We start from the raw sequence: 144,179 nt of genomic DNA on the forward strand, positions 1-144,179 counted from the left end.
TCTCCTGTGACCTTCCCCCACACTTTTCTTAGCCTGGCCTGCTTTAGGGCAGCATTGGACGAGCCCACCAGAGAACCAGACTCCTCCGGTGGGCCCTGGCTTCTCCATCAGGGTAGTTGAGAGTGTCAAGGTGAGGAGCATGATGATGATGATAGAAGTTAGCATCTGTTTTGTTTTCTTGGAATGCAAGCGGAAGTGTGCAGCCTGCCACCCACCCACCCCCAGGCTGCAATGCCATGCTGCTAGCTTGCTTGCACTTGAAATGAGGCCTTTTAGGCTTGTGGAGGCAGACGCCAGGGGGCGGCCGGGTGTCCATGCTCGGTCCCCAGCCGCCCCTATTTGTCCCGGTGCGCCTTATACATAAGATTAAGCGCGCATACCAAAACATTACCTGTGCCCTGCCCAGTGCATTTAGTGGGAAGGACAGCCTATTCCGCTGTAGTGTGTGCATGCCAACCCCCTGTTCATGGCACATGTGAAGATGCCTCCCACCCTGCACCTGTCGTTGCAGACTTGCAACTATCCCCGTGCAAGTCCTTGTCCGAGGGCATAGTTCAATTGTACCTCCCCCATTCCTTGCAATGCATGCGCAAATATGCAGCCAACCACCCACCCACCCGCAGGCTGCAATACCATATTGCTAGCTTGCACTTGAAATGGGGCCTTTTAGTTTGGAGGAGGCCGAAGCTGGCCACTACCTCATGGCTGCTTCGGCAGCGAGGTATCCATACTCAGTCCCCAGCCGCCCGGTGGCCGGGTGTCCACGCTCGGTCCCCAGCCGCCAGGGGCGGCCAATTGTCCATACTCGGTCCCCAGCCGCCCCGCGGCCGGGTGTCCACACACGGTCCCCAGCCGCCTAGGGGCGGCTGGGTGTCCATAAACGTTCCCCAGCCGCCCCTATTTCTCCTGGGAACTTCACCCACACTTTTCTTAGCCTGGCCTGCTTTAGGGCAGTATTGGACGAGCCCACCAGAGAACCAGACTCCTCCGGTGGGCTCTGACTTCTCCATCAGGGGAGTTGAGAGTGTCAAGGTGAGGAGCATGATGATGATGATAGAAGTTAGCATCTGCTTTGTTTTCTTGGAATGCAAGTTCATGTATGTAGTAGCGGCTAGCCCTGAGGAGGTCAGCGTTTTGGTGCATATCCTACCTCCTCCAAGGATTGCTGGATGTTTTCCAGCTACTATCCCAGTTCTATGACTCCCAGTAAAACAAAGCTTCAGGTGATAAATGATGGATGAGGTGGTGGCAAAGGAAAAAGAGCAGGAAGAACAGGGACCATTCACATCAATATCAGGCCAGTCAACCACACATGTCTTGTAGGATAAGTTTCTGTGCCAAAAGGAGCGGTTCGGCTACACAGTTACAGGGCATACAGTGAGTGCAATGCCTACCAAAAATTTTGACGCACTCCAATGCCCCTTGGAAGTGACATGGAGGTCAGAGGGCCTTAACTAAACCGTTTTTTCCATTTATAGCAACTGGGTCTCCTGTACACTGTTGGCCTAAGCAGTGAATGGAAGGCTTTCCAAAAATTATGAAGAACTGCAATGCCCCATGAAACAGACGTGGATTACAGCGTACTAAAAACCTTCTACCCATTATAGGGAAGTGGGCCTCCCTTAGTTTTCGCCTTTGCATTGAAAAGCAAAAGATGACTAAAATTAGGAGGAAATGCAATGCCCGTTGGAAGAGTCATGGAGGCTAGAGGTAATTAAAAACAACATTTCAATGCCCCTTGGAAGAGCTGTGGAGTTCAGAGTGGTTTAACAAGACGATTTTAATGCCCCTTGGAAAAGTGGTGGAGGTCGCAGTAGCTTAACAAGATGGTTTTAATGCCCCTTGGAAAAGTGGTGGAGGTCGCAGTAGCTTAACAAGACTGTTTTAATGCCCCTTGGAAAAGTGGTGCAGGTCACAGTAGCTTAACAAGACGGTTTTAATGCCCCTTGGAAGAGATGTGGAGATCACAGTGGCTTAACAAGATGGTTTTAATGCCCCTTGGAAGAGACGTGGAGGTCACAGTAGCTTAACAAGACGGTTTTAATGCCCCTTGGAAAAGTGGTGGCGGTCGCAGTAGCTTAACAAGACGGTTTTAATGCCCCTTGGAAAAGTTGTGGAGGTCACAGTAGCTTAACAAAACGGTTTTAATGCCCCTCGGAAGAGAGGGGGAGGTCGCAGTTGCTTAACAATACGGTTTTAATGCCCCTTGGAAAAGTGGTGGAGGGCGCAGTAGCTTAACAAGACGGTATTAATGCCCCTTGGAAAAGTGGTGGAGGTCACGGTAGCTTAACAAGACAGTTTTAATGCCCCTTACAAGAGCCATGCAGTACAGCATATTACAAACATTATTCTCATTATCGGGGAGTGGGTCTCCCATAGTCTTTGCTTATGCCTTCCAAGCAAAAGCTGCCAAAAATTAGGATGGAGGAACTTGAAATGCCCCTTACAAGAGCCATGCAGTACAGCATATTACAAACATTATTCCCATTATTGGGGAGTGGGTCTCCCATAGTCTTTGCTTATGCCTTCCAAGCAAAAGCTGCCAAAAATTAGGACAGAGGAACTTGCAATGCCCCTTACAAGAGCCATGCAGTACAGCATATTACAAACATTATTCCCATTATTGGAGAGTGGGTCTCCCATAGTCTTTGCTTATGCCTTCCAAGCAAAAGCTGCCAAAAATTAGGATGGAGGAACTTGCAATGCCCCTTACAAGAGCCATGCAGTACAGCATATTACAAACATTATTCCCATTATTGGGGAGTGGGTCTCCCATAGTCTTTGCTTATGCCTTCCAAGCAAAAGCTGCCAAAAATTAGGACAGAGGAACTTGCAATGCCCCTTACAAGAGCCATGCAGTACAGCATATTACAAACATTATTCCCATTATTGGGGAGTGGGTCTCCCATAGTCTTTGCTTATGCCTTCCAAGAAAAAGCTGCCAAACATTAGGAAGAAATGCAATGCCCGTTGGAAGAGTCGTAGAGGTTAAAGTTAATTAAAAACAACATTTCAATGCCCCTTGGAAGAGCTGTGGAGTTCAGAGTGGTTATCAAGACACTTTTAATGCCCCTTGGAAGAGACGTGGAGGTCGCAGTAGCTTAACAAGACGGTTTTAATGCCCCTCGGAAGAGACGTGGAGGTCGCAGTAGCTTAAGACGGTTTTAATGCCCCTCGGAAGAGACGTGGAGGTCACAGTAGCTTAACAAGACAGTTTTAATGCCCCTTGGAAGAAACGTGGAGGTCGCAGTAGCTTAACAAGATGGTTTTAATGCCCCTTGGAAAAGTGGTGGAGGTCGCAGTAGCTTAACAAGACGGTTTTATTGCCCCTTGGAAAAGTGGTGGAGGTCACAGTAGCTTAACAAGATGGTTTTAATACCCCTTGGAAGAGACATGGAGGTCGCAGTAGCTTAACAAGACGGTTTTAATGACCCTTACAAGAGCCATACAGTACAGCATCTTAAAAACATTATTCCCATTAATGGGGAGTGAGTCTCCCATAGTCTTGCAATAATGGCAACACGGACCACGGTCACCCTGGTGGTATAGTGGTGGTGGAGGCTGAGGATAAGGAGAAGAGCATAAAACAGCCGAAATGAGGAAGCGTATACCCATGTGTGGGTGTGAAGCCGTGCATGTGAATACACCTCCCGAAATAACACAGTGGATTTGACTTTATGTTACTCTGCTGTCATTTGGTGGTGATGAGAAGTCTGGCCCAATTCAGCCCTTGTTCATTTTGATAAGGGTCAGCTTGTCAACATTGTCAGTTGACAGGCGAGTGCGCTTATCAGTTATAATTCCCCCAGCGGCACTAAAAACACGCTCGGATAACACGCTAGCGGCAGGGCAGGCCAGGACCTCCAAGGCGTACAGAGCGAGTTCATTCCAAGTGTCCAGCTTGGATACCCAATAATTAAAAGGCACAGAGGAATCACGGAGGACGCTGGTACGGTCGGCAAGGTACTCCCTCACCATCTTTTGAAACTTTCCACTCCTTGTGAGAGTACCCCGCGCCTCAGGGCCTGTAAGCTGGGCGGGTCTCAGGAAACTGTCCCAGAATGTTGACAGTATTCCCCTGCCTCTGCTGGATTGGAGTTGCGTCTCTCTCGCATGTACGCCTTGGTTGGGCAACGAACTGTGACCTCTGCCGCTAGCGTGTTCAGATGGGAATTTTTTTAACAGTTCTGCAGCAAAGGCCCTCTGGTAGTACTGCCCCATTTTTGTAGACCTCTCCACCTCAGGAATAAGAGAGTGAAAGTTCTCCTTGTAGCGGGGGTCTAAAAGTGTCACCAACTAGTAATGACTGTCACCCAACATTTTGACAACGCGAGGGTCACGGTTAAGGCAGCGTAACATAAAGTCAGCCATGCGTGCCAGACTGGTAACAAGCAAGACTTCCGTGTCCTCACCAAGATGACGACTGACCATGCTCTCCTCCTCCCCCCTGTCCTCAGGCCACCCACGCTGAACCGACGGTATGACAGTTGTACAGGTACTACCGTCTACAGCGAATGATACCAGCTCCTGTTCTTCCTCCTCCTCCTCTCCCTCATTGTCCCCCAATGCACGTTGGGATGAGATGAGGCTGGGCTGTGTGTAATCGCCTGCTACGGCTTCTTGATCCATCTCATCATACTCTGGCTGCAATGCCTCCTCTTTAATTCTCTGCAGAAAGCGTTGCAAAAGACAGACAAGTGGGATGCTGACGCTAATGATGGCGTCATCGCCACTCACCATCTTGGTGGACTCCTCAATGTTTGTCAGGATGGTACATATGTCAGACATCCAGGTCCACTCCTGAGGTCTTATGTGTGGAGTCTGACCTGAATATCGACGGCCTTGTTGCAGCTGGTACTCCACAACTGCTCTCTTCTGCTCACAAATCCTTTGCAACATGTGGAGGGTAGAGTTCCAACAGGTTGGGACATCACATACCAGTCGGTGTGCCAGAAGCTGCAAACGCTGCTGCAACACAGCAAGGGTGGCGGAAGCTGTAGCCGACTTGCGAAAATGAGCTGACAGGCGGCGTACTTTGACGAGCAGATCTGGCAACTTGGGGTACGATTTAAGAAACCGCTGAACCACGAGGTTAAGCACATGAGCCAGGCATAGTATGTGTGTGATCTCGCCTCACCTCAGAGCCACCACCAGGTTACTGCCATTGTCACACACGACCATGCCTGGATGTAGGTTCAGCGGTCTCAGCCACAGATCTGCCTGCTCTTTCACAGCTGTCCACAACTCACAAGCAGTGTGGGGTTTATCACCTAAGCTTATGAGTTTCAGCACAGCCTGTTGCCGCTTGGCTGAGGCAGTACTGCAGTGCTTGCAGCTTGTAACTGATGTGGTGATATCTGAGATGGAGGCTGAACATGAGGAGGAGGAGGAGGATGATGCGCAGGAGCTGTACGCTGTGGGGGCAACTCTGACTGACATAGGGCCCGCAATCCTCGGTGTGGGGAGGATGTGTTCCGTCCCAAGGTCCGACTGGGTCCCGGCTTCCACTATGTTTACCCAGTGTGCCGTCAGGGAGATGTACCATCCCTGGCCACAAGCACTTGTCCACGTGTCCGTTGTCAGGTGGACTCTCCCAGTAACTGTGTTGTTGAGGGCACGGCAGATGTTTTGGGACACGTGCTTGTGTAGTGCGGGGATGGCATACCGGGCAAAATAGTGTCGTCTGGGGACCGAGTATCGAGGGATGGCCACCGCCATAAGGTTGCGGAAGGATTCCGTCTCCACCAGCCTAAAAGGCAGCATTTCCAGCGCAAGCAGTCGTGAAATGTGCGAATTTAGGACTGTGGCCTGTGGGGCGTTGACTGCGAATTTGCTCTTTCGTTCAAAGGTCTGGGATATGGACAATTGAACGCTGCGGTGGGACGTGGACGTGGACGTTGATGCTGTTTCTTGAGAAACTGCCATAACAAGTGAAGACTGAGAGGAGGGGGCATCTTTACATGCAGTATGGACAGGGGATTGCCTTGCACGCACAACAGGGGGTTCTCTTACACGCACAACAGCGGAAGAAGCAGTGGTGACACACGCTGACACTGGTCGTGGACCCTGGGGTTCGCCCACAGAGTCGGGTGCTTTGCTGCCATGTGCCTGATCATGCTGGTGGTGGTCAGGCTGGTAGTTTTGTCACCCCTGCTGATGCTGGCATGGCCGGTGGTACAAATGGCCTTTTTGGGTTTATCAGCAGAGTCTTTAAAAAAATTCCAGACTCTGGAAGACATACAGGTTGTACTGGCAACGTCCCACGTGTTGGTGTTACGGGGAACTGTTGCCCGCCTTCTGTGTGCGGCCACCACACTGCTTCTTCCTGCCTGTTGGGGTACTCTGCCTCCCTCCCCCTTTGTGCTGCTGGCCTCGCTCTGCGTGTCCTCCTGCCACGTTGGGTCAGTTACTAGATCATCCACCACCTCCTCCTCTTCCACTTGCGCACCACGATCCTCCTCCTCACTTCCTGGCAATTGTGTCTCGTCATCGTCCACCTCTTGTGACAAATTGCCAGCGTCGACTTCCTCTGGCCGTGGCTGTTCAAATATTTGGGCATCGCTACATGGGATCTCCTCTTCCACCACTTCAAGCAGAGCAGGCGAGGGGCACAAATATGGAAATGGACCAGTGAACAGCTCTTCAGAGTGTCCAAGTGTGGGATCGGTTGCTGTCTGACGACACTCGGCATGGTGGGAGGAAGCAGCATCAGGGTGAGGAGGAGTATGCGGTCGAGACTCACGGCTACTAAAACTTGACCGTGTAGACGACAGACCGGAGGTGGTGGTGCCCAGGTGACTGGAAGTATTATCTGCTATCCAATTAATAACCTGTTCACACTGATCAGTTCACAATACTGGTGTTGTAGTGTGCTTCCCTAGCAATTCAGTCAGGAAGTGGGAGCGAGAAGATGTGGCTGTTGTTGTGGCACATTTTCACCTTGGCCACGGCCCCGTCGTCTACACGCACCATCACCAGAATGTCCAGTTCCACGTCCCTTGCCACGCGCCTTGCCCATTGTAAATGAAGTAATATAGCTTACACTCGCACTATCAATGGAAAAAGGGTAATAGAAAAGAGATTAGAACCGTGGAAGAGGAAAACCACAGTTCTATTTCTCTGGCCTACACCAGAATCTTTTAAACAGATATATTTGTGTCTGAACACTGAGCGAGACACTCAATTTTTTTTATTTTTTATGTAAAATAGGCAAAAAGGTGGATAATACAGAGATTTGGCAAAATAGCAGGGAAGAGGGAGAGGGAAAAAAATATCAGCTCACCCGTTAGTAGACAGCTAGAGGCTCTGTGTTGGAGGTGATCCGACTGCGGAATAGCCTTGGTTCCAGGCAAGCACTTGGAATATAGAGCAAGGAAAAAGAGAGCACCAGATATCCAGTGGATCTTCATTAAAATATAGCTTTTATTGGAAACGTATAAAAGCAGCCATGTCACAAGGACAAAAAAGGAAAAATACAGAGATTTGAACCGTGGAACTGCAAAACCACAGTTATAGTTATGTGGCCTACACCAGAATCTTTTAAACAGATATATTTGTGTCTGAACAGTCAGGGAGACACTATTACTGTTTTTTTTTACGGAAAAAATGCGAAAAGCAGGATAATACAGAGATTTGAACCGTGGAACTGCAAAACCACAGTTCTAGTTATCCGGCCTACACCAGACACCTTTAAACAGATATATTGGTGTCTGAACAGTCAGGGAGACACTATTACTGGGTTTTTTTATGGAAAAAATGCCAAAAGCAGGATAATACAGAGATTTGAACCGTGGAACTGCAAAACCACAGTTCTAGTTATCTGGCCTACACCAGACTCTTTTAAAAAGATATATTGGTGTCTGAACAGTCAGGGAGACTCTATTACTGTTTTTTTTTACGGAAAAAAATGCCAAAAGCAGGATAATACAGAGATTTGAACCGTGGAACTGCAAAACCAAAGTTCTAGTTATCTGGCCTACACCAGACTCTTTTAAACAGATATTTTGGTGTCTGAACAATCAGGGAGACACTATTACTGTTTTTTTTTTACGGAAAAAATGCCAAAAGCAGGATAATACAGAGATTTGAACCGTGGAACTGCAAAACCAAAGTTCTAGTTATCTGGCCTACACCAGACTCTTTTAAACAGATATATTGGTGTCTCACCAGTCACAGACATACTCAATTTTTTTTTTTTGGGGGGGGGGGGGGGGAATACCAAAAGGTTAATAAGACACGTATTTGTACAGTCTGACTGAGGAAAAAAAGAATACAGGATTTAGATGAAAAAAAAAAAGGATTTTTCCTGGCCCCTGAGACCGGGGGATAAGTCTAGCAATTTGACCAGCAGGAGCACACAGGACTGTAATGCAGTGTTTGTTGGTATAACCACTGCGTCTCCTATACAGCCTGCCTGCCTGATATCTAGGGTGGATATTAGTCCTGAGAAGGACTGTTTGTTTGATTTGGCAGGCTTTAGAGACCCTACACTATTTCGGAGTATAAATCTCTCCCTAGCTCAGCAGCACTGACCCTACACTGTCTGATCTGGAGCGACTGTGTCCAAGATGGCGGCGCCCAGTTTTAAATACTCGAGGTGACGCCCACAAACAACATGGCTGCGGCATTACAGTGACTGGCTGGCAATCCTTGCATGTTCATTGGCTCTGTAAAGAGCGCCAAACATGCAGGGCGGAAACCTGAGCTCCCGCCCGAGTAACCCGGAAATGCTCGGTGCTTGCCGTACATCCCGAGTAGTGAGATGCTCGGGCGAGTACCGAGCAGTGTCGAGCATGCTCGCTCAACACTACTGACCATCACTTCAAAACAGAAAACAGGTGTGTACAGGTACATACTAAGAGTAGCCATCTCCATATATAGCTAACAAATAAAGTTGCACTCTGTAGCGCTATAGCATGGAAACATGAAGTATATGACATTGGAATTGCATTACTGCTCTAGGGAATACAAACAACGAGAATATTTAGCTTATAAATTGGTCAATTCATGTATACCCAGCATCCGCAATAAGTCGATCCTGCTGTGATTAAAACCTGTTTTCTGTTTGGAAGTAAAGGTCAGTCTTTTGTTAGTTGAATGCATAGGCTCTCTGACCGAGCACTCCACCTATCAGCCTCTTGCGGTTTTAATCACAGCAGGATCAGTGTAGGAATGCATCACCAGAACCACCTACAGTACAAAAATACATCACCAGAATCACCATCAGCACATTAATAGAGTGAATAGCAAAAGGGTAACAATGTTTTGAAAGTTTGATTTTCAGGCTCCATATCTCACCATCCACTACTGCTTTTAACGGGAGACTACCATCATTTTCTAGACATTCATCTTGGCTATCTCATACATAAATTTGACTTACAACTATTTAGCATATGATTAGTTATGCAGATTCTTGTCATGTCACTACATTGTTACTGTTTTGCTCCTGGTGGTGGAAAAATCTTTTTCTTCCTGTGTACTACAAAATACAACCTGTTCTCACATTCCGTAATAGCTCAGTGTGTTATTAGGTTGATTCCCAAGGGAAAGGTCACTGGCTTGAATCAAGGAGCATCCATGAAGAGTTCCCAAGAAAAGAGAAACAGCATCATTCAGCTCATCAATAGCTGTCTCTTGGCCAAGAAAATCGCCAAACTGCATCATGTGATTGCCATGACAGTTGGAAGAATACAAAATGAAGTCTGTCTATCCATTCAAAAGCCAAGAGGTGGATGTCAAGGGAAAATATCTGAGTCCACAAGTTGACTCATCACAAGGTCTTTTAGTTCTGGTGTGCCAAATAGTGGAGGTGAGTCATATGCTGCATAATAGTGAGATCACAGATCCTTGCAAGCACCATGTGATGCATATTACACAAGTCTGGAATGCTGGCCTGAAAAAAGGTGAAGAAGCCTCAAATTCAATATCGGCATAAAAAGCATCAGCTTGAGTTTGAAAAAAGTACGAAAAGTGAACAGTAGAAGATTGGAAACTAGTGATTTGGAGCGATGAGACAAAAGTTAATAGACTAGGCTTTGATGGGTGCAAATGCGTCTGGAAGAAACAAGTGAAAAATGGGTTAACGGATGGAGAAATTGAAGGAACTGTCAAGTTCGGTGAAGGAAGGCTGTTTTACAGCCAAAATCGTTGGATACTTGACCAGGATCAATGGTGGTCTCAATGCTGAGCTATATGTGAGTATCTTACAAGACAGATTAATTTGTACACTTGAGTACTATGGGTATGAAAAAGACGACATCGTGTTCTAGCAGGACAATGACCCAAAGCACATGTCGAGATTGGCAAAGAAATGATTCAATGACAATGCAGTAGAGGTGCTGGATTGGCTGCCATAGTTCCTAGACCTCAACCCAATTGAACACTTGTGGGTAGCGTTGAAGAAAAACTGTATACATACCCAAGTAAGTCGACCAGTATGCAGCTACTTTGGGAACGTGTAGAGGAGACCTGGGATCAGATGTCAGTCGAGACATGTTTTAATCTAATCAAGAGCATGCTCAGAAGGATTCAGGCAGTGTTGAAAGACAAAGGGGGATTTACAAAACACTAACAAAATAATTAAAAATTTTAATTAAAATTTTTAGAAGCAAAACAGTAACAATGCAGTGACATGACAAGAATCTGCTTAACTAATCATATGCTAAATAAGCAAAGAAGAGAAGGATCAATGTCGACACTCCAAATCCAGGTAAGTAAAATAAAAAAAATGTATTCTAGTAAAATTAAAATCCATTAAAATTAATGGATTTTAATTTTAATTTTACTTGAATACATTTTTGGATTTTACTTACCTGGATTTGGAGTGTCGACATCGATCCTTCTCTTCTTTGCTTGCTAGCTGTGAACACCAGCGGGACCTGCACCATCCAGAGGCATATTTCTCCAGTGTTCGCCTTGGATCTGGCGTGGCAGCTCCCTGACCCTCTCTCATTTATATATATATATATATATATATATATATATATACAGTTATATGAAAAAGTTTGGGCACCCCTATTAATCTTAAGCTTAATGTTTTATAAAAATTTGTGTTTTTGTAACAGCTATTTCAGTTTGATATATGTAATAACTGTTGGACACAGTAATGTTTCTGCCTTGAAATGAGGTTTATTGTACTAACAGAAAATGTGCAATCTGCATTCAAACAAAATTTGACAGGTGCATAAGTATGGGCACCTCACCAGAAAAGTGACATTAATATTTAGTAGATCCTCCTTTTGCAAAAATAACAGCCTCTAGTCGCTTCCTGTAGCTTTTAATGAGTTCCTGGATCCTGGATGAAGGTATTTTTGACCATTCCTCTTTACAAAACAATTCCAGTTCAGTTAAGTTTGATGGTCGCCGAACATGGACAGCCCTCTTCAAATGATCCCACAGATGTTCAATGATATTCAGGTCTGGGGACTGGGATGGCCATTCCAGAACATTGTAATTGTTCCTCTGCATGAATGCCTGAGTAGATTTGGAGCGGTGTTTTGGATCATTGTCTTGCTGAAAGATCCATCCCCTGCGCAACTTCAACTTTGTCACTGATTCCTGAACATTATGGTCAAGAATCTGCTGATGCTGAATGGAATCCATGCGTCCCTCAACTTTAACAAGATTCCCGGTGCCGGCATTGGCCACACAGCCCCAAAGCATGATGGAACCTCCACCAAATTTTACTGTGGGTAGCGAGTGTTTTTCTTGGAATGCTGTGTTTTTTTGCCGCCATGCATAACGCCTTTTTGTATGACCAAACAAATCAATCTTGGTTTCATCAGTCCACAGGACCTTCTTGCAAAAAGAAATTGGCTTCTCCAAATGTGTTTTTGCATACCTCAGCCGACTCTGTTTGTGGCGTGCTTGCAGAAACGGCTTCTTTCGCATCACTCTCCCATACAGCTTCTCCTTGTGCAAAGTGCGTTGTATAGTTGACCGATGCACAGTGACACCATCTGCAGCAAGTTGATGCTGCAGCTCTCTGGAGGTGGTCTGAGGATTGTCCTTGACTGATCTCACCATTCTTCTTCTCTGCCTTTCTGATGTTTTTCTTGGCCTGCCACTTCTGGCCTTAACAAGAACTGTCCCTGTGTTCTTCCATTTCCTTACTATGTTCCTCACAGTGGAAACTGACAGGTTAAATCTCTGAGACAGCTTTTTGTATCCTTCCCCTGAACAACTATGTTGAATAATCTTTGTTTTCAGATCATTTGACAGTTGTTTTGAGGAGCCCATGATGCCACTCTTCAGAGGAGATTCAAACAGGAGAACAACTTGCAAGTGGCCACTTTAAGTAGCTTTTCTCATGATTGCATACACCTGGCTATGAAGTTCAAAGCTCAATGAGGTTACAAAACCAAAAAAAGTGCTTTAGTAAGTCATTAAAAAGTAGGTAGGAGTATTTAAAACAAGAAAATGATAAGGGTGCCCATACTTATGCACCTGTCAAATTTTGTTTGAATGCAGATTGCACATTTTCTGTTAGTACAATAAACCTCATTTCAAGGCAGAAACATTACTGTGTCCAACAGTTATTACATATGTCAAACTGAAATAGCTGTTGCAAAAACACCAATTTTTATAAAACAATAAGCTTAAGATTAATAGGGGTGCCCAAACTTTTTCATATAACTGTATATATATATATATATATATATATATATATATATATATATACATATATATATATGTATACTAAATAGTTGCACGTCAAATTTATGTATGAGATAGCCAAGATGATTGTCTATAAAATTATGGTAGTCAAAGCAGTTGTGGATGATGAGATATGGAGCCGGAAAATCAAAAGTTCAAAACATTGTTACCCTTTTGCTCGTCAGAGTTCATCACTAGAACCTCCATTAGCAGATGAGTACATCACCAGAACCACCATCATTACAAGAATACATCACCAATACCACCATCAGTATAGAAATATATGACCAGAACTACCATCAGTAGAGGACTGCATCACAAGAACCACCATCAATACATAAATACATCACCAGAGCCACCATCAGTACAGAAATATATGACAAAAACCACCATCATTTCAGGAATATATCACCAGGGCCACCATCAGTACAAGAATACATCACTAAAACCCCATCAGTACAGAAATGTATTACCAAAACCACCATCAGTACATCACCAGAACCACTGTCAGTACAAAAATACATTACCAAAACCACCATCAGTACAAGAATATATCACCAATACCACCATCAGAAAATAAATATATGACCAGAACCACCATCAGAACAGGAATGCATTACCAGAACCATCATCAGTACAGAAATACATCACCAGAACCATCATCAATACAGAAATACATCACCAGAACCACTATCCATACAGGAATACATCACCAGAACCACCATCAATACAGAAATATATGACCAAAACCACCATCATTACAGGAATATATCACCAAGGCCACCATCAGTACAAGAATACATCACCAGAACCACCATCAGTCCAGGAATACATCATCAGCCAAAAATTAGACTGCAAACCATACAAGAACCACAGTACTGAGGCAGGCAGTATAACAAACTGTAACGGGTCTGGGAGGCGGAACCTCTGAGCTACTATACAAGGGGGCGGTCCTTGTAAGGGAGCGGGTGGCGACCACGGTAGACGGGCAGGCAGTCACAGCAGGTGACTGGGACAGTCTCTGAATGAACGGACAGGAGGTCACGGCAAGTGACCGGGGCAGTCTCTGGATGAACGGGCAGGAGGTCACGGCAAGTGACGGGGCAGTCTCTGGATGAACGGGCAGGAGGTCACGGCAAGTGACCGGGGCAGTCTCTGGATGAACGGGCAGGAGGTCACGGCAAGTGACCGGGGCAGTCTCTGGGTAAAGGATTGGTACGACCTGTGGCGGCAGATGATAGACGTGAGCTCCCAGGTGAGCAGGCGAGAGTCTCTGGATAATCGGGTGGTCACAGCATGTGACGGCGGAGCTTCCAGGAAGACTAACAGACAGGTAGCAGATGAGCGCTCCCAGGTGAGCGGGCAAGAGTCTCTGGAATAGCAGGTGGTCACAGCACGTGACGGCGGAGCCTCCAGGTAGGCAAGCAGGCAGGTAGCGGAGGAGCGCTCCCAGGTGAGCGGGCAGGAGTCTCTGGAATAGCAGGTGGTCACAGCACGTGACGGCGGAGCCTCCAGGAAGGCTAGCAGGCAGGTAGCAGATGTGCGCTCCCAGGTGAGCGGGCAGGAGTCTCTGGAATAGCAGGTGGTCACTGCACGTGACGGCAGAGCCTCCAGGAAGGCTAGCAGGCAGGTAGCAGATGTGCGCTCCCAGGTGAGCGGCCAAGCTGGTCCATAGACAGACTGACAGGAGTAGGAAGGCAGACCGTCGGACCTCAGGCTAGCAAGCAGGTAGCAGGAATATCAGGCAGGAAACAGACAGCAAACTGGCAGGACTCTGGCAGGAATCAGGCAGGTAACTGGCAACGGGACCTGAGGGCTGAAGCAGAGTAGTGAACAGTGCAACAACATTGCTCGGGCACCTCCATTTTGGAGGAGGTGCCTTATATATGGTGAAGTCCTCCGGCCATTGGTCAGGGACTCCTTAGGACGGCGCGCGCGGCCCCTTTAAGAGGGAGGGAGCGCGCGCGCGCCCTAAGCACAGTGGCCGGGAAGGAGCGCGCGCTGCCAGCAGAGCGGGAGGAGGACGCCGGGCTCGGAGCAGAGAGGTGAGGGGAACAGCGTCCCTGCCTAGCAGAGGGCAGGGACGCCGACGCTACAGTACCCCCCCCTTTAGGCCCCCCCTTTTTTAGGCCAGACAGAAATTTAGCAAGGATGAGAGGGCCATGGATGTTCTCCCGGGGCTCCCACGTTCTCTCTTCAGGACCAAACCCCTTCCAATCTACTAGAAAAAAGGTCTTCCCTCTTACCCTTTTGGTGGCCAGAATGTTCTCTACCTCAAATTCGTTTTCAGCGGAAACCGGAGCAGGAGGCGTGCCTGTAGACTTGGAAAAAGAGTTAAGTACCACAGGTTTGAGGAGAGATACATGGAAGGAGTTAGGGATCCGCAAGTTGGCCGGGAGTTTCAATTTATAGGCCACCGGGTTGATCTGACTGATGACCTCCAGAGGACCGATGAACCGAGGCCCTAACTTATAGGAAGGAATCTTGAGCCGGACATACTTGGACGAGAGCCAGACCTTATCCTCTGGACGGAATTGAGGAGGATCCAGACGTTTTTTGTCAGCATGTCTTTTCATACGCTCGGATGACAGAAGGAGTGCGGACCGGGTACTCTCCCATGTGGAGGAAAATTTGTTAACAAGAGATTCCGCAGCCGGATTGTCCACCGAGGTGGAGACGGGAAACGGGATCCGAGGATGCTGACCGAAGACTACAAAAAACGGGGATTTGGAGGAAGATTCGCTCTCGTGATTGTTGTACGAGAATTCGGCCCATGGCAGGAGATCCACCCAGTCAGAATGGTGGGCATTAACGAAGTGCCGGAGGTAACTGGTCAGGATCTGATTGATCCGTTCCACTTGACCATTAGACTGTGGGTGGTAAGCGGAGGAGAAGTCCAGGGTGACGTCTAGCAATTTACAAGTGGCTCTCCAGAAACGAGAAGTGAACTGTACCCCACGATCCGACACGATGTGACGGGGCAGGCCATGAAGACGGAAGATGTGGCGGATAAAGTCTTTAGCCAGCTCGGGTGCAGACGGGAGGCCTGGCAGGGGAATGACGTGAGCCATCTTGGAAAAGCGGTCAGCGACCACCCAAATGACCGTACAACCGGCAGAGACGGGAAGATCAGTTATGAAGTCCATCGCTATATGCTGCCAGGGGGCAGCAGGTACTGGCAGAGGAAGAAGGCGACCGGCTGGTAGGTGTCTCGGAACTTTGTTGCGGGCACAGGACACACAGGCAGAAACAAAGTCTATTACATCCTTGCGCAGGTTAGGCCACCAGTAGTGCCGGGAAATAAGCTGGAGGGTCTTTTTCTGACCGGCGTGGCCAGCTAGTTTAGACGAATGACCCCAGTGTAGGATCTTCTCCCGATCAGGTACCGATACGAACGTCTTACCGGGAGGGAGACGATTTAGACTCACGGGAGCCACCTGCATTACTCTGGCGGGATCGATGATATGTTTAGGTTCTTCCTCGAGATCAGATACCAGAAAGGATCGGGACAAGGCGTCTGCTTTGATGTTCTTGTCAGCCGGGCGAAAATGTAGAACAAAATCAAAGCGAGCAAAAAACAAGGACCACCGGGCTTGGCGCGGATTAAATCTCTGGGCATGCTGGAGATAAGCCAAGTTCTTGTGGTCAGTGTAAATTATTACCGGATGAAGAGCCCCCTCGAGTAGGTAACGCCACTCCTCCAATGCCAGCTTGATGGCCAATAACTCTCGGTCTCCTATGGAATAATTGCGCTCAGAAGAGGAGAAGAGTTTGGAGAAGAAGCCGCAAGTTACCATCCTCCCGGAAGAAGATTTTTGAGTAAGTACAGCTCCGGCTCCAGAGGAGGAGGCGTCAACCTCCAGAAAGAACTGCTTGTTGCCGTCCGGACGATGCAGCACCGGGGCGGAAGAGAAGGCCTGTTTTAAGGAAAGAAAGGCCTCCTCAGCTTCGGGCGGCCACTCTTTGGGATTAGTACCCTTACGGGTGAGCGCGGAAATTGGGGCAGTCCGGGAAGAGAATCATAGAATCATAGAATCATAGAATGGTAGAGTTGGAAGGGACCTCCTGGGTCATCTGGTCCAACCCCCTGCTCAAAGCAGGATTCACTAAATCATCTCAGACAGATGTCTGTCCAGCCTCTGAAGACGTCCATTGAAGGGGAACTCACCACCTCTCGTGGCAGCCTGTTCCACTCATTAATCACCCTGTCAAAAAGTTTTTTCTAATATCTAATCTGTGTCTCCTCCCATTTAGTTTCATCCCGTTGCTTCTAGTCTTTCCCTGTGCAAATGAGAATAAAGATGATCCTTCTACAATGTGACAGCCCTTGACATATTTGTAGATAGCTATTAAGTCTCCTCTTAGTCTTCTTTTTTGCAAGCTAAACATTCCCAAATCCTGCAACCGTTCCTCATAGGACATGGTTTGCAGACCAGTCACCATTCTGGTCGCTCTTCTCTGAACTTGTTCCAGTTTGTCTATGTCTTTTTTAAAATGTGGTGCCCAAAACTGTACACAGTATTCCAGATGAGGTCTGACCAAAGAGGAGTAAAGACCGATAATGACTTCACGTGATCTAGACTGTATGCTTCTGTTAATACATCCCAGAATTGTATTTGCCTTTTTTGCTGCTGCATCACACTGTTGACTCATGTTCAGTCTATGATCTATTAGTATACCTAAGTCTTTTTCACATGTACTGTTGCTTAGCTCTATTCCTCCCATTCTGTATATGCTTTTTTCATTTTTATTGCCCAGATGTAGTACTTTGCATTTTTCCCTGTTAAAAACCATTCTGTTGGTTGCTGCCCACTGCTCCAATTTATTTAGGTCTTTTTGAATCCTCTCTCTCTCTTCTCTAGTATTAGCTATCCCTCCTAGCTTTGTGTCATCAGCAAATTTAATCAGTTTACCCTCAATTCCTTCATCTAAATCATTGATGAAGATGTTGAACAATACAGGTCCCAGGACAGAGCCCTGTGGTATCCCACTTGAGACATTCATCCAGCTGGATGTGAAGCCATTTACAACCACCCTTTGAGTCCGATCACTAAGCCAGTTATGAATCCACCTAACAGTTGCCTGGTCCATTGCATACTTGGTCATTTTTTCAATAAGGATGGTGTGGGATACTTTGTCAAATGCTTTGCTGAAGTCAAGATATACTATATCTACAGCATTTCCCTGATCCACCCAGTCAGTGATTCTGTCATAGAAGGAAATTAAGTTAGTCTGACATGACTTGTTAGTTACAAACCCATGCTGACTCTGGTTAATCACTTCATTCTTATCCAGGTACTTACATACATGATGTTTAATAATTTGTTCAAAGATCTTTCCTGGTATAGAAGTCAGACTCACCGGCCTATAGTTCCCTGGGTCCACCTTCTTCCCCTTTTTGAAGATAGGAACAACATTTGCTCTTCTCCAGTCTTCTGGGACTTCTCCTGTTCTCCAAGAATTTTCAAAGATTATGGAGAGTGGTTCTAAAATTTCTTCTACGATCTCCTTCAGTACTCTGGGGTGTAATTCATCTGGACCTGGAGACTTGAACTCATTTATGTTAGCTAAATATTCCCTCACAATCTTTCTGTTTACAGATAACTTGGATTCTTCTATTCCTTTAAAAGGACAGTGAAAATCAGTTGATGTTACATTTTCTTTCTGAGAGAAAACAGATGCAAAATAGGAATTAAAAAGTTCGGCCTTCTCAACATCCTCTCTTACCATTTCTCCATTTTCATCCTGTAAAAATCCTATAGCATCTTTGACTTTTCTTTTACTTTTGACATACCCCCAAAATCCTTTTTTATTGCTTTTGACATCTCTTGCAAGCCTTAATTCATTGTCAGCTTTAGCTAACCTGATACGTGCCCTGCAGGATCTGCAGACTGCATTATAATCTTCTTTAGATATGCCTCCCTCTTTCCATTTAATAAACATTTCTTTCTTTCTTTTTAGCATGTGTTTAAGTTCTGTGTTCATCCATCCTGGTTTCCTTAAATGCTTCCCATTCTTCCTACTTTTCGGGATTGTTAACGATTGTGCTTTGAGAATCTCATTTTTAAAAATTTCCCATCCTTCCTGGACATTTTTGTCCTTAAGGACATCCAGCCATTGGATCCCTCCTATTCTCTTTCTGAGTCTCTTAAAATCTGCCTTTCTAAAATCTAACCTTGAAGTTTGAGTCTTCACATGTCTTCCTCCTCTAGTTATCCAAAATTCTATAATAGCATGATCGCTGCCTCCTAGGGTCCCAGCCACCTTTACCTCCTCAACTATTTCCTCCCTGTTTATAAGGATTAGATCCAAAGTAGCAGATCCCCTTGTTTTCTCCCCTACCTTTTGGAAGATAAAGTTGTCAGCAAGAGAGGATAAGAATTTGCTTGACCTGTTAGTTTTACTTGAGAGAGATTCCCAACAAATGTCCTGATAGTTGAAATCTCCCATGACCACTACATCATATTTTTTGGAGAACTTGGTCATTTGATACATAAAGAGTTCATCCATATCTTCAGCTTGCCCAGGTGGCCTGTAGTAAATGCCTACAATGGTGTCCTTTCCGTTGTTCTCTCCTTGTATTCTTACCCAAACAGTTTCCACAGTCTCTGAAGCTTCAATCTCTGTGCAGATATACGCTTTTCTAACATACAATGCGACACCTCCTCCTCGTTTATCAATTCTGTTTCTTGCAAATAAGTTGTATCCTTTTAGCCTTTTATTCCAATCATGTGTATCGTCCCACCAAGTTTCAGTGATTCCAATGACATCATATTTCTTTTCCTGCATTAGTAGTTCCAATTCTCCTTGTTTGTTGCCCATGCTTTGTGCATTTGTATAAAAACATTTTAGTTTGTGATTGGTTTCTCTTCCTCCCATATTTTTATTTAGATTTTTTTGTCTTTGTTCTTTCTTTCCACTTCCAGTAGCAGAGATCTCAATAGTATTTGTCAGCTGTATGGCTTTTTCTGGCCTTTTGCTTCCCTTCCCACATTGTTCTAGTTTAAAGCTTCATACCGGTATGAAGAGGCGGTAGTAGTTGGCGAAGCCCAGGAACTGCTGAATGGCCTTCAACCCCTCCGGTCGGGGCCATTTCTCGATGGCAGACAGTTTCTCTGGATCCATTCGTAGGCCGGTCTGAGAAATAATGTAGCCCAAAAACAGAAGCGAGGTCTGCTCAAAGAGGCACTTCTCATATTTAGCGAAGAGGTGGTTCTGCCTGAGCCTGAGCAGGACCTGACGAACGTCCCTCCGGTGAGTCTGGAGATCCGGGGAGAAGACCAAGATGTCGTCCAGGTACACCACAACGCAGGAGTAGAGAAGGTCCCGGAAGATGTCATTGACCAACTCTTGAAAGACGGCAGGAGCGTTACAGAGACCAAAGGGCATTACCAGATATTCATAGTGGCCGTCCCGGGTGTTGAATGCAGTCTTCCATTCATCCCCTTGACGGATACGGACCAGGTTGTACGCCCCACGGAGGTCCAGTTTGGTGAAGACTCTAGCCCCCCTCAGGCTATCAAATAATTCTGGAATGAGCGGAAGGGGGTACTTATTCTTCACCGTGATCTGGTTAAGGCCTCTATAGTCTATACAGGGACGGAGAGAGCCGTCCTTCTTTTTTACGAAGAAGAAGCCTGCTCCCGCCGGGGAGGTAGATTTCCGGATGAATCCCCTGGCCAAATTCTCCTCAATATATTCGGACATCGACCGGGTCTCAGCAGCGGACAATGGGTAAATACGCCCACGGGGAGGAGTAGTACCGGGTAACAGGTCGATAGGACAGTCGTATGGTCTATGAGGAGGTAATGTCTCTGCCTCCTTTTTATTAAAGACATCAGCAAATGACCAATAGGGAATCGGAAGTCCAGGTAGATTAGTTGGGGTAGGAGAAGGACGGACGGGATGAACAGGAACCAAACAAGTCTTATGACAGTCCTGTCCCCAGCGAAGGACTTCTCCGGTCTGCCAGTCAAGCACGGGTGCATGTCTCTGGAGCCAAGGTAGACCTAGTAAGAGGGCGTGAGAGAGTCCAGGCAGAACATGAAAAGAGATGCTCTCAGAATGCAGCATTCCCACCTGCAGAGTTACGGATTCGGTGATGAGTTGGATGGGACGTGGTAAGAGGCCCCCATCCACAGCAGCGACAGATAATGGTACAGCCAGAGGTTTGGTGGGAATGCGGTATTTTTCTACCAGGGACTGTGAGATAAGATTCCCGGCCGCTCCAGAGTCAAGTTGGGCTAGTTCGAAATAACGATTCTCCCCGCAGATAATAGAGACTGACAGTAGCAGAGATGGAGAGGATTTATTCTTGTCTAGGTTGACCTCTCTGAGCGAACCTAGACACAGGCGTTTCCCGACCTCTCCGGGCAGGTACGGATCCGGTGCTCCTTACTGCCACAGTAGAAGCAGCTCCCTTCGGCACGGCGTAAGTCCTGACGGGTTTTGACCATCTTGGTCTGGTCGACCTGCATAGGCTCAGGAGAGTGTACCTGGGGAGAGACGGATTTCAGAAAAGTAGGAGCTAGACGTGGAAACCTCCTCTCACGGGTGACCTCTTTGGCACGCTCCTGGAACCGTAGGTCAATCCGGGTGGCAAGAGTTATTAGGTCATCGAGAGTGGTAGGAATGTCCCGACCGGCAAGTTCATCTTTAATACGGCCGGACAGACCCTCCCAGAAGACGGATACCAGAGCGTCGTTATCCCAGGCCAGCTCCGAGGCAAGGGTACGGAACCGTATGGCATATTGGCCCACGGTGAGACTTCCCTGACGGAGGCGTAGCAGAGATGATGCGGATGAGGTCTTCCGTCCGGGTTCGTCGAAGACTTTCCGGAAAGCCATGAGAAAGGCAGGCAAGTCGGACACCAGGGGGTCTCCTCTCTCCCATAGAGGATTTAGCCAGGCCAGGGCCTCCCCGGTGAGATGGGACATGATGAAGGCAATTTTGGCCCGGTCGGAGTTAAACTGGTGGGACAGGAGTTCAAAGTGCAGGGTGCACTGATTTATGAAGCCCCGAGCCTGGGCGGAGTCGCCTCCGAAGCGAGGAGGTGCAGAAAGCCGGGGTCCGGGGTAGGATACCATGGTATTGGTGGGCAGCGGAGCTGCCGGGTTGCGAGTCATGGCACTGGCGGTGGTTGCTGGTGGAGCAGTCAGAGTGTCCAGGCGAGAATTGACATTCCGCAGGTGACCCAGGATGGACTCCTGTTGGGACCTCTGACGGGACAGTTCATGACAGAGGTCCGAGAGCGAGGGAGCTTGGGTGCCACCGGGTTCCATGGCCCGAGCAAACTGTAACGGGTCTGGGAGGCGGAACCTCTGAGCTACTATACAAGGGGGCGGTCCTTGTAAGGGAGCGGGTGGCGACCAGGGTAGACGGGCAGGCAGTCACAGCAGGTGACTGGGACAGTCTATGAATGAACGGACAGGAGGTCACGGCAAGTGACCGGGGCAGTCTCTGGATGAACGGGCAGGAGGTCACGGCAAGTGACCGGGTCAGTCTCTGGATGAACGGGCAGGAGGTCACGGCAAGTGACCGGGGCAGTCTCTGGATGAACGGGCAGGAGGTCACGGCAAGTGACCGGGGCAGTCTCTGGGTAAAGGATTGGTACGACCTGTGGCGGCAGATGATAGACGTGAGCTCCCAGGTGAGCAGGCGAGAGTCTCTGGATAATCGGGTGGTCACAGCATGTGACGGCGGAGCCTCCAGGAAGACCAACAGACAGGTAGCAGATGAGCGCTCCCAGGTGAGCGGGCAAGAGTCTCTGGAATAGCAGGTGGTCACAGCACGTGACGGTGGAGCCTCCAGGTAGGCAAGCAGGCAGGTAGCGGAGGAGCGCTCCCAGGTGAGCGGGCAGGAGTCTCTGGAATAGCAGGTGGTCACAGCACGTGACGGCGGAGCCTCCAGGAAGGCTAGCAGGCAGGTAGCAGATGTGCGCTCCCAGGTGAGCGGGCAGGAGTCTCTAGAATAGCAGGTGGTCACTGCACGTGACGGCAGAGCCTCCAGGAAGGCTAGCAGGCAGGTAGCAGATGTGCGCTCCCAGGTGAGCGGCCAAGCTGGTCCATAGACAGACTGACAGGAGTAGGAAGGCAGACCGTCGGACCTCAGGCTAGCAAGCAGGTAGCAGGAATATCAGGCAGGAAACAGACAGCAAACTGGCAGGACTCTGGCAGGAATCAGGCAGGTAACTGGCAACGGGACCTGAGGGCTGAAGCAGAGTAGTGAACAGTGCAACAACATTGCTCGGGCACCTCCATTTTGGAGGAGGTGCCTTATATATGGTGAAGTCCTCCGGCCATTGGCCGGGGACTCCTTAGGACGGCGCGCGCGGCCCCTTTAAGAGGGAGGGAGCGCGCGCGCGCCCTAAGCACAGTGGCCGGGAAGGAGCGCGCGCTGCCAGCAGAGCGGGAGGAGGACGCCGGGCTCGGAGCAGAGAGGTGAGGGGAACAGCGTCCCTGCCTAGCAGAGGGCAGGGACGCCGACGCTGCACAAACATTTACTTCCAGGTACCTTATAGGTGACATCTTCTCTGATTAGATTTACTCTCTTTCTTTTCTTCTCAATCTTGTCCAGGCGCTGTCATGACTTTTCACATCCACAGCTCATCTCTGCAGACTTTCATCTTCTCCAGTCTTCTGCAACAAATTCTGATATGGTGCCCTTAAAAATAACTGGGTCACTATAATGCTCCTGAATAAAAATATCTGCCCGATGCTGTACCCCTAAATAATTTCCCCTCGCTGTGCTCCCTGAATGAAATATGACCTTCACACAGTCCGTCTTATGGTACATGGCCTCTACACAATCATCTTTTTTCCATAATGGGCTCCCTCTTCACACTGTCTTCTTACACTGTTACTGCACCATAACTGCCCAGTCTCTATTCTATGCCCCCTCTTCACACTCCCCCTGCTCAACATACTGTTCTCTCCTTACTGTGCCCTCACACTGTCACCCCCCCATGCTGCCCCCTCTCTGTTATTCTACCCAGTCCCTATACTGTGCCCCCTATACTGTGGCTCCTTACACTGTTCCCCTCAAAAATGTCTCCTCACACATCCACACCCTCCCCATACTGTCTCCTCACACATTCACACCCCATACTGTCTCCTCACACATCCTTCCCCTGCTCCCATACTGTTTCCTCAACCATTCCTCCCCGCTTCTCATACTGTTTCCTCAAATGTCTCCTTCCCCTCTCACCTACACTGTCCTGTCACAAAACTTCTCATTACCATAAATTTGTGGCTTCTTCAGCTCCATTTGAGCACTTACCATACCGATGTTGGCTGTGCCAATGCGGCGCCAGAAAGTGATGTCAATAGCATGATCAGATGACCTGTTCTGCCATGGAAGTGTCAGTGATGAGAGTGTCGTCCTCGCGCATGAAAAGACTCAAGTAGAATTGAAAGCTAGGAGCCGACGTCTTACACTCTCTCTGAGCCGGCTGTCCGCTCGATCGAACGGCCGCATCCCATTTCAGGGGGAGACAAAATATAGCCACCTTGAAGATACCTTGGACTTCCGCAAATGCCCTGTCAGGCTGCAATAGCTACGCCCTGGCTTATCTCACCTTGAACAAAAGTATCTGCAGTCCGAAATCAGCCCCCATATGCATTAGACTATCGACTGAGCCCGCCAAGATCGATGTTTTCGGCCGGCATTAATTCAATGTGTATAAGGGTTGACATCTGATTAGGGCACTGCTTCAGATTGGTAAGTGGCACCTCTGGAATTAGGCAAGACTACATTGACTGCTTGGAACAAGATACAGAATTACACAGTCACACCCCAAAAATGTTCCTGTGAACTGTTACAAAGGTATGTACGACCTCTGCATATTCTCAGTCATTGTTTGTGTACAGAATATTTGAGAAACTCTCCTATTTTTAACAACAGAAAGTAAAACTCATCAAATCAGACGTGATGTGTAGCACAAGAAATCTGTCATTCAAATTATTTTCCTGAAATTCAGAGGTCTGGCTTTTCTGGATGAACTGGCTCAGTAGGAATATGACCCTAATGTATAACACTTTTATTGAGCACAGCACGAGGATTACATGCTGGATTTTTTCGTCAACTGGAAATTGTAATAATTTTTTCCATGTTTTTAAAAGCAAGCATTCTTATATAGATAGATAATATGTTCCTGCTTCTGAGGCTTAATTTCTCTGCTTGTAATTCATGCAATATGTAATATGCAAAAGAAGTATAGTAAATGTAGGTTAGGGCTGTTACAGACAGATCTAATATGCATTTTTTAAATTCCTTACTACAGATCCCATACCCTCCATCCGAGTCAGGTTTAAGGTAATCTGTCACAAGGTTTTTGCTACCCCCCATCTGAGAGCAGCATGACTAGGTAAACCTACATTGCAGCAGGTTTGCTAGTCTTCTGGTGATACTCTCTGACTGATAAAACAGTGATTTTATCAAAACAACAGCAGTAGGTGTGGTATATCCGACCATGTTCCTGTACGGTGAGACACGACCATTACACAATATATAGCAGGAGCACAGTTATTAAGATTATCTCAGCACAAGAACATTATTTTAACACATCCAATTGTGGAGCTTATTTTTATTCCAATATCTGTTGTTGATGTAAATAAATGTACCGTATTTTTCGGACCATAAGACGCACTTTTTTCCCCCCAAATTTGGGAGGAAAATGGGGGGTGCATCTTATGGTACGAACGTTGCGTACCTGCGCTGGTGGTGGAGTGGGAACTCCCTCCTTTAAGGCGGCGGTGGCGGCAGCAAAGGAGGAGGAGGTGAGATGCTGCGGGTGTCTGGCTGGTGGCTGCGGGTGTCTGGCTGGGGGCCAGCGCGGGCTGGACTGAATGCGGGCAGTGTCTGGCTGCGGGCCGGGGTGGTGAGTGGTGCAGGTTTCCGGTGTGTGCGGTTACTTCCTGAAGCTGTGATCCACAGGAAAATGGCCGCCCGAGCCGGCGCTTGCTATGTGACTTGGGGTGCATTTACACTGGCCAATTACCAGCTAATGAGCCCACTGGTTTCCCAATAATCGACCAGTGTAAACAGGCTGCCAATCATAGACAAACAAGCAAAACGCTTGTTTGGGGAGTGAAATGATTTTTCAGCTTGCTTAAAAATTATCGTTCGCGATAGCGCATGTGCTGCTTAAATAAGACATGTGCTGCCGAGAACAATGACACTCAAAGCGCACAGAACGATCATATTACTATTTGTTCTGTGCGCATTGGAAGTGCGATTGGCTTGACTAAACAGGCTATTAAAGGAAATTTGTCATCAGATTCATGCTACCTGTTGTCCTGAATCAGACAATGGCTACTTTATTGCAGAAAGGTATTATTAAACCTTTCCTGACATTTGACATACTGGTACTACATATTTTGCCTCCCGCAAATGGATGTACTGGTACAGGACACAGTAGCCCTACAGTGTGCCTAAGCTGCATTTAGCGTCCACATGTTTAGTAATTCTGTAGTGATGAGAGCCAGCTTAATTTACAGGGTGTGTGTCTCCAGAATCAAGAGCTAGGCACAATGTATGGGGCACTACAATGTGCCGGCACTACAATAGCAGATTTGCAATTTTTACTCAGCAACATCCATTGCTGCTTATTACTGGAAAACACCAGTGAAGTCAAAATTGTTACTACTCCTGTAGATAAATTTCCAGAGGGGTGTAATTTCCAAAATGGGGTAACTTGAGGGGGTATTCAGCTCTTCTGGCACTTAGAGGCTCTACATTCTACAAAAACCTGTGCTCCAAGAGTCAAATAGTGTTCCTTCCCTCCCGAGTCTCATCGTGGGCTAAGCAGTACTGTACAGCCACCTATGGGGTATTGCTACATTAAGTAGAAATTGTGTGACAAATTTTGGTGCCATTTTTACCCATTTCCAAGTATTACAATGAAGAATCTGGGGTTAAAACAAAATTTTTGTGATAAAATATAATTATTTTTTTTCACCTCCCAATGGAATAAAATTCTGTGACACACCTGTGGCGTCAATATGATCACTGCACCCTTACATGAATTCATTGAGAGGTGTAATTTGCAAAATAGGGTCACTTATAGAGGGGGTTCTGCTGATCTTGTGTAAGGAGATGGCATACTGCATATAATGTGTCTTGGGACATTCGTTATTGGTGATAGTGTTGTTTTCTGCCCGACAGTAAGGAGAGTTAGGGTTAATGTTTGGGACTAGCCCAGAGTGGGAGGGGAGAAGGTGAAGGAACAGAGACAGTTTTATGTCAAGACGTCAGACAGGGCCTAGCTTGCAACTAGAGCAGACCTTTGGTTTGATAAATCAAAAGAGTCGCATGAAGTGGGTGTCCCTGAAGTGAGAGGAGAGTGAGATCCAGAGTAGAGAAAGGAAAAGCGATAGAAGGACAGAGTGATGCACTGGAGACAGGTCCTGGAACAGGACGCTTTGAAGCACGGCCCCAAGTCCGCAAGATAGAGAGGTAACGTGCCAGGACGGAACAGGGATCGAGAGATGAAAAAAGTGCCCTGGGCGGTTGTTTGAAGGCATCTTTTTACTTCTCGGCTTGCTAATGGGCTACAGTGACAAAAAAAGCTTACCTGAGGCAAAAAGGACACGGAACGGAGAGTTGAAGTACAGGACTCTCACTTACTGGACTGTTGTGCCATTATTGGGGACTAGGGAGGCTCCCGAAGTATTGTGCTGGATTGTGATGAAGGTAGAGACACTAGCTGAGGGAGAAACAAGTGAGCCTGGAGAAGGAAATCAGAAAAAGTGTGTGACGATGCTCCATATTCTAAAAGAAACATTTGTGAAGTTATGCACCCGCTATCTATTGTACATAATTCCCGCCAAGTTAATGTTCAGTAAAAGACTGTTTATTTTTGACTGGGGGGTCTCTCTCATTCCCAACATCTGGTCCTGGCCAACTGAAGTAATTGGTATCATGCGGCCTGCAAGGGCGTAGCGCCCCCATAGACAAAGCGCATACACGCATCCAGAACCCCAATCTTCAGTTAGCGTGCCGGGGCATGAAAGACGAGTACCTTGACCGTGGCTACCTCTCTGCGTCAAGTTACACTGGCACTTCAGGGGCTTTGCCAATGTGACATGGCACCCGAAAACCATTACAGAAAAATCTGCACTATAATATGGCTTCTTCCCTTATGAGCTTTCCTCTGTGCCTGAAAAGTATTTCCCGATTACATGTAGGGTATTGGCGCTATCAGGAGAAATTGCACAACAAATGATGAGGTCCATTTTTATTATTCTACCTTCACTGCCCAATGGTATCAAATTCTGTGAGGAATATGTAGTGTCAACATGCTGTCTGCACCCCTAGATTAATTAATTGAAGGCTGTAGTTTTTAAAGTGGGGTCACTTATGTGACATGGCACCCTCAAACCATACCAGCAAAATCTGCACTGCAATATGGCACTCCTCCTTTCTGAGTTTTGCACTATGCCTCAAAAGTAGTTTTAGACCACACATGGGATATTGGCGTACTCAAAAGAAATTGTGTAACAAATTGTATCTTTCATTTTCTCCTATTATCTCTTTTGAAAATTAAAAACGCGTGGCCTCAGCAACATTTTAGTGGAAAAAATGGTAATTTTTCATTTACTCAGTCCAATGTTATACAACTCTGTGAATTGCCTGAGGGCTAGAAATACTCACTACACCCCTAGATGAATTCTTCTAGAGGTGTAGCTTCTAAAATGGGGTCACTTTTGGGGGTTTCTGCTTTCAGGGGCTCTTTAAATGGGACATGGCGTTGCAATCTATTTCAGCCAAAATGGTGCTCCTTCCCTTCCAAGCTCTGTCATTTTCCCAAACAGAAATTTTCCCTCACATATGGGGTATAACTGTACTCAGGAGAAATTGCACAACAAATTGTACAATCCATTTTCTCCTGTTACCCTTGTGAAAATGCAGAATTTTGGGCTAAAGCAACATTTTTGTGGGAAAAAGGTGTTTATTTATTTTCATGGCACAACGTTATAAAATTCTGTGAAGCACCTGTGGATTCAAGGTTCTCACCACACCTCTAGATAAATTCCTTGAGGGGTGTATTTTTCAAAATGGGGTAATTTGTCGGGGGTTTCTACTGTCTAGGCACATCAGGGTCTCTGCAAATGCAACATTGCATCTAATTCAGCCAAGTTTGCACTCCTTCCGAGCCTTGTAGGGATCCCAAACAGTAGTTTTCCATGATATATGGGTTATCGGTGTACTCAGGAGAAATTGCACAACAAATTGTATTGTTCATTTTCACCTGTTAATTTAATGAAAATGCAAAATTTGGGGTTTATACAATATTTTTTGTGGGAAAAATTTAAATTTTCATTTTTTTCCTTCCACATTGCTTTAATTGTTGTGAGGCACCTAAATTGTTAATAAACTCCTTGAATGTAGTTTTGAGCACTTTGAGGGGTGCAGTTTATAAAATGGTCTCACTTTTGGATATTTTCTGTCACATAGGCCCCAAAAAGTTATTTAAAACATAATGTCCCTAAAAAAATTGGATTTGTAAATTTCGTTGGAAAAATGAGAAATTCCTGATAAACTTTTAACCCTTCTAACTTCCTAACAACAAAATATTATGTTTCAAAAATTATTCTGATATTAAGTAGACATGTGGTAAATGTTATTTATTAACTAGTTTATGTGTATAACTATCTGCTTTAAGGGCATAAAAATTAAAAGTTTGAAAATTGTTAAATTTTATTTTTTTTGTCAAATTTTGAATATTTTCAGAAATAAACTTAAATCATATCTATCTTAATTCACCACTGGCATGACCTGCAACGTGTCACAAAAAAACATTCTCAGAATCACTGGGATGTATTGAAGCGTTCCAGAGTTATTACCTAATAAAGTTACACTGGTCAGAATTGAAAAAATTGTCCTGGTCAGAAAGGGAAAAACAAGCTTGGGTTGGGGGGTTTAAGGGTTCATTCACATGTCAGTTTTCACAATAAAGTGCTAACATATTTTTTTCACACAAAGCACTCGTACTTATGAAAGTGAATTTTTACAGACCGAGTGGTCTTTGTAAAATCGTGGAGTCAGGTGCGATATTGATCCGACTGACAGATTAAACTCGGCAAAGAAAGTCTATGAGTTTGCGAAAAAAAATCAGATAGCATTTGGTTACCATCCGTGTGCTGTGCATTTTTCGCTGACAGATTGGTGGGAAAATATTTTTTCCGTCATCAGTGAAAACTGATGAAACTCTGATGAAATTCCTTAATGAAACTTGGTCCTTTTTTCTTGCATGTGAAAAAAAAAGTTATCTGAATGAGGCCTGAAATGCTGCAGACTTCCATCTTCTCCGGTCTTGTGCATAGCCCGACATGATGCCCTTAAAAATAGCAGTGTCATTATAATGCTCATGAATAAAAAATATCTGCCCTATGCTGAGCCCCTGAATAAATAATTGCTCCTCACTATATTCCCTGCTCAAAATATGACCCACACACAGTCCCTCTTATGGTACATGCCCTCCACACTGCCCCTTACTTTCCACATTGGTCTTCCTCTTCACATTATATTCTCACACTGAGTCCCCCCTATAGGGCCCAGTCCCTATACTGTTCCCCTTCATCAACCTCCCTCTCCTTAGCATACTGTCCCCTCCTGGCTGTGCCCTTACACTGTCCCCCCATGATACCACCCAACTACTCAGTCTCTATTCTGTAGCCAATCACATTTCCCCCCTATACAGTCTCCTCACACATTTCCCCCTCCCTCCTAGTACTGTCCACTCTCACTTCCATACTGTCTCCTTATATATTTACCCCCTCTCTCTCCATACTGCCTCCTCACACATCCCCCTGATTCCCCATTCTGTGTCCTCCCCCATCTCATCACCCTCACTCCCCATACTGTGTCCACATCCCCTTGCTCCTCATACTGTGTCAGCACCCATCCCCACCTCACCATACTGTGTCTGTACTCATCCCCCACTCACTATACTGTGTCTTCACTCACCCCCCCACTCACCATACTGTGTCTGCACCTATCCCTGACTCACCATACTGTGTCTGCATCCACTCCCTCCCTTGCTCCCCATACTGTGTCCCCATACATTCCCCCTCTTCACTCACCATACTGTTCAGCACCCATCCTCCCCATTCTGTTTCCGCATCAGTCTTCCCACTCACAATACTGTGTCTGCACCCATCCCCTCCCTTGCTCTCCATGCTGGGTCTACATACATTCCCCCCCTCACTCTCCATACTGTGTCTGCATCCATCCCCCCCATGCTGTTTCCTCTGTGGTTGGGGCATATGCCCCGCCTGCCTCCCCAATAGAAATGCCTCTGACCTCATAGGACGAGTCAACCGAGACACATGGTTCCCATCCGTCTTTTCAAGGTATAGTTACTCTGAGACTCCTCATAATTCATAATAAAACATACATAGCTGGAATAACACAGCCAGTGTTTGATTCATGCTGCCTATGGTTTGGGCAGCATGAGTCTGATGACAGGTTCTTTTTAAATCACTACCAAGAGGTTTCTATGTAACTTGTGGTCACCTCTTCTCCCTGGCCAAGAAACCTTCTTAGGCTATGTGCCCACGATGCATTTTTTAAGCATTTCCGCAGCGGCAATTCCGCTGCAGAAACGCCTAAAAAATGCTTGGCAGAAGGTCTGCAATGTTCCCCAATGATAATCTGCATGTGTTGTGCACATGCTGTGGAAATTTCCGCTGTGGATTATCATTGCGGAAAAAAACGCAGCACTACCAATTATTTTGTGGAAGCGCTGCGTTTTCGCCGCCATTGACTTGCATTGGAACTAGTGTTGAGCGAGCACTAAAATGCTCGGGTGCTCGAAGCTCGGGCCAAGCTCACCGTGATACTCGGGTGCTCGACCCGAGCAACGAGCCCAATGTTAGTCTATGGGAGACCCGAGCATTTTTGCGGCGGCACCCCCGGCAGTCTGTAGAAAGCCTAAAAAGTGCCCAAAATGATAGTGACAGTGCTCAAATGACATGGGGACAGCATGGGGATCACCCCAGGAAGCATTTCTGACCCCCAGGTCACTGCTGTCAGCAACGTGGTCAGAGGTATTAAGCCACTTATACGGGCTCACAATAAAACATTCAAAAACGAAACTGAAACTGTTTTCCTGTGAAATATGTTAAGGAACATCCTTTCCAGGGTAAAGACTTGTGTATAAGGTAAAATAAATAACCAAAAACAAAAATACTCCTCCACACCTTGGGCTATGTTCACAAGTAGCATTTTTTATACGTTTTTGCACTTTTGTATTGCTTTCAACCGTGACAAATGCATTCACCGGGAAATGTCATTTTAACATTTTACAACCTTATCTGGCCATGTGCTGTGTGACACATGCATACAGTGCTGAAAAGACAAGGGAACAGCATGGGGAAGACCCCTGAAAGCATCTCTGACACCCAAGTCACTGCTTAAAAGTGTGCCCATCAGAAGTGATCCTTGCCGCATCAGAAGATGCAGACTTGCAACTATCCCCATGCAAGTCCTTGTCCCAGGGCAGTGTTCAATTGTACCTCCCCCATTCCTTGCAATGCAAGCACAAATATGCAGCCAACCACCCACCCACCCGCAGGCTGCAATACCATACTGCTAGCTTGCACTTGAAATGGGGCCTTTTAGTTTGGAGGAGGCCGAAGCTGGCCACTACCTCATGGCTCATTCGGCAGCGAGGTCTCCATACTCAGTCCCCAGCCGCCACTATTTGTCCCGGTAACCTTTTCTTAGCCTGGCCTGCTTTAGGGCAGCATTGGACGAGCCCACCAGACAACCAGACTCCTCCGGTAGGCCCTGGCTTCTCCATCAGGGGAGTTGAGAGTGCCAAGGTGAGGAGCATGATGATGATGATAGAAGTTAACATCTGCTTTGTTTTCTTGGAATGCAAGCGTAAGTGTGCAGCCTGCCACCCACCCATTCCCAGGCTGCAATACCATACTGCTAGCTTGCTTGCACTTGAAATGAGGCCTTTTAGGCTTGTGGAGGCAGACACCGGCCACCATGTCATGGCTGCATTGGCGGCCTGGTATCCATACTCAGTCCCCAGCCGCCCGGCGGCCGGGTGTCCATACTCGGTCCCCAGCCGCCCCTATTTGTCCCAGTGCGCCTTATACACAACCACACATACCAAAACATTATCTGTGCCCTCCCCAGTGCATTTAGTGAGAAGGACAGCCTATTCCGCTGTAGTGCGTGCACGCCAACCCCCTGTTCATGGCACATGTGAAGATGCCTCCTGCCCTGCACCTGTCGTTGCCGACTTGCAACTATCCCCGTTCAAGTCCTTGTCCCAGGGCAGTGTTCAATTGTACCTCCCCCATTCCTTTCAATGCAAGCGCAAGTATGCAGCCTGTCACCCACCCACCCCCAGGCTGCAATACCGTACTGCTTGCTTGTTTGCACTTGAAATTGGGCCTTTTAGGCATGTGGAGGCGGAATCTGGCCACCACGTCATGGCTGCGTCGGCGGCCTGGTATCCGTACTCAGTCCCCAGCCGCCCGGCGGCCGGGTGTCCACGCTTGGTCCCCAATCGCCAGGGGGTGGCCGGGTGTCCAAAAACGGTCCCCAGCCGCCCCTATTTGTCCCGGTGCACCTTACACACAAGCGCGCATACCAAAACATTACCTGTGTCCTCCCCAGTGCATTTAGTGGGAAGGACAGCATAACCACAAACACGTGGACAAGTGAATGTGACCAGGGATGGTCCATTTCACTGATGCCTTCACACTGGGTTAATATTGTGGAAGCCGGGACACAGTTGGACACTAGGATGCAACACGTCCTCCAGACATAGAGGATTTCGGGCCCTGGGTCAATCAGGCTTCAACACAAAGTTCAGAAGGCAGACAGCAGCAGTGGTCAGCCTCCTACACAACGAGTAAATTATTCATGATCATGAGGCCATCCATCTCCTTAGCTTTCTGTTCCTTGGAATGCAAGTGCATGTACATAGTAGCGGCTAGGCCTGAAGTGGTCAGCGTTTTGCCGCATATCCTACCTCCTTCGAGGATTGCTGTTTTCCTGCTACTATCCCAGTTCTATGACTCCCGTTAAAACAAAGCTTCAGGTGATGAATGATGGATGAGGTGGTGGCAAAGGAGAAAGAGTAGGAGGAACAGGGACCATTCACATCAATATCAGGCCAGTCAACCACACGTCTTGTAGGATATGTTTCTGTACCAAAAGGAGCGGTTCGGCTGCACAGTTATAGGGCATACAGTGAGTGCAATGCCTACCAAAAATTTCGAGGCACTCCAATGCCCCTTGGAAGTGACATGGAGGTCAGAGGGCCTTAACTAAACCGTTTTTTCCATTTATAGCAACTGGGTCTCCTGTACACTGATGGCCTAAGCAGTGAATGGAAGGCTTTCCAAAAATTATGAGGAACTGCAATGCCCCTTGAAACAGATGTGGATTACAGCGTACTAAAAACATTCTACCCATTATTGGGGAGTGTGTCTCCCTTAGTGTTCGCCTATGCATTGAAAAGCAAAAGCTGACTAAAATTAGGAGGAAATGCAATGCCCGTTGGAAGAGTCGTGGAGGATAGAGGTAATTAAAAACAACATTTCAATGCCCTTGGAAGAGCTGTGGAGTTCAGAGTGGTTTAACAAGACGGTTTTATGCCCCTTGGAAGAGACGTCGAGGTCACAGTAGCTTAACAAGACGGTTTTAATGCCCCTTGGAAGAGACGTGGAGTTCAGAGTGGTTTAACAAGACGGTTTTAATGCCCCTTGGAACAAACGTGGAGGTCCCAGTGGAATAAAAAGACAATATCAATGCCCCTTGGAAGAGTGGTAGAGGTCACAGTGGAATAAAAAGACAATATCAATGCCCCTTGGGAGAGTGGTGGAGGTCCCAGTGGAATAAAAAGACAATATCAATGCCCATTGGAAGAGTGGTGGAGGTCACAGTAGCTTAACAAGATGATTTTAATGCCCCTTGGAAGAGACGAAGAGTTCAGAATGGTTTAACAAGACGGTTTTAATGCCCCTTGGAAGAGACGTGGAGGTCACAGTAGCTTAACAAGATGGTTTTAATGCCCCTTGGAAGAGACGTGGAGGTCACAGTGGAGTAAAAAGACAATATCAATGCCCCTTGGAAGAGACGTGGAGGTCCCAGTGGAATAAAAAGACAATATCAATGACCCTTGGAAGAGACGTGGAGGTCACAGACAGTTTTAATGCCCTTACAAGAGCCATGCAGTACAGCATATTAAAAACATTATTCCATTTATTGGGGAGTGGGTCTCCCATAGTCTTTGCCTATTCCTTCGAAGAAAAAGCTGCCAAAAATTAGGACGGAGGAACTTGCAATGCCCCTTACAAGAGCCATGCAGTACAGCATATTAAAAATATTATTCCCATTATTGGGGAGTGGGTCTCCCATAGTCTTTGCCTATGCCTTTCAAGGAAAAGCTGCCAAAAATTAGGACGGAGGAACTTGCAATGCCCTTTACAAGAGCCATGCAGTACAGCATATTAAAAACATTATTCCTTTTATTGGGGAGTGGGTCTCCCATAGTCTTTGCCTATGCCTTCCAAGCAAAAGCTGCCAAAAATTAGGATGGAGGAACTTGCAATGCCCCTTACAAGAGCCATGCAGTACAGCATATTAAAAACATTATTCCCATGGTTGGGGAGTGGGTTTCCCATAGTCTTTGCCTATGCTTTCCAAGCAAAAGCTGCCAAAAATTAGGACAGAGGAACTTGCAATGCCCCTTGCAAGAGCCATGCAGTACAGCATATTAAAAACATTATTCCCATTATTGGGGAGTGGGTCTCCCATAGTCTTTGCCTATGCTTTCCAAGCAAGAGCTGCCAAAAATTAGGACAGAGGAACTTGCAATGCTGGCAACACGGACCACGGTCACCCTGGTGGTATAGTGATGGTGGAGGCTGAGGATAAGGAGAAGAGCAAAAGACAGCCGAAATGAGGAAGCGTATACCCATGTGTGGTTGTGAAGCGGTGCAAGGGAATACACCTCCCGAAATAACACAGTGGATTTGACTTTATGTTACTCTGCTGTCATTTGGTGGTGATGAGAAGTCTGGCCCAATCCAGCCCTTGTTCATTTTGATAAGGGTCAGCTTGTCAGCATTGTCAGTTGACAGGCAAGTGAGCTATCAGTTATAATTCCACCAGCGGCACTAAAAACACGCTCCGATAACACGCTAGTGGCAGGGCAGGCCAGGACCGCCAAGGCGTACAGAGCGAGTTCATTCCAAATGTCCAGCTTGGATACCCAATAATTAAAAGGCACAGAGGAATCACGGAGGACGCTGGTATGGTTGGCAAGGTACTCCCTCACCATCTTTTGAAACTTTCCACTCCCTGTGAGAGTACCCCGCTCCTCAGGGCCTGTAAGCTGGGCGGGTCTCAGAAAACTGTCCCAGAACGTTGACAGTGTTCCCCTGCCTCTGCTGGATTGGAGTTGCGTCTCTCTCGCCTGTACGCCTTGGTTGGGCAACGAACTGTGACCTCTGCCGCTAGCGTGTTCAGATGGGAATTTTTTTAACAGTTTTGCAGCAAGGGCCTTCTGGTACTGCCCGATTTTTGTAGACCTCTCCACCTTAGGAATAAGAGAGTGAAAGTTCTCCTTGTAGCGGAGGTCTAAAAGTGTCACCAACCAGTAATGACTGTCTCCCAACATTTTGACAACACGAGGGTCACGGTTAAGGCAGCGTAACATAAAGTCAGCCATGCGTGCCAGACTGGTAACGGGCAAGACTTCCGTGTCCTCACCAAGATGACGACTGACCCTGCTCTCCTCCTCCTCCTCCCCCCTGTCCTCAGGCCACCCACGCTGAACCGACGGTATGACAGTTGTACAGGTACTACCGTCGACAGCGCATGATACCAGATCCTGTTCTTCCTCCTCCTCCTTCTCCTCTCCCTCATTGTCCCCCAATGCACATTGGGATGAGGTGAGGCTGGGCTGTGTGTAATCGCCCGCTATGGCTTCTTGATCGATCTCATCATACTCTGGCTGCAATGCCTCCTCTTTAATTCTCTGCAGAGAGCGTTGCAAAAGACAGACAAGTGGGATGCTGACGCTAATGATGGCGTCATCGCCACTCACCATCTTGGTGGACTCCTCAAAGTTTGTCAGGATGGTACATATGTCAGACATCTAGATCCACTCCTGAGGTCTTATGTGTGGATTCTGACCTGAATATCGACAGTCTTGTTGCAGCTGGTACTCCACAACTGCTCTCTTCTGCTCACAAATCCTTTGCAACATGTGGAGGGTAGAGTTCCAACATGTGGGGACATCACACACCAGTCGGTGTGCCGGAATCTGCCAACGCTGGTGCAACACAGCAAGGGCGGCGGAAGCTGTAGCCGACTTCTGAAAATGAACTGACAGGCGGCGCACTTTGACAAGCAGATCTGGCAACTCGGGGTACAATTTAAGAAACTGCTGAACCACGAGGTTAAGCACATGAGCCAGGCATGGTACGTGTGTGATCTCGCCTCGCCTCAGAGCCACCACCAGGTTACTGCCATTGTCACACACGACCATGCCTGGATGTAGGTTCAGCGGTCTCAGCCACAGATCTGCCTGCTCTTTCACAGCTGTCCACAACTCACAAGCAGTGTGAGGTTTATCACCTAAGCTTATGAGTTTCAGCACAGCCTGTTGCCGCTTGGCTGAGGCAGTACTGCAGTGCTTCCAGCTTGTAACTGATGTGGTGATATCTGAGATGGAGGCTGAACATGAGGAGGAGGAGGAGGATACACTGTGGGGGCAACTCTGACTGACATAGGGCCCGCAATCCTCAGTGTGGGGAGGATGTGTTCCGTCCCAAGGTCCGACTAGGTCCCGGCTTCCACTATGTTTACCCAGTGTGACGTCAGGGAGATGTACCGTCCCTGGCCACAAGCACTTGTCCACGTGTCCGTTGTCAGGTGGACTCTCCCAGTAACTACGTTTTTGAGGGCACAGCAGATGTTTTGGGACACGTGCTTGTGTAGTGCGGGGATGGCACACCGGCAAAATAGTGTCGTCTGGGGACCGAGTACCGAGGGACGGCCACCGCCATAAGGTTGTGGAATGATTCCGTCTTCACCAGCCTAAAAGGCAGCATTTCCAACGCAAACAGTCGTGAAATGTGCGAATTTAGGACTGTGGCCTGTGGGGCGTTGCCTGCGAACTTGCGCTTTCGTTCTAAGGTCTGGGATATGGACAATTGAATGCTGCGGTGGGACGTGGACGTTGATGCTGTTTCTTGAGAAACTGCCATAACAAGTGAAGACTGAGAGGAAGGGGCATCTTTGCATGCAGTATTGACAGGGGATTTCCTTACACGCACAACAGGGGGTTCTCTTACACGTACAACAGTGGAAGAAGCAGTGGTGACTAGTGTTGAGCCACCCCCGTAGTGTTCGGGTTCGGTTCGGTTCGTCGAACACCGGGATGTTCGAGGAACTGTTCGTCGAACTGTTCGTCGAACACCTTAGAACACCGTCGAACACCGTTAAAACCAATGGCAGGCAAACAAAAACACATAGAAACACATAGAAAACACCTGCAAAGGTGTCCAAAAGCTGACAAACTGCTCAGAAGACACTCTCTTTAAAAAAGCCGGCCGGCAAATTCAGCAGCGGCATACACCGGTACCCGACAATTTAGACAAGAAGGAATAGAGCATCACACATAGATTAGATAGATAGAAACATGTCAGTCACACATATAAGAAGCACAGTGACAGTGTTGGTTACTGCACTTGTCATTTAGTGTAAAGGATTTATTAAAAAAAATATTAGTGTTTTCATGCACCGTCTCTTTAAAAAAGCCGGCCGGCAATTCAGCATCTGTACCCGACAATTTAGAACAGAAAGAATAGAGCTTCACACATAGATTAGATAGATAGAAACATGTCAGCCACATATATACGAAGTACAGTGACAGTGTTGCTTACTGTACTTGTCATTTAGTGTAAAGGATTTATTTAAAAAAATAATAGTGTTTTCATGCACTGTCTCTTTAAAAAAGCCGGCCGGCAATTCAGCATCTGTACCCGACAATTTAGAACAGACAGAATAGAGCTTCACACATAGATTAGATAGATAGAAACATGTCAGTCACATATATATGAAGTACAGTGATAGTGTTGGTTACTGTACTTGTCATTTAGTATTAAAATAAAGGATTTATTATTAAAAAAATTGGCGTGGGGTTCCCCTTAATTTTAGGCTCTAGCGGAGGTTAAGCAGACGGCTGGGGCAGATGTTTGAAGCCTGGGAAGGGGGTAATACCCACGGAGCTTCCCAGGCTACTAATATGAGCCCCCAGCTGAATACATAGCCTTTACTAGCTATTAAAATGGGGGACCCCCCCCAAAAAATGACGTGGGGTCCCCCCTAATTTAATAGCTAGCAAAGGCTAGGCAGACAGCTGGGGGCTGATATTAATAGCCCAGGAAGGGAGCCATGAATATTGGCCCCCTCCCAGGCTAGAAACACCAGCCGTCAGCCGCCCCAGAAATGGCGCATTCATAGGATGCGCCAATTCTGGCACTTAGCCTCGCTCTTCCACGCTGCCCTGGTGCGGTGGCAGGGGGTAATAGGGTTGGGGTTGATGTCAGCTTATAATGCCAGCTGACATCAAGCCCAGGTTAGTAATGGAGAGGCGTCTATAAGACACCCCCATTACTAACCCCATAGTCAAAGTTAAAAAAAACACAAACACCCAGAATAAAGTCCTTTAATTGAAATAAAGACACAATTCTTTATTGTTCTAAATTAAACCATACTTACCATCACGCCCATTCCAGCTGAAGCCAACGATCTCCTGCAATAAAAGAAAAATAATAAAGCAACCTCATCCTTACCTTTCCATGGTTCCCACGACAGCTTCAGCTCTGCTACATCGAGATAACAGGCTGGACCGCAGCAGAACGCTGCCATCCAGCCTGTCATCCCGCAGACACTGAGAAGCGCAGGCTTGCTTGCGCTGCTCAGCGTCTCTCTGTGACGACATCCAGATGAGCCGAGTTCATGTCCAATGAACTCGGCTCACCTCATGCACGTCACTGACAGCGTGGGAAAATTCTCACGCTGAAGCGCTGATTGCAGGAGAATTTTCCCACGCTGTCAGTGACGTGCAGGAGGTGAGCTGAGTTCATTGGACATGAGCTCACCTCATGCACATCACTGACAGCGTGGGAGAATTCTCCTGCACTCAGCACTTCAGCGTGAGAATTTTCCCACGCTGTCAGTGACGTGCATGAGGTGAGCCGAGTTCATTGGACATGACCTCGGCTCATCTGGATGCCGTCACAGCGAGACAGTGAGGAGCGCAAGCATGCCTGCGCTTCTCAGTGTCTGCGGGATGACAGACTGGATGGCAGCGTTCTGCTGCGGTCCAGCCAGTCATCTCGATGTAGCAGAGCTGAAGCTGTCGTGGGAACCATGGAAAGGTAAGGATGAGGTTGGTTTATTATTTTTCTTTTATTGCAGGAGATCGTTGGCTTCAGCTGGAATGGGTGTGATGGTAAGTATGGTTTAATTTAGAACAATAAAGAATTGTGTCTTTATTTCAATTAAAGGACTTTATTCTGGGTGTTGTGTTTTTTTTAAATACTTTACTAGAAATTCATGGCGGTCATGTCTAATACTGGCGTGACCCCATGAATTTTGGGCTTGGGGCCAGCTGATAATACCAAGCTGGCCCTAACCCCTTTATTACCCAGTGAGCCACCGCACCAGGGCCCTGGATGAGTTGGGTACAGCGCCAGAAGATGGCGCTTCTATGAACGCGCCATTTTCCGGGGTGGCTGCGGACTGCAATTTGTAGCGGGGGGGGGGGCCCAGAAAGCTTGGGCCTCCCTGCGCTGCAGATTCCAGCCCCCAGCTGCCTAGTTGTACCTGGCTGGACACAAAAATAGGGCGAAGCCCCACGTACTTTTTTTTTAATTATTTCATGAAATTCATGAAATAATTAAGAAAAAAAGGCCTTCCCTATATTGTTGTGTCCGGCCAGGTACAAATAGTCAGCTGGTGGATGGGGGCAGCCCGTTCCTGCCTGCTGCACCTGGCTGGACACAAATATAGTGCGAAGCCCCACTTCAATTTTTTTTAATTATTTCATGAAATTCATGAAATAATTAAGAAAAAAAGGGCTTCCCTATATTGTTGTGTCCGGCCAGGTACAAATAGGCAGCTGGTGGATGGGGGCAGCCCGTTCCTGCCTGCTGTACCTGGCTGGACACAAATATAGTGCGAAGCCCCACTTCAATTTTTTTAAATTATTTCAGGAAATTCATGAAATAATTTAAAAAAAATTGACGTGGGGCTTCGCACTATATTTGTGTCCAGCCAGGTACAGCAGGCAGGAACGGGCTGCCCCCAACCACCAGCTGCCTATTTGTACCTGGCCGGACACAACAATATAGGGAAGCCCTTTTTTTCTTAATTATTTCATGAAATAATTTAAAGAAAATTGACGTGGGGCTTCGCCCTGTTTTTGTGTCCAGCCAGGTACAACTAGGCAGCTGGGGGCTGGAATCCGCAGCGCAGGGAGGCCCAAGCTTTCTGGGCCACCCCCGCTGCAAATTGCAGTCCGCAGCCACCCCGGAAAATGGCGCGTTCATAGAAGCGCCATCTTCTGGCGCTGTACCCAACTCATCCAGGGCCCTGATGCGGTGGCTCACTGGGTAATAAAGGGGTTAGGGCCAGCTTGGCATTATCAGCTGGCCCTAAGCCCGAAATTCATGGGGTCACGCCAATATTAGACATGACCACCATGAATTTCTAGTAAAGTATTTAAAAAAAACACAACAGCCAGAAAAAAGTCCTTTAATTGAAATAAACACACAATTCTTTATTGTTCTAAATTAAACCATACTTACCATCACGCCCATTCCAGCTGAAGCCAACGATCTCCTGAAATAAAAGAAAAATAATAAAGCAATATCATCCTTACCTTTCCATGGTTCCCATGACAGCTTCAGCTCTGCTACATCGAGATGACAGGCTGGACCGCAGCAGAACGCTGCCATCCAGCCTGTCATCCCGCAGACACTGAGAAGCGCAGGCTTGCTTGCGCTCCACAGTGTCTCTCTGTGAGGGCATCCAGATGAGCCGAGTTAATGTCCAATGAACTCGGCTCACCTCATGCACGTCACTGACAGCGTGGGAGAATTCTCACACTGAAGCGCTGAGTGCAGGAGAATTCTCCCACGCTGTCAGTGACGTGCAGGAGGTGAGCTGAGTTCATTGGACATGAGCTCACCTTATGCACGTCACTGACAGCGTGGGAAAATTCTCCTGCACTCAGCGCTTCAGCGTGGGAGAATTCTCACGCTGAAGCGCTGAGTGCAGGAGAATTCTCCCACGCTGTCAGTGACGTGCAGGAGGTGAGCTGAGTTCATTGGACATGAGCTCACCTTATGCACGTGGGAGAATTCTCCTGCACTCACCGCTTCAGCGTGAGAATTTTCCCACGCTGTCAGTGACGTGCATGAGGTGAGCCGAGTTCATTGGACATGAACTCGGCTCATCTGGATGTCGTCACAGAGAGACGCTGAGCAGCGCAAGCAAGCCTGCGCTTCTCAGTGTCTGCGGGATGAGAGGCTGGATGGCAGCGTTCTGCTGCGGTCCAGCCTGTCATCTCGATGTAGCAGAGCTGAAGCTGTCGTGGGAACCATGGAAAGGTAAGGATGAGGTTGCTTTATTATTTTTCTTTTATTGCAGGAGATCGTTGGCTTCAGCTGGAATGGGCGTGACGGTAAGTATGGTTTAATTTAGAACAATAAAGGATTGTGTCTTTATTTCAATTAAAGGACTTTATTCTGGGTGTTTGTGTTTTTTTTAACTTTGACTATGGGGTTAGTAATGGGGGTGTCTTATAGACGCCTCTCCATTACTAACCTGGGCTTGATGTCAGCTGGCATTATAAGCTGACATCAACCCCAACCCTATTACCCCCTGCCACCGCACCAGGGCAGCGTGGAAGAGCGAGGCTAAGTGCCAGAATTGGCGCATCCTATGAATGCGCCATTTCTGGGGCGGCTGACGGCTGGTGTTTCTAGCCTGGGAGGGGGCCAATATTCATGGCTCCCTTCCTGGGCTATTAATATCAGCCCCCAGCTGTCTGCCTAGCCTTTGCTAGCTATTAAATTAGGGGGGACCCCACGTCATTTTTTTTGGGGGGTCCCCCATTTTAATAGCTAGTAAAGGCTATGTATTCAGCTGGGGGCTGATATTAGTAGCCTGGGAAGCTCCGTGGGTATTACCCCCTTCCCAGGCTTCAAACATCTGCCCCAGCCGTCTGCTTAACCTCCGCTAGAGCCTAAAATTAAGGGGAACCCCACGCCAATTTTTTTAATAATAAATCCTTTATTTTAATACTAAATGACAAGTACAGTAACCAACACTATCACTGTACTTCATATATATGTGACTGACATGTTTCTATCTATCTAATCTATGTGTGAAGCTCTATTCCGTCTGTTATAAATTGTCGGGTACCGCTGCTGAATTGCCGGCCGGCTTTTTTAAAGAGACGGTGCATGAAAACACTATTATTTTTTTTGATAAATCCTTTACGCTAAATGACAAGTACAGTAAGCAGCACTTTCACTGTACTTCGTATATATGTGGCTGACATGTTTATATCTATCTAATCTATGTGTGAAGCTCTATTCTTTCGGTTCTAAATTGTCGGGTACAGGTGTATGCCGCTGCTGAATTGCCGGCTTTTCATGTTTCACTGTTGGCACTGTTCCCATCGATTTGGGCAATCACTGTAATGCCACAACCACCATGGCTGTGGCATTACAGTGAGTGGCAGACAATCCCTGCATGATTGGTGCTCTAAATAGCGCCAGACATGCAGGACACGCTTTTGGTGCACGAACAGTTATCGAACATAACCTCGAACAGCCGAATTTTTTGCAAATCGTTCGGGTTCGTCGAACAACTCGAACACCGCCCAAAACAGCTCGAATTTGAGATTGGCGAACAGTTCTAGTCGAACACCGCTCATCTCTAGTGGTGACACCCGCTGACACTGGTCGTGGACCCTGGGGTTCGCCCCACAAAGTCGGGTGCTTTGCTGCCATGTGCCTGATCATGCTGGTGGTGGTCAGGCTGGTAGTTTTGTCACCCCTGCTGATGCTGGCCTGGCAAGTGGTACAAATGGCCTCTTTGGGGTTATCAGCAGAGTCTTTAAAAAAATTCCAGACTCTGGAAGACCTACCGATTGCACTGGCAACGTCCCTCGTGTTGGTGTTACGGGGAACGGTTGCCCGCCTTCTGTCTGCGGCCACCACACTGCTTCTTCCTGCCTGTTGGGGTACTCTGCCTCCCTCCCCCTTTGTGCTGCTGGCCTCACTCTGCGTGTCCTCCTGCCACGTTGGGTCAGTTACTAGATCATCCACCCCCTCCTCCTCTTCCACTTCCGCACCGCGGTCCTCCTCCTCACTTCGTGGCAATTGTGTCTCATCATTGTCCACCTCTTGTAACAAATTGCCAGTGTCGCCTTCCTGTGGCCGTGGCTGTTCAAATATTTGGCCATCGCTACACGGGATCTCCTCTTCCACCACTTCAAGCGGAGCAGGCGAAGGGCCCAAATATGGAAATGGACTTGTGAACAGCTCATCAGAGTGTCCAACTGTGGGATCAGTTGCTGTCTGACGACACTCGGCATGGTGGGAGGAAGGAGCATCAGGGTGAGGAGGAGTATGCGGTAGAGACTCACGGCTACTAAGACTTGACCGTGTGGAAGACAGACCGGAGGTGGTGGTGCCCAGGTGACTGGAAGTATTATCTACTATCCAATTAATAACCTGTTCACACTGATCAGTTCGCAATAGTGGTGTTGTTGTGTGCTTCCCTAGTAATTCGGTCAAGAACTGGGAGCGAGAAGATGTGGCTGTTGGTTGTGGCACATTTTCACCTTGGCCACGGCCCTGTCCTCTGCACGCAACATCACCAGAACGTCCAGTTCCACGTCCCTTGCCACGCGCCTTGTCCATTGTAAATGAAGTAAAATAGCTTACACTCGCAGTATCAATGGCAAAAGGGTAATATAAAGGAGATTAGAACCGTGGAAGAGGAAAACCACAGTTCTAGTTCTCTAGCCTACACCAAAATCTTTTAAACAGATATATTTGTGTCTGAACAGTCAGCGAGACACTCAAATTTTTTTTTTTTATGTAAAAAAGGCAAAAAGGTGGATTACACCCAGATTTGAACTGTGGAAGAGGAAAACCACAGTTCTATTTCTCTGGCCTACACCAGAATCTTTTAAACAGATATATTTGTGTCTGAACAGTCAGCAAGACACTGAAACTGTTTTTTTATGTAAAAAGGTGGATAATACAGAGATTTGAACCATGGAACTGCAAAACCACAGTTCTAGTTATCTGGCCAAAACCAGACTCTTTTAAACAGATATATTTGTGTCTGAACACTCACAGACACACTCAATTTTTTTTTTTGGGGGGGGGGGGATACCAAAAGGTTAATAAGATGGGTATTTATACAGTCTGACTGAGGAAAAAAACAAAAAGAGGATTTAGATGAAAAAAAAAAAAGGATTTTTCCTGGCCCCTGAGACCTGGGGCTAAGTCTAGCAATTTGAGCAGCAGCAGCACACAGGACTGTAATGCAGTGTTTGTTGGTATAACCACTGCGTCTCCTATACAGCCTGCCTGCCTGCCTGATATCTAGGGTGGATATTAGTCCTGAGAAGGACTGTTTGTTTGATTTTGCAGGCTTTAGAGACCCTACACTACCTATTTCGCAGTATAAATCTCTCCCTAGCTCAGCAGCACTCTCCCTACACTGTCTGATCCGGAGCGACTGTGTCCAAGATTGCGGCGCCTGGTTTTAAATACTCGAGGTGACGCTGTGCTGCCAGCCAATCACTGTAATTCCCACAACCAACATGGCTGCGGCATTACAGTGACTGGCTGGCAATCCCTGCATGTTCATTGGCTGTGTAAAGAGCGCCAAACATGCAGGGCGGAGACCAGAGCTCCCGCCCGAGTAACCCGAAAATGCTCGGTGCTCGCCGAACATCCCGAGTAGTGAGATGCTCGGGCGAGTACCGATCAGTGTCGAGCATGCTCGCTCAACACTAATTGGAATGCATGTTATCTGCATCACTACATGCGGAATCCATGTGTTTCAATGTGCAGATGGTACCCGGGTGTGGAGAAGAGGAGACTCTCCTCCGGACCCGGGTACCATAGAACCTGTAAAAAAAAAGAATAAAATAAAAAATAAACATTATACTTACCTTCTGATGGCCCCCGGTGTGCTTGTCTCGGCTTGCCGGCAGATCGCATTGGACTCAAGGACCTACCATGACTTCATTTAGTCATGTGATGGGTCACACGACCGCTGACTTCGGCAGGTCCTTTCAGTGTACCGCGAGCTGCCGGCAAGCCGAGACGCATCGTTTAAAGACCCTGGGGGCCATCAGAAGGTGAGTATAATATTTATTTTTTACCATTCTTTCGGTCACACTATATACATCCATGCCGTTTGCATGGATTTATATAGTGTGACCAAGTTGTCAAGCACTTTCCTAGTGATGCTAAAATCGCTTGGAAAGCGCTTGACAACCCGCATGTGGAAATGCATGTGAAGAACGCTTCACATCCGCATGTCCCTGGCAGGAAAAAGCATGGACAATCCACATGGACAATCTGCATGCGTTTTTTTCTGCCAGGGAGATGCAGAAACGCTCAGGAAAAAATCCGAAGCATTTCTGCATCGTGGGCACATAGCCTAAATACCACTAAATTGCAGATTGGATGTGTCACCACCATGAAGGGATTGGATATACCTTGACAACATTGAAACATTCACCACATTTAGATTGCTTGCACTGCATGTTGTCTTATCTGAATTGTCAGAATGTTCAACATAGAGGGTTTCAGCCCCCACATTGGAGTTTACACAGCAAAGGAAATATTTCCACGATAAGCTTTTGGTGAGTGTTTGATGTGGTAGATTTTCTGTACCTATTAAGTAAATTAGGTTAATTCTGTGCTTTTAGTGAATTTAATTTACATGTGTTTTTACTGCAGTTTTGCTGCATCGGTTTTTGCCTCTTGTTGGTGTGCCATGTTTTAAACAAAGCTGTTTTGTTTTTGATACCTCCTGGTATTTTGCTTTGACACACTCTACTGATAGTCATGTGCAGATTACATACGCTTTTGATAAGTTTCCGCCATGGAAACAACCTAAAAACTAATATTTACTTTTGAATTTTCCACATCTAATGCACATACCCCTTTACACATACCCCCTTTTTACATCATAGTCCCAACACGTTCACCTCCTTTACAAGATTGCAAGGCTTCCATGTCATAAAGAACACCTTGAGTTATGAGTGGAATATTGTTGATACATTGGAAATTAGTGTGACTTGCAAATAGTTTGCACTTAAAGGGTAACCATTAGTGTTGAGTGAGTATGTTCTGTCCGAGTATGCTCGGGCCGAGCTCCGAGTATTTACAGCTGCTCGGTGATAAGGTTGAATCTCTCCCGTGTGCATGATTTGCAACTGTTTGACAGCTTTATTACATGGGAGGAATGTGTAAGAAATAGACATTCCTCACATGTAGTAAAACTGTCAAACAGTCGCAAATCATGCACACGGGAGCGATTCAACCATATCACCGAGCAGCTATAAATACTCGGAGCTCGGCCCGAGCATACTCGGCGAAAGGGTTAATAGAACATACTCGCTCAACACTAGTAAGCATACTTTCAAGTAACTTTTCTAAGTAAGTTGTTCTGTGTTTGTACATGTAGAATGATACTGTTTCCGGTCTTAATTTGACTTGTATCCTGCCTTTTCACCAGTTTTTTTCTCTGAAGGCACTATCTCTTTAAGATAATTTGCCAGCAGATTTTTTTCTATGTAATCTGAGAGCAGCATGATGTAGGAGCTGAGATCCTTATTCCACTGATGTGTCATTTGCTGGTCTCCATGCTGTCATATTGATACAATTACTGTATTCTCTGATGCAGATCTAGTAGTGCTCAGAATGCTGAGCACTGTATAATGCCGTCCACCAGTGTTTCTGCGTACACTGTACAAACAGAAAGCTGCTAATGAGTGGTGGTGGTGGTAGTGGAGGAGGGTGGGTTAGACAGAGCAGTTGCCTAGAAGGCATGAGACGCCTCGTCGAGTTGTGATAATCTCCTGCTGATAAAACACTGATTTTATTTAATCCTATTTTTAGCATACTGAGTAAAGCAGCAGCTGCATGCAGGGCATTATATATACAGCAGTACTAAGCTATGTAGATGTGAGTCCTGCTTTGGGCTAAGGTAAAAGACTACTTAGAAAGCTCCGCACGATCTTTTAATGTCTCCTTCTGCTTGCACTCTCAATGTGCTGCTCATTTTCCCTTCTTCCCTTCTCCTCTCCAAACAGTATAATAGTCTGTGTAAACTGACACCTCACTGTGTTGGAATTTAGTTTTGTCTTTAGTAAGATGGAGTTGAGCTGTATTTTTCAGAGTGTTTGATGAGTTCAGTTGGCATTCTAGTCATGAGTTGGCACTCTCGCCAGTTACATGCTACTCATTTGCAGCTTTCTCTTTATACTGTACCCAGGGAGACAGCAGTAAGTCGGAGGCAATTGGGTGGGTGGAGCCACAGCTCATGAATATTGAGGACTCATTATGCATTATGGTCACTTACTAAGAAGGACTCGAAAGCTGCAACACCTAACTGGGAATGTTGTGAAAATGAGAGAGAAAAGTAATACAGGACTAAAGCCATGATCTATGTAACTACTGCATGCTGATCTTACATAGGGGCCATGTACAAGTGTAATAATTCTAGATCTTTTTGTGGCAAAAGTGCATTCCAAGTGTATAAAAAATGCCAATATTTCTTTGTTGTTGTTGTTTTTAAACTATTTTTAACAAAAGAGAAAAAAATAAGGGCCCCATACACATTAGACTAATTTCAGCCACCAATATGGATGAATTTGGCAACACTCTTATGTGTATGGGGCACCGGCCAATTGGTTGTCAGGAGAGATGTTGATCAGGCATGACTGATTTTGGCCTCCCGATAGCTTTCTTATCCCAGAGATAAGCCATGGGCAGAGATGTCAGTCGGTGACTTTCTCATAGAGATCACAGGAATGCTCAGCGGAACGAGCACTCTTATGTAGTGGGAAAGGCAGCCAAGATGGCTGTCGGGCAACAATCGCCCAAAAGCATTGTTCGGCTGATAGTCATCTAATGTGTATGGCCAAGCTTTAGGTTTAGGAGAAATATCCACAGGTTTACACGAAGGGGTTGGTCCCATGGTAAAAGTCAAAATGGGACCTCCTTGTGGTGTTACTATACAATGATATCATGTCATATCTCCTTCTCTTCTGTACACTACGCACCATATTACATGAAAAAATTCTGCAAGCATAATTACTATTGTACATGTAGAGCAGTGTAGCCACTTGCAGGCTGTGCTGTACCTTTAACAAAGGCAAGACATGAGACATCTAAGTCCTTATGAGAATCTTCTAATGATCTTAGATCTTCTTATCCCTATCTGACAACGCATGTTGTATTTAGTCTAATGGAGTCAGCCCCCTCCATTGTCTCCTTGTGCAGATCAGAGTATTAACTGGGAATAGGAACATAACTACTGAAAGGCGCACAGCAGGCTAACAATTTCTGATTTCTAAGACACGATTTAGTTTCTCCTTGGATTTCTATTTTTATAGTCATCTATTATTACAGATGAATGACAAGGAATGTGTCAAGAAACACACTACCAGGAGGACATATCAAATATGTGTGGATTGTATGTAAACCTACAAAATCCAACACGACGTAAGAAAAAAGAACTCTAAAGAAACTGGGTATCTTCAGGACATTTTCATTTTTTCATCTTACTTTACAGAAAGCTTTTGACATACAGTGAGAAAGCTGGTGTTCATCTAAGCATTTTTTCTTGGAAATTGAGTAAAAGAACAATTGGACCTTTATTCTCTTTTTTCACTATTCCACAAGAAACAATTGGAATGTGGTTTGTAGAGGCCGGGCAACAAAGCTGTATGGGTGGCCATATATTAAAATTGGCTCATTTTTGAAGACAAACATAAGGTCACAGGGTCATTCAGTGAAGAAGGATAGAGAGACTGAGAAGAGTAAGTGCCGAATTTCTGAAGATGGGGCAGCACCTCAGTGAGGAGTCTGACAGGGTGGAAATAGATGTGGCGGAGCTCCAGGAATGGTATAAGAAGTTTGTTGTAGAATGTCCTAGTGGGACTCTTTTTATGCATGAATTTAAGCGTTTCTTTGGAGTGACGGACAATCAAGAAGCAGCAGACTATGTGGAGCACATGTTCAGAGCCTTCGATAAAAATGGGGTAAGTGCTCTTATGGCCGAGTTTCAGACTTTAATCGTCTAATTTTCATCCAGAAAAAAATTGATAGTTTTCATCCATATTGTCATCTGTGTGTCAGTTTTTTTTCCATCTGTGTGATATCTGTATCTATACATCAACAGTTTAAAATGTATGTGATCAAATACAGTTTCTTAGGTCAATAATTGCAATATATCCATATGGGATCCATATTTTTTCAGACTTGAATAGGCGAGTCTAGTCCAGAATACAGAAGAGAATAGAACATGCTGCAATTTTTTTTCACATGGATGTTCGATCCATGTGAAAAAACGTTAATCTGAAGAGCTCCAATGATAACATTAGTCCATGTGCTGTATTTGTGCTACCCACTTTTAACTCAGACAGCACACAAATGTATAATACAGTCATCTGAGCGAGCCCTAATTCTGACCACAAGCAAGTAGATATCTATGCAAATAAAAGGGGAATAAAATTGGGTTTAAAACCAGATAAGCGATTAAACGCAACCAGGACATTGAGATTATTACTGGAAACCTACTGTAGTTTCTAATCCCTTACAGAAGCTGAGATGTTTGATCTGAGCATGTGTGGCACATCACATTTTTCTCACGTGAAAGATTTTTTTGAAGAACTACTAAAACCGCACACAGATAGATTTTAGAGTTTCGTTCCCATCATTGATTTAGTCAGACAACATGTTAATGGAAATTGTTTTTTACACAGGTCTTGTTCGAGCAGATGTGATATAATAACTTTAATCCCTTATTAACAAAACATATTCAGGGAAAAATTAAGTATCCGGAACATCTTCAGGGCCAACTAAGGCCCTCATACACATTAAACTAGGTTTGGCCGACGATCTAATGTTTATGGAGATCCTGGACAATTGATTGTTGGGAGAAATAAGGATCTGTTATGTCCAAATTCAGACTGACGATCCTATGCATCCCTTGAAGACAACCCGAAGTCAGACATATCCAATGGTGCCTCTCTCGTTGATAACACAGGCGCTCTTTGCCTGAAGTACACTCAGGTCTTTAGGAGAGCCAGCCAAGATGGCTTCCCGCCAAATGATTCTTGTTTAGCAAGTGATTTGTCCTCTTTATTCCTGAAACACACATATATATGTATGCATGTTATTTGAATATCCTATTTATTTTATTGATGGCTGGACCACACAATACAAGCACTGTTGACCATATACCTTTCGTGTCCCCTCTATTTCCTCATAGATTGTAAGCTTGTGAGCAGGGCCTTCACTCCTCTTGGTATCTATTGAATTATGTGTTTTACTCTATCTTTGTCTGTACAAGTCCCCTCTGTAATGTAAAGTGCTGCTGAATATGTTGGCGCTATAGAAATAAAAATTATTATTATTATGTCCAGCACGGTCGAGTGTGCATGTGCTGTTAATGGGAAAAAGTTCAGTGGCTTATTTCTAGTGAGAACAAAAAGATGCAGGCAAGATGAAATCCACCATCTTGACCCTTCTTTACCCCAACATCTGCCATTGGTAGAGAGTGGGACATCATTTGAAATATTTGGAATTATTTTAAATGGGTCTAATACGTATGTGGGTGTCCCAACTCTTATAGGGTTCATGACAAGCATTGAGAGAAACATATTGTCTCCTAATCTATAGACCTTATTTCTACACCTCCGTCCAAAATATATTATGCATACTGGCCATTTTGAGAAGACCGTCTCTTGGACGACCACATTTCAGTGCACTTATGGGTTGTCATCTCAAATCGATTTCACTACAAAATATATTAATTTCAACTTTTTCCATTTTTATTCTACATGAATGTTTTCTGTAATTATAATTTATTCATCGTATAAATGATATTCTACTTTCTAATACTCTTTGGCCTTGATATATTACCATTCTTTTTGCACCTTTTTTCAAGTTTGTATATTGCGTCTTTTATTTTTGTGCCAAATTCATTACGGCAATATTTTATTATTAAAAAGGCACAAAAAGAGCAACCACCCATCTATCAATCTGTCCCAAATTCATCAAATATGTGGCATTTTGTTGAATTTACTGCAAAGTCCACCAGCGAAAATAGGAAAACTAGACAGAAAAATCAGAATAAAATCCCCACAATTGATGAGTCGGGGCCTTTGGAGTTTACATCATTCATTAATTTCAAGATCTCTAATTGCTGTAATTTTTTAATAATAAAATCTGACTTGGTCATGTCCTATCAGAACTCTTGACTTTTGTAGTGATGCACATTTGTGTAGACAGCACATTATCAGGAGAAAACAACAGTAAAGCTGTGTTGTCATGTCATAGGTGCATCACTGGCACATTTTTGCCATAATGTAAGGAACTGCAACGTATGAACACAGCCTTAGAGGAGATCTTAAAAATAATGAGGGATTGATGACACAGAGGATGCACAGGATTGATGCATTTACACATCCATGTGAGTGTTACCATCCGAGAGAAACAGGCCAATTTTTTCTCAGGTGTCATTCATGTTACATCCGTTTTTTCTCTCATTTGTCTTTTTTCACAGATGCAGTTAGGCTGCCTGAACTATTTTTATCCATTAACTTTAAGTAATGGATCAGTTAGAAACAGATGAAACTGATGAAACATCAAGGTACCAAGTATGTCTTCCTAGTTTTATCTGTTTTATAGGGATCCCCATAAACTTTAATCCCTTCATGACCTTGCAAATTTCCATTTTTACGCTTTCATTTTTTCCTCCCCTTCTTCCAAGAGCCATAACTTTTTTATTTTTCCTTCCATATAGCCGTATGAGGGCTTGCTTTTTTGCGGGAAGAGTTGTACTTTTAAATGACACCATTGATTTTACCATATAGTGTACTGGAAAGCAAGAACAAAATGCCAAATGCGGTTGGATTGCAAAAAAAAGTGCAATTCCACAATTTTCTTTTTACCTTGTTCACTATATTGCAAAACCAATGTGGTAATATGATTCTCCAGTTCAGTACGAGTTTGCAGATGCCAAACATGTATAAGTTTTTTTTTTTATTTAAGTAGTGAAAAAAATTCCGAAACTTGTAAAATATATCTTTTGCAGACCCCCAGCTGTCGGAATGCCGATGGGAGGGATTTGTGACGCTCTTCCGGCTGTTGCGGATGTTTAAGGCACTTGATGGATGATTGAATCAGCCATCAAGCGTGGGGAAAGGTGCGGGCACATTGTCAGAGCCCGCATCAAAGGCAGGGACACGACCTTTGGTGTAAATATGCATCAAAGGTTGTGAAAGGGTTAATTGCCAAGTCTGACCCACAAAATCGGATCAGAATAGGACATACTTTGAATGTAATGGATCTCACCCTCGGGTCCATGATTTTAACGTGTGAATACATTCATTCTACTTTATGGCTCCGAGGACTATCTGACAACACTAGGACATGCCACATGGATGTGCCCTTGTTGTTCAGGGTCAGGAACAGCGCCACACCTGTCCCATGGACTGTGTCTAATTTTGCAATTCCAGACACAGCCCAGTTATATAGGTGGTAGTGTTTCAGGAAATAATCACACCCTTTTTTATTGCACAACTCTTGTAGGCCTATCGATAGGGAGAAGGGTCTCCTTCATGTGGTTCATCTAAAGCAAGGGTTCACAATCTGCCACCCGGTGGCCATACTAGGCCCTACAAAGCCTTTCTGTGTGGCCCCCCAACCATCTAGAAATGCAAATCTGTTTCTGCAGGTCCGATATTTTATCTTAGAGAGAATCACGTGCATACATAGTCTTGATATACTCTTCTTTCCAATGCCAAAAACCTATACAGTACAGACCAAAAGTTTGGACACACCTTCTCATTTAAAGATTTTTCTGTATTTTCATGACTGTGAAAATTGTACATTCACACTGAAGGCATCAAAACTATGAATTAACACATGTGGAATTATATACTTAACAAAAAAGTGTGAAACAACTGAAAATATGTCTTATATTCTAGGTTCTTCAAAGTAGCCACCTTTTGCTTTGATGACTGCTTTGCACACTCTCGGCATTCTCTTGATGAGCTTCAAGACGTAGTCACCGGAAATGGTTTTCACTTCACAGGTGTGCCCTGTCAGGTTTAATAAGTGGTGCCTTCAGTGTGAATGTACAATTTTCATAGTCATGAAAATACAGAAAAATCTTTAAATGAGAAGGTGTGTCCAAACTTTTGGTCTGTACTGTACATATACTTTTGATATACCATAACTGTCTCAGCTGGGATCATCCCTTTTCTATTGCGGCCCTTGTGCATTCCTGATTCAGAATGAACGATCACCAGAATACAAAACAACACTGTGCGCTAAGTGTAGCTATTAATGCAAATTATGAGGAAAAATGGACCAAAATCAGCTCACCGGTGTGGAATTTGCAGCAAATTTGGCTGCTACATCAGGCCCGTTCCTGAGTAACAAGACAAATGAGCTACATAGTTCGAAACGCGCGGACCCAGTGTCTTTTTTCCTTTTTTTCCTTCATGTTTTTGATACCCTGATTTTTGATTTGATTAAATGTGATGTTTTGAATTCATACTTATATAATTTTTTCCTTCATTTTTCTGCGGTTGTGGATCCTCCTTCATTCGACTAATGCAAACTACTGTACGAGTCTGAATAGCTGGGTAGTTGTTGTATATCCGTGCAGAATATGGAGATGTGCGGCAGCAGGCAGAGCTGTTTAATGAACAATCACATAACTTTCAAAAACATTTTTTTCTAGAGGAGAAAATACAAGGTTTAGTTCATGATTAAAAACAGACTTTGATCTAAACAGTAGACTTGAGCCTTTCTAGAACTTGTTCACAACATGTGAAAACCACACATGTACAGATCCAGGTGCTTGCACACCTATGTCCTCCCATACAGCACCGTAAATCATGGCTCCGTCTAATACCTAACCAGTTGCATTTTATTGTGCTGTTTTTCTCACTGTACATTATATTTCTGCTTGTGTGATTGCCCTAAGCAAGCTTTATAACCTTAAGTACGTGCATTAATTCCCTTTCCAGATCTCTCATTTCCTATTCAAGAACAGATTGGAGAAAGAAGCTAAGGCTACTCAGTGAAACTTGTAAAATACGTTGAAGTTCATGATGAAATGATTGTCGATAGGGTAATGTTGCAACCAGTGACCTAAGGAGCCCATGATATGACCATCGCAAAAAAAAAGAAACATACATGTTGAAATTTTAGTTCCATGGTGGACATGCCTTTGCATTTCTGAATCTCAATGGAGTTTGTGATATGGTTGCCTTTTTTTTACAACCAACTTGCAGCTCTAAAATAGTTGTGCACCAACAGGTCACAGACAATTCACACAAGTGTTTTGGCCATGCTAGCTGAGATTTATTGTTGCATTACACATGTCACCTAAAGGAGTTCTTAATAAGTAATTATAATGCAAAATTACAACAGAGTTTATATGGAGCTTCCCTTTAACCCTTTGATGGTGTTTGCTATGAGACAAAGTTTAACTCTGCTGTATTTTGTTGGTTATAATTAGGTACAGCTCTAAATATCCAAGAGAAAAATAGGAAGCAGGAGCATATTCATTAAAGAATAAAATTTTTATTAGGCTGTGTGCCCACTATGCGTTTTTAAGCATTTCTGTAGCGGCAATTTCGCTGCAGAAACGGTTAAAAAACACATGGTAGAAGGTCTGCCATGTTCCCCAATGATAATCCGCATGTGCTGTGCACATGCTGCGGAAATTTCCGCTGCGGATTACCATTGCGGAAAAATCCGCAGCACTACCAATTATTTTGCATTTTCGCCGCCATTGACTTGCATTGGACCGCATGACATCCGCATCACTGCATCTGCACATGCGGATATCATGCGAATATCATGCGGATATCATGTGGTTCAATGTGCGGATGGTACCCGGATTTGGAGAAGAGGAGACTCTCCTCCGGACCCAGGTACCATAGCTCCTGTAAAAAAAAGAATAAAATAAAAAATATACATTATACCTTCTGATGGCCCCCGGTGTCCTTGTCCTGGCTTTCCGGCAGCTCGCGGTGGACTAAAAGGACCTGCGGTGACGTCATTTAGTCATGTGACGGGTCACGTGACCGCTGACGGCCATCAGAAGGTGAGTATAATATTTATTTTTTACCATTCTTTTATGGTCACACTATATAAATCTATGCCGGTTGCATGGATTTATATAGTGCGACCAAGTTGACAAGCACTTTCCAAGTGATGTTAAAATCGCTTGGAAAGCGCTTGACAACCCGCATGTGGAAATGCATGTGAAGAACGCTTCACATCTGCATGTACCTGGCAGGAAAAACGCATGGACAATCCGCATGTACGATCCGCATGTGTTGTTTCTGCAAGGGAAATGCAGAAACGCTCAGGAAAAATCTGGAGCATTTCTGCATCGTGGGCACATAGCCTTAATGGAAAAAATACATAAAATGCAAAGCAAAAAGCGGGAGAGAAACACAAAGTGCCACAACCAAACAAAGTTTGCATGGGTAGAGCAAATATAATGCTATGAAAAAAGCTGTTCACCTAAGTACGAAACCCTAGAGAAAAAATATCCAATAGATACTAGACAATATTGGAAGCATGAATAATGCTCATCCTAGAAAATGATATCTACCAATATGACAAGGTAATAGGGTATATATCAGCATGGAAATAGTACATCCTAAAAGAGGCTGGCAAGCATAGTAAAAAGAGGACATGGTTTAATAGAATCAGACCCAATAGTATAGCATAATGCATAAGAAGTAAGGGAAGAAAACCACACACCCTGAAACCTATATAATGCCTTATTCAACAAGCTGACAAGAAGATCCCATATGTCTAAAGTGGTAAAAGTCCTACATACAACCTGGTGCAGATGTGGATGGCAGCCCCAACGCGCGTTTTGCGTTTGGCTTCCTCAGGAGATGTTAGTATAAAGGAGATATGCAGGCAGTATATATATATGTACTTTGAAATGTGCGGTCTAATCGGCGCTTCTGGCGGCGGGATCATGCACTGGAAGCCATGGAATCTGCGTCCAGCGCAGCAGATCCATGCCTCTGCTGATGCGTCAGTCAGGAGGGCGGGGAGTGCTACGTGGTAAGGCCGTGTGTACATATCAGCCGGAAGCAGGCCAGCCGGCAGGAGCGCACACCGCTGAATGAGACGAAGCGGTGGGAATGTACCAGGACAAAAAGCCAGACAGGAGGATATGCACAGGGAGACATCACGGACAGGTATATATAAGTGCAAAATGTGCCAGTGATGAAAATACCCCAGAATGACCCCATAGTTATGTAGTGTAAAATGACCTTATAGGTATCATATCATTATTTAGTTAAAAGCACAATATCTCACCATAATCTGTGAGATCTTTTCTTTTTACTACAAGTCTTGTCATGTACTGTTTGTAGAAAATTAGATTTTTCTCCATCCTATGATATTAGAAGTTGATTTTGAAGTTATTGTTACTAGCAAGAGTATTAATAACAAGAGTCAGATTCTTGAGCATGGTACCAATGATAAAGGAACGGGAAAATCTGATGTATAAAATAACGGATTATGTGCAAAATTGATATAGGGATAGCGGTAAAATGGCTGAATGTGAAAAAATCTGGCTAAGGAGGCAGAGGTGAATAGTTGAGAGAGGGTACTTGGGACCTTTGCCCCCACCATCCTTTTTTTTCTATTTTCTCTCTTATTTTTTTTTCTGATTCAGGTTGGGGTGGGTGTGAGAGTTATAGGGGTTTAAATAGCGATGATATTTGTATTTCTTTATATTGGAATATGATGTGATGTTTCAAATAATAAAATAAATAAAAAATAAAGAAAAGGATCCTGTAAATAAAATGTTAGCCACAGTGAGAGTGCTATGCGAGAAGGTATAGAGCGATTGTGGGGAAGACAGACAGGCAGTGCGTGGGCCTGGTGACGAGAGCGTCTGTACCATGTTCTCTTCTTTATAAGGCTGCTCTCATTGTGGCTGCAACATACGAGGAGAGAGCATACACATGGTAGAGCCTCCGCTCCACACGCATTCATAGTTGGGAGACCCTTACACAAGAGTGCTTGGTACAACACACTTCAGCATTTATTTTCTGCATGAGGGCTGCAAAATAGATAGTGTTCAGATTTCAGTCATAAGGGTGGCTCCGGCACTAGCATTAGAGCTGGCTGTCAGTCAGTGCTGGGGGTGCAGTTACAGCTGCCGCTCTCTATACACAGAGCGGTGACTGAACCCTGCAAGTTAACAGCCAGATTCCCTTTAAAAATCATGTTGGTCATTCAAAACACAAGATGTGGTCATTTCTGATGTGGAGTGTATTCATTTTTGCATCAACTAATTTGAGAAAAAATGGATATTTTAGAATGAAAGTTATATTATTAACTTTCCTTTCATATTTTGGAAATTGTTCTTATGTTTAGTGAGATATTGATTAAAATCTTACTTTTCATTGGGGGTGTACTCATTTATTCTGAGCACTGTACTGTATAACAGCTTTGCACCATTTGCCTTCTTTGGCTTTTTTGTTGCACACTCTATTGTTGGCTGCAGAATGAGTTAATTGAGAATCTGTCAGTGATTTGGTTCTGACTCTCAACTGATTTACGACTAGTTGAAAGTTTAATTGAACTTTGTGATCATAAATCCGCTGAGAGGAGCTCAGAATAAGGCCTTATTCAGACGTCCACGTTGAATTTATGTGTTTAAACATTGAGGTCTGAATGAGGCCTATGGAAAATGAGAGTTATATAAACTCTCCCACGGACAGATTTTCTGCTATCACTTTCTGAAGTCAGAAATAGACAGTGCAACACAGAGGCTATAGATGGCAAGCCTGAACAGTTTTTAATGAAATCCAATAGCAAAAATCAACTCAGGCCAAAATATATACATTTAAAGGGAACCTGTCATGTCCTGTGTAGCATCTAAACTGCCCCCATTGCGTTGTTAGTGATGCAATGTGCATCACTAACACATTTTTTTTTTTTCATTAAAATCGGCGCTAATATAATGTGTATAAACCACTTTATATGCTTATATCATACCTGCTCGTTTAGTCATAGGGGTGTGATTCATCGCATTTAGTCAGGGTTGGTGCCGCCCATGCATTTGAATTCTGGCCTGCGCTGACGTAAGTATGCGGCGCTTGCGCAGTATGTCATGGCCAGCCACGCGTGTATCTCTGGGAACCGCACATGCGCTGTCACGAGCATGCTCTGGCTGGGAACTACACAGCCTCACTGTGCACGCGCGGGGAGCCGCTCGTCACAGCGCATGCACAGCTTCCAGAGATGCAACCACGGCTGGTGATGAAAAATACTGCACAAGCGTCCCATACTTACATCAGCGCAAACCGGGAGCACTGAGAATTCAAATGCGTCAGGGGCGCCAATCATGACTAAATGCGAGGAATCACCCCCCTATGACTATGAGCAGGTAGGATATAAATACACTGCTCAAAAAAATAAAGGGAACATTCAAATAACACATCCTAGATCTGAATGAATGAAATATTCTCATTGAATACTTTGTTCTGTACAAAGTTGAATGTGCTGACAAGAAAATCACATAAAAATCATCAATGGAAATCAAATTTATTAACCAATGGAGGCCTGGATTTGGAGTCACTCCCAAAATTAAAGTGGAAAAACACACTACAGGCTGATCCAACTTTGATGTAATGTCCTTAAAACATGTCAAAATGAGGATCAGTATTGTGTGTGGCCTCCACGTGCCTGTATGACCTCCCTACAACGCCTGGGCATGCTCCTGATGAGGTTGCAGATGGTCTCCTGTGGGGTCTCCTCCAAGACCTGGACTAAAGCATCCGTCAACTCCTGGACAGTCTGTGGTGCAACGTGACGTTGGTGGATGGAACGAGACATGATGTCCCAGATGTGCTCAATCGGATTCAGGTCTGGGGAACGAGCGGGCCAGTCCATAGCTTCAGTGCCTTCATCTTGCTGGAACTGCTGAGACACTCCAGCCACATGAGGTCTGGCATTGTCCTACATTAGGAGGAACTCAGGGCCAACCGCACCAGTATATGGTCTCCCAAGGGGTCTGAGGATCTCATCTCAGTACCTAATGGCAGTCAGGCTACCTCTGACGAGCACATGGAGGGCTGTGCGGCCCTCCAAATAAATGCCACCCCACACCACTGACCTACTGCCAAACCGGTCATGCTAAAGGATGTTGCAGGCAGCAGATCGCTCTCCATGGCATCTCCAGACTCTGTCACGTCTGTCACATGTGCTCAGTGTGAACCTGCTTTCATCTGTGAAGAGCACAGGGCGCCAATGGCGACTTTGCAAATCCTGCTGTTCTGTGGCAAATGCAAAGCGTCCTGCACGGTGTTGGGTTGTGAGCACAACCCCCATCTGTGGATGTCGGGCCCTCATACCACACTTATGGAGTCGGTTTCTAACCGTTTGTGCAGAAACATGCACATTTGTGGCCTGCTGGAGGTCATTTTGCAGGGCTCAGGCAGTGTTCCTCCTGTTCCTCCTTGCACAAAGGCGGAAGTAGCGGTCCTGCTGCTGGGTTGCTGCCCTCCTACGGCCCCCTCCACGTCTCCTGGTGTACTGGCCGGTCTCCTGGTAGCGCCTCCAGCCTCTGGACACTACACTGACAGACACAGCAAACCTTCTTGCCACAGCTCGCATTGATGTGCCATCCTGGATGAGCTGCACTACCTGAGCAACTTCTGTGGGTTGTAGAGTCAGTCTCATGCTACCACGAGTGTGAAAGCACAACCAACATTCAAAAGTGACCAAAACATCAGCCAGAAAGCATTGGTACTGAGATGTGGTCTGTGGTCCCCACCTGCAGAACCACTCCTTTATTGAGGGTGTCTTGATAATTGCCAATAATTTCCATCTATTGTGTATTCCATTTGCACAACAGCATGTGAAATTGATTGTCAATCAGTGTTGCTTCCTAAGTGGACAGTTTGATTTCACAGAAGTTTGACTTTCTTGGAGTTATATTCTGTTGTTTAAGTGTTCCCTTTATTTTTTTGAGCAGTGTATATAAAGTGGTTTATAGACATGATATTAGCGCCAGTTTTAATGAAAAAACATGTTAGTGATGCACATTACATCACTAATATCGCAATGGGAGCAGTTTAGATACTACACAGGACATGACAGGTTCTCTTTAAAAAAAAAAAATAGTTGCACCCACAGGTGTTCATATCCCTTAAAAGGGTTGTCTGGTCTTTTGTTACTTTACATAATTGCAGACTTTTGAATCCTCACAGTGCAAGCATGCTGTTAGGATTCTCTGGTGTTTGTGTCGAGACTGGGCAGCACGTGACTGCAAGCATGGGATATGCGTACTCCCGGCCACATTGCGACAAGACGTGCTCGGCCTCGCACAATACAAGTGAATTGAACAAGGCCGTGCATGTCAGTCCGTCAGTTTTACTTAAGTTGATGCAAAAATGAATATACCTCACATCAAAAACGATTACATCTAGTATTTTGTATGACCGCTATGATTTTTAAGCACAGTACCAAGTCTTCAAGGCTTGGAATGAACAAGTTGAAATCAGAGAAAGGCTAGTGATCTGCAAATGGTGAAAAAATCGAAACCAAATTTTCAAAACTTTTTCCAGGAGCATTTTGAACCCACAGTAACTATACAAAATTTGATAAAATTAGGTCGTTATATTGAAACATTTCAATTTTTTCATGAAATGTGACTTTGTTTCCAAATGTTTCACTTTTTCAAGAGGTAACACATAAAAGTGGACCCCAAACTTTGTTACCCTCTTTCTTCTTAGTGTGACGATACTCTATATGTAGTCAAAAAGTTCTGTTTGGACACACAACAGGGCTCGGAAAGGGAAGAAGTGACATTTGGTATTTAGAATGTAAATTTGTCTGGAATAAATTGCAGACACCATGTCTCATTTGAAGAGCCCCTGAGGTACTAAAATAGTAGAAACCCCCACAAATGACCCGATTTTGGAGAGTAGACCCATCAAGGAATTCATATAGGGTTGTGTTGAGCATGTTGAACCCATAGGTGCTTAATAGAACTTTTTAAAATATGGATGTGAAAACAAAATTACGTTTTTTTTTATGCTACAACGTTGTTTTAGGCCCAAATTTGTAATTTACACAATGGATAATACTATAAAATGGATGGCATAATTTGTTACGCAATTTCTCCCAAACACGATGATATCCTATATGTGGTCAAAAATTGCTGTTTGGGTACATGGCAGGGCTCAGAATGGCAAGAGAGCTATATGATTTTTGTAGCGTAAATTTGTCTGAAATAGATTATGAATGCCATGTTGCATTTGCAAAGCCCCTGACATACCAAAACAGCAGAAACCCCTTGCAAGTGACCCCATTTGGAAAGCAGACCTCTCACGGTATTCATCTAGTGGTGCAATGAGCATTTTTAACCTATAGGTAATTCACAAAAGTTTATATATTTAGATGAGAAAACAAAAAAATTAATATTTTCCACTAAAATACTGTTTTAGCACCAAATTTATATTTTACACAAAATGTGACAGGAGAAAATGGACCCCATAATTTGTTATTTAACTTCTCCTGAACAGAGTGATACCCCATATGTGGTCAAAAACTAATGTTTGGGCAAATGGCAAAACTCGGAAAGCAAAGAGTGCTATTTAATTTTTGGAAGGCAAATTTTGACATCGTACTGCATTTGCAGAGCCGCTGAGGTGCCAGAAAAAGCAGAAGCACCCACATGTGACCACATTTGGCAAACTAAACCCCATAATTAATTCATTTTAACCCACAAACTATATCACAGAATTTTATAAGATTTGTCCATGAAACTTCGAGTTTTTCCTCTAAAATTTTACTTCAACCTCAAAGTTTTAAATTACACAAAGTGTAATAAGAGAAAATGGACAGGATAATTTGTTATGCAATTTTTGCTGACTATGGCAGTACCCCATATGTGGTTGTACACTACTGTTTGAGTACACGACATGGATTGGATGCGAAGGAGCTCTACTTGGCTATTACAATGCAGATTCCATTTGAATAGATTGTGGGCTCCAGTAACCGAGTCCCTGAGGTGTCAAAACAGCAGAAACCCCCACAAGTGACGCCATATTTGAAAACTTCACTGCTTAAGGACAGAAGAATTTTCTAAGATTGAGTTGTGGAAACATAGCATTTTAGTGGTAAAAATTATATTTTTTATTAGCTGCAAATTCGTCAGTTACACAAAGGTTAAAAAGTGAAACTAGACCCCACAATTTGTGAAGGAACTAGTGAGCAATAGTGCAAATAGAGTGATACCCGTGATGCAAAGGGTGAATAAATAGGAGGTGTAAGCTCAGCTTGTTTTGTTGCATTTGTAACAATGAATACGCTTGAATATCTGCTGCATACTGTGGATGATAGACCATTAGGATAGTAGAAGGAGATGGACGGCTTTCCTGCTCTGATGTCAATATTGCCCATCAATAAGATAAAAACATTTGTTTATTCTGTGCTGTGGATCTACGCGTGTCCAGGTACTCCAACCTCGTCCTCAGGAAATAACCACATTGAAATTACAGAGGAACTTGAACAGTTATATAGGCACATAAAAGAACAAAAAAGGGGTGTTCCAGAGAATCACATGGTATGTACATAGTTAAAAAATAAACAGACAATAAATTACATACAAATTTTAATACAAACTGAATAAAAATCCTAAAAATGTTCACTGTACTACTAAACATAATAAAGACTTCAAACAATTACGGATTTTCCCCATTGAACATATTCCCCATGATACACCAGTTCGTATAGCCCAGCTTAACAGAAAATAAATATATTGGATTTATAAATTAAATTCACTTGCTCCTAATGGATTCAATTAAATTACAGATGTTTTTCTTTGAACCATAACTGTAACCCTGGTAATCCCCTTGATAAACTACTGTCTTTAGAAATCCATGATATCTACATAGTTAAGTAGGTTGAATAAAGACCCAGGTCCATCAAGTTCAACCTTCCTCCCCCAACACTACCTCTAGTGTTCCTTTCACTAAACATGATGGCTCTCTGGTTTAAAACATTTAAAAGGGAGTTTCTTGTAGCAGATTTATGTGGGATCAGAGTGTGTTCAATCCCACCTGACACATATTTTTTAGCATTATCTTTGCAACTCACTCAATTTATTTTTTAAACTTTTAACATATTAAATAAAAAAACAAATAAATGAACACATACACATTTTTAGTTTTTTTTATTTAGTTTGTATTCAAATTTGTATGTAATTTAATGCATGTTTATTTTTGAACTTGTACATACCATGTGATTCTCTGGCACATCCCCTTTTATTTCTCTTTTATGTGCGTATATAATGTTTATTTATGCTCCTCTGTAATTTCAATGTGGTTATTTCCTGAGGACGAGGTTGGAGTACCTCGAAATGCGTAGATCCACACCACAGAATAAACAAATGTTTTTATCTATTTATTCTCCATTATCCTTAGTGGGATATTGACAGCAGCGCAGGAAAGGCATCCATCTCCTACTATCCTAATGGATCCCACAATTTATTGCACAATTTCTTCTGAATGCGGTGATGCTTTACAAGTCGTCAAACTACTTTTGGCCACACGTCAAGATTGAGAAGGAGAAAGGAGTGCTATTTGGCTTTTGGGGCACAGATTTTGCAAGAATAGTTTTAGGCTATGTGCCCACGTTGCGGAACTGAAGCATATTTGTTACGCTTCTCCCTGGCGGGAAAATCGCATGCGGATTTTACATCCGGTTTTCCCCCCAGGTGGAAGCGTTTGTGAGGCGTCTTTGCAGCGTCTTTGCATGCATTTCCGCATGCGGGTTATCCAGCACTTCTCCAAGCATCACTTGGAAAAGTGCTTGACAACTTGTTCACACTATATAAATCCATGCAACTGGCATGGATTTATATAGTGTGACCAAGTAATAGTTAAAAAAAAAGAATCGTAATGGTAAAAAATAAAAAAATAAAGTTTATACTCACTTTCCGATGCATTCTCTGCCCTGTCCGGAGTCTTGAGCGGCTCACGCTGTTGTATGCAGGACCTGCGGTGATGTCATTGAGTCATGTGATGGGTCACATGACTCAATGACGTGGCAGGTCCTTCACACAACAGCGAGACGGCGGGAAAACACCGGGAAGACATCAGAAGATAAGTATAAACTTTATTTTTTCTTTTTTTTACAGGTTCTTTGGTACCCAGGTCTGGATGAGAGTCTCCTCTCATCCAGACATGGGTACCATCCGCACATTGATTCCGCTGCGCTTCCGCAAAATTAATGAACATGCTGCGGATTTTTGACCGCAGCATATACGCTGCGGAAAAATCCGCAGCATGGGCATTGACATTGTGGAATGCCATTGGGGACCATGGGGTGCGGATATACATGCGTTTTACAAGCGTTTACACTGCGGAAATTCCGCAGCATATACGCTTGTAATACGCAACGTGGGCTCGCAGCCTAAGGGTGACATTTGCAAAGTCCATAAGGTATCAGAACAGCAGAAAAACCCCCAAAGTGACCCCCTTGTAGAATTTGCATCTCTCAATGAATTAATTTACGACTGCAGTGATTATTTTGTAACATCCACTTTATTCTGAAAAATTGCAAAAATGCCAGTTTAGTACCCATACATTGTGCCCAGCTTGTGCTTCTGATGACATGCACCCTGTAAATTGTCATTTGTGCTCTCCCCACTACAATAATGCCAAACATGTAGTCGCTTATTGCGGTTTAGGCACAGTGAGGCTCAGAAGGAGGGGGGGCATTTGGATTTGGGAGCGCAGATTTCACTGGATTTTATTTGAGTTCGCGGGAACCATGTCGCTTTTACAGTCTTCTACCAGTAACTTGAGAACCCCCTATATTTCTAGTTACAGATGACAGACCTGAGTGGAAGCTGGTTTTGTGCATGATAAGTTAAGGTTTTATTGGTAACATTTTGGGGCCCATAACATTTTTTATCGCTTTCAGTAGAAGGCTGTGATCACATTCGTGTGCTCTCCACTGAGCACTTACGGCAGGATTTTTAAAAACATGCATAAAATAATGGGACACCGTCAGAACAGAGACCAGACGGAGTCTAAACTGACTCCATCTGCCTCATTATAGTGAGTGGTTCTGACGTGCCCCCTGGGCCATGTGTGGGGGAATACCCGGAGCCGGGTCTCTGTGTAATGCTGGGGGTTTGTAGTCTCCGTGGCGGCGACCCGGTCCCGTGGCTCAGGGTGGTCAAACCAGTGGCGGATCTGTTTATTTGTTTTTTAATGTTTAAATGTCCGACTACGCCACGCGTGGATTGCGGTCACTGAGAACCTCCGCTGCGGGGCAGACCACTGAGGCTGATGTTGTGTGCTCAGCAGAGGGTAGTATAACTCCCCACGGGAGGAGTATAGCCTCAGGGCAGCGTGTGTAGATGGTGAGGGTTGTGGTGCATTGGTGCAGCACAAATAACTCAGAGTCCATGCAGTGCAGTTCAGGGTCTTTACTGTTGGTAATGAAGAAGGCCCTACCGGGAGTACTGGCTGCCATTAGAGGCCTGGTCAGTCTATGAGCGAACAAGAGTCCCCCTGGCCAGGTGGAGTTGTAGGCCTTCCCGTCTGACTGCACTCTTCCTGGCTACCTTGCTGTAGTCATGTAGTAGCCCACGTCCCTGAGTGTACCGTGTGGTGCTCACCCGTATGGCTGGTGACTTGGGGCCTTTGGTAGCTTCCGCTCCTCGATGGCGGTGCCGGTCCCTTGCGTGTGACTGAGCCTCCGGGCTTCCTATGGCACGAGGACCTGAAATCCCCTGCCAGGTGGTTTCTGCTGCTGGATGTTGATATCCTCACAGCCTCGGACTCCGGTGTCCGGTTCTCTGCGTCTTCGGCCAGGACGAGCTCTGCTAGCTCCAGTCCCTGGCCTTCAGCTCCTGTCTCCTACAGAGCTCCTTGCTGCTCCTCTGTCCCTTTCTCTGGACCAGCACTCGACTCTCACTCTAACTCTAACTCTAACTCATGCCGCCCCAGATCCAGTTTATATAGGGCAGGTTCCTCCCCTCCCTGGACTGGGGCAGGAGGCGTTGCATGCAAAAGTGCTCCTTACCAGGAAAACCCATGCTCGCTCTCAGACATGGTATTTCTACCACTGTGGCAACCAGACCCCTGGGGTGCCACATTCTCCCCTAGTAAATTTTAGTACTCCGGGACTAAACATAACTTTCATGAAAACACAACATAACAGGGTATAAGCATCAACATTTTAACATATCAAAATCAACATATTTATAACATTTTTAATTCTGGAAGTCACAGTTTATCTGCAACCGGGTGTCCATGTCACCCAACAAGGTGTAACTTTAAACTTTGTGGGGACCTGTCCAAAACCCCAAGTTCTTGGCCTTGGGCATGGCTGCAAGGCTTTACTAACTACTTTGGACCACAAAGGGGGCCACGCCAGACAGTTTTTCTTCTGTGGCCAACTTCGAAAGAGGCACCAGTGCAACTATCTACAAAGGCAGTTCCGGTTATTCAACGTCCATAACCTGTCAGTCCATGTCCCTGTCGGGTAACTTGAGAAGCATAATTAGTATTCATGCAACAAACATAAAACATTTCAACATTTGCAATATACAGGTATATATTATTTTTTTAGATTCTCCAGCGAGCGGGCATCTGACCTCTAGTGCTCCTGGTGGACCTACGTAACACACTGTCTGGTGGTGTTCTAACTTGGTCCCCTGTTTCCACCCCTTGTGTAGTGGGCTCACTAGTGTCTGCACTACAGGTGTTTGGAGATGTTACGGTTAGGTTGGGCAGCTTTCTGCGTACTCTTTGGCTCACCACGGGCACGGCAGGCTCACTACTAGCAGAGGGTTGATTCTCCTGGGCTGCTGGTATGGAATCTTCTGCCTCCGGGGCCGGTTGCTCTTTCAACATTACTTGTTCTTCTGTCGGCCCTTGAGGGGCTGTCTGGAGAAAAGTAAGAACGGGTACCACAATAGCGTTGTTAATTTGTGGCCAGGACCGGGGAACAGTACTGACCATTTCTTCCCTTTCCTCTGCGGGTTGAGGGCTATCTTGGTCTTCATCAGTGCTTTGCAGCTGCGTGGGACACTTCTTCAGGTGGTCTCTGGAGACAGTGGCTGTGGTCTCTCCTCCATCCTTACTAATAATGCATACTTTCGGATTTTCATGACTTGAGGGCAGTACTGTGTACGGGTCTTTCTCCCACTGGTCATCCAACTTATGGAGCCGCCTCTTCCTCTTCAAGACCTGCTCTCCAGGTGCCAGGGGAACAGCGGGAGCATGCTGGTTGTAAGTCCTCTCTTGCCTTTCTCTTGCTTGAGACAGACTTCTCTCAACACTCTCCTGCACTTTCCGGTACTGCTGCTGCTGTTCTGTATCCCAGTCTGCCTCTGGCGAGGTGTCCTCGGGTGCCAGGACTCCCATATCCAGGTCAATAGGCAGCTTACCAGGTCTTGCTCTCATTAGGTAAGCCGGGGTGCAGTTGGTGGAATTTACTGGGATGTGGTTATACAAGTCCACCAGATCAGGCAGTTTTTCAGGCCACAGACTGCGTTCTTCCAGGGGCAACGTTTTCAGCAAGTCTATCACCATCTGGTTCATCTTCTCACACAATCCGTTGGTTTGGGGGTGATAGGGCGTTGCCCTTATCTTCTTGCAGCCATACAGGTTGCAGAACTCCTGGAAGACCTCCTCTTCGAAGGCTGGACCTTGGTCAGTCAACACTTGCTCCGGATACCCGTGTGGACGGCAGAAATGCTGCTGGAAGGCTCTAGCTTCTGTCTGAGCCGTTAAGTCTTTGACAGGGACCACCACTAGGAACCGGGAGTAGTGGTCTACGATGGTGAGGGCGTAGACGTACCCGGACCTACTTGGAGCCAGCTTCACATGGTCCAGGGCTACCAGTTCTAGTGGCTGCTTGGTGATGATGGGCTGCAGGGGAGTCTTCTGGCTGGCATGGTCCTTTCTTCTCAGGTTGCACGGGCCGCAATCTCTGCACCATCTCTCAATGGCCCCTCTCATGCCTACCCAGAAGAACCGTTCACGCAACAGGAACTCCAGCTTCTTCCGTCCAAAGTGCCCTGCTCCGTCGTGGTATGCCTCCAGGACCATAGCCGAGTCCCGTCTCGGGACCACTACCTGCCAGGTCAGCTCATGTGTCCGGGAGTTGACAATTCTCCGGCACAGCTTCCCTTGTAGAGAAACAGTTTACTCTTCTCCTTCCACAGCTGTTTGGTCTCTTCTGGAGCGTCTGGGTCAAGGTGGGCATCAGCCTGTGTCAGCATCTCTTTTACCAGGCGGACTGCTGGGTCACTGTCTTGCGTCTCCGCCCAGCTGTAGTGGGGTAAGGGATTGAACGTGGCAGAGTGCTTGTCCCTTACACAGTGGGAACACTGGGTAATCCCATGACGGTGGAATGCAGGGAGTTCAATCTCTTCCAGTTCTTCTGGATCTTCCCCTCCGTCCGGCAAGTTTGGCATCCTGGACAGGGCATCTGCGTTGCCATTTGTGCGTCCCGCCCAGTATTTGATGGTAAACTCATAGTTGGACAGCCGGGCCATCCATCTTTGCTCCAGGGCACCAAGTCTTGCAGTGTCCAAGTGGGTCAACGGGTTGTTGTCCGTGTACACAGTGAACTTGGCAGAGGCAAGGTAATGTTTGAAACGTTCCATCACTGCCCACACCACTGCCAGGAACTGTAGCTTGAAGGAGCTATAATTCTCAGGGTTTCTCTCTGTGGGCCGTAGTTTTCGGCTGCCGTAAGCAATTACCCGCTCTCTGCCCTGCTGGATCTGGGATAGTACGGCTCCCAGCCCCATGTTACTGGGGTCCATGTGGAGGATGAAAGGCTGGCCGTAATCAGGGTAAGCCAGGATTTCATCCCCCGCGAGGGCCATCTTCAGCTGGCGGAAAGACTCCTCTTCCAGCTTGTCCCACCTGAAGGGCGGCTTCTGATTCTTCGTCTTTGACTGACCTAACAGGAGGTCTTGCATAGGGGCTGCCATTTTGGTGAACCCGGGGATGAATCTTCGGTAGTAGCCTACCAACCCGAGGAACTGCCGCACTTCCTTTATGCTGGAGGGTCTCGGCCAGTCCTTAATCACTGTGATCTTATCAGGGTCTGGAGCTACTCCTTCAGCACTCACCACGTGTCCCAGGTACTGTACCTTTGGTTTCAGTAGATGACACTTGGAGGGTTTCACCTTTAGGCCGTAGCCTGCCAGGGCGTCAAACACCTCTGCCAGGTGTTTCAGATGGTCCTCATATGTTTTGGAATACACGATGACATCGTCCAGGTATAGCAGGACCGTCTCGAAATTCCTGTGCCCCAGACAGCACTCCATCAACAGCTGGAAGGTTCCTGGTGCGTTGCAGAGCTCGAATGGCATACAGTTGAATTCGCTGAGACCCATCGGGGTGGTGAACGCGGTCTTCTCCTTGTCTGCCTCTGCTACAGGAACCTGCCAGTACCCGCTAGTAAGATCCAAAGTGGAGAAGAAGTTAGCAGACTTTAATGCAGCTAAAGATTCCTCTATCCTTGGTAACGGGTACGCATCTTTGTGTGTGATACGGTTGACCTTTCTGTAATATACACACATTCTCATGGTGCCATCTTTCTTTTTCGCAAGAACTAGTGGAGCTGCCCAGGGGCTACAGCTGTCCCTGATTACCCCAGCCTCCTTCATTTCTCGCAACATTACCTTGGCATTCTGATAGTGTGCAGGGGGTACAGGTCAGTCTCTTTCCTTTATGGGTGGATGGTCTCCCGTGGGGATGTGGTGTTCTACCCCCTTTACTTGCCCAAAGTCTAGCGGGTGTTTGCTAAAGACTCTTTCGTACTCCTGAACCACCCGGTAGACTCCCTGTTTTTGGTTTGAGGGAGTGGAGTCGGTGCCCACATGCAGCTTCTGACACCAGTCCTCCATTTGTTTCTTGGAGCCGTTACCCTCCTCTGGTTGAGATGGAGGCAAGGGTTCCATGGCCTTTACAGAGTTTTGGTTAATGGTGAACAATTTGGCTAGAGTGGCATACCGGGGCAAATATACTTCTCTTTCCCCAATGTTTAGGATGCGGACGGGTACCCTCCCATGGCGTACATCGACCACCCCCCGTGCTGTCAAAATGGTGGGCCTACTGTCTGAGTAGATGGGTTCTACCATGGCTTGGTAGTCCCTTCCTCTTAACCCGATTGCAGTCCGGCACCAGATCATCATCTCACTTTTTGGGGGCATGGCGATAGGGAACGGGTCACTCATCCTAACACTACCAATCTCACCACCAGACAGTTCTACCTGTTGCCTTTTCATCATGGCCCTGATCTCTTTTTGTAGGACACGCTGCTGGCTGGAGCTGGCGTTCATCGCAACCTGCTGTAATATGACAATTATCTCTGCAAGACAATTTTCAATAACATTAGTACCCAAGGTTATCTTAGGGTGGCTTTCACGACAGTCAATGTCCACAATAATCAGTCCTTGCACTGGCAGTTCAACTTTACCAATTTTGATGGTCACCTCCTTGAATCCCACCTGCGGCACGGGCTGACCATTGCTGGCGATGATGCTCAAATCGTTATCTGGGTAGCGGGTAATATCTGAGTCATTCCAGTACCGCTTAAAAAGCACATAGGGGATGGTGGTTACCTGTGACCCGATGTCCAGTAGTGCACTCATAGGAATGCCATCCAGCACCACAGGCAAGACCGGTTTTCCCCCTACGTACTTATCACGCTAGCTCGATGGGCCTGATGGTCTTATGCTTGGGGGTCGGCCCTCTGCCCCAGGTTGGGCCCGTTTAAATGACAATACCTTGCCATATGTCCTGATTGGTTGCAGCGGCGGCAGATGGGTTGTCCGTCTTGGTCGTAGCGGTCGCTGGGCCTTCCTCTGGATGATGGGATCCTCCTCTGTCGGCGCCAAGGAACGTCCTCCGGACTGGAAGCCAGCTTGATCTTTCCTGCAGGGGACACCTGTAAAGACTGCACAGTTCTGGTTAGCGCGGCAACGCTTTTGGTCAGCTCTTGGACCTGATGGTGCAGGTCTGCAGCCGGGGCTTTGTCCAAAGTCTGTGCATCAGCTCCCACAGGCTCTGCAGACAAGGGCGCCGCCTCCTGGTGATAGGTGATAGTGGGGCGCCTGTGGGTTACAGCGCCACCTGGTGCCGGTTCTCGGAGCACCCGGATGGCTCTGTCTTTAAACTGCGCAAAGTCTAAATCAGGGTTCTGCAAGGCCATTACACGCAACTGGGTTTGGTTGGCGCTGGACAGTAGACCCTCAATGAACTGTTCAGTCAACAGCTTATCCTCATTCCGCACGCTCTCAGGGCCTCCTGCAAATTCAAAGCATAGTCCCGTATACTGTCTTGTGCCCGTTGTTTGCACCCATAAAATTTTAGCTTGATCTCTGCTGAGGTGCGGGTATCAAAAGTGTCCTTTAGACGGGTCAGTATTTCCTTTACAGTCCCCTTTTCCCTGGCTGACCAGGACTTTACTTCTCTTTGGGCTGCTCCGATTAACTGGCCTATCAGGATGCTCACTTTTTGTTCCTCGGACAGAGGGTATACTTTGAATAGGCTATTCAGTCTTTCTTTAAAGTCGCTCAGGGTATGCAACTCCCCTGAGTACTGGGGTAACCATGCCGCTCCGGGGATATACGGCATCGTGAACGGCACCACTGCGGCAGTAGCCGCGCTGGCGGTGGGAGCTCCCTCCATTCCTGGTGTCTTCCTCCCCCCTAGTTAACCGTGGCCTACCTTCCGTTGCTTCTTCTCCGTAGGCCGTGGCTCTGCAGGCGATCGTCGGGGTCGAGGACCTTGCGTCGCGCGCTGGTGAAGTCGGCGTCCGCTGGGCTCCTTCCAGGACCTTGCGCAGCGTCAGTACATAAGGTGGGGCTTCAGCTCTCGCGCGCTTTTGGCATCCACGCCCCTCTTCTTCCCGCGCGGCGTCCCAAAAATGGCGCTCAATGGCGGGAAAATGGCTGCGGATTGCGGGAAAACGGCTGCGGATGGTGGGAAACTTCACCACGGTAAGTATCACAGTCTTTCTTCAGGCATGCAGTACCCGGTGGTTGCAGGCACGAAATCCTGCCGACTACGCCAAAGTTGACGCTCCCCTTGGCCATGTGTGGGGGAATACCCGGAGCCGGGTCTCTGTGTAATGCTGGGCGTTTGTAGTCTCCGTGGCGGCGACCCTGTCCCGTGGCTCAGGGTGGTCAAACCAGTGGCGGATCTGTTTATTTGGTTTTTAATGTTTAAATGTCCGACTATTCCACCCGTGGATTGCGGTCACTAAGAACCGCCGCTGCGGGGCAGACCGCTGAGGCTGATGTTGTGTGCGCAGCAGAGGGTAGTATAACTCCCCACGGGAGGAGTATAGCCTCAGGGCAGCGTGTGTAGATGGTGAGGGTTGTGGTGCATTGGCGCAGCAGAAATGACTCAGAGTCCGTGCAGTGCAGTTCAGGGTCTTTACTGTTGGTAATGAAGAAGGCCCTGCCGGGAGTACTGGCTGACATTAGAGGCCTGGTCAGTCTATGAACGAACAAGAGTCCCCCTGGCCAGGTGGAGTTGTAGACCTTCCCGTCTGACTGCACTCTTCCTGGCTACCTTGCTGTAGTTCTATAGTAGCCCACGTCCCTGAGTGTACCGTGTGGTGCTCACCCGTATGGCTGGTGACTAGGGGCCTTTGGTAGCTTCCGCTCCTCGATGGCGGTGCCGGTCCCTTGCGTGTGACTGAGCCTCCGGGCTTCCTATGGCCAGAGGACCTGAAATCCCCTGCCAGGTGGTTTCTGCTGCTGGATGTTGATATCCTCACAGCCTCGGACTCCGGTGTCCGGTTCTCTGCGTCTTCGGCCAGGATGAGCTCTGCTAGCTCCAGTCCCTGGCCTTCAGCTCCTGTCTCCTACAGAGCTCCTTGCTGCTCCTCTGTCCCTTTCTCTGGACCAGCACTCGACTCTCACTCTAACTCTAACTCACCCCGCCCCAGATCCAGTTTATATAGGGCAGGTTCCTCCCCTCCCTGGACTGGGGCAGGAGGCGTTGCATGCAAAAGTGCTCCTGACCAGCAAAACCCATGCTCGCTCTCAGACATGGTATTTCTACCACTGTGGCAACCAGACCCCTGGGGTGCCACAGTTCTATCGGGGGTTTTGTCTGAATCACGCTTTTTGGGATTTACACGAATATCCTGAAGTAAGCGCTCAGTGGAAAGCACATGATAAATGTGAGCAGAGCCTTATTCCTATTTTTGGGAGGTAGAATCAGGAAATAGATAGCTGTACAAAAATAGTTCTTTTTATTTTTGCGCGGTTTGACTTTATTCTTTGGGTTAGTACGATTACAGCTATACCAGATTTATATTGTTTTTTTTATGTTTTGCACACAGTAAAAATGCTTTTTTATAAAACATAGTTTTTTCATCGCCACATTCTGAGAGCTGTAACTTTTTCATTTTTTGGAAAATAGAGCTGTTTGAGGGCTTATTTTTTGCAAGTTGGAGATTCTTTTGGCACCATTTTGAGGTATGCCACATCTTTGATCACTTTTTATTCAGATTTTTAAAATTCTGAAAGAAAAAAAAAGAAGGAATTCACGCATTGTTTTTAGATTTTTTGGCACAGTTCACCATACGGTAAAAATGATAAGACCATTTTATTTTTGTGGTCAGTACGATTATAGTGATAACAGATTTATATATTTTTTATGCTTTGCTACTTTTACATACTAAAAACAATATTTTACAAAAATGAATTTGTTTTTTCATCGTCATATTCTAAGAGCTGTAACTTTTTTATTTTTTTACCGAATTAGTCTATTAGGGCTTGTTTTTATCCCATTTTTTAACATATGACTTTTTGATCGCTTTTTATTCAGCTTTTTGTAAGTCAGTGTAATGAAAAAGCTACATCTTTGGCGTGTTTTTTATAATTTTTCACTGTACGGAATAAATAATGTAACAGTTTTATAGTTTGGGATGTTACAGTCGATACCAATTTGTACGTTTATATAGAACCAAGAAAGAGGGGATTGTATGGGAGAAATATCAACAGACCAGATAATGAACACCCAATCCCAAGAAAAGGCAGCCAGAGAAAAAAGCCATTGAATACTTATACATTTTATTGAACCTTAAATAGAACAGGTATCAGAGTATAAAATAACTACTAGTGAAAAGTGGTTTCCGTGAGAAGCACAACTAGATAAGGCAGATGAAAGGGAGCAAAAAAAAGAGACAAATCCCCTATAAGCCATCCCAAACAACAACCACATAAATGTAAGGCATGTGCATTTAAACTGACTGAGATCAGGTGGTACAAATATCATGTAAGTCTAGTTAATTAAATGATCAATGCTGTAGAAATCAGAACAGTAGTATCCAAACAAGACTGAAGTAAGGCTATAATGCCATCAATGATAGCATCAAGTCACCTGGCATATATGCACCACAAATCCGTGGCATGTACCAGAGCTCCTTGATATAGTTGGGCAGCCAGAAAATGATAACCCTTAGAGTAACACAATATACATATGTAAGTGTCATAAGGGCTATAGAGGATACAAAATAATGGTACTAGCAACATTATCTTGAGACATGTTAAGTATGCGGTGTGCAGGCACAGCCAACGGGGGACAGGTAGCGCGCCTCAACGCGCGTTTCGCCTAGGTGGCTTTGTCAGGAGGCGTTTGTATGTTTTTATGTTTATTTTTGTATTAACACAAAGGTTGCGTTTTTAGTGGCGAAATGGGCTTACGGGATTTGTGTACCCTTTTTTTGTGTTTTTTAATGTTTTCACTGTGGGACATGAATATTTTTACTTTGATCAGTGGTCTTTTGCATTGCAGTACTCAGGGTGCCATGGTAACTATCGTCACCCGCTATTACGATTGCTGGGGGCGATGGTGTCAAAGGGAGTTTTTTAACCAGTTAAATGCCACTGTCACGATTGAAGGTGGTATTTAAGGGGATAATCGGCTCTGATCGGACTGGCGGGGGACATAGCACTGAGTATGAAGGAGATGTTGCAGCCCCAGGAGCTGGGTTGCCAACCGTCCAGAAATTCCAGGACAGTCCATAAAAAAATAGAAAATAGGGCACTTTTTTGCTCTGTCAGTAAAAATTTAAGGCTTCCGTGATTTTTTGAAGCTGAAGAAACTTATACAGATAATTTCTACTGTAATTATCATTATTTACAGTTTGAAGTGAACGCAGCTCAGGTCTTCATATCCAAACTATGTGCTGGAGACATGGATGATTTATAATCAGAATGGTTTTCCAATGTGTCCATAAACAATATTGTCTGTCCATGATTTTTCATTAAGCTGTCCAGAAAAAAATAAAAAATCATGTGGACAACTGTGCCAATTTGGTATTTTTCTCACCTCTGTGGGCTGATTAAAGGGGTTGTCTGGTAGTCAAAAAACCCATTATTGCTGCTCTACACTGAATTCCACTAGAAATTGCTTTTATTACTTAATTGTTCTCATTTTTATTATTTTTAAGTGATCATTTCTCACGACAAAACACAAAATTGATCCCAATGTTACACATAAATCATCTCATGTTTATGTCCCTTATAGGATAACACCATAGATTTCCTGGAATATGTCGCTGCTCTCAATCTCGTTTTACGGGGAAAACTTGAGCACAAGCTGAAATGGACTTTCAAGGTGTATGACAGAGATGGAAATGGCTGCATTGACAAGCCAGAGCTCTTAGAAATAGTCGAGGTAAAGTATTGTGGGATTATAATGTACTTCTGTGACATATTGTATGTATTTTAAGTGACAAGAGTGGAAATTTATTATATCATGACATATTCAATTTTTAGTTCAATTTTTATTTTCTGACAAAGTCAATTTAGTAAGTGAAAAAGGTTATCCAGCATTATAGAATTATGGGCCAATCCTTATTGTGACAGCACAGAAGCCTCTTCATTGGTTCAACGCTGCAATATCACGCATAGTCACTCCTAAAAGTCCGGTGTGTGACAGTACAACTAGTCTGCAATCCGACATGAACAATGAAGTGTCGGCAGCGCTTTCCCAAGGGCCATGCCCCTTTTTACCAGTTCAAGACCAGGCATATTTTCGCGTTTTTTTGCACATGCAGTTCAAAGAACTAAAAAAAAAAATTATAGTTCAGATATTTAAATCATTTTGGCATCTCTTTTCATGATATGTGGGGCCTAATTTTTACTCTGTTTTAATTTTTTTGCTGATACAGGACGATATCAGTGCAAAAATAAAGGAAATACATTTTCAAAATGGGTTCCCCTTTACGTAACATTTATATTTATATATCAAACTGATTTTTTTAACGTGGTTAGGGCTGGTGGTCAGAAATATGGATTGGGCTTGGCTTTTTTCAATTTAGTTTTTTCCTGCATTTTATTTATCCATGTATGCATTTGTGTATTTTTCATCTATTTCCTATATTGTGTCCCTTATATGGTAGAAAAAAAGACCTTTGGGGGGCATTTCAAAATTTAAAATACTTTTTTTTTTTTATCTTATTTCCCCTGTAACTGGGGCTATTCTCACCAGGTAACCTGACAATTGCCCTAGCCCCTCTAAGCAGCCACCATCTATGTACTGTATATAGCAACCATTAGGCCAGCGTCACACTACCGTATAACACGGCTGAGTGCAATGTGATAAAACATCACATAACACTCGGTCCAGTGTTGTTCTATGGGGCAGCTCAGATCTGTGTTTATTTTCTCATACCGATTCGGCAGCATGCTGTGATTTGCAGCAAGACTCGATTCACTTGCACCCATACAAGTCTATGGGTGTGTGAAACATCGACCTGCACTCGGATGTCATCCCAGTGCAGTCCGATATATGCCGAGTCAGGCCATGGAGGAAATTACTTTCTCCATCTCCTCCTCACCTATGATGCGATTCTCTCATGCACAAGATCAGAGCACAGCAGCATGACACTCGGCTCACAGCAGAGCTGGTGCCAAGGGTCATTAGCATATCGCATTCGACGTAAGGTGCACAGGGCGGTAGTCATTGGCGAGGGGCTGCTGTGTTCTCACACCCTGGCACGCTACAAATAAACGGTATCCCGATTCTCCTGTGCTATGCGTGTGGTGCGTAACACTCACTTTTTCTGCTGTCTTCGGTTCTTCAACTTCAGGAACCGCCGCACACACATTAGGAGACATCAAATTTGTTTTATAGCAAAGAAGTTTACTTAACTGTCCATTTTCATCATATTGAAACACGCAATATTGGGCACAAACTTTTCCGTTTTTAAAGTCCAAAACAGCGCATTCTGATGTCCGCTGTTTGTTCGCTCTGATCTATCCTTTCCTGGTCTGGTATCTCTACCCCCTGGGATACTCCATCCTGCTCTGCAGCTCCATGAGTCCTTTCCCAACTACCTTACGCGATTCCCCGTCCGACTTCCTCTCCTAGGAGATATTGAGGCACGCTTCTCAGTGCCTCTGTTGGACAGTAGGTCTCGGATGTTCTAGGAATGTCCGCTCCAAGTTTATGGCTGACGTTTTCTTGCTGCTGAACAACCCATGCTCCTCGTGCCCTCAGACATCCAACTACTGCTCTCTCTCCATCTAATCTCTCACTCTCACTGCACTAACCAGGAAGTGTTCCTCTTGTTAACTGGCCCTGCCCCTCCCATACTGGAGCTGTTCCTGAACACATTAACTGTTTCTATCCTAAACCCGTCTGCTTCCTGAACTTATTGTGCCCACCACTACACTATACCCAATTGCATCTTATTGCTAAATATACTAATCTTATCCTTTCCCTATATCTAATATATTTATCAGGATAAATTGAGTCATCCACAAGTTATAGCAATACAATAACCATGCACCTTGGTGCCTATAAGGTTCTATGCAACATAAAACACTTTTTCGTATACACAGGTTATAACTGTTTTTCTAATCAAGGGAGAAGCACATTACCGTCCCGGTCACCCTCTTACACCAATGCTTTTGCATTGGATGCCATACGCTGATGTGATTTCAGCCTTACCTGCATTCTCAAAGGCTAATATACAGCATGTGGCATAGCAATTGCTGAATTGATATATAAATAACTTTGTAGATGCATTCATGCTATGCAAATTAGTGGTTGACTAGTTGGGTATGTTGAGACGTTGATTACCTGAATTGATTCTCTCTCTAATCATGTCAACACACCCTTGTTGATGTGAGTGACATGATTTGCAAGGGTGACGTAACCACTGGCTCTTTGCAAATATTGTGAATGCGGAAGATGTCCATCAGTGACTTCATCGGCACACTGCGCATGCTGAGGGAGGCAGCAGAGTAACACAAGACACAAACCAGACAATGATAACTATATTTACTCTTATATTTTTGGTTGGTAAATATGCAGTTACTCCATTGCTGCCTGAGTGCGGTGCACTGATGCTGCCTCCCTGGGCATGTGCAGTGTGCCGATTAAGTCAGTGCCACCAATAAAGCCCATTATTGTTCTCTCACAGTACAATAATCTTTTCATGGCCCCCACAGGGCCCCCCGCACTGTAAGATAACTCCATAGTGCCCACTACACACAATGATTCCCCCACAGTGCCCATCACACAGATTATGCTTCCACAGAGACTTCACACACAGAATACAACCCACAGTGGCCTCCCTACACAATATGTTGACCAAAGTCCCCCTCTACCATGGCATGATTCCACAACAATGCCACGACACACAATATGATTACCCCCTACTATATGATACCCTTGCATTGACTCAACATACAGTATGATGCCCTCACTGACCTGCCTGATAGTATAATGCTCCCACATTTCCCACCCCAACAGATGTCCTCCAAATACCCCACTCTGTATAGTTCTCCCACTGTCCCCCCACCATACAGTATAATGCTTCCACAAATCCTCCAATACATAGTATGATGCCCCCCAAATCACCCACACTATATAATGCCCCCACACAGTGTAGTGCCTTTATAGTCCCACCCACATAATATAATGCACCCACAGTCACCACCAGTGCATAGTATGATGTTCCCACATTACTCCCAACCCACAGTAGGAGGCCTCAAATGCCTACCATCATACAACATGAGCTGAGAATGTCACATGACCTAAAGGACTTTGTGGGTTATTCAGTCTCTACCCAGTCAGAATGGTGGCATAGGGATCTGTTGTTTTTTTACTCAACCATTGTGTTCAACTGTATCTGTGCTCTATGGACATAGATACAGTTCTGCTCAAAAGTTTACATACCCTGGCAGAATTTTTCCTTTCTTGGCCTTGTTTCAGAGAATATGAATGATAGCAAAAAAACTTTTTCTACACTCATGGTTATTGGTTGGGTGAAGCCATGTATTGTCAAACTCCTGTGTTTTCTCTTTTTAAATCTTAATGACAACCAAAAACATCCAAATGACCCTGATCAAAAGTTCACATACCCCAGTTCTTAATACCGTGTATTGCCCCCTCTAACATCAATGACAGCTTGAAGTCTTTTGTGGTAGTAGTGGATGAGGTTCTTTAACTTCTCAGATGGTAAAGCTGACCATTCTTCTTGGCAAAAAGCCTCCAGTTCCTGTAAATTTCTGGGCTGTCTAGCATGAACTGTGCACTTGAGATTGAGATCTCCCCAGAGTGGCTCAATGATATTGAGGTCAGGAGACTGAGATGGCCACTCCAGAAACTTCACTTTGTTCTGGTCTAACCAATGACAGGTTGACTTGGCCTTGTGTTTTAGATCGTTGTCATGTTGGAACGTCCAAGTACTTCCCATGTGCAGCTTCCAGGCTGATGAGTGCAAATTTTCCTCCAGTATTTGCTGATAACGTGCTGCATTTATCTTTCCATCAACTTTTACCAAGTTTCCTGTGCCTTTGTAGCTCACACATCCCCAAAACATCAGTGATCCACCTCCATGCTTTACTGTAGGAATGGTGTTCCTTTCATCATAGGCCTTGGTGACCTCTCTCCAAATGTAACGTTTATGGTTATGGCCAAAAAGTATAATTTTGGTCTCATCACTCCAAATTACCTTGTTCCAGAAGTTTTGAGGCTTGTCTCTGTGCTGTTTGGCGTATTGTAGGCGAGATACTTTGTGGCATTTGCGCAGTAATGGCTTTCTTCTGGCGACTCGACTATGCAGCCCATTTTTCTTCAAGTGCCTCTTTATTGTGCATCTTGAAACAGCCACACTGCTAGTTTTTAGAGAGTCCTGAATTTCAGCTGATGTTATTTGTGGGTTTTTCTTTGCATCCCGAACAATTTTCCCGGCAGTTGTGTCCGAAATTTTTGTTGGTCTACCTGACCGTGATTTGGTTTCTACAGGGCCCCTTATTTTCCATTTGTTAATCACAGTTTGAATGCTGCTGACTGGCATTATCAATTCCTTGGATATTTTTTTGTATCCCTTTCCTTTGTTATACAGTTCAACTACCTTTTCCCGTAGATCTGTTGACAATTCTTTTGCTTTCCCCATGACTCACAATGCAGAAGCGTCAGGGGCTGAATGAAAGATGCAATAGTCTGTCTGAATCCCAGAAACTCACTCAGCTTTTATACACACGCACTGATTACAAGCAAACAGCTCACAGGTGAGGATGTTACCTTTAGTAGCCATTCAAACCCATTTGTGTCAAATTCTGTGCATGTTATCAGGCCAAAATCACCAGGGTATGTGAACTTTTGATCAGGGTCATTTGGATGTTTTTGGCTGTCATTAAGATTTAAAAAGAGAAAACACAGTAGTTTGACAATAAATGGATTCACCCAACCAATAACCATGAGTGGAGAAAAAGTTTTTTTGTCATCATTCATATTTATATATTTATTTATTTTATTTTACTCACTTATATAGCGCCATTAATTCCACAGCGCTTTACAGACATTATCGGCACTGTCCCCATTGGGGCTCACAATCTAAATTCCCTATCAGTATGTCTTTGGAGTGTGGGAGGAAACCGGAGAACCCGGAGGAAACCCACGCAAACACGGGAACATACAAACTCCTTGCAGATGTTGTCCTTGGTGGGATTTGAACCCAGGACCCCAGCACTGCAAGGCTGCAGTGCTAACCACTGATGGTGGATATTCTCTGAAACAAAGCCAAGAGAGGAAAAATTCTGCCTGGGTATGTAAATTTTTGAGCACAACTGTACAGTTGACGTTCGGACATATCTTTGACCTCCCAAGACAGCGGGATATCTCCCCAATATCAGGACTTTCTCTCGGGATCTTGGATCTTTGGAAGGTATGCAGCAGCAGTATTACTGTGTATCACTGAGACAATATCAGATGATCACAATAATACAAAAAATTATAAATATATAGCAAATATAATAAAGCTAAAATGTTCTATAAACCACACAGTGAATGGCATTAGAAAAAATCCCTTTGAAAGGTTGACGCGCCCCTGGGCCTGTGTCGCGCTGCGTTGCGCACGCGGGAGCTTACCCGGAGCCGGATCTGTTGAGGGTTGTAGTCTCGTGGCAGTGACCCGGTCCGTGCCCAGGGAGTCAAACTGAGCGGCGATGTATCAGCGGTAGATGTTGGACGACTACGCCACCCGTTGAGTACAGCTAAGGAGCTGCTGCTGCAGGGCAGACCGCTGAGGCCGGTGGTAGGATTGTGCAGCGTGATAGTATAACCCCCAACGGGAGGGGTATGGCCTCAGGGCAGCCGACGTGGATGATGGGGGTAACAGGAACCACTCGGAGACGGTACGGTGTAGTTCAGGGTCTTTACTGGTGACAAAGATAGACCCTCCCGGAGTACTGGCTAGCGATTGGGGCCTGGTCAGTCCTTGAGCAGATGGTTCTCCCATGGCCAGGCGGAGTTGTAGGCCTCCCAAACTAACTGTACTCTTCTGGCTACCTTGCTAGAGGCGGGTATAAGTAGCCCACGTCCCTGAGTGTACCGTGTGGTGCTCAACCGTATGGCCGGTGACTCGGGGCCTTCTAGTAGCTTCCGCTCCACGACGGCGGTGCTGGTCCCATGCGTGTGACCGTGCCTTCGGGTTTCTTGGCCAGAGGACCTGGAATCCCCTGCCTGACGGATTCTGCTGCTGGGTAGGAGTTAGTCCCCACAGCCTCGAACTCCGGGTCCGGTAAGAAATCTTCTCAGTCAGGGCGAGCTCTGCAGCTGCCAGCCCCTGACTCCTTGTAACACTGCTCCCACAGAGCTCCTGATGTTCTGTTCCTATATTTGCTTCTTTTCTCTGTCTCTACTTCTTCTCTACTCACTAACCCTGCCTCAGCCCTAGGTTTATATAGGGGAAGTTCTTCCCCTCCCAGGACTGGGCAGGAGGTGTGGCATGCATAGGATTCCTGACCAAGAGACCTCCCACCTGCTCTCAGACATAACATTGCTGTTACTGTGGAAACCAGATCCCTTGGGTGCCACATTCCCCCCTAGTGAAATTTAGTACTCCGGGACTAAACATATTTTAGAAAAACATAACAAGATATAACAATAACAATACAATAAAGAAACACATAAAGGTGGTCACGGCATGTCCGTAACCGGGTGCAGTCTTTGAAGAAAGCAAGGTGTCCATTTCACCAAAACAGGGAGACGTAACCAGGTAGGGGTCTGTCCTGCCCCGAGTCCTTAACAGTCTTTAGTCCGTCCTGGGTTACGCTCCAACTATGTACACAGGATTCCCGGTAAATCCACCAAAGACTCCTATAAACAACTAGAAACACATAATTATACACAAGCAACAAGAAAAACAGGTAACCACAAATAAAACAATTTATACACTTCAAATCCTCCAACGTGCGGGTAACTGGCCTCTAGTGGCCCTAGTGGACCTACGGAGCTGACTGTCTGGCCCTGAACTACAGGGTGTAGGAGCTGTTAAGGGTAAACTGGGCAGCGGTCTACGGGCCCTTTGGCTCACTAGGGATATGGCAGGCTCACTGCAAGCAGAGGGTTGATCCTCCTGGTCTGCTGGTGTGGGGTCTTCTGCCTCCGGGACCGGCTGTTCTTCCAGCTCTACCTGTTGCTCCGTAGGTGCTTGGGATGCTGGTTGGAGGAAGGTGAGTACGGGTACCACAACTGCACCATTGACTTGAGTCCAAGACCGAGGGAAGTCTCCGAGCACAGTACTAACCATATCTTCCCTTTCCTCTACGGGTCGATGGTCTTCTTGTTCCTCTTCAGGGTTCCGTAGCTGTTCAGGACACTTCTTCAGGTGATCCCGGGATACAATGGCTGTGGTCTCCCCTCCGTCTTTACTGATGGTACAGACCTTCGGGTTCTCATGGCTTGAGGGCAGTACGGTGTACGGGTCCTTCTCCCACTGGTCGTCCAACTTGTGGAGCCGTCTTTTCCTCTTCAAGACCTGCTCTCCGGGCACCAGGGGAACAGCGGGAGCATACTGGTTGTAAGTTTTCTCTTGTCTCTCCCTAGCCTGACAGAGACTTCGCTCCACGCTCTCCTGTACTTTCCGGTACTGCTGCTGCCTCTCTGTGTCCCAGTCTGCTTCTGGTGAAGTGTCCTCGGGTGTCAGGACTCCCATTTCCAGGTCAACAGGTAACTTACCAGGTCTCGCCCTCATTAGGTAAGCCGGGGTACAGTTGGTGGAACCTACCGGGATGTGGTTGTATAGGTCCACTAGATCGGGCAGCTTCTCAGGCCACAGACTGCGTTCTTCCAGGGGCAACGTTTTCAGAAGATCCATTACCACCTGGTTCATTTTCTCACAAAGTCCATTAGTTTGCGGATGATAGGGTGTCGTCCTTATCTTCCGGCAGCCATACAGATTGCAGAATTCCTGGAAGACCTCCGCTTCAAAGGCAGGTCCCTGGTCCGTCAGCACTTGGTCCGGGTACCCGTGTGGACGGCAGAAGTGCTGCTGGAAGGCTCTAGCTGCTGTTTGAGCCGTTAAGTCCTTGACGGGGACGACAACCAAGAACCGGGAGTAATGATCCACGATGGTTAACGCGTAGACGTAGCCACTTCTGCTTGGGGTCAGTTTTACATGATCCAAGGCTACCAGTTCCAACGGCTGCCGGGTGACGATGGACTGCAGGGGAGTCTTCTGGCTGGCACGGTCCTTCCTCCTCAGGTTGCACGGGCCACAGTCTCTGCACCACCTCTCGATGGTTCCCCTCATGCCTACCCAATGGAACCGCCCGCGCAGCAGGAACTCCAGCTTCTTCCATCCGAAATGCCCAGCTCCATCGTGGTATGCCTCCATCACCATGGCTGCGTCTCGTCGTGGCACCACTACTTGCCAGATTAGTTCATGCGTCCGGGAGTTAACCATCCTGCGGCACAACTTCCCCTTGTAAAGGAACAGTCTACTCTTTTCTGCCCACAGTTGCTTGGCTTCCTCCGGAGCGTCTGGGTCAAGGCGAGCCTCTGGCTGAGTCAGCATCTCCTTCACCAGCCGGACAGCAGGGTCACTGTCTTGCGTTTCCGCCCAGTTGTAGTGAGGTAAGGGGTTAAGCGTAGCGCCTTGCTTACTCCTTACCCGATGGGAATACTGGATAGTCCCATGACGGTGAAACGCACGGAGTTCGACTTCTTCCAGTCCCTCTGGATCTTCTCCTACGTCCGGTAGGTTTGGCATCCTGGACAGGGCGTCCGCGTTGGTATTGGAGCGTCCTGCCCGGTATTTGATGGTGAACTCGTAGTTGGACAGGCGGGCCATCCATCTCTGCTCTAGGGCACCGAGTCTTGCCGTGTCCAGGTGCGTCAACGGGTTGTTATCCGTGTACACGACGAACCGGGAAGAAGCGAGGTAGTGCTTAAAGCGTTCGGTGACTGCCCACACCACTGCCAGGAACTCTAGCTTAAATGAGCTGTAATTCTCAGGGTTTCTTTCGGTGGGGCGCAGTTTTCGGCTGGCGTAAGCGATTACTCGCTCTTTCCCCTGCTGGATCTGGGACAGCACGGCTCCTAGCCCGATGTTACTTGCGTCGGTGTAGAGGATAAAGGGCTGGCTGTAATCCGGGTACGCCAGGATTTCATCCCCCGTGAGGGCCATCTTCAGCTGGGGGAAGGACTCTTCTTCCAACTTCTCCCATCTGAAGGGCGGCTTCTGGTTCTTGGCCTTCCGGGACTGGCCTATCAGGAGGTCCTGCATAGGAGCTGCCTTTTTGGTGAAACCGGGGATGAACCTGCGGTAGTAGCCTACCAACCCGAGGAACTGCCGCACTTCCTTTACACTGGAGGGACTTGGCCATTCCTTAATTGCGGTGATCTTATCAGGGTCGGGAGCCACTCCGTCAGCGCTCACCACGTGTCCCAGGTACTGCACCTTTGGTTTCAGGAGGTGACACTTGGAGGGTTTCACCTTTAGGCCGTTGCTTGCCAGAGCTTCGAACACTTCCGCCAGGTGTTTCAGGTGGTCCTCATAAGTCTTAGAATATACGATGACATCGTCCAGGATTCAACAGGACCGTCTCGAAGTTTCTGTGGCCCAGACAGCACTCCATTAATCGTTGGAAGGTTCCTGGTGCGTTGCAGAGTCCGAACGGCATGCAGGTAAACTCGCTAAGTCCCATCGGGGTGGTGAATGCGGTCTTCTCCCGGTCCGCCTCTGCTACAGGAACCTGCCAGTACCCACTAGTGAGATCCAAGGTAGAGAAGAAGTTAGCAGATCTTAAAGCAGCCAAAGACTCCTCTATCCTTGGTAAGGGGTACGCATCCTTGTGTGTGATACGGTTGATTTTCCGGTAATCTACACACATCCTCATGGTGTTGTCTTTCTTTTTGACTAAGACTAGTGGAGCTGCCCAGGGGCTACAGCTATCCCTGATCACCCCAGCCTCCTTCATGTCTCTAAGCATCCCCTTGGCGTGTTGGTAGTGTGCAGGGGGTACGGGTCGATACCTCTCTTTTATGGGAGGATGGTCTCCCGTGGGGATGTGGTGTTCTACCCCCTTGACTCGCCCGAAGTCTAACGGGTGTTTACTAAACACTCTCTCGTACTCTTGAACCACCCGATAGACTCCCTGTTTCTGGTGTGAGGGAGTGGAGTCAGTACCCAAATGTAGTTGCTGACACCAGTCCTCCATTGTTTTCTTAGAGCCGTTACCTTCCTCCGGGTGAGATGGAGGCAAGGGTTCCACAGATTGTATAGCATTTTGGTTAATGGTATATAATTTGGCTAGCGTGGCATACCGGGGCAGGTACACTTCCCTCTTCCCGATATTGATTATGCGAACGGGCACCCTCCCATGGCGTACATTAACCACCCCCCGTGCTGTCAAGATGGTGGGCCTACTGTCTGAGTAAACTGGTTCTACCATTGCCTGGTAATCTCTACCTCTCAGACCAATAGCTGCCCGGCACCAAATCATCATTTCACTTTTTGGGGGCATGGCAATAGGGAAAGGGTCACACATTCTCACGCTACCAATCTCACCGCCGGAGAGTTCCACCTGTTGCCGTCGCATCAGTGCCCGGATCTCTTTTTGGAGCACTCGCTGCTCGCCGGAGCTGGCGTTCTTGGCAACCTGCTGTAAAAGGAAAATCACCTCTGCAAGACAATTTTCAATTACATTAGTTCCTAGAGTTATCTTTAGGTGACTCTCGTGTTTGTCAATGTCTACAATGATCAGTCCCTGTGCTGCCAGTTCAACTCTACCAATTTTAATGGTCACCTCTTTAAATCCGATCTGTGGCACGGGCTGACCATTGCTGGCGATGATACTCAAGTCGTCGTCAGGGTAGCGGGTAATATCCGAGTCATTCCAGTACTGCTTGAAGAGCACGTACGGGATGGTGGTGACCTGTGACCCGGTGTCCAGTAGGGCACTCATAGGAATGCCATCCAGTACCACAGGCAAGACTGGACGTCCTCCCACATATTTGTCGCGCCAGTTCGATGGGCCTGATGATCTTTTTCCTAGGGGTTGGCCCTCTACCCTAGGTTGTGCCAGTTTAAAGGACAGTACCTTGCCATATGTCCGGGTTGATTACAGCGGCGGCAGATGGGTCGTCCGTCCTCGTTGTATCGGTCGCTGGGTCTTCCTCTGGCCGGTGGGGTCCTCCTTGGTCGACGCCACGGGATGTCCTCCGGTCCGGATGCCAGCTGGATCTTCCCTGGAGTAGAAACCTGTAAAGACTGCACAGTTCGGGTTAGCGCAGCAACGCTTTTAGCTAGCTCTTGGACCTGATGGTGCAGGTCTGGAGCCGGGTCATTGCTCAAAGCCTGCGCATCAGCTCCCACAGGCCCTGCCGACAAGGGCGCCGCCTCCTGGTGGTAAGTAGTAGTGGGGCGTCTGTGGGTCACAACGCCACCTGGTGCCGGTTCTCGGAGCACCCGGATGGCTCTGTCCTTGAACTGTGCAAATCCCAGATGAGGGTCCTGCAAGGCCATTGCCCGCAACTGGGTTCGGTGGGCATTGCAATATAAACCCTCTATAAATTGTTCAGTCAACAGCCTGTCCTCGTCTCCCACGCCGTCAGGGTCGGTCTGCTTAATGGCTCTCATGGCCTCTTGTAGGTTCAGGGCATAGTCCCTTATACTCTCATGTGCCCGCTGTTTGCACCCGTAGAATCTAAGCTTGATCTCGGCTGAGGTGCGGGTATCAAAGGTGTCCCTCAGCCGGGTTAGTATCCCTGCGACAGTCCTCCCCCCAGGTGGCCAGGACTTTACCTCCCTTCGGGCTGACCCAGTTAATTGGGCCACCAGGATGCTCACTTTTTGCTCTTCTGTGAGGGGGTACACCTGGAAGAGGCTATCCAGCTTTTCTCTAAAGTCATGCAGGGTATGTGACTCCCCTGAGTACTGGGGTAGCCAGGCCGCTCCCGGGATATAGGGCATGGTGAAAGGCATGACTGCAGCAGCGATGGCGCTGGCGGGGGTTGAGGCAGTGAAGCTCTCCTCCGTATCCGACATCCTCCTCCCCCCTAGTGGACCGTGGCCTACCTTGCGATGATCCTCTTCCGTAGGCCGCGGCTCCGCAGTAGATTGTCAGGGTTGAGGACCTTCCGTCGCGCTCCTGTGACGTCGGCGTCTGCTGGGCTCCTTCCAGGACCTTACGCGACGTCCGGACGTGAGGCGGGGCTTCAGTTCTCGCGCGCTTTCGGAGTCCACGCCCCTCTTCTTCCCGCGCGACGTCTTCAAGATGGCGTCCAACGGCGGGAAAACTCCACGGAAGGCGGGAAGAAGGCTGAAAATGGCGCCGGATGGCGGGAATCTTCACCACAGGTAAGTTTGAACAGTCTCTTTCAGGCACGCAGTACCCGGTGGTTGCGGGCACGAGATCCTGCCGACTACGCCAAAGGTTGACGCGCCCCTGGGCCTGTGTCGCGCTGCGTTGCGCACGCGGGAGCTTACCCGGAGCCGGATCTGTTGAGGGTTATAGTCTCGTGGCGGTGACCCGGTCCGTGCCCAGGGAGTCAAACTGAGCGGCGATGTATCAGCGGTAGATGTTGGACGACTACGCCACCCGTTGAGTACAGCTAAGGAGCTGCTGCTGCAGGGCAGACCGCTGAGGCCGGTGGTAGGATTGTGCAGCGTGATAGTATAACCCCCAACGGGAGGGGTATGGCCTCAGGGCAGCCGACGTGGATGATGGGGGTAGCAGGAACCACTCGGAGACGGTACGGTGTAGTTCAGGGTCTTTACTGGTGACAAAGATAGACCCTCCCGGAGTACTGGCTAGCGATTGGGGCCTGGTCAGTCCTTGAGCAGATGGGATCTCCCCTGGCCAGGCGGAGTTGTAGGCCTCCCAAACTAACTGTACTCTTCTGGCTACCTTGCTAGAGGCGGGTATAAGTAGCCCACGTCCCTGAGTGTACCGTGTGGTGCTCACCCGTATGGCCGGTGACTCGGGGCCTTCTAGTAGCTTCCGCTCCACGACGGCGGTGCTGGTCCCATGCGTGTGACCGTGCCTTCGGGTTTCTTGGCCAGAGGACCTGGAATCCCCTGCCTGACGGATTCTGCTGCTGGGTAGGAGTTAGTCCCCACAGCCTCGAACTCCGGGTCCGGTAAGAAATCTTCTCAGTCAGGGCGAGCTCTGCAGCTGCCAGCCCCTGACTCCTTGTAACACTGCTCCCACAGAGCTCCTGATGTTCTGTTCCTATATTTGCTTCTTTTCTCTGTCTCTACTTCTTCTCTACTCACTAACCCTGCCTCAGCCCTAGGTTTATATAGGGGAAGTTCTTCCCCTCCCAGGACTGGGCAGGAGGTGTGGCATGCATAGGATCCCTGACCAGGAGACCTCCCACCTGCTCTCAGACATAACATTGCTGTTACTGTGGAAACCAGATCCCTGGGGTGCCACACAATCACTATAAGTAATTGCCATTAGCACCACTTACAAAATGAAAGCGAATGAATTAGATAAGTTTACCCCCAAATGGCACATAATGAATGAATAAATGAAGAAAAAGAAAAGCCTCTTTACCCTGAAACCCAAAATAGGATACATCCATACCAACATATAAATGTATCAGCTTTCTGTTTTATATGTCAGTTCTTCACCATTTAGATAATGTAGATAAGAATGTTGCATTTGACTTACAGGAAACAAATATATTGAGAATGACGAGGACAATAAACATAAAGTACATTAGAAAGTTGGAAAGTTGTACATTTGTATAGTAAATAAGCTTTATTTACATAAAACCAACAAACACCTATAGCCAGATACAGTATATACCTATATACCACAGGGATTTTTCCTCTTTTTTGATAATAATCATGTTCATTTTTATTGCAGTCCATATACAACTTGAAGAAAGTTTGCCGCCAAGGTCTAGATGATCGGTCTCCATTGTTGTCACCTGAAGAAGTAGTGGATAGGATATTCCAGCTGGTGGATGAGAATGGAGATGGTACGATGCTCATTCAACCCAGATATACAATGCCTTGGAAAAGTATTCATACCCCATGAACTTTTCCACATATTTTTGCTTTACATCCACAAACTTAAATGTTATTTATTTTGATTTTATGTGATATACCAACACAAATGCAGCAAGTATTTGTGAAGTGTAAAATACCTAGACTCAAGTCTTTTGCAGCCTTTAACAGATTTTCCTTCAGAATTGCCATGTATTTAGCGCCATCCATCTTCCCATCAACTCTGCGCAGCTTCTCTATCTCTACTGAAGAAAAGCATCCCCACAGCATGATGCTGCCGCAACCATGTTTGATGTTGGGGATGGTGTTTTCAGGGAGATGTGCAGTGTTAGTTTTCCTCCACATTTAGCATTTTGGATTTAGCCCAAAAAGTTCTACTTTGTTTTCATCTGACTAGAGCACCTTCTTTCACATGCTAGCTGTGTCCCCTACATAGCTTTTTGCAAACTGCAAACAGAACTTCTTATGACTTGCTTTCAAAAATGGCACTCTTCTTGCCATTTTCCCATGGAGGTCAGAATTGTGGAGCATACAACTAATAGTTGTCCTGTGGACAAATTCTCTCACCTGAGCTGAGGATCTCTGCAGGTCCTCCAAAGTGACGATGGGCCTCTTGGCTGCTTATCTAATAAGTGTTCTCCTAGCTTGGGATGTCATTTTAGGTGGACGGCCATGTCTTGGTATATTTGCACTTGTGCCATACTTCTTCCATTTTTAGATGATGAATTTAACAGTGCTCCATGTATCATTTCCTTTAGGCTATGTGCCCACGATGCAGAAATGCTCAGAATTTTTTCCTGAGCATTTCTGCCTCTCCCTGGCAGAAAAAACGCATGCGGATTGTACATGCGGATTGTACATGTGGATTGTACATGTGTTTTTCCTACCAGGGACATGCGGATGTGAAGCGTTCTTCGCATGCATTTCCGCATGCGGGTTGACAAGAGCTTTCCAAGTGATTTTAGCATCACTTGGAAAGTGCTTTTCAACTTGGTCACACTATATAAATCCATGCAACCGGCATGGATTTATATAGTGTGTCCGAAAGAATGTTAAAAAAAAAATCTATACTTACCTTCCGATGGCCCCCGGAGTCTTTATTCGCTCCGTCCTGGCTTGACGGCAGCTCGCGGTACACTACACTGAAGGACCTGCCGTCATATGTCTATGACGTCAGCGCAGGTCCTTCAGTCCACCGTGATCTGCCGGCAAGCGAAGACAAGGAGACCGGGGGCCATCAGAAGGTAAATATAATATTTATTTTTTATTTTATTCTTTTTTTTTTTACAGGTTCTATGGTACCTGGGTCCGGAGGAGAGTCTCCTCTCCTCTAGACCTGGGTACCATCCGCACATTGGAAAGCATGCATTCCGCATGTCCTTATCTAGTGAAGCGTAATCCATGCGTTCCAATGCAAGTCAATGGCGGCGAAAATGCAGCTCTTCCGCGTAATAATTGGTAGTGCTGCGTTTTTTTCCCACAATGATAACCCGCAGCGGAAATTTCCGCAGCATGTGCAGGCCTTCTACCATGCATTTTTTAAGCGTTTCTGCAGCGTTTTTGCCGCTGCATAAACGCTTAAAAAGCGCATCGTGGGTACACCGCCTTCCACTTCACAAAAATTTTCTAATTTGTGTTGTTATATCACATAAAATCCCAATAAAATACATTTAAGTTTGTGGGTGAAACGTAAAAAAATGTGGAAAAGTTCACAAGATATGAATACTTTTTCAAGGCGCTGTATAGAATACTGGTCAAAAGTTTGGACACATATTCATTCAATGATTTTTCTTGCTTTTAATTAGAATAAATTCAGACTAAAGGTAGCAAAAGCACAAAGGGACACATATGGGAGCAAGGGGTAAAGAAACACATGTGAAACAAACCAGAAGAACGCCACTTTCTCCGAGAATCTCGCCATTCTGTGCCACCACTTCTCAGTGACATCACCACTCTGCAGACTGCATGGGCCACGCTGCGCTCTGCATGACACAGAAGTAACTTTTACAATGTAAGCCTAAAGAGAGTAAGAACAAGGCTATATAGGCTTTCATTGTAAGGCCACGGCCCCACTATCAGTATTAGGTCAGTAATTCGGTCAGTATTTTTTCTTAGGAGTGGAAGCCAAAACCAGGTGAAAATCAGAGAAAAGGTATATTAGAAACTAGTGCAACAATTCTGCATTTATCGCTCACTCCTGGTTTTGGCTCCCACTTCTGAGAAAAAATACTGACCAAATATTGATAGTGGGACTGTGGCCTAAAAGAAACTCCTGGCTCACACATAGAGCATAGAGTGATCCAGATAGTCTAAATTGGTGACCTTATTGAGATGAGAAGTGAAACAGCGCTGGATCCTGGAGGATATGCCAGTAGGTGAGTATATTAATACATAAACACTACACACCGAATACATATACAAACATTCAATATAAAAAAATATCCATTGGAGTGCTTCTTTAATGCTGCCTGAACCATGGGCAGTATGAAGCAGAGAAATGGGCATCATGGTGGCTCAGTGGATAGCACTGTTTTACTTTGCAGCGCTGGGGTCCTAGTTTCAAACCAAGGACAACATCTACAAGGAGTTTGTATGTTCTCCCTGTGTTTGTGTGGGTTTCCTCCAGGTACTCCAGTTTTCTCCCACACTCCAAAAACATACTTATAGAAAATGTAGCTTTTGAGTCCCAATTGGGACAGTGATAATGATGTCTGAAAAGCGCTGTGGAATTAATAACGCTATATAAGAGAGTAAAATATTAAGATTTCAGCTGTATCACATCTAATGTAGTGTACTTAATTATATGTACCAAATGTCCAGCTGGGGGTCTTTATGTAGGAGAGACAGGTCAAAAACTTAGGACAAGGATGAATCATCATCGCCACACAATAAAAGAAAAAAGAATAGATCTACCTGTAGCCAAGCATTTTTGTTCCCCTGATCACAGCATCAAAGACATGAAATTACTGGTATTAAAAGGTAACTTTAAATCTCAGAGATAAAGGAGAGTCTCTGAATATAAACTCATGGTGACCTTTGACACTTTCAGAGCAGGAATGAATGTGTCGCATGGATTTATGTCATTCTACATCAACTAAGGAATGTGCCCATCAGACTTGTGGGTTCATCACAACACTGCACCAAACAATAAAACTGTCATAGTCCTTATCTATGAACTGCTAAAATATTTACAGCCAGAAATGTTTATCTCTCCCATAGTAATAGCTCTGCTTTTCATCACCTGTCTCATCTATTGCATTATTTCTGTGCCCTATTGTGTATAAATATGTGACTCTTCATATTTTGGGTTATACTAGCCTGATGAAGAGGCCTGAGTAGTCTCGAAAGTTTGCAACCTGTTACCTTTTAATGTCTAACTGAAAAGATGGCATCAACCACTGAGGACTCTCAAATCGAAATATTTTTCTATCTACGGGCTAACACTGTACAAAACAAAAATATATACAGTATATCCATATATATATATATATATATATATATATATATATATACAGTATATATATATATATATATATATATATATTTTGCCCTGTATATAGGAGAGTAAAATAAATAAATGGCTGTGTGATTGTAACCAAGTATATATGTAGTTTGAAAAGCTGTAGAGGAATAATCAACCATGGCCCTTGGCTGGCATTTCCGTACCCCGCCACAGTTAACTGACAGGTCTCACCTATGTGTGTACATAAGGAGAGAACTATCTATCAACTTAAGTGGGGCAGGGCTCTTCAAACTATGTTTTTTTTAAATGCCGTGGAGTATCAGAGAAAGACATACCTAGCATGCTGCCAGGTTCTGATTAATACTGCCCACAGTTTGGGCAGCATGAATCTAGTGAAAGGTTCTTTTATTCTTTAGATTCCTCAAAGTACCTCCCTTTTATTATGATGACAACTTTACATACTCTTGGCATTCTATCAAGCATGTTCCTCAAGAGCTCATATGTGGAATCGCCGGCTATCAGAAAGTGTTTGTGACCATTAGGTGTTGTTTTGCAGAGGCAGTGTTGATACATAGTTCCATACACTGGTATTCTAAGCTAGAATATGGCAAGAACCATTCAACTAGGTTGAGAAATGACAATTCTTAATTCCATTAAGGTCTGCCAATCCATCACTCAATCTGGAAAAAATTGCTGGAACCTTGAAGGTATCCTCAAGTGCAACAATGAAAACACATAAGTAATATGTTAAAACTGGCTCTCATGAATACAGCCCCTGGAAAGGAAAAGGAAAGTTTAATAAATTTATCTGAGTTACCAGTCTCAAAATCCACAAATTGACTGCACCTGAGATAACAGCCCTCATAAATAATGCACAGACATGAAGCACAAGACACATCTCAACATCAACTGTCCAGAGGAGAGTGCAAGATGCAGGCCTTTATAGTCTAACTGCTGCAAGGAAGCCACTAATGAGGAACGCCAACAAGAAAAAGAGACTTATTTGGGCCAACCAACAAAAACACTGGACCTTAGATGATGGAAATATCTACTGTGGTCTGATGAGTTAAAATTTGAGATTTTTGTGTTTGAGAGATGCAGAAAAGGTAAGCAGATGGTTTCTACATGTTTGGTGCCCATTAATCTTTTCACGATGGGGCCAATTTTGGTTTTTGCTTTGTTTTTTTCCTCCCCTTCTTCCCAGAACCATAACTCTTTTATTTTTCTGTCCACATAGACATATGAGCACTTGTTTTTTGTGGGATGAGCTGTACTTTTGAATGACAGCTTTCATTTTATCACATAGTGTACTAGAAGATGAATAAAAAAATCCAAATGCAGTGAAGTTGTGAAAAAAATTCAATTCTGACATTGTTTTTTGTGAATTGTTTTTATGGTGTACATTTTATTGGAAAAATGACCTCGCAATATGATTCTCCTCATCAATACAATTATGTCAATAGCCAACGTGTCCAGTTTTTTTTTAATTTATTTTAGTGGTAAAAAAAAAATCATAAGTTTGCAAAAAAAATTTTTTGGGTTGGGTCGTCATTTTCCGAGACCTTTAACATTTTTATTTTTCTGCCGATGGAGCTGTGTGATGGCTTATTTTTTGTGGGGCGAGATGATGTTTTTATTAATACTATTTTGGGATAGATGTGACTTTTTGACTGCTTGTTTCAGAATTTTTTGTGGAATTTTGGCGACCAAAGCGATGTAATTTTGTCGTTCTTAAATTTTTTTTAGTTTACAGTGTTTCCCAATTGGGTTAATTGTTTTTATGTTTTGATGGATTGAACTTTTGTGAACGTGGCGATACCAGATATGTCTATTTTTTTAATTTTTAAAATATCTTTATTTTCAATGGGGGAAAAGGGGAGACGATTTGAACTTTCAATTTTTTTTTTACCTTTCACTGTTATTGTTAGCCCCCTTAGGCAACTTGAAGATGCGATTGTCCGATCGCTTATGCTATATACAGCGATGACACAGCATTGCTGCATATAGCAAAAATCACAGTCTCCTTCGATGCCCAGCCATAAGCAGGGTTTTAAAGACAGGCACGGGGGTCATCAGCTGACCCCTGGCTGTCATGACATCCCATCAGCGAACTGTGATCACATCACAGGCGCACCGATGGCCGGAGAGAATGATGGGCACACATGTATGTTAAATGCCGCTGACAGAGATTAACAGCGGCAATTAACAGGTTAACAGTCGCACAGCTCCACCCGTGATTGTTAGCAGCAGGTCCTGGCTATAATACACAGCCATCATCCGCAAGGTATGGGGAGGACTCGCTGTGTGAGCCCGCTCCATCTACTTCTGACTTGCGCCGCACATGTACGCTGGATGTCGTGAAGGGGTTAAGAAGCATAAAGGGGGATGTGTGATTGTAGCGGGGTGTTTTGCTAGTGACACTGTAGGTGATTTATTCAAAACTCAATGTACAGTTTCCTAGTGGGTGCATCCTTTGTTTTCAACATGACAATGACCAAAAACACACCTCCAGACTATGTAAGGGCTATATGACTAAGAAGAAGAGGGAAGGAGTACTGCATCAGTTGACATGGCCTCCACAATCACCTGACTTCAACCCAATTGAGGTGGTTTATGATGAGCTGAACTGCAGAGTGACGGAAAAGTAGCTAACAATTGCTCTGCACTTCAGGAAATTCCTTCAAGACTGTTGGAAAGCCGTAACACTACCTGATGAAGCAGCTTGAGAGAATGCCAAGGAGGTATGAAGCGACCATCATAGGAAAAGGAAGTAGTTTGAGGAACCTAAGGTTTAACACATATTCTGGTTTCTTTCATGTTTCTTTACTTCTTGCCTCCATATGTTTTCCCATCATGATTTTGCTGCCTTCAGTCTGAATCTATAATGTCTACATTCCAATAAGAACAAGCAATACCAACAGGTGTGTCCAAAGTTTTGACTGTTACTATATGTCTGGATACTTTTTTTATACGCTTCTGTCATTGGGCAAAAACATGATGCTTATTATGTTACATATTTTTGTTTCTCAACCAGCCTTTTTTTTTTGCATAATCAGCACTTTTTATAATATCTACAGTTATATGAAAAAGTTTGGGCACCCCTATTAATCTTAAGCTTAATGTTTTATAAAAATTTCAGTTTGATACAGTGCCTACAAGTAGTATTCAACCCCCTGCTGGTTTGATAAGATGCAAATAAGTTAGAGCCTTCAAACTGCAAACGAGAGTAGGTTTTATGAACAGAAGCATAAATCTTACAAACCAAAAAGTTATGTTGCTCAGTTGAATTTTATTAAATTTTAAACATAAAAGTGTGGGTCAATTATTATTCAACCCCTATCTATGTTTAATATTTTGTGGAATAACCCTTGTTTGCAATTACAGCTAATAATCGTCTTTTATAAGACCTGATCAGGCCGGCACAGGTCTGTGGAGTTATCTTGGCCCACTACTCCATGCAGATCTTCTCCAAGTTATCTAGGTTCTTTGGGTGTCTCATGTGGACTTTATTCTTGAGCTCCTTCCACAAGTTTTCAATTGGGTTAAGGTCAGGAGACTGACTAGGCCACTCCAACACCTTGACTTTTTCCCTCTTGAACCAGGCCTTGGTTTTCTTGGCTGTGTGCTTTGGGTCGTTGTCTTGTTGGAAGATGAAATTACGACCCATCTTAAGATCCTTGATGGAGGAGCGGAGGTTCTTGGCCAAAATCTCCAGGTAGGCCGTGCTATCCATCTTCCCATGGATGCGGACCAGATGGCCAGGCCCCTTGGCTGAGAAACAGCCCCACAGCATGATGCTGCCACCACCATGCTTGACTGTAGGGATGGTATTCTTGGGGTCGTATGCAGTGCCATCCAGTCTCCAAACGTCACGTGTGTGGTTGGCACCATAGATCTTGATCTTGGTCTCATCAGACCATAGAACCTTGAACCAGTCTGTCTCAGAGTCCTCCAAGTGATCATGAGCAAACTGTAGACGAGCCTTGACATGACGCTTTGAAAGTAAAGGTACCTTACGGGCTCATCTGGAACGGAGACCATTGCGGTGGAGTACGTTACTTATGGTATTGACTGAACCCAATGTCCCCACTGCCATGAGATCTTCCCGGAGCTCCTTCCTTGTTGTCCTTGGGTTAGCCTTGACTCTTCGGACAAGCCTGGCCTCGGCACGGGAGGACACTTTCAAAGGCTGTCCAGGCCGTGGAAGGCTAACAGTAGTTTCATAAGCCTTCCACTTACGGATGATGCTCCCAACAGTGGAGACAGGTAGGCCCAACTCCTTGGAAAGGGTTTTGTACCCCTTGCCAGCCTTGTGACCCTCCACGATCTTGTCTCTGATGGCCTTGGATGCTCCTTTGTCTTTCCCATGTTGACCATGTCTGAGTGCTGTTCACAAGTTTGGGGAGGGTCTTAAATAGTCAGAAAAGGCTGGCAAAAGAGATCTTTAATCCACACATGTGAAGCTCATTATTCTTGGTGCCTGAACTACTTCTTAATACTTTAGGGGGACCAAACAGAATTCTTGTGGTTTGAGGGGTTGAATAATAAATGACACTCTGAATTAACTTTTAACGTTTAAAAAAAAAAAAAAAAAGTTGCTGCAGTGCATTTCCCACTTCCAGGCTGATCTACAGTACAAATGTCACAATGCCAAGTTAATTCCGCATGTGTCAACCAGCTAAATCTGCAGGGGGTTGAATACTACTTGTAGGCACTGTATATGTAATAACTGTTGGACACAGTAATGTTTCTGCCTTGAAATGAGGTTTATTGTACTAACAGAAAATGTGCAATCTGCATTCAAACAAAATTTGACAGGTGCATAAGTATGGGCACCCTTATCATTTTCTTGTTTTAAATACTCCTACCTACTTTTTACTGACTTACTAAAGCACTTTTTTTGGTTTTGTAACCTCACTAAGCTTTGAACTTCATAGCCATGTGTATGCAATCATGAGAAAAGCTACTTAAAGTGGCCACTTGCAAGTTGTTCTCCTGTTTGAATCTCCTCTGAAGAGTGGCATCATGGGCTCCTCAAAACAACTGTCAAATGATCTGAAAATAAAGATTATTCAACATAGTTGTTCAGGGGAAGGATACAAAAAGCTGTCTCAGAGATTTAACCTGTCAGTTTCCACTGTGAGGAACATAGTAAGGAAATGGAAGAACACAGGGACAGTTCTTCTTAAGGCCAGAAGTGGCAGGCCAAGAAAAACATCAGAAAGGCAGAGAAGAAGAATGGTGAAATTAGCCAAGGACAATCCTCAGACCACCTCCAGAGAGCTGCAGCATCAACTTGCTGCAGATGGTGTCACTGTGCATCGGTCAACTATACAACGCACTTTGCACAAGGAGAAGCTGTATGGGAGAGTGATGCGAAAGAAGCAGTTTCTGCAAGCACGCCAAAAACGGAGTCGGCTGAGGTATGCAAAAGCACATTTGGAGAAGCCAATTTATTTTTGGAAGAAGGTCCTGTGGACTGATGAAACCAAGATTGAGTTGTTTGGTCATACAAAAAGGCGTTATGCATGGTGGCAAAAAAACACAGAATTCCAAGAAAAACACTTGCTACCCACAGTAAAATTTGGTGGAGGTTCCATCATGCTTTGGGGCTGTGTGGCCAATGCCGGCACCGGGAATCTTGTTAAAGTTGAGGGACGCATGGATTCCACTCAGTATCAGCAGATTCTTGACAATAATGTTCAAGAATCAGTGACAAAGTTGAAGTTACACAGGGGATGGATCTTTCAGCAAGACAATGATCCAAAACACCGCTCCAAATCTACTCAGGCATTCATGCAGAGGAACAATTACAATGTTCTGGAATGGCCATCCCAGTCCCCAGACCTGAATATCATTGAACATCTGTGGGATCATTTGAAGAGGGCTGTCCATGCTCGGCGACCATCAAACTTAACTGAACTGGAATTGTTTTGTAAAGAGGAATGGTCAAAAATACCTTCATCCAGGATCCAGGAAATCATTAAAAGCTACAGGAAGCGACTAGAGGCTGTTATTTTTGCAAAAGGAGGATCTACTAAATATTAATGTCACTTTTCTGGTGAGGTGCCCATACTTATGCACCTGTCAAATTTTGTTTGAATGCAGATTGCACATTTTCTGTTAGTACAATAAACCTCATTTCAAGGCAGAAACATTACTGTGTCCAACAGTTATTACATATATCAAACTGAAATAGCTGTTGCAAAAACACCAATTTTTATAAAACATAAAGCTTAAGATTAATAGGGGTGCCCAAACTTTTTCATATAACTGTATATATTAGAAATCATCAATATTTTAGCCAAGACGTTTTTGAGACATTCTTCATATTTATTTAATATTTATGGCTACATATTTTGGTTTCTGTGTGCGTATATAGATATGATTTTTTTTGTTACTTTCTTTACAGGCCAACTGTCTCTAGATGAATTTATAGACGGGGCTCGCAAAGACAAGTGGGTGATGAAGATGCTTCAGATGGATGTGAGTCCTGGCAGCTGGATTACTGAGCAGAGGAGAAAAAGTGCTCTGTTTTAATGTGGACTATATTATTATTGCTTTTTCCAAAAATCTAAAGAGCTCCATGGAGTTTGAGACTTCTCAGAAAGATTTGAGCCATCTGGTTTTGAAGGTGTAGAGTCACATGGATCAAACACTGGATGTCTGAGCTTGATATCTATAGTAGCAGTACTAATCAGAGATTATTATAAATTTGAATGTGTCTTCTGATTTATAATCTCTATTATCATGTTCCTGAGATCCATGGATTCTATGAATTATTTTGCAATGTGACCAGGCATCTTATCAATCCTTATCTCTGTACAACATAAATGTTGTAGTGGCCATTGTGTTGGTAGGTTGCTCAATTGCTATTATTCTGCAATCTCAAATGATACTTATGGATTTTTGCAATGAACATTTAACTCGGAAGTGAATTTTGTATGTCTTTAATTATTTGCTTCTTAATACTCAGTAAAAATGATCATTGAAATCTGTGTAACAACCTAAACCGATTTTGACACTTACAGTCCTACTCATCATTAGTGGCACCCATGAAGTTTAAATACATAATGTGGAATATTTCCGGAAAAAATGAATCAAGTGAAACAGTTGTTTTGTATAGAGCACTCGTGTTAAATACAAAAGAGCAAATGATAAACAATAATTTAAAACAAAAAACAATGGGAGGGAAAAATAGAAAAACCTAAAGCTTGCTGTTTCACTGGTATTCGCACCCTTTACATTAATTTATTATGGAAACACATTTTGACTCGCCTGTAGTAAATCACAAAAGAGATTCTCCCGTGATTAATTGTCGGTGCCCATGTGACATGAATTAGCTAATGAATGTTGACTTCAGTGTTTTAAAAAACCACATGGTAGGCCCTGTTCCTTTGTCATAATGGTGAAGACAAAGGAGCTGTCTGAGGACATCAGAACGGCTATTAATAGCAAACAGAAGATTTCCAAAGGGTATAAGGCCATCTCCAAAGACCTTGATATACCAGTTTCAACAGTGCACAATGTTATTAAGAAGTTTGTCTAGCATGGAGCCATCAAGAACCTCCCTGGACGTGGTAAAGAGGAAAATTGACAAGAGATGTCTTCGAAGGTTGGTGCGAATGGTGGAAAAAAATACCATGTCAAACATCCAAAGACCTGAAGGCCAACCTGGAACAGTCTGGGGTCATGGTTTCAACAAGTACCATATGCCGCACACTAAACGAAGCAGAGCTTTATGGGCGAAGGCCAAGGAAGAAAACATTGCTGAAGAAAAGACATAGAAAGGAACGACTGATCTTTGCCAAAGAGTACCTTGACAAACTACAAACCTTCTGGGAAAATGTTCTGTGGACAGATGAAACAAAACTTTAGCTTTTTGGCAATGCAAACCAACAGTTTGTTTGAAGACTTCACAATGAAACTTATAAGGAAAAGAACACCTTACCAACAGTTAAGCATGGTGGAGGATCCATAATGATGTGGGGTTGCTGTGCTAGGTCTGGTACTGGAGGCCTTGACCGTATCACATGAATCATGAAATCAGAGAATTATCAAGAGATTTTAGCGCGAAATGTCCTACCCAGTGTAAGAAAACTTTGTTTGAGTCGAAGATCATGGGTCCTCCATCAAGACAATGACCCAAAGAACACATCCAAAAGTACACAGAAATGGTTGAAAAATAAAAAAATTACTGTTTTTAAATGGCCAGCAATGAGCCCTGACCTCAATCCCATTGAAAATCTTTGGGGTGATCTGAAATCTGCCATTGGGAAAAAGAACCCTGCAAACATTCAAGAGCTTGAGCAAACTGCAATGGAAGAGTGGGAGAAAATTCCAGCAGAGAAGTGCAAGAAGCTTATAGATGGCTACAAGAAACGTTTGGAGGCTGTCATCAATGCCAAAGGCTGTGCAACCAAGTATTAATTAGGGGTGCCTTTATTGCTGCACATGCTGTTTATTCTGTTTCTTCTTTGAAATTGCAACATCGAAGTAGAAAAACAATGTTTTATTAGTTTGGACCACTAATTAAAAATGCTGAGGAAGTAATTTTGGTACATTTCCATTTATTTCTAAAGATATTGTACAGTCTATGTAAAAAATGAAGGAGGGCCAATAATGGTGAGCAGCACTGTATGTGACCAACTATGCAGCTTTTAACAGGCCAAGAAAATGATCCCTGTTGCTCCTTAGCAGCAAAGAACACTGCCAAAGAATGCCACCTTAGCTAATTTGTACTGAAAGATCTCTTCTATATGGCAATACCACGTAGAGGAGGCTGTACGGGGGCGAACAGAACATTCTGCAAGAACTCAGTGTGCTGTTATATGGTGTTCTTTGTAGTGTTGTATGTTGGAGATATTCTTCCCTAAAAGCGATACTTCCTGGGGGAAATAATTAAGAATACCACTATTTTTTCTGCATGGAATCAATTGTAAAAATTGTCAGTATGCTTCTATATTAAATCAGAGCCAAACACATTGGGACATTGGAGTCCCATAGAAGTTTTAATATGACTATGTTCAATTATGTCCTTGAGAATTTAGTAATGACATCAGTTTGTAGTTGTTTGCTAAGGAGCAGCTGAGATCTCTTTGTCTCTACACAAGTGAACCAACTTTTAAGCTATACAGAATGCAGTATACATAAATGGTATGGGGAGGCAATATTACTTGGCCTCTTATGCTTTACACTTGCATTCTGTTTAGCTGGTCTATTTAGGCTGGGTTCACCACATTGCAGCGGAGACTAATGACTGCGCGGTAAACTGACCTTAATGGCATAATCATGCGGCCATCAATCTCCGCACTTCTTTGGATATGTTCAATCATATCATCTATTGTTTGTGGATATTTTCGGCACAAAATCTGCAACACTTCAAGTCAATCCATTGCACGTTGTTTTTCTGTGCGTTTTTTGTTGCGGATTGTGTTGCAGGTCTTTCAGATGACATGCATAAATCAATGGGTATTCCTTCTTCAAGTTTGCTCAAGGGTATGTACTTTTTCTTTGTAAAGGGTTGTCATTTCATCTGGCATATACTTTAACCCCTTTACAACCTATGATGTACTAATACGCGTTTGTGCACTGGGCTTTAAAAGCCTGTGCCATATTAGTACGTCATCGCGATCGCGCCCGCACACAGGCTGTGCGGGTGCGATCGCCGCCGCGTGTCAGCTGATTGTCACAGCTGACACCCGGTGCTATGTGCAGGGAGCGGTCCCGCACCGCTCCCAGCACATTAACCCCCGCAATACTGCGATCGAAGTCGATCGCAGCATTGCGGTGGCAAGGGGAGGTGATCGGTATACTCACCTCCTCTTCCGGCCTCCAGCGCTGTCTGCCGCGGCTTCCAGGATGTTGCCATGACGACCTGATGTCGTTATGACAACATCCGTGTCACCAGACAGCAGGAAGATTTTTTGGACATGCGCAGTGCATTTCCAAATTATCTTCTCCCTGTCCAGCGCTGACAGCCTGCACGGCACAGGGATGGTGCGTCATTCCTGTGCCATGCAGGCGATCAGAGAAAAAAAAGTTAAAGTCCCAGAGTGGGACAAAGTAAACAAGTTAAAAAACTGTCTAAAAGTGGAAAAAAAAAAAAAAAAATTGTAAAAATATTAAAAAAAAAAATAAAAAAAAATAATCCACCAAAAATAAAAATATAATGTACCCATCAATAAATATTATGAAAAAAACAAACAATAAAAGTACACATATTTGGTATTGCCGTGTCTGGAACGACCTGACCTATAAAACTGTCCCACCAGTTAACCCCTTCAGTGAACACGGTAAAAAAAATAAATAAAAAGCGAAGCAAAAAACAATGCTTTATCACCATACCGCCAAACAAAAAATGGAATAACACGCGATCAAAAAGACGAATATGAATAAAAATACTACCGCTGAAAACGTCATCTCGTCCCACAAAAAACAAGCCACCATACAGCTCCATCAGCCGAAAAATAAAAAAGTTATAGCTCTCAGAATAAAGCGATGCTAAAAAATATTTTTTTCTATAAAATAGCTTTTATTGTGTAAATGCGCCAAAACATAGAAAAACTATATAAATATGGTACCACTGTAAACGTACTGACCCAAAAAATAAAGCTGCCTTATCAATTTTACCACACGCGGAACAGAATAAAAAAATAAAAAAAAAACAGTTCCTGAATTGTTGGTTTTTGTTTATTCTGCCTCCCAAAAATCGGAATAAAAAGCGATCAAAAAATGTCACGTGCCTGAAAATGGCACCAATAAAAACATCAACTCATCCCGCAAAAAAACAAGCCGTCACATGACTCTGTCGGCCAAAATATGGAAAAATTATAGCTCTCAAAATATGGCGATGCAAAAACTAGATTTTACAAAAAAATGCGTCTTTTAGTGTGTGACAGCTGTCAATCATAAAAACCACATATGATTCTGGTATCGCTGTAATCGCACTGACCCGAAGAATAAAGTCATCTAATCACTTATACTGCACGAGGAACGGCGTAAAAAATTAAACTCTCGGGTTGGGGTTAGGGTTGTCATGGGGTTAGGATTTTTTTCAAAAGTAAGAAAAAAAGATGGCGATATGGTGACTAGTGTTGAGCGCAAGTGCTCGCTACTTGAGTTTGCATCGGGTGCTCTGGTATGCATTGAGTATCGTGGGTATTTGAGTGACATCCTCGAGTCTCTGCCCCATATGCTTCGCGGCCAAAAAAACTTTGCGGGGATTGCCTGCCATGCACGAGCGATCCCCGCATGTTTTTTTTTGGGTGTCTAATAACCGTGAAACATGCGGAGCAGGGACTCGAGCATGTCACTCGAGCACACGCAGTACATGGTGCATACCCAAGTACCCGATGCAAACTCAAGTAGCGAGTACTTGCGCTCAAGACTAATGACAACTTATTCAATATGATGACCTAATGTTATCAAATTCTGTGTCGTACCTCTGGGTTTAAAATGTTCACTATACCCCTTGATAAAATCCTTGAGGGGTCTAGTTTCCAAAATGAGGTCACTTGTGGGGGAGCTCCAATGTTTAGGCACACAGGGGCTCTCCAAACGCAACATGGTGTCCGCTAACAATTTGAGCGGATTTTCCATTCAATTTGTTAGCGGACACCATGTTGCGTTTGGAGAGCCCCTGTGTGTCTAAACATTGGAGCTCCCCCACAAGTGACCCCATTTTGGAAACTAGACCCCCCAAGTCACATATATAGATGCATAGTGAGCACTTGGAACCCCCAGGTGCGTCACAAATTGATTCGTAAAAATGAAAAAGTGAAAAAAAAAATACTTTTTCATTTTTACGGATTAATTTGTGAAGCACCTGGGGGTTCAAAATGCGCACCACCCATCTAGATAAGTTCCCAGGGGGGGGTCTAGTTTCCAAAATGGGGTCACTTGTGGCTGGTTTCCACTGTTTAGGCATATCAGGAGCTCTCCAAACACAACATGGTGTCCGCTAATTATTCAAGCAAATATTACAATCAAAAAGTCAAATGGTGCTCCTTCCCTTCCGAGCCCTGCTGTGCGCCCAAACAGTGTTTTTTCCCCACATATGGGGTATCTGCGTGCCCAGGGGAAATTGCACAACAAATTTTGGGGTCCATTTTTTCCTGTTACCCCTGCGAAAATAAAAAAATTTGGGTCTAAAGTAACATTTTTTGTGAAAAAAGTTAAATGTTCATTTTTTTCTTCCACATTCCAAAAATTCCTGTGAAGCACCTGAAGGGTTAATAAAGTTCTTGAATGTGGTTTTGAGCACCTTGAGGGGTGCAGTTTTTAGAATGGTGTCACTTTTGGGTATTTTCTGTCATAAAGACGCCTCAAAGTTACTTCAAATGTGATGTGGTCACTAAAAAAATGGTTTTGTAAATTTTGTTGGAAAAATCAGAAATCGCTGATCAACTTTTAACCCTTATAGCTTCCTAGCAAAAAAAAATGTTGGTTCCAAAATTGTGCTGATGTAAAGTAAACATGTGGGAAATGTTATTTATTAACTTTTTTGTGTGACATATCTCTCTGATTTAAGGGCATAAAAATTAAAATTTTGAAAATTGCAAAATTTTCAAAATTTTCGCCAAATTTCCATTTCCAACGCAAGTGATATCGAAGAAATTTTACCACAATCATGAAGTACAATAGGTCACGAAAAAACAGTCTCAGAATCAGGGGGATCCGTTGAGCATTACAGAGTAATTACCTCATAAAGTGACAGTGGTCAGAATTGTAAAAATTGGCCTGGTCATTAACGTGCAAACCACCTTGGGTTGTAAAGGGGTTAATATTCTCTTCATATTTTTTTGTAAAAAGTGACACTCTGTATTCTCTGTTCGATCCCCGTAACAAAGATGGCTGAAGCACAACATCCTGTAAAGATCATGTTACTTCGTCATCTTGTTTGGTGGTGATTGTATAATTGCAGATTTTATTGCTGATATGCACCATTTCTGAAAAAAACACTATAGGGATTTTTTGATGGATTTTGACCTCACCATTTATGCCAATGAAGTAGTACAACATAAAAAAATGACATGTTGCAGATTAAAAAATGCACAAACTGTCCCAGATTCTGAATGGAAAAAAAATCTAGGTATGCATGAGATGTGAAGAATCTCATCCACTCTGTTGGTACAATATTCCATTGCTGATTTTCCATCAGAAATTCCCCCAAAAATCCTTAAGAGTTGTACATACCCTGTTAGCTGCAATCATTTTGAGAACCATTGGGTGCATTGCAGACATGTCTTACACTTAAGGTGAAGCCCGCCTTATATTCCAGGCAGCAAGACACAAGTTGTAGCAAACCAAAGCGTTAAAAAATTGCATTGATGCCCCTGTTGTCTGTAAATAATCCATTAATGTGGTTTAATCAAAACCGTGTAATCTGCACTTGTATATAGCACTTTATAACCTTGTGCAGCAATAACACAAGTGTTTAACCCCTTCCTTGTCGAGGGGTCTTTCAGCAATGCAGAACCCTCTGGCAGGGAATATCACAAAGCATGTAAAGTGGCTGGGAAATGAATTGTTAATTGATAGCGAGAGTGTGTTGGTTCTTACACGTTTCTTCATGTGAAAGCAGTAATGTGATTGCATTATTTTGTAAACGTGCTAAACTTCATACAATTTATGTAATAAAACTAACAACAAAAGAGGCAAAAATGTGTCTATGACTATTTATGATTGAATAACAAAGAAAACATCATTATCCAGATGGGACAACAAGGTCCTGCATCTCTGAGTTGTATGGAAACATAACACACCTCTGCTTGGCCTCTAGAGAACCTCCATATACTTTCAATTAGGCCACGGCCCCACTATCAGTATTTGGTCAGTATTCAGGCAGTATTTTTTCTCAGGAGCGGGAGCCAAAACCAGGAGTGGGTGATAAATGCAGAATTGGTGACTTGTTTCTATTATACCTTTTCTCTGATTGTTCCTCACCTGGTTTTGGCTCCCACTCCTGAGAAAAACACTGACCGAATACTGACCAAATACTGATAGTGGGGCCGTGGCCTTAAATATATAATTTTGCTGTTATATTTTGTAAAGCAGAGCATAGCGTAAATTGTGTAAAAATAATCACAGATAGCTGTTTGAATACAGCACAAAGTTATCAATCCCTGTTGGTAGAAAGATTGATTCATCTTTGAACAAGGTTACTGTTTTTACAATTTTTTTTTAGCATTCCTCTAGTGTCTTTTGTAATGATGGTTTCTGAACATTTATTTCACTCTGTTCAGCAATGAAGAAATCACTAGCAGTTTTTGAAGAAAAAGTTCTTAAAAAGATGCCATGGGGCATTTTGAGCCTTCCCATTGACTTATGTTGGAGCATCTTCAGAGCATTAGGCTATGTTCACACATTGCGTTTTTTCAGCATTTTTTTTATGCAAATTTTTTGCTGCGTTTTACAGTACCAGTAAAGTCTATGAGATCCCAGAAATCTCATGCCCACATTGGTTTTTGTTTAATCAGTATTTTATGCTTTGCATTGTTTTTTCAGAATAGAGCATGTCACTTCTTTCAGCATTTTTCACCCTTTGGAAGTAATGAGTGGTGAAAATATGCTGAAAAAAAGCACCAAAAACTCAGGTGTCAGTTTTTTCAGCGTTTTTGGTGTCAAAACCTGATGAAATAGAATGAGATTTTTTTTTCACTGAACTTTATGTACATGCATAAAGAGACTAAAGGACAGTGAAAAAAAACACAGCAAAAAACGCACCAAAAACGCAGAATGAAAACAAGCCAAATCCTGAACAAACCTTCCTGGCAAGAGATCAGGTTTTGCTGCAGAAAAAAAACTCTGAAAAACTGCAATGTGTGAACATAGCCTATGACTCCTGAAGAATGGTTAGCTCACTTCTTTTAACCACTTGGCATGTTTGGAAACCTGAAGAGGTTAAAAGATGCTCAAAAAGCCTGAACATATGAACAGCATGTCATTATTATATAGAAATGCAGAGGTTCATTCTTTTGAGCGTTAGCACTCTTTTTCATGCATTTCTTGGAGCGGACCTGCCTGAAAAGGTCGTTGTGTGCATATACCCTCAAGTTGAATTCTCACAATGATTTTTTGATGCTGCATATTTTTCCAGCATCTTACAGTTCTAGCAAAGTGGATGGGATTTATAGAAATCCAATGCCCACTGTGTTTTTCTTTTTTACGCTGTGTAAACTGACCTACGGTGCGTTTTTCATTTCCTCAACATGTCAATTTCTCTTGCTGAGTTTTATGTGCAAAGTTTCCCCATAGAATTGCATAAGATGCAGAAAATCTGCAGGTAAAAAACGCATATGTGTATGAAAAACAAAGCAGCTTAATTTAAAACATGGCATACCCACAACAGCAACAGCAAAAACGCAGTAAGAACGCACTCAAAAACGCAATGAAAAAAATGCAAGAAACCTAATTTACCTGATGGGGCAGAAAATCTGCAACAACAACAACTCGCCAAACACTCATTGTGAGAACTTATACTATGGGTATGTGCACACAACGCCTTTTTTAAGTGGATTTTGCTGTGAATCCACCTAAAAAAACGCCATAAAATGGACATAATGCACAGCAATATCATGTAGATCAGGAGAGCAAACTGTCATTATGTCTAACACTGGTAACGCCCCTTTTCATGTAAAATACGCTCTGGTGGCAGATTCTCAAGGAGATTGTGTCTGGCCCATAGATCTTAACAGCTCATTTACATATAAGAATGAGGTGGATTTCTCTGGAATAAAACATCGGATCGCAGATATCAAGGTGTCATTTTATTCAACTTTCTATGACCTATCGTATTTTTTGGACTATAAGATGCACCGGACCATAAGACGCACCTAGGTTTTAGAGGAGGAAAATAGAAAAAAAATTTAAACAAAAAATGTGGTCATGATGCTGTGTTAAGGGGGATGGGGTCTGCTGCTGACATTGTTATAGGGGTAATGCCCCCCAATTCTGTTAATATCCCCCATCCTGGTATATATGGCCCCCTCCTTCCTGTTATACATGACCCTCATCCCCATCCTGATATGCATGGCACCCCAATCCACCATCCTGGTATGCATGGCCCCCCCTCATCCCTCTACCTGGTATGTATGGCACCCTTCATGCTGGTATGTATGACCCCCCTCAAACCCATCCTGGTATGTATGGCGCCTTCATGCCTCTTCCTGGTATGTATGGAACCTTCATTCCTCTTCCTGGTATGTATGGCACTCTTCATCCCTGTATGTATTGCCTCCCTCATCCTGGTATGTATGGCCCCCCTCATCCTTGTATGTATGGCCTCCCTCATTCCTCTATGCATGGCCCCCCTCATCCCTCTTCCTGGTATGTATGGCACCCTTCATCCCTGTATGTATGGCCCCCCTCATCCTGGTATACTTGACACCCCCTGATCCACGTCACGCTGCACAGAAAAAAATAAACAATTATACTCACCTGCTCTCTCCTCCAGCGCTGTGTCCCGCACTGTGCTGGAATAGTCACTGCTCCCCACGCCGGGACTGCGTGCGTGGGGAGCAGTGACCATTCATTCGCCCTAATAGCGCGCACACTAGCGCTCCCTAATAGCGTGCACACGGCTCCTGCTGCTCTTGGCTGTCAGCGTGCCCCTACTAAAGTCCATGAATATTCACCACAACCATGGGTGTGGTGGGAGCAGTGACTATTCCGGCACAGAGTGGGACACAGCACTGGAGGCGAGAGGAGGTGAGTATAATTGTTTTTTTTTTCCTGTGGAGCGCCACGGGGATCAGGAGGTGCCAAGCATACCAGGATGAAGGGTGCCATACATACCAGGAGCCGCGCTGCAGGCACAGTGTGCCGGCTATTAAGGAAAATGAATATTCCCCCATGGGCATGGGGAGCAGTGAATATTCATTTTCTTTTGTAGCGGGCACAGTGTAGGGAGCAGCAGGCGGCTGCTGCCTCCTGTGCCCCGCAACTCCGCCACTGTCGCTTCCCCCATATCCCTCACCACCCACAGCCACAGTATTTATGTATATCGGACTATTAGACACCTGTGTCACCCTGACCTGGATGCCACAAGTGTAATTAAAGCTGTGTCTGAGAGCAAGGGGGAGGTTCTCTAGTCAGGGGAACATTAGCATGCAATGCCTCCTGTCTCAGGCCAGTAGGGGGAGCTGGCTGCCCCTATAAAAGCTGGTACTGAGGGCAGGGTTAGGGAGAACTGGACGACCTATCTGAGGATTCAGGTCCCAGAGCAGAGAGGGACAGTTGTGTTGCACCTAAGAGGAAGTGTGGCAGGAGGAGAGCCACAAGCCAGAGACAAGAGGCAAGGAGAGCCTGTCTTGGCAGAGAAAAGACTTAATTTGACCAGACTTTGGTGTCTGAGGCTGGAAGGATTCCACATCCCCCAGCAGAGAACCAGTCCGCAAGGGACTGTACATTCCTTGGCCTAAGAAGCCTGGAGGCCCTGCCACAACCGAAGGGACCAGTAAAGCCGTACAAGGCTGGGAGCAGAAAGGAACTCACGTCGCAGGCCATACAGGCGAGAAAACACGGAAAGCTCGGAAACGTGGGCTGTTACCCTATCAGGAGGAGATAGCCAGAAGGAGCGCAGAAAGCACGGTAGGCCTACACCCTCACCCTGACCAGGGCCAATTTCCCCGTTGCTCTCAGACATCCAGGTCCCCTCCTAGCTGGGACTGTTTATGGGTCAGTTTACCTGTTTCAGTAAAGACCCTGGACTGCAACCTGTTGTCTGTGTGCTCCTTGCTCCTCCAGCACTATCAGCACTGGGACTCTCACTACCATCACTCCCACCATCCACTACACTGCCCTGGGGCCGCACTCTTCCCGTGGGGAGTCACACTACCCTAGCTGCACACCTCATCAGCCCCAGCGGTCTGCATGCAGCGGCAGTTCCTAATAACCGCAATCCACGGGTGGCGTAGTCGGACATTATCAATAACACATAACGGACTACCACTGGCCTGACCACCCTGAGCCACGGAACCGGGTTGCCACTACTACTCCCATCGTTTCCCTAATTGCCCGGATCCGAGTGCCTCACGGCCCAGGGGGCGAGTCAGCTTTGGCGTAGTCGGCAGGATTTCGTGCCCGCAACCACCGGGTACTGCGTGCCTGAAAAAGACTTTTGTAACTTACCTGTGGCGAAGTTTCCTGCCGTCCGGAGTCGTTTCCCGCCATCCGGAGCCGAATCCCGCCATCAGACGCCATCTTGGACCGTTTCCCGCCGTCTTCTGCCTTCTTCCCGCCATCCGCAGCTGCTTCCCGCCATCAGACGCCATCTTCAGGACGCCGCGCAGGAAGAGGAGGGGCGTGGACATCAAAACCGCGCGAGATCCGAAGCTCCGCCCCACGCACCGACGCTGCGCAAGGTCCTGGAAGGGAGAGACAGCGACGCTGACGTCATCAGGACGCGACGCCAGGTCCTCGTCCATGGCAGCAGCAGCGGAGCCGCGGCCTACAGAAGAGGATCGTCGGAAGGTAGGCCACGCTTGACTAGGGGTGAAGGAAGATGTCGGACACAGAGGCGCCCACTACCACCAACGCAGCTGCAGCAGCGGTGATGCCATTTTCCCTGCCCTACATCCCTGGAGCGGCCTGGCTGCCCAAATACTCAGGGGAGCCCCATGCCCTAAATGACTTCAAGGAAAGGCTGTACAGTTTGTTCCACGTTTACCCCCTGACAGAGGAACAGAAGGTCAGCATATTAACAGGGCAGTTAACTGGCGCAGCCCAAAGGGAGGTAAAATCGTGGCCCACTGAGGAGAAAAGGACTGTGAAGGGTATTCTGGCCTGGCTGCGGGGTACCTTTGACACACGTACCTCCGCTGAGATTAAAATGAGGTTCTATGGATGTAAGCAGCGGGCACAGGACAGCATCAGAGACTATGCCCTAAATCTGCAGGAAGCCTTGAGGGCTATTCAACAAACTGACCCTGGCAGTGTGCAGGAAACGGATAAGCTGCTAACAGAACAATTCATAGAAGGTCTGCTGTCTAGCGCCCACAGGGCCCAACTGCGCCTCATGTTCTTTCAGAACCCCGACCTGACCTTTGCCCAATTTAAGGACAGGGCCATAAGGGTGCTCCGTGAATCTGCAACCAGTGGCGCTATAAACCCCCGGCGCCCTGCTATCACCTACCACCAGGAGGCGGCGCCCTCCTCTATGGACTCCGTGGAGGCTGATGCACAGGCCCTGAACCAAGCCCCGTCGAAAGACCTGCACCACCAAGTCCAGGAGCTGACCAGGAGCGTCGCGGCGTTGACCAGGACCGTCCAGGTGTTGCAAGTGGACCCGTCAAGACCCATCGAGCTGGCTTCAAGTCCGGAGGATGTCCCGTGGCGTCGACAGAGGAGGATCCCGTCGTTCCGAGGCAGGCCCACAGACCGCTACGCAGAGGATGGACAGCCCATTTGCCGTCGATGCAACCAGCCCGGACATCTTTCCAGGTACTGTAATTTAAACGGGTCCAACCTGGGGCAGAGGGCCAACCCCCAGGCATAAGATCACCAGGCCCTTATAATTGGCGTAATAAGTACGTTGGGGGGCGCCCGGTTTTACCCGTGGTGCTGGACGGTATCCCCATGAGCGCCTTGCTGGATACTGGGTCGCAAGTAACCACTATCCCTTATGTACTTTTTAAGCAGTATTGGACTGATGCTGATATCACACGGTATCCAGACAGTAACTTGAGCATCATCGCCAGTAATGGCTTACCCGTGCCGCAGATGGGGTTCAAGGAGATGACCATTAAAATTGGTAAAGTTGAACTGCCGGCACAGGGAGTGATTATTGTGGACATTGACCGTCGTGAAAGTCACCCTAAAATAACTGTGGGTACTAACGTAATTGAAAATTGTCTTTCAGAGGTAATTGTAATCTTACAACAGGTGGCGGTGAATGCTAGTTCCAGCCAACAGAGAGTCCTCAACAAGGAGATAAAAGCCCTGATGAGACGGCAGCAGGTAGAACTGTCTGGTGGTGAGATCGGTAGCGTAAGACTGAGTGACCCATTCCCCATTTCCATGCCTCCTAAAAGTGAAATGATGATCTGGTGTCGGACTGCAATCGAGTTGAGAGGTAGAGACTACCAAGCCATGGTAGAACCCGTGTACTCAGACAGCAGGCCCACCATTTTGACAGCCCGGGGGGTGGTTGATGTCCGTCATGGGAGGGTGCCCGTCCGCATCCTCAACATTGGGGAGAGGGAAGTACACTTACCCAGGTACGCTACACTCGCCAAACTGTTTGTTGTCGAACACAAAGCTATCAGGGCCGTGGAACCCTTGCCTCCATCTCCACAGGCGGAGGGTAATGGCTCCCAGAAACAAAAGGAGGACTGGTGCCAGAAACTCCATGTGGGTGCTGACTAGTGTTGAGCCACCCCCGTAGTGTTCGAGTTCGGTTCGGTTCGTCGAACACCCGTGTGTTCGCCGAACTGTTCGTCGAACTGTTCGTCGAACACCTTCGAACACCGTTAAAACCAATGGCAGGCAAACAAAAACACATAGAAACACATAGAAAACACCTTCAAAGGTGTCCAAAAGCTGACAAACTGCTCAGAAGACATAACTAACACATGGAAAAGTGACAAGTACATATAGTCATGCGAAAATAAAAGAGGTGGAGGAGTAAAAGGAGGGGGAGACACAGATATAGGCATGTCATGCCCTTCTAAAATCCAAAAAGTGAGAAGCCGACACGGCCAGTCCGCTCCTGCCCGTGCCACCTCCGTGTCGCCGGGTTTGTGCCAGAGCCGCGGTGAACCCTGACGGCCAGCCCCCCTCTCCCAATACTGGTGCCTGTCCGCTGGTGGGTCGAGCGAGCCCCCCTGTGGTGGAGGCAGCTCTAAGCTTTTTAATTTAAATTGTCTCTCTAATTTGAATGAATACACTTTAAATCCATTTACAAGGATCTATTGGAGGGCAAGTCTCATGCCAGCAGCCGCGGTAATTCCAGCTCCAGTAGCGTCCACTAAAGCTGCTGCAGTTAAAAAGCTTTTATAAGGATCGAGCTCGGCTGTCCACCGCAAGGCATCCTACTGCCAGTCCCAGCCCCTATGCCTTGGGGTGCCTCCTGATGCTCTTCACTAAGTATCCCATGGTCCCGAAGCATTTCCTTTGAAAAAATTAAGTGTCTAAACTACAGGTGGTGCAGCTTGCTTAACAGCCGGGATAATCCGCTGACTAGCAGACACTGCTACTAGGCACAAAGTATTTCCTGGGCTAGATGCAGTTAAAAATTTGTAATTAGATACTCTCGTTGGATGCTGAGAAAGCATTCCATAGAGTCTCCTGGCACGCCATATATGATTCTCTTAAAAAGCTTGGGGTAGGGGTCTAGGGGACCCTTTTATAGCCAAAATCACGGCCCTGTATCGCAATACGTCACCTAGGCTGAAGATAAATGGAACTGTAGCACCCTGAGGGCTCGGTTGCTACAGACGTATTGCACCTCACCCAGAGGTGTGATATCTCACTCTCAGGTAAGGATGGAGTGTGGATCAGGACCCGACACCTGCATGCATTACACCACATTGCCGTGGGGCAGGGCGACCAATATGCCCCTGAGATGGGCACGACAGTCCCTGTCCCTGGCTGGAGTGGGGGGAGGGAACACTGAGGAAGGGGAACCCTGTAGTGCAGGAGCAGGGAGGAAGCAGTTCCTGGGTGCATTGAGAAGGGAGTATAAAAGGTGGGCACCATCTTAGTTCAGTGCAGAGAAGTCTGAGCAGAAGTGGCAGGGAGCAGGGGCTCTGCATGAGCTCTGCTCCGGAGGCGGGCCTAGTAACAGAGGCCCAGGCCTGGATGAGGGAGAAGGAAGGAAGAGGAGCGGAGAAGGCTCCAGGAACGAGGAATGAAGGGATCCCAGGGGTGCGGACGGGCGAGTCGCCACCGCACGCCCGAATCCACCTGCGTGGAGGGGTCAGGCCAAAGGGGGAGACCGGTCCCCAAACTAGTGGAGGCAGGAAACGACCCTCAGCTAGAAACCGGAGGCTCTGACATTTTATGTGGCGCAGCCCCCTCGCTACACCCGCTAGGAAGGCACCACATAGGGTCAGGGAAACTGGCGCCAAGTTTACCAAGAGGAGGCCCGAGGCAGCCGGACAGAAGTGTTGGTAAGAAAGGCCAGACAAAGGACACACAAAGGGGGTCCTGTGAAGTGCTCCAAAGTTATCTGGGAGTTGTCTGAGCCCCTCACCTGGTGAGCACAGTACGACGTGGGCAGCCGTTACCTGCAGACGTGGTCTGGATAATAAGAACTGTGAGTAAAGGCCCTGAACTGCATCACTGACTCCGTGTCGTTACTGCTGCTGCCCTGCACCATCACCCCCATCCTCCGCATACACTGCCCTGAGGCTATACTCCTCCCGTGGGGAGTTATGCTACGCTCTGCTGCACCCACAACACCAGCCTCAGCGGTCTGCCCTGTAGCGGCGGTTCACTCTGACCGCAATCCACGGGTGGCGTAGTCGGACATTTAAACATCAAAACCACATAAATAGTTCCGCCACTGGTTTGACCGCCCTGAGCCACGGAACCGGGTCGCCGCCACGAAGACTACAACCACCAGCATCCACCAAAAAGGGTCCGGCTCCGGGTGTCCCAAGGCCCAGGGGGTGCGTCAGAACATTTTCATCACCTTTCACAATCACCAATGGGACAAGGCAGTGATGTCCTCTGTCCCCTCTCTTATACATCCTAGTGACGGAGCACCTGCTCTCATCAATTCGCCATAACCCCAATATTAGGTGGATTGAGGTGGGAGGCACCGAGTACAAGTGCTCTCTATTTGCTGATGATGTCCTAGTATATATCACTCAATCACATATATCCATCCATGCTGTTATGGCTGAAATAGATCACTTTGTTACATGGTAAAATTTTAAAATCAATGCAGCGAAGTCTGAGGCCCTCGATGTCTCCCTCCCCAAATCCATATAGGATTCCATCCAGTCCAACTTTCCCTTTGCCTGGCCCTCACAGGGTATCAAATACTTAGGAATTCCTATTCATAGAGACCTCTCCCATCTATGTTATCTTAATTTTGGGCCCTTTATTGAACAACTCCATACAAACCACGGTTGGCAAGTTAGAACTGTAAGATTCACTACGTGAACCACTGGTGTTTTGTGGAAAAGCACATGTACACTGCGTTCCAAATTATTATGCAAAAAGTGTTTAGGAGTGATAAGGGAAGAATTTGTTTGTTTGTCAGTTAAACTCATTGATGGTGATGTGTGTCAGGGCTCTTTATATCACTGTAAGCAATTGCAGACACCTGTGCTAATTAGTTTGGCAGGTGTGTCCAATGAAAGGCAAGACTACTTAAGAAGGCTCTCTCACATTATTAAGCAGCCTACATTTTCTGCCAAAATGGGAAAGAAAAAGGATGTGTCGGCTGCTGAGAAGCAACAAATTGTGGAGTGTTTAGGTCAAGGCATGACTACAATCAACATTGTGCGATGATCAGGATGAAGTGTCTTGGCAATCAAGAAGTATGTAGCTGATTCACAGTACACACGTGTGCGTGCTGATAAGGGCAAATTGAGGACTCTTTCCTACAGGCAATTACGTCAGGTTGAAAGAGCAGTGGCAAAAAAGCCTTGTCATAGCAGCAGACAAGTTTTTGAAGCTGCTTGTGCCTCCAACGTCCCCCGAACAACAAGATGCAGGGTCCTTCAGAGGTTTGCAGCTGTGCATGCGCCATCCTGTCGACCTCCTCTATCCACTTCACACAAGCAGAAACGGCTCCAGTGGGCCAAACATTACATGAAGACTGATTTCAAAACTGTTTTGTTCACGGATGAGTGCCGTGCAGCGCTCGATGGTCCAGATGGATGGAGTGGAGGATGGCTGGTTGATGGACACCCCACGCAAACACGGCTACAGCGCCAACAAGGAGGAGGTGGAGTAATGTTTTGGGCTGGAATCATGGGGAGAGAGATTGTCGGCCCCTTTAGGATCCCTGAAGGCGCTAAAGATGAACTCCATAATGTATGTGGATTTTCTCAAACAGCACTTCCTGCCATGGTTCAAGAAGAAGAACCGTGTATTTCACAGCAAGATCATTTTTCTGCATGATAATGCACCATCTTATGCTGCACATAAAACATCTGCATCTCTGGCTGATATGGGCATAAAAGGGGACAAACTTATGGTGTGACCCCCATGCTCCCCTGACCTCTACCCCATTCAGAACCTTTGGAGCATCATTAAAAGGAGTGTCTATGATGGCGGGAGGCAGTTCACATCTAAGCAACAGCTCTGGGAGGGTATTCTGTCCTCATGCAAAACAATTGAAGCAGAAACCATCCAAAACCTGACAAATTCAATGGACGAGAGAGTTCAGAAGCTCCTTTCGAACAAGGGGTCCTATGTGAAAATGTAACATCACCTAGAATAAAGTTTTGAGTTGAAAACTGTTTGATTTCAGTTTCTAACAACCTGCTAATGCTTATAATTTCAAAAATGACCATTTTTTGGTCTTTATTAAAATGAAAAGGTTGATCGAAAAGTTTGGGGGATCTAAGAGTGTGGCAACCCAGTAGTCATGATTACTTCGAATTCTGACAATATGAGGGTCATGCTGCAGGTAGTGCAGCAAGAAGGCACTTATGTGCCTTGCGCATCTCGGAGCCCCAAAATTATTTTCCGGGCTAGATGCAGCTAAAAATTATTTTTAATTTTAAATCTGGTGAAGCTTTAGTATAGATGGCCTAATAGGATCAGTGCTGCACACTGCTACAAAGCCCAAATTATTTTCCAGTCAAGATACAGATAAACATGATTAGTAATTTGAAAGCTTAAAACGGTTGGTAGGGTGATTTTAACCAATCATCAAGCTTTTACTCTCCCCAGGATGACACAGGGGTAGAAAAGTCGTTTCGGATCCATGATTTGTTCATCTTTATGAACGTGAGTCTGTCTACATTATCAGTGGAGAGCCGCGTGCGCTTATCTGTCAGCACACCACCAGCAGCGCTGAACACACGTTCAGACAGAACGCTGGCTGCGGGGCATGACAAGATCTCCAAGGCGTAAGTGGCTAGCTCCGGCCATTTATCCAGATTGGAAGCCCAAAAAGAGCAAGGGTCCAGTGACACAGTCGTGGCTTCAATGTTTACTTGGAGATACTCCTGTACCATCGTCTCTAGGCGTTGACTATGTGTCAGACTTCTTGTCTCCTGTGGCCTTGCAAAGGATGGGCTAAAAAAGTGGTGAAGGTGAAATGATTCCGCAAAATTGATGTTACCAGCAGATACTGTGGTTCTGTTACGGTTTGAGTGCTGAACACTTGACGGTCCCACGGTTGGCAAGTTGGAACTGTGAGATTCACTACGTGCACCACTGGTATTTTGTGGAAAAGCACATGTAAGATTCTGCAACAGTCTCTGCTGATACTCCTGCATGCGTGCATCCCTTTCTATGGCAGGAATAATTTCTGCAAATTTACTTTTGTACCGGGGATCTAACAGTGTGGCAACCCAGTAGTCAGGATTATTTCTAATTCTCACAATTCGAGGGTCATGTTGCAGGTAGTGCAGCAAGAAGGCACTCATGTGTGTTGCGCATCCAGGAGCACCAAGTCCCTGTTGTGTTGGTGGCGAGGTAACAATCATGCTTCCTTCCTCTGTCCTCTCCCCCCAACCTCGCACAACAGAAATGTGATCAAGGTCTCCCTCATCTGATGAGTCTTCCATCAGTTCGTCCTCCACTTCTTCCTGGGCTCCTGCACCTTCCTCACTAGTTTGGCTGCTACCATGCGCCCTGGTAAAACCATCTCCCCCACCCTCACATGCCTGCCGCCTTGGTGCTGCCGACCGTCTGGACCTTGCAGATGTTAGCCCTTCCGCATACAACTCCTCCTCCTCTACTTCCTCCACCTCCTCTTGTGCCACCACCTGACTCCGAATTCTGTTTAACATGTGCTCCAGCATGTAAATCACCGGAATAGTCATGCTGATAATGGCATCGTCAGCACTAAACATCTTCGTCGCCATTTCAAAACTGTGCAGAAGGGTGCATAGGTCCCTGATCTGAGACCACTCCTCCAGCGTGATTTGCCCCACCTCTGAATCTCGTTGGCCCAGGCTATACGTCAGAACGTATTGCACCAGGGCTTGTCGGTGCTGCCACAGTCGCTGCAACATGTGCAGAGTTGAATTCCACCGGGTAGGCACATCGCATTTTAGCCGGTGAAGTGGCAGGCCCAACGACTTCTGTAGAGATGTAAGTCGCTGAGCTGCGGGATGCGAACGGCGGAAGTGAGCACACAGCGACCGTGCCCTCTGCAGAAGGCCATCTAGTCTGGGATAGTGGGCTAAAAATTGCTGGACAACCAGGTTCAACACGTGAGCCATACAAGGCACGTGTGTGACATTGCCCCGGCGAAGGGCCGCACCCAGGTTTGCAGCATTGTTGCACACGGCCTTCCCTGGTTTCAGGTCCAGTGGAGACAACCATTCATGAAATTGGTTCTCCAGAGCTGACCACAACTCCTCAGCTGTGTGACTCACATTTCCCAGACATTTCAATGTAAAAACCGCCTGATGACGTTGAGCCCTACTGCCAGCATAGTAAGGAGGTGTGCAGGATCCCTTCTGCGCAGTTAGAAAGCTTGTGGCATGACCAGACAGGCTTTGGGTGCAGGTGGAAGACCGAGAGGAGGTTGAGGAGGCAGAAGCAGTGGAGGAACTTTGACATAAAGAGGATTGACGCACAACTCGTGGGGACGGCAAGACTTGGACAGCAGCCCCTTGTCCTGCTGTCACCATAGTTACCCAGTGCCCAGTCAGCGACATGTAACGCCCCTGTCCATGCCTACTCGTCCAAGTGTCTGTGGTGAAATGCACCCTGTCACACACAGAGTTTCTCAAAGAAGCGGTGATGTTATGTGCGACATGCTGGTGGAGCGCAGGCACACCTTTCTTTGAGAAGTAGTGCCGACTGGGCATCTGGTACTGGGGCACTGCGACGGACATAAGGTCTCGAAAATCCTCTGTGTCCACCAGGCGGAAAGGCAGCATTTCTGTAGCCAAGAGCTTGCAGATGGTGAAATTCAACCTCTTAGCTTTCTCATGGCTAGGAGGAAATGGTCTTTTACTTGTCCACATCTGAGGGACCGAGGGCTGGCTATTGTGCTTAGACGGGGTTGATAAGGGTGTCCCCGGCAAACTGCCGGTCTGTGAGGAAGATGCAGGCGGACATGTTAGGTTGCCTTGATCCAAAGGTGGTGCTATCGATGTCGGACAGCGCTCAACACCAGCTGGTGTTACCACCTCCAAAGAAAATGATGACCTGCCAATCACGCTGGCTGTTGCGGGTAAAGAGGTGGCAGGTCTGCGCCCCAAAACAGGTGTGACTGCTGTCCCCCCAGTCACAGAGGATGAAGAGGCCGCGGATGCACAAGATATGGCAGACGATGGTTGGCCCGGCCGGCTAGGCCGCATTGTAGCACACTGAGCTTCCCACTGCAACTTATGCTTCATGTCCATGTGCCGGTTCATGCATGAAGTACTCAAACTATGTATTTTTTGGCCTCTACTTAGCTTTTGCTGACAAATGTTACAGATAACACGAGTTGGGTCATCTTTATCGATCTGAAAAAATGCCCAGGCTATGCAAGGCTTAGCACCCATGCGACCTGAAGAGCCACCACGACTTGTGGTGAGAGGCAGAGTTGTGTTTGAGGATGCAGTTGTTGACGTGCTTCCAGTACTACGTCTCTGTCCAGGAAGGCGCAACCTGACCTCGTCGTCACTAGCATCTTCCTCCACCTCCTCTGCTGACCTCATCTCTTGGCTGACTGTGGGTTGACAGTAAGTGGGATCTCCGACCTCATCATCATCACCCTGTGCGTTATCACACCCGTCGTCCTCAGAGCCAACCTGTTCCTGCCCTGACAAAAAACTAAAGTTGTCGCTCCAATCAGGTATTTGAGTCTTATCATCGTCTTCCTCATTGTCTCCACCAACAGGAGTTACAGTTTGGGAATGAGGGTCTACATTATGGTCAGAACCTTCTGCGTCTGGTCCTGGATCCGACTCATAAAGATTCTGGGCATCAGTGCAGATCATTTCCTCGTCTGGATTCACAGAAGCGCTGGAGTCGACCTCTGATTCCCAGGCTATAGTATGAGTAAACAGCTCTGCAGACTCAACCATCTGTTCTACCTCATACTCAGACGGGCAGCTGGAGATTTGGGAGCTGTGAGGAAGCAAGTGTGATTTGGGTGACACCTTTGAGGACTGGAGTATTTGTGATGTTGAAGTTGATGTGGAGGAGAGCCCACTTAAAGGAGCACTTGATATCCGTTGAAGCACCTGCTGATTTTGTGCCTCATCTGGAATTTGTAGCGATTGGCGTGGCCGTAAGAAAGGGATCTTATCACATTGTCCGCTAAAAGAAGTAGACATTTTAGTTTGGCTGGAAGATGGTCTTTCTTCTGCAGATGTTACTGTTGCTTTAACACCTACCCCACGGACACAACCTTTTTTCCCCTTCCCAACACGCCTATTCCCCTTTCCACCAGCAGCAGGCCTTTTTCCACTCATTTTGGTGGTTAACTAATTCACAACTCTGGAGTTGTTTGCACAAAAAAACAATGGATGGTAACCGAGCAGAGCTGAGTGGCCAAACTGTGGTATTAGGCCAAAACTATTGGCTGGGTTAGATGCAGAAAAAAATTATTTTGAATTTGCAACCTGATGGAGGTCAGTATAGATGGATTAATAGAACAAGACCCACACACAGCTAGAAGCCCAATATTTTTTCAGAGGTAGATGCAGGAAAAAAATATATTCAGTTTGCAACCTGATGGAGGTCAGTATAGATGGACTAATACAACAAGTCCCACACACAGCTAGAAGCCCAAATATTTTTTCAGAGGTACTGTAGATGCAGATAAAAATTAGTTTTAATTTGCAACCTGATGGAGGTCAGTATAGATGGACTAATAGAGAAAGTCCGACACACTACTAGAAGGCCAAATATTTTTTCAGAGGTAGATGCAGAAAAAAATATATTCAGTTTGCAACCTGATGGAGGTCAGTATAGATGGACTAATAGAGAAAGTCCGACACACTACTAGAAGGCCAAATATTTTTTCAGAGCTAGATGCAGAAAAAAATTATATTCAGTTTGCAACCTGATGGAGGTCAGTATAGATGGATTAATAGAACAAGTCCCACACACAGCTAGAAGCCCAATATTTTTTCAGAGGTAGATGCAGAAAAAAATATATTCAGTTTGCATCCTGATGGAGGTCAGTATAGATGGACTAATACAACAAGTCCCACACACAGCTAGAAGCCCAATATTTTTTCAGAGGTAGATGCAGAAAAAAATATATTCAGTTTGCAACCTGATGGAGGTCAGTATAGATGGACTAATACAACAAGTCCCACACACAGCTAGAAGCCCAAATATTTTTTCAGAGGTACTGTAGATGCAGATAAAAATTAGTTTTAATTTTCAACCTGATGGAGGTCAGTATAGATGGACTAATAGAGAAAGTCCGACACACTACTAGAAGGCCAAATATTTTTTCAGAGCTAGATGCAGAAAAAAATTATATTCAGTTTGCAACCTGATGGAGGTTAGTATAGATGGATTAATAGAACAAGACCCACACACAGCTAGAAGCCCAATATTTTTTCAGAGGTAGATGCAGAAAAAAATATATTCAGTTTGCAACCTGATGGAGGTCAGTATAGATGGACTAATACAAGTCCCACACACAGCTAGAAGCCCAATATTTTTTCAGAGGTAGATGCAGAAAAAAATATATTCAGTTTGCAACCTGATGGAGGTCAGTATAGATGGACTAATACAACAAGTCCCACACACAGCTAGAAGGCCAAATATTTTTTCAGAGGTACTGTAGATGCAGATAAAAATTAGTTTTAATTTGCAACCTGATGGAGGTCAGTATAGATGGACTAATAGAGAAAGTCCGACACACTACTAGAAGGCCAAATATTTTTTCAGAGCTAGATGCAGAAAAAAATTATATTCAGTTTGCAACCTGATGGAGGTCAGTATAGATGGATTAATAGAACAAGACCCACACACAGCTAGAAGCCCAATATTTTTTCAGAGGTAGATGCAGAAAAAAATATATTCAGTTTGCAACCTGATGGAGGTCAGTATAGATGGACTAATACAACAAGTCCCACACACAGCTAGAAGCCCAATATTTTTTCAGAGGTAGATGCAGAAAAAAATATATTCAGTTTGCAACCTGATGGAGGTCAGTATAGATGGACTAATACAACAAGTCCCACACACAGCTAGAAGCCCAAATATTTTTTCAGAGGTACTGTAGATGCAGATAAAAATTAGTTTTAATTTGCAACCTGATGGAGGTCAGTATAGATGGACTAATAGAATGATGCTATGCCCAAAAGATTTTACTTCACTAGGTGCAGTAAAAAAATTGGTATTCTATACACAGGTGGTATATCTTGCAACACAGATAGGCTACTCCACTGACTAACACACTCTGCAAAAGGATTAGCTTTGCTAGATTCAGCCAAATGCTGTGAAAAAAACTTGCACAGCACTGGCACAGACCTGCCTGGCAAAAAGTGATAGGAACTGATGTAACCTAGTCCTGAAAAGGACTCCAATTACAATTAGTCTTTACTCCCACAACCTATCTATTTAAGAGCACAGACCTCCCTGATAAAAGTCGTAGGAAATGCTGTAACCTAGTCCTTAAAAGGACTGCAATCACAACTATTCCCTACTCCCAAGCTATCTGTATATTTGTGCGAAAATTGGCTTGAAATTAACAAGGTATAGCACACACAGCAACAGCGGTGCCGTCTAACACGCAGCTGCAGCAGTGAGAAAATGGTGGCGACGGGGAAAATGGCTTGGTCTTATAGGGCAAGGACATGTGACATACACTGCCAAAGACACATGCCCTTGCTTGTGTGAAAAAAAGCACTTCGCTCCGTGTGTGCGCTGCTGATAGGCTGACAGATTGCACCTCCCCACTGCAAATGCGGGAAAGAGAAAAAAAAATGGAGATCTTCATTGTTCCTGCAGAGATCCATCCCCTGCCCCTCCCCCCACCCCGCTGTACACTCAAACTGCGTATTAACATTAATTTTCATCATTACTGAGAAAAAATCCAGTTATGATTTTGGTGCACGAACAGTTATCGAACATAACCTCGAACAGCCGAATTTTTCTCAAATTGTTCGTGTTCGCCGAACGGCTCGAACACCGCCCAAAACAGCTCGAATTTGAGATTGGCGAACAGTTCGAGTAGAACAACGCTCATCTCTAGTGCTGACTCCACTCCCCTGCACCAAAAACAAGGAGTTTACCGGGTGGTACAGGAGTACGAGAGAGTCTTTAGTAAGCACCCGCTAGACTTCGGCAGAGTAAAAGGGATAGAACACCACATCCCCACAGGGAGCCACCCACCTATAAAAGAAAGACACCGACCTGTACCCCCTGCACATTATCAGAACGCCAAGGGCATGCTAAGAGAAATGAAAGAGGCTGGGGTCATAAGAGATAGCTGTAGCCCCTGGGCAGCCCCCTTGGTTCTGGTGAAAAAGAAAGACGGCACCATGAGAATGTGCGTGGACTATAGACAAATCAACCGTATCACCCACAAAGACACATATCCGCTGCCTAGAATAGAGGAGTCTTTAGCCGCACTAAAATCTGCTAACTTCTTTTCTACTTTGGACCTTACTAGCGGGTACTGGCAGGTTCCTGTGGCAGAGGCTGACAAGGAGAAGACCGCCTTCACCACCCCGATGGGACTGAGTGAGTTCAACTGTATGCCCTTCGGACTCTGCAACGCACCAGGGACCTTCCAGCGGCTGATGGAATGCTGTCTAGGGCACCGAAACTTCGAGACGGTCCTCCTTTACCTGGACGACGTGATCGTCTATTCGAAGACCTACGAGGACCATCTAAAGCACCTGGCCGAGGTGTTCGAAGCCCTGGCAGGCTACGGCCTGAAGGTGAAACCATCGAAGTGTCACCTGCTGAAACCAAAGGTCCAGTACCTAGGGCACGTGGTAAGCGCGGAAGGAGTGGCCCCCGACCCTGACAAGGTCACGGCAATCAAGAGCTGGCCAAGCCCCTCGAACATCAAAGAGGTGAGACAGTTTCTCGGGTTGGTAGGCTACTACCGAAGGTTCATCCCCGGGTTCACTAAGATGGCAGCTCCTATGCAGGACCTCCTGATCGGACAGTCTAAGTCCAGGAGTCAAAAGCCACCTTTCAAGTGGGATAAACCGGAAGAGGAGTCCTTCCGCCAGCTAAAGATGGCCCTCATGGGGGATGAGATCCTGGCCTACCCTGATTACGGCCAGCCTTTCATTCTCCACACAGATGCCAGTACTGTCCCAAAACCAACAGGGCAGAGAACGGGTGATCGCATACGCCAGCCGGAAGCTGAGGCCCACCGAGAGGAACCCGGAGAATTACAGCTCCTTCAAGCTAGAATTCTTGGCGGTGGTGTGGGCCGTGACGGAACGCTTCAAGCATTACTTGGCCTCCGCAAAGTTCACCGTGTACACGGACAACAACCCGTTGACACACCTGGATAATGCAAGACTGGGTGCCCTGGAACAGCGGTGGATGGCCCGTCTCTCCAACTATGACTTCGTGATCAAGTACCGGGCAGGCAAAACCAACGCCAACGCGGACGCCCTATCAAGGATGCCTCACTTACCTGAAGGTGACGAAGACCCAGAAGAGCTAGAGGAGGTAGAACTCCCCGCGTTTCACCGGTATGGAGCCGCTCAACACTCTCACCGCGTGAAGGAGGAGGATCTAACAACTGATGATGAATCCCCTACCTCACCACAGCTGGGCCGAGACCCAAGATAGTGACCCTGCAGTCCGCCTGGTGAAAGATCTGCTGACCCGGGAAGACGCCCGCCTAGATCCAAATGCCCCAGAGGAAGCCAAGCAGCTATGGAAGGAGAAGAGCAAGCTGTTCCTCTACGAAGGCAAGTTGTGCAGAAGGATTGTTAACCACCGGACGCACGAGCTGACCTGGCAAGTCGTGGTCCCAAGGCGAGATGCAGCTATGGTCCTGGGGGCTTACCATGACAGAGCGGGACACTTCGGTTGGAAGAAACTGGAGTTCCTACTAAGAGGAAGGTTCTTTTGGGTCGGCATGAGAGGAGCTGTGGAAAAATGGTGCAGAGACTGTGGCCCTTGTCACCTAAGGAGGAAGGACCGTACCAGCCAGAAGACACCCTTGAGGCCCATCGTCACCACGCAGCCTCTTGAGCTGGTAGCTCTGGACCATGTCAAATTGGCTCCCAGCCGGTCAGGATACATCTATGCCCTGACAATCGTGGACCACTATTCCCATTTTCTAGTGGTGGTCCCGGTAAAAGACTTGACAGCCCAAACAGCGGCCAGAGCCTTCCAGCAATACTTCTGTCGTCCACACGGGTATCCGGAACAGGTCCTGACAGACCAGGGTCCAGCGATCGAAGCTGAAATCTTCCAGGAGTTCTGCAACCTCTATGGCTGTAAGAAGATTCGTACAACGCCTTACCACCCACAAACCAACGGGATGTGTGAGAAGATGAACAATATAGTCATTGATCTCCTGAAGACGTTGCCCCTGGAGGAACGCAGCCTGTGGCCAGAAAAATTGCCGGACCTGGTAGACATGTACAACAATATCCCGGTGAATGCTACAAACTGCACCCCGGCTTACCTGATGCAAGCTAGACCAGGTAAGCTGCCCGTAGACCTGGAGATGGGAGTCCTAATACCTGAGGACACCTCCCCGGATGCGGACTGGGATACGGAAAGGCAACTGCAGTACAAGAAGGTACAGGAGAGTGTGGAGAAGAGCCTGGCCCAGGTGAGAGAGAAGCAAGAAAGACTCTTCAATCAACACGCCCCTGCTGGTCCCCTAGAACCTGGTGAGCAAGTCCTAAAGCGAAAAAGAAGGCTACATAAGTTGGACGACCAATGGGAAAGGGAACCCTACACCGTACTGCAGTCTGACCACGACAACCCAAAGGTGTGCGTAATCACCAAGGACGGAGGAGAAACCACTAGTGTCGTCTCCAGAGACCACCTCAAAAGATGCCCCGAGCAACTCCGTAGTGCAGAAGAGGATCAGAGTGACCTTGAACCCGCAGAGGACAAGGAAGAAATGATCAGCACCGTTCTCGGAGAGTTCCCTCAGTCCTGGACTCGCATAAATGATGCCATAGTGGTACCCGTCCTGCATTTCCTGCAACCGGCCCAGCAACAACCAACACCAGAGCCGGAAGGTGAAGAGGAGCAAGCGGTTCCAGAGGCAGAAGAGCCTGTACCAGCAGCCCAGGAGAGTCAACCCTCTGCTGACAGTGAGCCTGCCATGCCTGCGGTAAGCCAAAGAACCCGCAGACAGCTGCCTGCCTTACCTGTACACCCAGCTGGTAGCTGTACCCCTAACGCTAGTGGGAAAAGCAGAGTCAGTCCACCACCAGACAGTGGGTTAAGGAGGTCAACCAGGAGCACAAAGGGACAGATACCCACTCGCTGGAGAATATAAGATGCACTAAATTGTAAATAACCTTGTTGCCAAATGTTAAAATGTTTGCCAGAGTTACCTGCATGTTTATTAATAGTGTGTTTCAGTTTCTTGCAGCTACCGTAAGGACTCACAGGTTATGGACTTTTTATAACCGGGACCTTGTATGGACTGCATTCTGAGCCTAACCCAGGAATGAACTAAGACTGTGAAGGACTTGGGGTAGGACAGACCCCCACCTGGTTAAGGCTCCCGTTGTTTTGGTGATATGGACACCCGGTCACAGGCCACACTGTGACCTTAAGAACTCAATTTGTGCGTCGTCTGTCTATTAATGTTTTATTGTTATGCATATTATCTTTGTTTACTGTTTAGTCCCGGAGTACTAAATTTCACTAGGGGGGAATGTGTCACCCTGACCTGGATGCCACAAGTGTAATTAAAACTGTGTCTGAGAGCAAGGGGGAGGTTCTCTAGTCAGGGGAACATTAGCATGCAATGCCTCCTGTCTCAGGCCAGTAGGGGGAGCTGGCTGCCCCTATAAAAGCTGGTACTGAGGGCAGGGTTAGGGAGAACTGGACGACCTATCTGAGGATTCAGGTCCCAGAGCAGAGAGGGACAGTTGTGTTGCACCTAAGAGGAAGTGTGGCAGGAGGAGAGCCACAAGCCAGAGACAAGAGGCAAGGAGAGCCTGTCTTGGCAGAGAAAAGACTTAATTTGACCAGACTTTGGTGTCTGAGGCTGGAAGGATTCCACATCCCCCAGCAGAGAACCAGTCCGCAAGGGACTGTACATTCCTTGGCCTAAGAAGCCTGGAGGCCCTGCCACAACCGAAGGGACCAGTAAAGCCGTACAAGGCTGGGAGCAGAAAAGAACCCACGTCGCAGGCCATACAGGCGAGAAAACACGGAAAGCTCGGAAACGTGGGCTGTTACCCTATCAGGAGGAGATAGCCAGAAGGAGCGCAGAAAGCACGGTAGGCCTACACCCTCACCCTGACCAGGGCCAATTTCCCCGTTGCTCTCAGACATCCAGGTCCCCTCCTAGCTGGGACTGTTTATGGGTCAGTTTACCTGTTTCAGTAAAGACCCTGGACTGCAACCTGTTGTCTGTGTGCTCCTTGCTCCTCCAGCACTATCAGCACTGGGACTCTCACTACCATCACTCCCACCATCCACTACACTGCCCTGGGGCCGCACTCTTCCCGTGGGGAGTCACACTACCCTAGCTGCACACCTCATCAGCCCCAGCGGTCTGCATGCAGCGGCGGTTCCTAATAACCGCAATCCACGGGTGGCGTAGTCGAACATTATCAATAACACATAACGGACTACCACTGGCCTGACCACCCTGAGCCACGGAACCGGGTTGCCACTACTACTCCCATCGTTTCCCTAATTGCCCGGATCCGAGTGCCCCACGGCCCAGGGGGCGAGTCACACCCCCTCCACTTTCCTCCAAAATTTTAGAGGAAAAAAGTGCGTCTTATAGTCTGAAAAATGCGGTAACTGACCATATAGATGGCTTAAGAGGTTTGAGTCTACCAATTGATTATCTTCAAAATGTTGTTTGATAAACTTGCCACATCCTTAGACTGTATAGTCTAATGTAACAGTACATGTTACTTGGCATAATTTTTCTATATTGTGGTGCAATTATTGGTTACAGGATTGCAATTAAGGCCACTTCTTTTCCCCACCAGCTTGCCAATATCTCCCTCCCATTTGTTGTGGTGAAAAAGTTTTAAAAACAAAGAGGTCCCGATACATCAAGCAGTTAACATTACTTTTCTGTCGAAAAATGAGCAGTGCTTCATGGACCTGGGGTGTGCGTCAGCATGGACCGCAAATTCATCATAATTTACCCCACAAAAGTGGCATAAATTACATCACAAATGTATTCCAGTTCCTAATTATTGGCGCACAACAGCAGAGAGATGTGCCAAATAGTTTAATAGGTGCACACTTCTTAATAAATTTTGGTGCATTTTACTCCAGCTCACTAGACTGGCGTGCAAAACAACAGTCTTGATGAATTGGGTCCATAATGGTGCACACTTGTAAGACAATTTTTTTGAGTAAAATAAAGCACCACTCCAGACTTTTTTTTTTATTGCAGAGCTGGAGTGGTGCTACTAATCTAAGTCCCTGCCACTGTCTTCATCTTTTATCCATGCCGCTCTGGTCGGTCTCTAGCAGGTTGTGACTTGTCGGATTGCTGACGCGATTCAGAAGTCACATCTCAATAAACAAGACTCTCATAGACTTACATTTAGAGCTTGTCACTGTTAGGGTGCTTTCACATTGCATTTTTGGCGACTTTCGTTGGTCCCAACAGTCCCAATCGCAAAATGGGATTCAGGCATATGAGCCATAGACTATAATGGTGCGGGCAGAGTAAACGTGCACTCTGACGTGCATCATTTTCCTTTGTCAGTCACTAGATGCTAATCTACTTTGTTCATCTTCCAAACTTAACATCACCTCTATGAGAGCGGTAATCCAATAGTAATGGATTTCTCTTGATCGGATTTCTTAGCTGCCCAAATTAGAATCCTGAAGCGGAAGCAGCATAAAAGGGCATAGCCAGTAACAAATTTCAGGGGAAATTTCATACATCTTGGCAGTTCTTAGCATAAGGACTGAATGATAAATGGAATAAATGGCTGGCATGAGGGGACTGTTGAGCCAGACAAAATGATGCCACAAATGAAAAGAAATTGATGGCAGTGCAAATCTGGCATCTGAAAATGTATTGTTCTATACAGAATGTACGAGCGATATCATTTGAGATTTACAAATATGAACAGGTATGTTAACTAGTGATGATCGAGTATGGTTTTTTTTTTTGGCTCTGTTTTGAAGTGTTCAAAGTTTTCTTTTTCACTGTTTTATGGCCCTCTGTTGTATATTGGTTTGTTTACCCTGCATAGCATTGCCTGTTCTGGCCTTATGCTAATTAGCTAATTATTCAGTTTGGTCAATTGGTGCTGCATGTTAGCAGCAGACATTTCAATTCATATATATTCAGCTCTGGTTCAGGATAGCACACGTGCTGGGTCACGCGTGCAACAGACTTTAAGTGCAATAGCTTAAAGTGCGTTTAATAAGCAGTTATACAATGGCAGTTAGACAGGGCAGGAGACAGGTAAGGTGTACAAGATATTCATACAAACATACTGCTTCTTGGTCAGATGTATTGCATTATGCATTGGTCATAGCAATCTGCTTCTTACTTGTTTTAACTTCTGCTTTCTCTCATCTCGTCCGCCCTTTAACACATTCTGTGCACTCACTCCATATCCACCCTTCCCTTCTCCCCTCTCCCATGTATAACTCTGAGGCTCTACTGACCTTTCTCACCCACTCCAAACCATCCACCAACTCAATACAGCACTCAAAACGTTCATACAAATCATTGCACCACCTGCTCTTTCAATTTTTTCTCCTTCTCCTAGTCGCTGGCGACATCTCCCCCAGCCCTGGGCCTCCCTCCACTAGCATACACCACTCTCTTCCAGCTGCATATAGAAACCCAGCTAATCTTATTAACATTCAGTGCATGCCCTCTCCTATCGCTTTCCATTGCGCACTCTGGAACGCACGGTCTGTGTGTAATAAACTAACTTACATTCACGATTTTTTCCTCTCTAATTCCCTTAACCTTCTGGCTATTACAGAAACCTGGATCCAGCATTCAGACACCACCGCAGCTGCTGCTCTCTCATTTGGTGGGCTGACATTTTCACATACTGCCAGACCTGAGAATAGACGGGGTGGAGGTGTTGGTTTGCTCCTTTCACCACAATGTGCTTTCCAGGTCATCCCACCAGTTCCCTCACTCATGTTTCCTTACTTTGAAGTGCACACCGTCAGACTCTTCTAACCCTTCTCCCTTCGAGTGGTGGTTGTGCATCGCCCTCCAGGCTCCTCCCGCCAGTTCCTGGATTACTTTGCCACCTGGATTCCTCACTTTCTATCCTGTGACATCCGCACCATCATCATGGGAGACTTTAATATCCCCATCAATGATCCCCTCTCCCAATCTGCCTCTCATCTACTTTCTCTAACCTCCTCATTTGGCCTCTCAGAATTTACTAATTCTCCTACGCATGAAAACGGGAATACTCTGGACCTGTTTTTCTCCCGTCTCTGCTCGCTGCATGACTTTACTAACTCCCCTCTCCCGCTCTCTGACCACAACCTTCTTTCCTTCTCTGTCAAGAACCGTCTCCTCACCCGGGACATCCCCACTTCCCACACTTATAGGAACACACGTACCATTAACACCCAGCTGCGTATGGGCAATCTCCACACATCTTTAGCCCCCATCTCCTCCCTCTCCTGTCCAGACTTAGCATTGTCACACTACAATAATACACTGAAGAGTGCCCTAGATGAAGCTGCTCCTTCTACATGCAGAAAGACCCGACACAGACAACGGCAGCCCTGGCACACAATGCAAACACGCTTTCTTCAGCGTTGCTCTAGGTGTGCTGAGCGGCAGTGGAGAAAATCTCTTTTAGCAGAGGACTTAATCCACCATAAATTCATGCTCAAAACCTATAACTCTGCCCTTCATCTGGCCAAACAATCCTACTTCACCACTCTCATCACTTCACTGTCCAACAATCCAAAACGACTTTTTGAAACCTTAAACTCCCTCCTGAGCCCTAAAGCACAGACCCCCACCACCAACCTCAGCGGGGAGGATCTGGCCACTTATTTCCTAGAAAAAAATCAACCACATCCATCAGGACATCTCAGCCCAATCTCCTCAGTGCCTGGATCCCTGTCTCTGCCGCACTTCAAGCTCACTATCCATCTTTGAGCCTGTTACAGAAGAAGAAGTTACCCAGCTCCTCATTTCTTCTCGACCTACAACCTGCAACAGTGACCCCATTCCGTCACATCTCCTGCAGTCTCTCTCACCGGTGGTCACCATCACCTGACTAAAATATTTAACCTCTCTCTTTCTTCAGGTATCTTTCCCTCCTCATTTAAACATGCCATCATAACCCCTTTACTTAAAAAGCCATCCCTGGACCAGAACTGCACTGCTAACTACAGACCTGTCTCTAACCTTCCTTTCATCTCTAAACTCCTGGAACGCTTGGTCCACTCCCATCTAATCCGCTATCTCTCAGATAACTCTCTCCTCGACCCGCTACAATCTAATTTCCGCTCCTTACACTCCACTGAAACTGCCGTCACTAAAGTCTCTAATGATTTACTAACAGCCAAATCCAAAGGTCACTACTCCCTGCTGATTCTCCTGGATCTCTCCGCCACATTTGACACTGTGGATCACCAGCTCCTCCTCACTATGCTCCACTCTATAGGCCTCAAGGAAACCGTTCTCTCCTAGTTCTCCTCCTACCTCTCTGACCGCTCCTTCACTGTATCTTTTGCCGGCTCCTCTTCCTCTCCTCGTCCCCTTACTATCGGAGTTCCGCAGGGCTCAGTCCTAGGCCCCCTCCTCTTCTCTCTATACACTGCCCCTATTGGACAAACAATCAGCAGATTTGGGTTCCAGTATCATCTCTATGCTGACAACACCCAACTATACACTTCTTCACCTGACATCACTCCTACCCTAATACAAAATACCAAGGATTGTCTGTCTGCTGTCTCTAACATCATGTCCTCCCTATATCTTAAACTGAATCTCTCTAAAACTGAACTTCTTGTGTTTCTCCCCTCCACTAACCCAACTCTACCTAAAATCGAAATTACCTTGGAGGGTTCAACCATAACTCCCAAGCAGCATGCCCGCTGCCTGGGGGTCATATTCGACACTAACCTTTCCTTTACCCCCCCCATATCCGATCACTCACTCGCTCCTGTCACCTGCATCTTAAAAACAACTCCAGAATCCGACCTTTTCTCACCTTTGAAACTGGTAAAACTCTTACTGTTGCTCTTATTCACTCTCGTCTGGACTACTGCAACTCTCTTCTGATCGGTCTCCCTCTTACCAAACTTTCTCCTCTCCAATCCGTGCTGAATGCGGCAGCCAGGGTCGTATTTCTGTCCAGCTGCTTCACCGATGCCTCCATCTTGTGCCAGTCTTTACATTGGTTGCCGGTCCGCCTCAGGGTCCAATATAAACTCATCACTCTTACCCACAAAGCTCTCCACAATTCTGCACCGCCTTATATCTCCCCTCTCATCTCTATCTATCGCCCTACACGTGCCCTCCATTCTACAAATGACCTAAGACTAACATCCCCCATAATCCGAACCTCGTACCTCCGTCTCCAAGACTTCTCTTGTGCTGCACCAGTTCTCTGGAATGCACTACCCCAGGCGATCCGACTGATGCCTAGCCCCCATAACTTCAAGCGCGCTTTAAAAACCCATCTCTTTAAACAAGCCTACCACCTTAACTACTCAGTAAATTAACTTTCCCCTGTTCCCTCCTTCTAAATATCATTCAGAATCTGTTCCCTACGCTTCATCTGTCTCCACACCCTCCATGCACAAGATAACTACACTCGGTACTCGAGTATTGCACTTAAACATACAGGCTGATGACCGGATCATACAGCTTTATATGAAAATCCCTATTTATTATAATTGCCAGACCTGAAATAACAAGCACTTTTCACCTATTGTGTCCCCCCATTTCCTTGTAGAATGTAATCTTGCGAGCAGGGACCTCACTCCCAATGTAACTGTTTAAACTGTCCTTAAATTGTATTGAATTTATTGTCTGTACATGTCCCCGCTTAATTGTAAAGTGCTGCGGAATTTGTTGGCGCTATGTAAATAAAAAATTATTATTATTATTATTATTATTATGTTCTGTTAACCCTTTCGGCGAGCATGCTCAGATGCTTGCCAAGTATCTTCAGCAAGCTATGTTTTAGTCACCCCATAGCATGGTTTGCGACTGTTTGACTGCTTTAATACATGTGAGGAATGCCTAAGAAACAGGCATTCCTCACATGTATTAAAGCAGTCAAATAGTCGCAAATCATGCGCATGGCGTGACTAAAACATAACAGTAGAGCACTCTGTAGATACTCGGAAAACAACTGAGCATGCTCATAAATCTCAAGTAACGAACATGCTCGCTCATCACTAATGTTAACCTTGTAGTGAAAAACGCTGTACATTTACATATAGAGGTGAATATCTAGTTAGTTTTAAGTGCTATAAGTGTGAGGGATGGTGTTGGAGCTGTCTCAGAAACCATCCACAGCAGGCATCAGCTATATAGTACAGCGGACACTCTGTGGCATCAAAGGTAGCTCCAAAGCAGGGGGGGATCCCTGTGACTTAAAGCGGGTGCCAAGTCTACATTTGTGTATATACCTACTAGGTTCTGCCAAAGGTTTTACATTGACATGGATAATACACTGCACTACATATGTATTGTAGTGCAATGTGAAAGCAATCGAGATATCTCATGCTCAAGTTGCTTGCTTTAGTGCCTGGAAGAATTAAAGAATGCTGTTAAAATGGAGTTAAATAAAATGTTTAAATACCCCACTATAGTTGCATTGATAGAAAAGTTACCATTTAGCATTGCAGTGATGGAAAATAAGGCTGCAGTGCCCTCAAAGCCCATAATATTTTTATTGGATAAAAACAAGGAGGAATAACTTATACTCTTAGGCTAAGATCACACGACCACATAAAAATCATTTGCTTTTCAACCAGAAAAAAGAGACAATTTTTCATCTGTATTGTCATCAGCAGCTAATTGACCAGATACAGTTTCCTATGTTAATAATGGCAATGTATCAGTAAAAATCTGATGCTACATGGAAGATCCGTATATGGGATCCTATTATTTTGCGCACCCATAGATTTGAATAGGCAAGTGTCATCTGAAATATAGGGAAGACTAATGTACGTTGCAATTTATTTCAAGTGAATACACTGTCATCTGTATAGCCAAAATGAATAAAATTGGTCCCAGTGCTGTCCATGTGATGTCACTTTTTTTCACTGACCGCACGGGAACTGAAAATACGGACATGTGAATGTGCCCTCATGGTTCCGACATTTGAACAGTGTGGACTGCAAAATACACTGACTGACTTGTGAAGTAAGATATGACCCACAATGACTGACTACTCTGCTTCTGATCTAGTTTGCAGTATAGTAAAATCTACCAATTGGCCATGTAATTTGCTTATTTTGAGGTGTTTCTGATTCTTAGTCGCTGTAACAATCCACCAGCAAAACCAGTTGTTTCTCAGGTGTCTAATGTGTTTAATGAGTGTAAGGCAGTGCTTGTCATCATCCTGGGGGATACTCGCTTCGCTGCGTCAATTTAAAACACACCAGCCATATTTTCCGGTATTTCTCAACTTAGCAGTTTATTAACTTCATAAACTGCTGATTTCCGGGTCCAACTCTGTGGCCCACCGACACACAAATAATGTCCAGGAGCCTCAAGTGGCAGACCGGCCCACTTGGCTCTAGTTACAGCCTCCCCCCAAGGTAATAATAACAATGTCCAAATCAATGTCCATATAAGCAGGGTTTATCTTGCCGGCTTATGGCTGCTTCCGTCCGTTTGGTTCCCCAGATGGGGGGTCTCTAGCCTCTGGCCCTCCAAGGCTTACTGGCGTCCCATCACAGGACCCAGGCTTCACCCTCCAGGAGTCCTCTTAGCCTCTGGCCCTCCAAGGCTTACTGGCATCTCTCTCACACTCAGATCCAGGCTTCACCCTCCAGGAGTCCACCAGGCTTCACCAGGCCTCACCAGGCCTCACACGAGCGGTGTTCCCTCACACACAGGGAACAGTCTCATGTCTCTCACACGGTGTCAAGAAACACGCCTGTCACACCCCTTGCACCTCTACACACTGCACACCTCACCAGGGTTTTTATATCCTGTAGAAACAGCCACAGGACCTGTGCTTATCTCACAGTCACGTGTCCATACCTTCTGTGAGCAAAAAGGACCTGTGTGATGTCACAGTCATGTGACCAGTCAGCTGAGGGGGAGGAAATAGCCTAAACAGACATACTAGATCATTATAGCAATGCCGCTGCACCACATGAGGCAAACTCTGGAATTAACGTACCACTCCAGTAAAAAATGCTATCCCATGCACCCACTGGTCTCATTATGACCATTAATTGTAATTGTTAATATTTGCAAAGAGTATTTCTGTACACAAATTTGTGCCTTTTTTTATTCTGTTGAGTTACATAACTCTGTGATGACCCCTTATATTTAAGGGGAATTTGTTAGCTGGATTTCACTCTCCCCAAAGTATTTATGTGCTCATGTTGCTCTTTCAAAGACAAGTCCAACAATACCTTTACATGGCCAGTTAGTTTCCCCATTACTGAGAAATCAGCCATTGAATTGATAATGCAAGTGAGACAAAGATTATGGTAGATCTAAAGCCTCTTTGGCTATGTGCCCACGATGCAGAAATGCTCCGGATTTTTTCCTGAGCGTTTCTGCATCTCCCTGGCAGAAAAAAACGCATGCAGATTGTACATGCAGATTGTACATGCGGATTGTACATGCGTTTTTCCTGCCAGGGACATGCGGATGTGAAGCGTTCTTCACTTGCATTTCCGCATGCGGGTTGTCAAGCGCTTTCCAAGCGATTTTAGCATCACTTGGAAAGTGCTTGTCAACTTGGTCACACTATATAAATCCATGCAAACAGCATGAATTTATATAGTGTGACCGAAAGAATGGTAAAAAATAAAAAATAAATATTATACTTACCTTCTGATGGCCCCCGGAGTCTTGCTTCGCTCCGTCCTGGCTGCCGGCAGCTCGCGGTACACTGAAGGACCTGCCATCACATGACTATGACTTCAGCACAGGTCCTTCAGTCCACCGCGAGCTGCCGGCAAGGGAGGACAAGCACAGCGGGGGCCATCAGAAGGTAAGTAGAATATTTATTTTTTATTTTATTCATTTTTTCCAGGTTCTATGGTAACCGGGTCCGGAGGAGAGTCTCCTCTTCTCCAGACCCAGGTACCATCCGCACATTGAAACGCATGGATTCCGCATGTACAGATGCAGTGATGCGTAATCCATGCATTCCAATGCAAGTCAATGGCGGCAATTATGCTGCGTGACCGCAAAATGAATGGACATGCTGCTTATTTTTCCGCAATGATAACCCGCAGCGGAAATTTCCGCAGCATGTGCACAGCCAATGCGGATTATCATTGGGGAACATGGCAGGCCTTCTACCAAGCGTTTTTTAAGCGTTTCTGCAGCGTTTTTGCCGCTGCGGAAATGCTTAAAAAACGCATCGTGGGCACACAGCCTTTCACTCCAGCTCTATTCCCCACCCAGTGCCGCCTCCTCCTGCTTCACTGACAGCTTCTTTGCCTAAAGTCACTCAGAATAGAGGCTGTCACTCAAGCAGAAGGAGGCAATACTGGGTGGGGAATAGTTTAGTTAAATTGTTGGAATCCCATCTACTACTTCTATTTTCTAATGGTGCACACTAATGTGAAGGAAGGTGGGGAATAGAGCTGGAGTGACAGAGGTTTCAGATCTACCATAGTCCTTCAGCCTTTTGCATATCAATTAAAAGGATGATTTTTTTTTTTAGTAATAGAGAAACGGACTGGCCATGTTAAGGTATTGCTGGACTTGTCTTTGAAAGAGCTACATGTGCATACAAATAGTTTGGGGAGTAAAATCCTGATGACAGATGTTTCTCAATGTGGTTTCTGTATCAGTCGATGTCAACATCTCCTTGCATGACGGACTTTTAGAAGCATGCTAACTTGCATCCTGCATACCTCCTTACGTGTGCTGGTGATCTTGTAAGTAGTAGTTTTAGCAAGACACAAGGGAAGGAAACACATCCTGTATATAGAAGCTTGTGTACAAGAAGGTGGAAACATGGCTGCCGCTGGAGAAAATCATAAGGTAGGAATAAGGACTGCACCATTGATTGGAAAAAAATGCAGTTGCTTTAATTAATCAATCAGTGTTGGATTTATATGACAAAAAGTGTTTGTGTAAAGGCTTCTCCACTTTGAAAATGTTACCCCTTTAATGGGTAAATGACATGCTTATAAGGGGAAAGCAAAAATATGGCTTACCTTTTTCATCGGGTTTAGTAGTTAACAAGAATGAAAACTTGGAAACTTGCTTTTGCTACATCAGAAGACTGTACAGAGCTTTATACAGGCAACAAGGAATGCTGGGAGATTTCAGCTCTGAAGACTGTAGAATTGTGAATGCATAATGATAGGATACAGACTGTAATATTGTATAATTACTCAACTCTTTATGTAGATTCATTCAATAAAATTGTGTTCAAAGGTAGGCATAAGGGACTTAAAGGGAATATGTCAGCAGGTTTTTGCTACCTCACCTGAGAGCAGCATAATGTAGGCAAAGAAATCCTGAATCCAACGATGTATCACTTAAGGCCCCGTCACACTTAGCGACGCTGCAACGATCCCGACAACGATACGACCTGTCAGGGATCGTTGCTGCGTCGCTATGTGGTCGCTGGTGAGCTGTCAAACAGGCAGGCTCACCAACGAACAGGGGAGCAGCGACATCGTGGAAAGAATCTTTCCACGATGTCCTGCTCCTGGTTACCAGCCTGCTGAAGCAGGAGCAGGCTGGTAACCATGATAAACATCAGGTTACTAGGGGCACACGCGCACCTAGTAACCCGCTGTTTATCATGGTTACCACTCTGCTACGGTGAGCGGGAGGTTACCACTCACTTTAGCAGGCTCGTAACCATGATAAGCAGATGTTTATCATGGTTACCAGCCTGATCGCTGCTCCCGCTGGTCACACACAGCGATGTGTGCTGACCAGCGGGAGGGCAACGACCAAAAAAAGGTCCAGGACACTTTGCAGCAATCAGCGACCTCACAGCAGGGGCCTGATCGCTGCAAAGTGTCACACATAGCGACATCGCTGGTGAGGTCGCTGTTGCGTCACCAAAACCGTGACACAGCAGCGATCTCGCTATGTGAGACGGGGGCTTTAGTTTACAGTATGCAGCCATTCTGACAAAATCAGAGCTTTTAGATTTAGAATGAACCAGGCTCTCCGTGTACAAAGTCCATAGACAGTGAGGTGCTTAGTTGCTGGACTAGTCTGACAATGTTAATCTCTTAGTGATAAATCCTTCACAGTTAGTAAACAACAGCACAAGTGACACATCCCTGAATTCTGTGCTTCAGCCTCTATCTCCTGCTGTCTTCAGATTACATTGCAAAAACCTGCTGACAGAATCCCTTTAATAGATCACATTTTAGATTACTTTGCATGTTGTGCTCACAATCAGCTTAGTTGGCTATGATTACATGTTACAATGAAAATTAGTAAACTTTTTGACTGTGTTGAATTGGTTTTAAGTAATTGAAACATTGCATAGTTATTTCTCCTAGAAACAATATACAATGTACACTATACAATGTACAATATAAAATGTACACTATACAATGTACAATATACAATGTACAATATACAATGTACAATTTTTATCAACTAATCATTAAGTTGAAGAATCAGGAAAAGAAATCAGAAACATATGAGACAACGTAGTTTTATTGTTTGTATATGACAAAAGCAGACAATACAACCCAACTGTCAGCAATACACAACATGAAATGGTCAGTCACAAAGCTGTCAAAGTGTTCATAACTAGACAATGAATCTACAGTATAGTCTTGCTGTGAATATCCACAGGTACAGGGCATCTGCACTGCATAAATACTGAGGCTTTTTTTTTGTTAAACCTCACAAGAGTTTCACTGATTTTTAATAACATTTTCAAGCAGCTTAAAATAATATAGAAGAAAGCTACTAAATTTAAAAAAATCTTCAAAAGTAACTACATACACAAATAGAGTAGAAAACAAGAGAATTCATCTAGTTCAATAGTATGTATAGTCTTTAGACCTTATCATTGAGTGAAATCATCCTCCTAGAAGAGGTCTAATCATCACATGAGATCACAGTTCCACGGCATCTTTTCTTATAAATCTGAATGGATGGTTCCTCTGTTATTCCTCTTAGACATTAATGAACACATTAACAACTGGGTGTAACTTGTTATGGGTAAGTCTTTACACTGTCCAATAGTGCTGTGTAAGGACCCACCCCCTTGACTAAGGCGAATGGTAACACCCGGTTGTCAATTTACTCTGAAATATTCAGGAGAAATAACAGAGGAAAGGCACAACACAGAGTTATGAGAGCCGATGTTGCAGAATTGTTAATTAATGGGGAACTCAACTGTTTACTAAGAGATGTATCAGAAGAACTGGCAGCCTCTTTTAAAGAGGTTGTCCTGTTAAAACAAGTTACCACCTACCCATAGGAATTGTTATAACTTATTGATAGGTGGGGGCCTAACCACTGGGATTCACACAAATCGGCCGAACGGTGCACTTTTATCCCTGTTAAAATGGAGTAGCAGAGCGTACGACCTACATTCCATTCATTCTCTATGGGATTGCGCTGCGTTTGGCTTTTTCCAGAAGCCCCATAGGGAACTGAATGGAGTGAGTATCTGAGCTGCCACGATATCTTGTCATGGGATTAAAAGTTCCCCGATCTGCCAATTGGCACAGGTCTTGTTGGTGGGGCACCCACCGATCAACAAATTATCAGCTATCCTGTTGATAGGCAATGACTTGTTTTAACTGACAACTCCTTTAAGACTCTCACCTTTTCAACACAAAATATGTTCATCGGCCTCATCCAATTCCCTATTCTCAAATATATAAAGCACATTAGTAAATAAGTAAAACCCCTTCAAGGTGCACAAACAACAGAAAAAATGGAGATAGTTGAATATAACACTTCATCTGATAAGAGGAGGAGTAGTGAGGTTGCTTAATGGCGTAGTTCCCAGTCTTATCCTACATGAGACCGATATATACCTTATATCAGAGCAGTATTATACAATGCACTCACCGATACCTGCAAGGTATATAACATAGTTGGTTGTGCCATCCACTGGAGTTTCATCAAGAAGTCCGTTCAGCCTGAGACAGATACTAGTACCCAGCCTATATACAAACAGAACCATGTCCAGGTTACAGACAGTCATGAATCATGCAATATTTAACCCCTTAATGACCAGGCCTGAAATGCTCTTAATGACCAACCAAATTTTTTTTTTTTCCGCTTTTGTCTCCACTTTTCAGCAGCCACAACTTTTTTCATTTTCCTCTTGCGTAGCTCTCTGAGGCTTTTATTTTTTTGTGTAAGACAAATTGTAATATTTTTAGTGCTGTTTTTGAGTGCATAAAAATTACTGTGATTTTTTTCTTTTCGACACAAATATTGAAAAAAAAATAAATTTTTGGTTTAGTTTTTTAGTTTAGATTTTTTACTATTCACGTTTCACTGCAAATCTACCTAATATTTGTTTTGTTTTGCTCTAACTATGTTATAAAATATATTTTATATGAAAATAATATTTTTTTGGGTGGGATTTTTTGTGGTGGGGACTTTTCTTATTCCTTTTTTTGGAGATTTTTTTATGAATATATTGCACAATTTGACAGTTTGTCCAGGGGAACGTATTTTTTTCCTTATATTGTATATTTTGTACACTGTAACTGGGGCATCCATAGGAGCACCAGTTACAGGGAAAACACCCTACTACAGTGACAGAAGTCACTGGCATAGCCGATCTAGATTTGCTAGGACCCAGCAGCTCTGCTTTGCTGAAAGAGACCCAGCAATCATATGACCGCCAGGTCCCTCAAAAGCATCGTCAATGTTTCTATTTATTACATAGCGCTTGTTGAGCACTACGTAGCCGGAAAAAGAGAATAAGGAAATTGTGGTATACGACTTCTGTCTTCTCCCAAAAGTCCCTGGCTGTGTCTGGTAGCCAGCGACTCGACCTGCTCCTGCTAGGATTGCAAGAGCAGGAGCTTTAACCTTGCGCTGCAAATTTATAATGGCACAGGATTAAAGCTCAGGTTCAAATATGCTTAAATTTACGGCGCTTGGTTGTTAACAGGCTAAAGTGGTTACCCAGGATTTGGGATGGTTTTTTTTCTAAAAGGCAGGGAATGATTTTTTTTTTTTAAATAATCATTACTCATTCCCACCTAGTTTCTAGCTCTGTTGCTCCAGTGGTACCCTACTGGTGATGACTGGGATTAACATTATCTATTTAGTGTAATTGTTTAACGATAACCTGTCACTACTACTGACATGTCTGTTTTAGTAAAGGCATGCATAGCCCATGAAATGAACAATCTGGAGCATCTATTCTCAAAATTCTGCACTGTGTTGTTCCTTTGTGATTTCTCTTAAAAATGCATAAATAAATTGACAACTTAGTTTTATATTATTTTATTTATTAGTTTTGTCCCCTCATCAGCACTGATTGCTGTATCTGAGTATGTGTGAACCTCCAACCACTAATGCCGAGTTGTCCATTTATTCACAA

The 144,179-nt window shown here is 45.6% G+C and overlaps 2 protein-coding genes across 2 annotated transcripts in view; one reads left to right on the plus strand and one right to left on the minus strand.

Annotated features, from left to right (window-relative positions):
* Nucleotides 1-49,426: 49,426 nt before the first annotated feature.
* On the plus strand, nt 49,427-105,788 carry GUCA1B (guanylate cyclase activator 1B). The gene is made up of 4 exons (XM_073667098.1): nt 49,427-50,011; nt 76,574-76,723; nt 90,664-90,778; nt 100,682-105,788. The coding sequence occupies exons 1-4, from the start codon at nt 49,811-49,813 to the stop codon at nt 100,807-100,809; spliced, it is 594 nt and encodes a 197-aa protein (XP_073523199.1). The 5' UTR covers nt 49,427-49,810; the 3' UTR covers nt 100,810-105,788.
* Nucleotides 105,789-142,438: 36,650 nt separating this feature from the next.
* GUCA1A (guanylate cyclase activator 1A) overlaps nt 142,439-144,179 on the minus strand; it is an 8,502-nt gene continuing 6,761 nt past the window's right edge. The window contains exon 4 of the mRNA XM_073670699.1: nt 142,439-144,179. This exon is cut by the window's right edge and continues 491 nt beyond it. The gene's annotated coding sequence lies outside the window, so the exon portion shown is untranslated.

Source organism: Phyllobates terribilis, unplaced genomic scaffold (genome assembly GCF_046119375.1).
Source record: "Phyllobates terribilis strain yellow unplaced genomic scaffold, ASM4611937v1 Scaffold_2__4_contigs__length_985480577, whole genome shotgun sequence".
NCBI classification, from domain to species: domain Eukaryota; kingdom Metazoa; phylum Chordata; class Amphibia; order Anura; family Dendrobatidae; genus Phyllobates; species Phyllobates terribilis.

What these genes read in the sequence shown, in the direction of transcription:
- GUCA1B (XM_073667098.1), top strand. Translation starts at nt 49,811, where the DNA reads ATGGGGCAGCACCTCAGTGAGGAGTCTGACAGGGTGGAAATAGATGTG. An exon ending in GAGCCTTCGATAAAAATGGG is followed by an intron (nt 50,012 to 76,573) that starts GTAAGTGCTCTT and finishes TGTCCCTTATAG; the next exon opens with GATAACACCATAGATTTCCT. An exon ending in AGCTCTTAGAAATAGTCGAG is followed by an intron (nt 76,724 to 90,663) that starts GTAAAGTATTGT and finishes TTTTTATTGCAG; the next exon opens with TCCATATACAACTTGAAGAA.